General features: G+C 38.4%; 4 protein-coding genes, 1 non-coding gene and 1 pseudogene across 8 annotated transcripts; 5 read left to right on the forward strand and 1 right to left on the reverse strand.

Annotated features, from left to right (window-relative positions):
• The first annotated feature begins 21,636 nt into the window (after positions 1–21,636).
• Positions 21,637–30,253, forward strand: Gzma (granzyme A). Its single transcript, XM_047556877.1, has 5 exons — positions 21,637–21,742; positions 25,778–25,922; positions 27,687–27,828; positions 28,238–28,507; positions 30,028–30,253. The coding sequence occupies exons 1-5, from the start codon at positions 21,673–21,675 to the stop codon at positions 30,187–30,189; spliced, it is 789 nt and encodes a 262-aa protein (XP_047412833.1). The 5' UTR covers positions 21,637–21,672; the 3' UTR covers positions 30,190–30,253.
• Positions 22,958–102,850, reverse strand: Cdc20b (cell division cycle 20B). 2 transcript variants are annotated; one of them, XM_047556876.1, is made up of 13 exons: positions 102,632–102,850; positions 102,335–102,397; positions 82,877–83,099; positions 80,362–80,492; positions 74,846–74,939; positions 63,859–63,975; positions 44,582–44,778; positions 43,312–43,406; positions 39,548–39,773; positions 37,270–37,395; positions 36,625–36,742; positions 33,187–33,331; positions 22,958–23,036 (listed from the first exon to the last, which is right to left on the reverse strand). In XM_047556876.1, exons 1-12 carry the CDS (start codon positions 102,692–102,694, stop codon positions 33,213–33,215), a joined length of 1,572 nt encoding a protein of 523 aa, XP_047412832.1. In that variant the 5' UTR covers positions 102,695–102,850; the 3' UTR covers positions 22,958–23,036; positions 33,187–33,212. The 2 variants fall into 2 exon arrangements, with proteins under 2 accessions (XP_047412832.1, XP_047412831.1); XM_047556875.1 differs by lacking the exon at positions 22,958–23,036 and having other exon boundaries at positions 32,897–33,331.
• Positions 87,437–87,510, forward strand: Trnav-uac (transfer RNA valine (anticodon UAC)). Its single transcript has one exon. It is a non-coding gene; the product is annotated as a tRNA-Val (tRNA).
• On the forward strand, positions 90,433–91,202 carry LOC124987591 (UPF0711 protein C18orf21 homolog; annotated as a pseudogene).
• Gpx8 (glutathione peroxidase 8 (putative)) lies at positions 92,347–96,129 on the forward strand. Of its 3 annotated transcripts, none has more exons than XM_047556878.1 (3): positions 92,347–92,570; positions 93,108–93,372; positions 95,700–96,129. In XM_047556878.1, exons 1-3 carry the CDS (start codon positions 92,367–92,369, stop codon positions 95,861–95,863), a joined length of 633 nt encoding a protein of 210 aa, XP_047412834.1. In that variant the 5' UTR covers positions 92,347–92,366; the 3' UTR covers positions 95,864–96,129. The 3 variants fall into 3 exon arrangements, with proteins under 3 accessions (XP_047412834.1, XP_047412835.1, XP_047412836.1); XM_047556879.1 differs by having other exon boundaries at positions 93,111–93,372; XM_047556880.1 differs by lacking the exon at positions 93,108–93,372.
• A 30,989-nt stretch (positions 102,851–133,839) lies between the features above and the next one.
• Positions 133,840–134,633, forward strand: LOC124986309 (bisphosphoglycerate mutase-like). Its single transcript, XM_047554736.1, is given in 2 exon segments — positions 133,840–134,341; positions 134,344–134,633. Coding segments are annotated over 2 exon segments (792 nt in total).
• Positions 134,634–144,179: the final 9,546 nt, after the last annotated feature.

Raw genomic sequence — 144,179 nt, forward strand, 5'->3', positions numbered from 1 at the left:
GATCACCAGTCCTCAAATTCTGACTGTATTAGATGATGCACAGTGCATTCAATATGTGTTTTCTATTTTGGAATGGTTTTATATTTTTTTTAGCAGAAAAGTTATTTTTACACAAACTATTTTGTAATAGTCAAACTGGAAGTCTTCTCACTATTATTTTTTTTTTTTTTTTTTTTTTTTTTTTTACTGGATGGTGAGATTCTTGAGTGCAGAGAGTATGTCTTACTTCATCTTAACATTTTTCAGAGTTCCAAATAATCTAAAAGGGCTGGAGTTGTGGCTCGGTGGTAAAGTGCTTGCCTAGCATGTGTGAGGCACTGGGTTCGAGCCTCAGCATCACATAAAAAATAGATAAAATAAAGTTATAAAAAAATCCTTTAAAAAAGTATTCTAACACAGAAATTTTCAATAAATATATGAAAAACAAATATATATAATAAATTAATGTGCAATTGGATGAATTATATAAATATTATTTCCAGTGTAAATCTTGGTTTAACCAACAAAATATTCAGATTAAATATTTTTTGTCAAATAATGTTTTAGATGTAAAAAGTTCAGAGGTAGAAAGGATAATAACAAGAAAAAAATGTTTCAGTCATTAAAGAGAATCCTCAGCAACCAAAATAATAAGTCAAAATTACATCTGTTAATGACACCCGTTTTAAGGTACCTGCATTCTAAAAGAAAGAATGACAACATAAATTATCTACATGTTGAAAAAATTAATCATTAATATTTCTTAAAAACACTTTTATTATTATTATTAATTTTTGCCCCTTACCATGCATTCATTGTAAAAATGTTAAACTTCAATTAAAATTCTAAAAGGAATAAAATAAACCAACAACTGTAATCACCACCCAGAGATAACTCTCCTTAACATCTGGTATTAAATAAAATATGTTCTTGAATTTTTCCTTCTAAATTTTTACATGTATATGTGTATGTATACAATATAAACAAAGTGATACTAGCTAACCTGTTTTTTATTAGCAATTACCTCTAAAGAGCAGAGCCTAAGGCACATGCTCAGATGCTGCTATTTTCTTAAGTAGTGTGACCACAGAGAGGCAGGAGGGAACGAGAGGCAGGAAAGAAGTCTCTACAGGGTAACCTGCCATGATGGCCTCCTCTGGTGTGAGGTGCAGTGATATTTTATCTCACAGGATGATTTCTGGGTTCTATTTGAACAACAATGTCCCAATTTAGTTCACCCAGGGAAAGAGAGACTGGCTGTCTCACTTGGTGAGTTTCCTCACAGGGCGCTTCTTGCCCCATCTCCACTTCTGGTTTATGTGTGGGTACTAGGAAGATCTTTTGACATCTCACATCCCAGTGGCAATGGGGAAACCCAGATGCAGAAGATGAGAAACATACTGCAAGGGTCTAAGTTACGGCAACATTGGATAGCATCTATGTGATACTGGTTGTAGCCCAGGAAGAGCTGATTTGCTGCAGTAACAGCTCAGAGGAAGTAAATGGCCTAGGCAGATAAGGTCGAGATCACTCAAGCCATACTCAAAAGGTGTGTGATACAGTTTCTTAGTGCCCTTCCATTATGACTGGCCTCTATAATACAACATGGCACCTCCGTTTTTAAAAGAATAAGATTCCCTGGTACCTATGAGGAGACAGAGGGCGGTATACACGCACCCAGAGTCTCCTCCAGGTTTGTGAACAGTTGCAATCTCTAAAAGGACTTAAGGTAGGAGAGTGGGAAAAGCTACAATCTCTTCTACACCGTCAGTTAATGAAATACCTCATCTCCCTTCTCTGCCACCCATTCCAGAGTTTTATCAACTTTAGCCAGCAATTTGACTGCTTTTGGATTCTTTCCTGTTTAATGACCCAGACCTTCATCCACAAGGAACTTAAGCCCTTCACCTCCTTGCACTGCAACTGCTCATTCACCACTGTCCTTGGCACTGAAGTACCAGTGATACCCAGTAAATGGCCCTGGGTTCCATGCACACTCTTCCATGTTCACCCAACTCTCTTCTGCCTTCCTTGTGATAAGCAGGTCCTCTGCAATCACCCCAACCCAGTAGAGTAAATTTGTTCTTTGCCTGCTGCTTCACTAGCATGAGAACCCTAAATTAACCCATTATTCTCAGCTTCCAATTCAATGGAGCTCTAAGCGCTTTATTTTGTCCCAACAGAAAATTCACCAGGACCTCTAAACCTACCAGAACCCACTGTTGTAGAGACAGAAAAAATATGTAAAAGGTCACAGGGAGTCTTGGTGACAGGGACCATTTCTGTTTCTTCATCCCTAGAGATTCTTATTTTCTAGTTTTGGGAGACACATCATCATATATTGGCCATTGTTTCAACATCTCAAACCCACCAGAAGTTTTTCCTCAGCTGCCACATTTCTTGGCCCTTTTTAGTTCATTCTTCCATTCCATCATGCTGGTTATTTTTGAATGGTGCCCACATCTTAATCCCTAGCACCTGTCCTAAGCAACTCAGTGAGACCCTGTCTCTAAACAAAAATACAAAGAGATAGAGGGTGAGGGGGGAATGTGGCTCAGTGGTTAAGCACCACTGATACCAAAAAAAAAAAAAGTGTGGAAACAGTAGGCAGAAGAATCCATGTCAGGGTGATACACAGCAAGAAAGACTCCACTGGCCATTGCTTTGAAGGTATGATGGGGCCATAAACCAAGGACTGTGGGCAGCCTCTTGAAGCTGAAAAAGGTCCAGGCCTCCAGAAAGGATCCCTGCCTTGCCAACACCTTGATTTGTGAGACCCAAATCAGACTTCTGAACTACAGACTGTAAAATAATAACCTTACATTGTTTTAAACCACCAAGTTTGTGGTACTTTGTTATAGTAGCCATAGGAAACTTATGTGCTTACCCAATCCTTTGTTAATCCATTGAGATTGTTTTCAGTTTTCTTTTCATTATTTTTTATTATGAATTGTTAAATAAATTTTAACAATTTTTTTAATTGTTAGTTTACATGACCAGTATAACTCCACATCATGTACAACCACAAGAATGGGAAGTCATATTCCATGGATGTATGATATATCAAAATATATTCTACTGTCATATACAACTAAAAGGACAAATAAAAAATTTTAAAAGGACCAAAAAACTTAATAACCCTTTATATGCTACTTTCTTCCACCAAAAAGATATTAGCAGTTTGAAATACAATCAACACACAAGAACTCTCACCCACAGAAAGGATTCTTTTTGTTTTTAACTTTTAAAAATTTGTCAGACAAATATAATACCTAAGTGTTTTAAATTGCATTTTTTTGTTCTAATTAGTTACACATGACAGTAGAATGCATTCTGACACATCATACATATATGGAGTATAACTTCTCATTCTTCTGGTTGTACCTGATGTAGAATCACACCAGTAGTGTAATCATACGTGCACATAGGGCCATAATGTCCAATTCATTCTACTATCCTTCCTATCTCCATACCCCCTCCCCTCCCTTCACTCCCTTCTGCCTAATCCAAAGTACCTTTATTCTTCCCTAGCCCCCCAACCCCATTATAAATTAATATCCAAACATCAGAGAGAACATTCAGTCTCTGGTTTGGGGGGGATTGGCTTATTTTGCTTAGCATGATATTCTCCAGCTCCATCCTTTACCTTCAAATGCCACAATTTCATTCTTCTTTAAGGTAAATAATATTCCATTGTATATACATACAACATTTTCTTTATCCATTCGTTTAGCTGGAGGGCATCTAGGTTGGTTCCATAGTTTGGCTATTGTGAATTGAACTGCTATAAACATTCATGTGGCAGCATCACTGTAGTATGCTGATATTACGTCCGTTGGGTATAAACTGAGGAATGGGATAGTTGAGTCAAATGGTGGCTCCATTCCAAGTTTTCTGAGAAATCTTCATATTGCTTTCCATAGTGGTTGCACCAATTTGCAGCCCCACCAGCAATGTATGAGTGTACCTTTTCCCCCACATCCTCACCAACATTTATTGTTGTTTGTATTCTTGATAATTGCCATTCTGACTGAAGTGAGATGAAATCTTAAAGTAGTTTGATTTGCATTTCTCTAATTGCTAGAGATGCTGAACATTTTTTCATATATTTGTTGATCAATTATATTTCTTCTTCTGTGAAGTATCTGTTCAGTTCCTTAAATTCATATGTAGCAAAATGAAATTAAATCCCTCTCATCCTGCACAAAACTAAACTCAATGTGGATCAAAGACTTAGGCACTAGAACAGAGACTCTGCACCTAATAGAAGAAAAAGTAGGCCCAAATCTTTATCATGTCTGTTTATGACCTGACTTCCTCAACAAGACTCCTAAAGCACAAGAAGTAAAATCAAGACTCAATAAATGGGATGGAATCAAACTAAAAGCTTCTTCACAGGAAAGGAAACAATCAATAACCTGAAGAGATACCCGACAGAATGGGAGAAAATCTTTGCCACCTGCACCTCAAATAGAGCACTAACCTCCAGGATATATAAAGAACTCAAAAAACTTAACACCAAAACAAACAAACAAGTAACCCAATCAATAAAGGGGTTAAATTGCATTTTTATTGCACAAGGTTTTCTCCAGAAAAGTGATGTTTTCCACTGTGTTATGATGCAGCAAAAAGACCCTTGATAGATAAGGGCCCTTCACCTTGAACTTCCCAGTCTTCAGGAATGTAGGAAATAAGTCTTCATTCTTTACAAATCAACCAGTCTCCAGCATTCTATAAGCAGCACAAAACATGCTAAGACAACTTGAATTCTCAGCTCTGAAATAAGGTCTTATTTGATAGTGAAAAAGTTGTCAAAGGAGAGCAATGTTCTTTTTTGGCCATTTTTTATTGAAACATATTCTTTGTACATCTTTATGGTTTATATTATAATATTATACATGTATACAATGTGTAATAATCAAATCAGGATTAAAAAGTACTTCCATTTCCTCAAACATTAATCATTTTTGTGTTAGGAATTTCATGCTCCTTTAGTCATTTTTAAATACATCACAGATTGTTTTAACCAGTATTACTCTACTTGGCTATAGAAAATCAGAACTAATTCCTCCTGTGTTTTGGTGCCTCTAACTAACTTCATTCTGTGTCCTTCCAGTCTCTAATGAACACTTTCTACTCCATTCTATGAAATTCATTTTTTGTTTCCACAAATGTAAACATGAAGTATTTGTCTTTCTGTATCTGGGTTATTTCACTTAACATAATAACCTTCATTTCCATCCATGTTGTTACAAATGACAGGATTCCACTGTTTTTATGACTGAATAATATTTCAGTGTGAGTTTATGCCACATTTTCTTTATCCATTCATCCAGTGACGGGCATCAGGGTTGATTCCTTATTTTAGCTATTGTGGTAGTGATGCAGTAAATGTGAGTGCAGGTATTCCTTTGGTAGCATATCGTCTTTGGATGAATACCCATTGCCAGAGCATATGGTATTCTATTTTTAGTTTTTAAGAATTCTCCAGCTCTCTCTCTCTCTCTTTCCCTCTCTCTCTCTTTCTCTCTCTCTCTCTCTCTCTCTCTCACACACACACACACACACTGCAGCCTTCTGCACATCCTTCCACCATGATGTTCTGCCTCACTTCAGCTATCGAGCAATGGAGTTGGCCATCTAAGGATGGAGACCTCTGAAAATGGGTGGTAGCATTTAATTAGGAAAGCCAGGAGCACTGAAGGACGTTTTCAAAGCAGCACCTCAGGCTATGAGTGAACCAACAAAGAAACTGGCATCATCCTGGACTGAAGTGTTTATGAAACAGCCTTATTCTTCACCTCTTCTGACCTGGTCACGTTTTCTCTCTGCAGACCAAAGGCTTGGACTCAGGCTTGCTATTTGAGGGTCAGGCAAACTCACCTTCGCCAGACTCCAGACTCCAACCTCTGTTTTCCAGCTGACTCCAACAAAATGCAGATTCTCTACTCCAGGAGGATCCCACCAGGCATCAAATTTTCACCCAGAAATAGTTCAAACTCCTTGAGTTAATGTGCCTGATGTTATACATTTACTCTCATTATTTTATACTAAAAACAAACAACATTCCTTCATAGAAATTAGTCATTCTTGAGTGAGTAATACTGCAAAGATCTCAGGGAGCACTGCCTTTAAGGATTTTGTCAGTCTGAATGTCAGAGTAGTTGTCACTGGCTTATGAAACGCAATCACAATTTGCCAATAAACTCTTCAATGCATACAAAAAAAAAAAGAATTCTCCATACTGTTTTCCATAATAACTATACTAATTTATATTTCTACAAACAGTGTGTAAGAGTTTTTCTTTCCTCACATCCTTGACCCCCTTTGTTATTTCTTGTCTTTCCGATGATAGTCATTCTGAGGTGAGATGATATTTCATTGTAGTTTTGATTTGCATTTCCCGGATGACTTGTAATATTGAGCATGTTTTCACATGATTGTTAGCCATGTATGTGTCTTCTTTTGATACGTGTCTATTCAGATCCTTGGCTCATTTTTTAAAATATTTTTTTAGTTGTTGATGGACCTTTATTTTATTCATTTATTTATACGTGGTACTGAAAATCAAACACAGTGCCTCACACGTGCCAGCCCATTTTTAATTGGATAGTTTCATTTGAAGAACAGTTTCATTTTGCATGTTCTTAAGTTGACACAGTCTCATCACTTCACATTTGCCCCTTTATGTAGGAGACATCTAAACCCAAAGGAAATGACCTTTCTTGTGAAACAAATAAGTAATCGTACCACAGATTAAGTTTTGTTTTCCAGTAATAAAACATCAAAATCTTCAGCACCACAGCAAAGAAGGAAAGAGAGAGAGATAAAGAACCACATCCTGGTTGTTAATTGTGTTTTACTAAAATCTTTACCTGAAACCGAATGCTCTCTATAGTGTGGATAACAGAAACATTGAAAATGCCTTTTCCTTTCTCTTTTCCTATGATCATCTCTCTTCTTCTATTTCCTGGAGGTAAGATATATTTTCATATGCTTTTTAGTTTCACTCAGGAGAAAGTAGGTATCTGTATCGGTTTAATTTATGCTCTACAAAAAGGAAAAATAAATCATAACTTCCAACCATTCTAATATAACCATTTGTCTTTGCTGTCTAAAAATCACTTCGACTTCTTAAGAAAATGTATCCTATGTATTATAGCAAAAATATGAAAAAGTTAACTGTATCTGGTAGCTCTCATAAATCCAGGTCAGATCTACAGAGCAAAGTCTTTAAGAAAAACTGATGAAGCCATTACATTGAGAATGAATAGTTTACTTAGTAACTGGACCTCCCAATCATACAAATACAATTAAATGGTCATAGCTATCAAATAAACCTTAAAACTTTTTATTTCAAGATTTGTTTGTAGATATGTCCATTTCTAGCAGAGAAGCAGCATCCATGAAGAAAAACATTCGTATAAAATTATCTACTAAAATATGTGTGTGTTAATGTTTTCTAAAACTCACAGTTAAAAATGGTAATATTCTATTATTAGTAATATTCTATTTGATTTTCATATATTAATTAATTTAATCTTCTTAAGTATTGTTATCAGTTCTATTTTACCTACAAGAAAACTAAGACCAGGGAGGTTAAATAAATGTGCTAATGTTACCAACTAGTAATTAGTAGGGCTGGGATTTGAACTCAGAATTCACATTCTTAACCACATACTATGATATAGTTCAGTGATACCTTCAGAACTGGGATTCCTAATGTGGGATCTATAATTCATTCAAAGCCATGCTTAGGCATTGAAAATTCTGAGTCTCCACACTGAATGCAAATACTTATTGCATATGTGTATTTTATTTTATCAGATTCTCACAACCTGTATTAAAATGAAAAAAAAAGAGCCACTACTTTAAGAGACAGTGCTTCACAAGGGAGAATGTGGTGGATTTTGCACTATATACAAGTGGGTTAGAACACCACTTTGCCATCACTAGCTGTGTGAACTTGGGATAGTTAATTGCCCTGTCTAAACTTCATCTTTTTTATCTACATGAAAATAATAACAACCACTTTCCATTGTAGTAAGTATTATAGCAAGTGTCTAACACTAATGGGTGTCTGGCATATCTTAGATGTCTTCATTATTATCATTACCATAGTTGCTGATTTTTTTATTTTAATATAACTTAGTAAAATATCTTTCCAAATAATAACCTTGCCCTAGAATAGTGAGATTTTTAAGGCCAATAACACAGTGTCCAACCTGAGACTGAGACATTGCTATCCCTAGAGGGAAATGACAAGCTATGAATGTCAGGATAAGAGGGTTCCTTCCCATTCTGCCCTGTGTGATACTGGGTCTTTAATCCTTTGGTTTCTTGATGTTTAAGAAATTCCTGGATGAGCCAGGCAAGGTGGTGCAAGGCTATAATCCCAGCACTAGGGAAGCTGAGGCAGGAGGACAGAAAGTTCAAAGTCAGCCTCAGCAGTTTAGCAAGACCCTAAGCAACTTAGCAAGACCCTGTCTCAAAATAAAACATAAAAAGGACTGGGGATGTGGCTTAATGGTTAAATGCCACTGGGGGTTCGATCCAAAGAAAGAAAGAGAGAGAGAGGAAGAGAGAGAGAGAGAGAGAGAGAGAGAGAGAGAGAGAGAGAGAGAGAGAGAGAGAGAGAGAGAGAAGAAGAAAGAAAGAAAGAAAGAAAGAAAGAAAGAAAGAAAGAAAGAAAGAAAGAAAGAAAGAAAGAAAGAAAGAAAGAAAGAAGGAAGGAAGGAAGGAAGGAAGGAAGGAAGGAAGGAAGGAAGGAAGGAAGAAAAGAAATGTCCATTGACAACTAAAATATATTTTAAAAAAACAAAAAGAACAAAAAAAGCAAAACAGAAAAAAGGGACTGGGAATGTGGCTGAGGGGTTAAGCCCTCCTGGGTTCAATACCCAGTTTAAAAAAGAGAGAGAGATAGAAAGGAGATAAATATTACATTAAAGGTGCTTGAATTATTAAGGTACAATTTAAACTGGAGCTTAAAAACAAAAATCACTTTGCTAATAGTTAAAATGTTAAAAACTTGCTGTATTACACAAGGCAAGTCTATCCCTCAAAAGCATCTAAACATGATGAATTATTAAATTCAGTTTAATGTTTCTTGTGCATGGTCTGCTTCATTCTCATAATCTCTGACCATGATAATTTTTATTTACATCACACCTAACCTGAAATTTCCTCTAGTTCCACCTGCTGAAGTTTTACACCACTTTCCAATCTCCTTCAAGGGATAAACAGTTCTCATAAAGACCTCACAACCTCCCTGCCAACAGCCTTTTCTAAGTCCTGCAGCTCCCCCAGGGACCCTCTCCGGGCACTTTGAGCATTGCCATTCTTTGTGTACTCATCCACAGCTTTGTTCTTTGCATGTTTCTACTACCAAAGCTCTTCAATGGCAAGGAGGACGTTTCGTTCATCTTCGCACCATTTTAACAGTAGTTACTCAACAACTGTTGTGGAATAATTGCACGGAAAAAATTGAGTGTGAAAATTGCTTAGAAAGGAGGTCCAAGAGTGAGTCCTGCCTGGATTAAAAGTGCAGGAGGAAGTACAGTTAATGAATATGCTATTTGTCTTTCCCTGTTGGTGGCATTCATACACATCTGTTCTTTAGCTACAACATACATCTTATGAACGTACCCCTTAGTTTTAGTTCATCTGCCTTGCCCCACTTTCTGCCTATATAATAGCAAAAAGGAAAAAATTATAAATGTAAGTAAAAGTCATTAAAAACTTACAGCCTTAGTACGAATAAATGGACCATTGTTGGCAGTGCAGATTCAGATTACTCAGGGAGCTAGACCTACCTGGAGCTCAGGAAACTAACACAGTGCTTCAGTTTCTTTATAGACTGATTGCCCCAAAGGATACTTTTTCTTTTTTCAGGTATTAAGATGCAAAGGTGCCTTTACTTACACAAGTACATGTTTTACTAATATGGAATTTTTTAAATCTGCGACAGTTCAAGGAAGTTCTCAATATCTTGGACTCTGAATCAGGGAGTAGAAAATTAGTTCTCATGCAACTGAGGATCAGAAAGGTTGAGTTTGGGGGTCACAGCCAAGTTATGGATGCCCTACCAAGTGTGGTACAGACCCAACCCCTTCTAGTTCCTTCCTCTCCTCTAACCTCAGGCCACATGGTCATCTGGTGTCCACACCATGTATCAAGTGGCTTTCTTGTGAAATTCCCTTTGCCGGTAATGGCGGCAGGAAGGGGCAAAAACAGTATAAATCACTGCTTTCCTAGACTTAGTCACAGCCTTATAAAGCCCATAACTACTCTGAGGACCACCTGCATCAGAAACACCTGGAGTGCTTATTAAAAATGCCAACCTAGATGCCCTTCAATAGATGATTGGATAAAGAAACTATGGTATATACACACAATGGAATATTACTCAGCCTTAAAGGAGAATAAAATTATGGCATTTGCAGGTAGATGGATGGAGTTGGAGAACATCATGCTAAGCAAAATAAGCCAATCCCAGAAAACCAAAGGTCAAATGTTTTCTCTGATATATGAATACTGATCCACAATGGGGAAGAAGGCAAGGGAAGAATGGAGGAACTTTGGATTGGGCAGAGGGGAATGAGGAGAGGGGAGGGGGCATGGGAGTAGAAAAGATGGTGGAATGAGGCGGACATCATTACCCTAGGTACATATATGATAAAACCCTACGTCTTGTACAACCAGAGAAATGAAAAGTTGTGCTCCATTCTTTTTTTTTTTTTCCTCAGCCAAGTTCTACAAAACCTTTATTTTTTTTTTTATTATTTTATTGTAAACAAATGGGATACATGTTGTTTCTCTGTACCTGGCATAAAGGCATACCATTTGTGTAATCATAAATTTACATAGAGTAATGCTGTTTTGATTCATTTTGTTATTTTTTTCCCTTTCCCCCCACCCCTCCCACCCCTCTTTTCCCTCTATACAGTCCTTCCTTCCTCCATTCTTGCCCCGCTCCCTAACCCTAACTCTAACCCTAACACTAACCCCTCCCACCCCCCATTATGTGTCATCATCCACTTATTAGCGATATCATTCATCCTTTGTTTTTTTGAGATTGGCTTATCTCACTTAGCATGATATTCTCCAATTTCATCCATTTGCCTGCAAATGCCATAATTTTATCATTCTTTATGGCTGAGTAATATTCCATTGTATATATATACCACAGTTTCTTTATCCATTTATCAATTGAAGGACATCTAGGTTGGTTCCACAATCTGGCTATTGTGAATTGAGCAGCTATGAACATTGATGTGGCTGTATCTCTGTAATATGCTGATTTTAAGTCCTTTGGGTATAGAGCAAGGAGTGGGATAGCTGGGTCAAATGGTGGTTCCATTTCAAGTTTTCTAAGGAGTCTTCACACTGCTTTCCAGAGTGGCTGCACTAATTTGCAGCCCCACCAGCAATGTATGAGTGTACCTTTCTCCCCACATCCTCGCCAACACCTGTTGTTGCTTGTATTCTTCATAATCGCCATTCTAATTGGGGTGAGATGGAATCTTAGGGTGGTTTTGATTTGCATTTCTCTTATTACTAGAGATGTTGAACATTTTTCCATATGTTTGCTGATTGCTTGTAGATCTTCTTCTGTGAAGTGTCTATTCATTTCCTTAGCCCATTTGTCGATTGGATTATTTGCATTCTTGGTGTAGAGTTTTTTGAGTTCTTTATAGATTCTGGAGATTAGCGCTCTATCTGAAGTATGATTGGCAAAGATTTTCTCCCACTCTGTAGGCTCTTTCTTTGCATTGCTGATAGTTTCCTTTGCTGAGAGAAAGCTTTTTAGTTTGAATCTATCCCACTTATTGATTCTTGCTTTTATTTCTTGTGCTATGGGAGTCCTGTTGAGGAAGTCTGGTCCTAAGCCGACATGTTGAAGCTCTGGACCTACTTTTTCTTCTATAAGATGCACGGTCTCTGGTCTGATTCCGAGATCCTTAATCCATTTTGAGTTTAGTTTCGTGCATGGTGAGAGATATGGGTTTAGTTTCATCCTGTTGCATATGGATTTCCAATTCTCCCAGCACCATTTGTTGAAGAGGCTATCTTTCCTCCATTGCATATTTTTGGCCCCTTTGTCTAGTATGAGAAAATTGTATTTATTTGGGTTTGTGTCCATGTCCTCTATTCTGTACCATTGATCCACCTTTCTATTTTGGTACCAATACCATGCCGTTTTTGTTACTATTGCTTTGTAGTAGAGTTGAAGATCTGGTATTGCGATACCCCCTGCTTCACTCTTTGTGCTCCACTCTTATGCAATGAATTGAAATGTATTCTACTGTCATGTATAACTAATTATAATAAATAAATAAATAAAAATGCATGTTCCAACTGGAAGTGATGATGCACATCTGTAATCCCAGCAGCTGAGGCAGGAGAATCACAAGTTCAAAGCCAGCCTCAGCAATTTAGCCAGGTTCTAAACAACTTAGGAAGACTCTATCTCAAAATAAAAAAATAATAAACAGGACTGGGGATGTGACTCAGTGGTTGGGCACCCTTGGGTTCAAACCCCGGTACCAAGAAAAAAAAAGAAAAAGAAAAGGAGGAAAACATGAAATGTAGGTTTCCTGTTATTAAACCAAACTCTCTGGGGATAGGTCTAGATAATCTAGATTTTATGAAGTACTCAATTATTATTACACTAACGTTTGAGAACCATAATATGAAAAAAGGAGCATTTCTATATGTTTACCCTTTTTACCCTAACATGACAGAGATCAATTTGAATATGTGGCAGCAAAAATAATTTAAAAGTCTAACATAATAGGAACGTATGCTATAATAAAATTAACCCCAAAACCAAGTGCAATACTCAGTTTACAAACACTGTCGCACATGAAGTGCTGCGGGGAACATAATCACAGAGCAGAGTGCTGCAGAAGAAAGCACCTTCTACCACCACCTGGATTGCTTGGTCCTCTCTCTAGTGCATGTCTATGAACTCACATGGAATCTGTTCCTTATGGCCAAGTTTTCTCAGGATAAGGATGACTGTGCAAGGTAAGATTTCACTCTGGATCACTCTTTCAGTTTTTCTGAACCCTGCCAGGGAATCATAGAAGGAAATGAAGTATCACCTCATGCAAGATGCTACACGACTCTAATCAAAGGGCTGGAAATCTGTGCAGGGGCTTTGATCAAAGAGAGCTGGGGACTGACAGCTGCTCACTGTGATCTGTAAGTAATCTTAGTCCCTCTCATCCTCAAGGCTGATGCGGAGAAGTGGCAATGACTGTCAAGTCCAAAACCAAAATTATGTTAGGATGGAGAAGAAAGCAGGCAAGCACATTCAGTGTTATGTCTTATTCTGATATTTACCTCTGAGCAAAAGCCAGAATCTATAGAATAAGAATGAAATGCCTGACCATTTTCTCATAGTATGTTATTTTTAAATTATAAATAACAGCATTATTAAATTATTTTAAATAGGAAAGGTTTAAAAAAAAAAAAAACACTCAATCTCATCAACCCCACACAATTTCTGTCAGTATTTTGCTATATTTTGTCCCAGACTTTTTTCATTAGCATAATTTACAAGGTTGAACAAATTAAATGCCATCTACGATTACAGCTGGTTTACTTACTATTATGTCATTAGTATTCTCCCTTGGTGTTATGACATTTACAATGATCCATACGAAATTACTGCTATTTGACTGTTCAACTTTAAAAAAACAGTAATTTCCTATAGCTCAAATAGTTTTCCTAGTCATAATTTGAAAGGCAGAGTAGTGTTCATCATGTGGATATGCTGCCGTTTTCTTAATCAGTACCTGTTATTGGTAACCAGTGCCTGTCACTTCCCTCTTCAATCCTACACAAATTGCATGAACAAAAAAGAAGGCAGGGGGTTGGGGCAATAAGGAAGAACAGAAGTACTTTGGATTAGACTAAGGGGAATGAAGGGAAGAGAGGGGTAATGGGAATAGGAAAGACAGTAGAATGAATCAGAGATTGCTATCCTATGTGCATATATGATTGCACAACCAACATAATTCTATATCATGTACAACAAGAAGAATGAGTAGTAATACTCCACATATATATAGTACGTCAAAATACATTCTACTGTCATGTATAACCAAATTTTAAATATATTTTTTTAAAAAGCACTAGGAACGCACCCAGAGTCAAATGGCTTTATACTTACTGATGCTAGCAAGGGCACAATCCACTCAGAAACTATTGGGGTGGGTACTCAGTAAGAGATTGTGAGAAGGGGCTTAGCATAGGATTTGAACTTGTGTCTAGCAATCTGGGGGAAGGTTCAAGGAAGTAGCAGTTTTCTCTGAACTTCAGGGTCTCAGCAAGTGGGACTATTCTATGATTATGCATCTCAATAAATCTTACTTATCCAGGAGGCAAAAAGAACAGAAGAAAGCTAACACTGTAATTGGTAAAGATGCAACAGTCATGAATTTCGACCGAGAGAGGCGTTTGGTCATTTTTATGATGTGGACAATGACGTCATTTCTGCCCATAACTCAACTATGACAGCTTTTTTTTTTCCTCCTATTTTCTTAGGGTCACCTTGTTTGATAGTGACGATCTGTGAGTGTTTATGAGCAATCAGAAAAGCAGAGATCCAGTTCTGAGTGTTTATCTCTTCTGAGTGTTTATCGTCTTTTCCTCAGACGATAAATAAATAGTAATCAGAACTTCTCCTGAAGGCACTCAAATCTAGAGGGAAAGACAGTGTAATGAATCACCTGCTCTGATCTGATGATACTGATGGATTTTGATCAGCAGTGATATAGTTAAAGAAGAGGGTTCTATGGGGGTATCTGGGGAGAGCAGGGGGTCAGAGAAACTTCCTAGGCAGCCAGGAAAAAGGGGAAGAGGGCCTTCCAGGCAGGAAGAACAGCATTATAAGGGGGGTCAATTGGAAGAAGAGGAGAGAAAAGGGAGTCAAACTTTTGAGAAAAGGGAGTTAGTAGAATATAGACCACAAAGCCAAGCCTTGAAAACCTTGATAAGAGTCTGAAAGTTATGGGGAAGGAAATGGGAAGGTGTTTCAAGCAGGGCGGTGACATGGTCAGTCTTGTTAAAATAATCATTCTGGCTGCTGTGCAGAAATTGGAACCAAAGACAGCCCTGGAAGATGCAGCGTGAGCAGAGGGATTAGCCGGGGGCTGTGTGCACCCTCATCATCAGGAGCATAGAGGGCCCTGGGCTCGTGCACCTCTGACAAAACTTCCACATTCCTTGCCCCCAATCCTGACAGCCTAGCCCTCCTCACTACCTGCCTGGAGACCATCAGACCTGGCCTCGCCCTAGGGCCTCTGCTCCTCCTCCATTGCCCCCCAGATGCTAACTCCCACCAGGTTTCTTGGCTAGCAAAGACAGCTTCCTCCCCTCCCACAACTGGTGTCAATCCTGCTGCATTTTTACCCAAGTATTTAATACCCTGCGTTAGAGTTTAGGCCGTGTTGTTCCTCTGCCTCTGTCACCGGAGCATAAGCAGCTCCATCTCCTGTCTGTTTTCTAGCTGGAAGGTAAAGCAACCATGAGCAAAGCTGTGGGAATACTTCAGCTACCCAAGAGAAGATTTCAAACCCCACACCAAGTGTCATGTGGCAGGATGGGGAAGCACCAAAAAAGACTCTTGCAAAATTTCACATGTCTTGAAGGAAGTCAATGTCACCGTGATAGACCGGAAAATATGCAATGATGCAGAGCACTATAATTTCAAACCAGTTATTCAAAACAGCATGATCTGTGCTGGTGATAGTAAAGGTGAAGATGATTCATGTGAAGGAAGTAAATTAATGATTTTTACCAGGAAATAAAAGGGTAAAAGACTGCCTAGGAAGGACAAGGGAGACAGTTGTTACTACCTTTAATGTACAAGGCCTGAGGACTGTGGTTTGGCACTGGTTTGGTAGTGTGCTCCTTTGGTGCCTTGTGAAACCCTCTGCTCAGAGGGTGTTCCCTGCTTACTAATCATCACTTTCAGTATATGGTTTAACCACCTCTGTGGATGTTCTCCAGCCATTCCAGTAATAATCATGAGAGGGAACATTTTTTCTCCTAGGGAACAGTTCAGGTGAAAGAGCAAAGAACTATACCAAATTCGATAACACTTTGTTATGTCACTTAATTCTCACATAACACCATAAGATAGGCACTATTATCATCTGTGATTTAAGATGAAGAAACAGGAGTAGAAAGTTACTTAAACCCCAAGTTAAATAACCCAGCTCTCAGAGGAGCTGCACCTGGACTTGACCAAGGTTGTCCATCTCCTGGCTCCTGCTCTGTCCTGCCTCTCACTGTGCCAAGAACAGACTTGGCCCATGTTTCAACCTATTTAGAACTCACCATTCACAAGTGCTTGTCATGTCAGAAAGAATATGTAAATGGGAGCTAACGAATCTCCAGACAATCCCTAAAAATTGTCTAAAATATCACAAGTACTGAACTGGCTTAGCTAGTGCCCTCCTCAGAACAGGGAGTAGTTGAGGCTCCAACTCAAGCCTCCTAGTAGCTGCAGATTCCTTCTCCAGACATCTGTTGACTAAGAAAAAAGGATATGCGTTAACTGAAGGAAACACTTATTTTTCACCACTAAAGTATTCCTTTGTTTTTCTTTCTTGGTTTTACTGATGAAAATGAGTTTGCCCATCTCCAGAAATGCCTTCTTCAAAAGGAAAAATGATTGGGTAAAATAAGTATATTTATGTTAATTGATGCTGAGGACAGGCAGGTAATAAGTGACTTAAAATTAGGTTTAAATAGGAAAGAGAAATAGAAGGAATGGGTGAAGTGTGAATGAATGAATAAAATGAATACCTACCTCAGAAAAGCACTCACATTTAATACATGACTTTCTGTTTCAGGGGGATTCTGGAAGTTCTCTGATATGCAATAACATTTTCAGCAGTGTCACTTCCTTTGGGAAATGTGATAACCCCAAGAAACCTGGTGTCTACAATTCTCCTTAAAAACAAATATCTCAACTGAGTAAGGAAAACCATTGCAGGAGTCATATGACGTGACTTCTTCAAATCAGACACCTGAGGTGGCCTCCAGGAGACTCCAAGCAAAGGGGGCTTAAACTTGACCTGTCCCAAGAAGCACTACCAACTTTGTGCACATATTATAATCTGTCTGAATAGTCACTGATGAAAGAAGTGACTTCCTGCCGTCACTCCTACATGCTTTGCTGAAACTGCATCTTCTTCACACTTATTCTCTTTTCCATAGCAAAAAACATACCCTTGGGGAAAAGTTCCTCTATTCAGGAACTCTTTGCTTTACTCAAACTTTGAGGACTATCACTATTGTGTTTGCCATTGAAAAGAATCTGATTCCAGAAAAAGTAGAATATACTTCCACTTTCCAAAATATCTGTGACCCTTAGAATTTATAGTTTGAGATTCTATTCCATGTGAAAGAATGGAAGAGAGGGAGGGGATTTTTATTTCTTACTATATACTTCTATATATTTAAACTTTTTATGAAAAATTCTAAATATAAGACAATGAGAAAGATTCAGTGTATGTTTAAGATATTTGAAAAATGTGAAGTTTCAGGCTAGCATTAGTTCAGGGAAATTGCATCATTTATTAATTACAGATAGACTAAAGTTTCATCTGCCAGTAGATCTCAGTTTATTCAACCTGTAGAAGTGCATTGTTTTGCCTCTGCACGTGAACACCACACTTTGTTCTGTTATTCTTAGTAAATTGATACACAGCAAGGAAAACTGACTTCTATTACCATCTAACATTTGTACCTCGTCTTTTTTATTTGTTTTTTTTTTTCCCAAAGAGCTGAATTACAATAAAGTTATACTTTAATGATTCTGATTTGTCCTATTTAATTCATCAAACATTTCTTAAGGGCCCATGTGTACCAGGTACTGTGCCCAGCACTGTAAATACAGAGGGGGCTAAGTCATGATCACCATCCTCAAAGTTCTCCAGGCTAGCAGAAGATGAGGGGGAAGTCATAAATATGAGGATAACTACTTCAGGTTCTGAAGAACATATAGCAAAACATCCCATTCACTTCCTCAGATCATATATGTTATAATGAACTTATATGTGAGATGTAATCATATATAAATAAAGAACACAGAATATGTAAAAAAAATGTATACAATAATAAAAAGACAAAAAACCCAGTTCTGATACAGATGACTTGAATAGACATTTCACCATAGATATCTGAATGCAAATAAACACATAAGAAGAAGCTCAACATCATTAGTTATCAGGGAAATGTAAATCAAAACCACAATGCAATACTCTTTCACACCCAGTAGAATAGCAATTATCAAAAAAAAATTTTAATAGTGGTAATGATGTAGGGAAATTAGAACCTTCATAGATTGTTGATAAGAATGTAATATACAGTCACTTTGGAAATCAGAAGTTTCTCAAAACACTAAACATATACTCACTATGTAATTACTCATATACCCAGTAATTCTACTCCTAGATATAGACCCAAGAGAAATAAAAACACTGTCTTCATTATAAAATTATACATGATTTGCATTTCTCTAATTACTAGAGATGTTGAACACTTTTTCATATATTTATTAATAGCCTGTATATCTTCTTCTTAAAGTGTCTGTCCAGTTCCTTGGCCCATTTATTGATTGGGTTCTTTGTATTTTTGGTGTAAAGTTTCATAAGTTCTTTATAAATTTTGGAGATAAGTGCTCAATCTGAAGTGCATGTGGAAAAGATTTTCTCCCACTTTGTGGGCTCTCTTTTCACATTATTAATTGTATCCTTTGCTGAGAAAAAGTTTTAAAATTAGCATACTACAATAACACAGCCACATCAATGTTTATAGCAGCTCAATTCACAATAGGGAGATTGTGGAACCAACCTAGATGCCCATCAACAGATGAATGGATAAAGAAACTGTGGTATATATACACAATGGAATATTATTCAGCCATAAATAAGAATAATATTATGTCATTTGCAGATAAATGGGTAGAATTAGAGAAAATTATACTAAATGAAATAGCCAATCCCAAAAAACCAAAGGCCGAATGTTTTGCCTGATAAGTGAATGATGATATATAATGGGGGTGAAGGGGCATGGGGTGAGAAAAGAATGGAGGAACTTTGTATTGTGTAGAGGGAAATGAGAGGAAGGGGGGATATGAAAAATGGTGGAATGAGGTGGACACCGTTGCCTGGTGTATATGTATGATTACACAAATGGTATGAATCTACATGGTGTACAACCAAAGAAACAAAATGATAAAAAAAAATTATTTTTAAATAGACCATTTTTCTAAAGCATTCTTTGAGATTTGAAAGACTCCTTGAATTGTAATGCTAAATGTTTGGATTAAAGTTTATTAGCTTAGGTCAGTAAAGCTGATCACATCAAGTTAAAAAAAAAAAAATGACTATCACACTAAGTGAAATAAGTCAGTCCCAAAAAGTCAAAGGTCAAATGTTTTCTCTGATATGCAAAAGTTAATCCAAAATAAGGTGGGTAAGGAATAAAAGAAAAAAGAAAGAGAAAGAAAAGGGAGAAGGAATTTCATCCAAATAGAGGAAAATTCAATAGAGTGGATGAAGGGAGTTAAGAAGGAGGAGCAGGAAGAACAGGAAAAGGGAAGATCAGTGGAATGGTTCTTACTGAACTTTCACATGTACATGCATGGATGTGACACAGTGGATCCTGGCACTGGGTGCATCCACAGTACACAAATTTTTTAAAACAATTAAACTGTAAATGGATAAAAGAGGGATTGGTGGAGTGGAGGGAAGGGAGCAGGAGACAGGGAAGTGCTGGGGACTGAATTGGAATGGGTCATGTTCCATGGTTTTGTGATCATGTCAGGGTATGTCCTGGTGTTGTATATAACTAAAAATATTTTTCAAATGGAAAAAATATTTGTCCATGAATGTTCACAGAGGCAGATTCATAATAACTAAAAAGTAGAAATAAGCCAAACATTCATCAACTGAAGAATGAAGAAATAAAATGATGTTTCTATACAGTGGAATATTATTTGTCAACAAAAGGAAATGTAGTGATACATGTTACAATATGGATTAACCTCAAAAACATTATGCTAAGTGAAAAAAGTCAGTCACAGAAGACTGCACACTATATGATTCTATTTATCTGAAATGTCCAAATAGGCATATCTACAAAATGGTAGGTTAGAGGTTGCCTAACAAGAGTGACCACAAATAGGTGCAAGGCTTCTTTGCCATAATGAAAATGTTCTAGAATTAGATGATGGGGTTTCTGTATATTTACACAACTCTGCAAATATACTAAAGTCCATTGAAATGTGCACTTTAAATGGATGGACGTTATGGTATGCAAATTATATCACAAAGCTGTTCAAATCCATGTAAACTGAAGAATGGCAACCACAATCACGTAAAAACAAGGTTGTCAATGTTTCCTTTAAGAAATTTTTAGTAGGTACAGTCAATTAAAGTTCGACATCTTTAAAGGTGCACTAAAATTACTCATCAAAACCAGAAGAAGGGTACCCCACTGCTTTTACTGAAAATGATTAAACTTTGATACCATAGTACCATCTGGGAAAAGGAAACAGGGGTCTCAGAAGGGCTCCCTTGTAAGGTCATGGTTTCTGAAAAAGGAACCACTAGATCTGAAGTCATGAGGGTGTTGATTTCTTTATGAGAGAGAAAGAGAGAGAGAGAGAAGAAAGAATTAAGAAATGAAAGAAAGAAGGGGAGTGACCACTGGGTCTGAGGTCAAGGGTGCTGGTTGACACCAGCTGACCTGACAGAACACAGCCACATGTGTCACAGTAGAGACCACATCCTCAGCCTAGAAGAGGCTAAAGGCATTTCTGAGAGCAAGCATATTCCAGATGGTTCCTCCAGGCACTGAAGTTGATTCTTTTTAGAGCGAGACATTCTTCAATACTGAAACAAAATACTCATTTCCCATTTTCCTTCTCAGCTAAATCTGGAAAGAAGGAGGGAGGGAGGACAGAAATGAGAAAGAGGGAGGGAGGAAAACTCAACATACCTTCAATATCTAGAGTTGCAACAGTAAACAACCAGGGGACACACAACAGGAGGGCTGAAAAGGACCAGCAGTCCCTATGCCACCATCCCATGACCCCGTGCCTGCCGCGACTCCAGGTGGAAGCACAATAAACCATTACCTACAAAGCAGGGAAGGGAAATAGAGGCAAGAGCTTAAGTGTACGTTAAGTCTCCCCCTGACCTCCTCTTGCACTTGACCTACTAACTCTTATATAACCTAAGGAGATAAATAGGGAAAAAATTGATTAATGACCAATTTTAGGATTTTTTTTAAAGCTCTGATTTTGAAGTCATTAAAAAAAGTATCATTCTTGGATACTGACGTTAATATTGCTGCTGATGGAAAAGACTTTAAAACCTTAGCTGGGACATTTTAAAGTCCCTTCTGGTGTACTGCATTCTGATGGGAACACAGCTCCCTGACCACCCCCACCCCTCGTGGAGTTTCCAGGCTCTCCCTTGGCAGCGTGACCACTGGCCACCGTCACTGGCTGCTCTCACTTGGGTTTCATTTTCTAATGTAAACTTCGAAGTTTCAAAGAAAGAGAAGGAAGGAAACCACATCCTTTGTACTCTTCTATATAAGATAGAGGCAGTCGAGAGCTGAATAACAGATTTTCGTGTTGATTGATGTGGGACACCTGCCACAATGAGCAACTCCCATACCATTCTCGCAACTTTTCTCTCAATTGTCACTTTTCTCCTGCTAATTTCTGAAGGTAAGATTGATTCTTGTCATTTCCATCATAACCATTAAGCTAAATGAAGCAGAGAGTCTTTGATAATATTACCTAATATATTATGCTGAGAAAAAAAATTCTCCCAAGTTCTTAATGTTTAGCATTCTTGCATGTGTGTGTGCATGTGTGTATTCTAAATATTTCTTTATTTTGAAGAAAAAAATTCTTTCCTCTTTATAATTTCTTTTAAAAAATGAGACAGACCCACTAATGTTTATTACTGCCAATTTATAGTTTGGAAATTGCCAACACTGACAATGTAAAAATGAGCAAACAACCAAACAAAATACTCTAGAATTAGGAAAACAAGTTGTATCTTTTGGGAAAAGAATAGTGGTACATTAGACAGTTCAGCCTTTCTGCAGAAAAAGCACAGATTAGTCTTAAAGACAATTGAGACAAAGCTGCCCTAGACACAGAGGTGAATCAGGACTGATTAGAATTTGGTAGTTATTTCTCTAGACTAGTCTCCAAGGTAATAGATCAGGACGTTGGGAAAGTTCTTGCATCAGCTCCTCGGGAGAGCTGCAGTGTTCTATTTAGTACACCTCTGTGGTAATCAATATTAATGGTTTTGCATGAGTTCCACACACATTGGTGGTAATGCTGTAAAATGTATAGTGTTGTCACTGAAAGGCTAATAGCTCCTGAGTAGTTCTGTTGCCAAGAGCTCAGTCCTTGTCCCTGATACCAATTCAATTACAACACAGTTTTGAGAAAAAGAGGTTTTATTGCTTTGCTAGCAAAGGAGAAGCACAGGGGACTCCTGTCCCAGAGACTGTGATTCTGCCCATCAGGAGGAACGGGGATTTTAAAGGAGCTCTTCAGAGGCTACATTCAGGGTGTGCCCTGACAGGGGGTCCCAGGACGACCTGATGGTGTGTTAACATTCACTTGTTAATCTGGGAGATATTCACTTCCTAGATCCCCAGGCAGATATCTCCTTCCTGTGGAGCACAGATAACTCAAGGTAATCTTGTTCCCCACCCACAGGTTAGGGAGGGGAAGAGGAAGAACAGGAAAAGGAAAACAAGTCCCTTTTGAAAATAAGCCTCAGAGCTATACTCAAAAGGTGAAGTGGACCACTGGTGGAGTTCTAGATTTTCTCTGAGGAACCGAAGTGAGGACTACCCTGGGGCCATTGGCAAATATGGAGGCAGACAGTTTTACCCCAAAGTCCATCAGTTTCTGGAGGAAGATATGGGGAGGAGGGGCTCATGTAACAACCTGAATGCCAGGAATTCCCAGAGAAGTTCTCTGGTTTACCTTGCACCTAAAAATGAAAAAAAAAAAAAAAAAAAAAAAAAAAAATCAAAGATAGCATAGTTGCAGAACATTTGGGACCACACAGTAGGCATATTAAAAGAATGGGATAGTATGACCACACTCATGTTGCATGTTTTAAGCATGCAACAGTGAAAGCAGGACAGATTTTTTTTTAATCCATTTCTTTTCTTCAAAGGAAATAACAGAAGCAACTTTCTCTACTCCACTCTGTTTCCTGTGTTTACAGAGCATATTAATGTGTGCCTGTAGAGGGAACAGATACAGCAGAGCAAACCAATGGTCTCAACCCTCCTACACATTAGAACAATCTGAAAGGTTTTTTAAAAATATTGACTTCAGGGGCTGGGGCTGGGGTTCAGTGGTGGAGCACCTGACTTGCACATGTGAAGTACTGGGTTCAATCCTCAGCACCACATAGAAAAATAAATAAATGAATGGATAAAGATATTGTGTCCATCTACAACTAAAAAAATATTTTAAAAAATACTGACTTCACACCTGCAGTCTCATAAATTCTAATTTAATTCATTCTGAGAGGACAGAGATTCCAGTATTTTAAAACTTCCCACCTACTTTAACCCCCACCCCATATCCTTCTAAGAATTGGTGGTTGCAGAAGAGGATATACAGTCGATCAACAAATGTATGAAAAAGTGTTCATTATCTTTAGCAAGTAGAGAAATGCAAATTAAAACTACACTAAGATTTCATCTCACTCCAGTCAGAATGGCAATTATCAAGAATACAAGCAACAATAAATGTTGGTGAGGATGTGGGGGAAAGGTACACTCATACATTGCTGGTGGGACTGCAAATTGATACAACCACTATGGAAAGCAGTATGGAGATTCCTCAAAAAACTTGAAATGGAACCACCATTTGACTCAGTTATCCCACTCCTCAGTTTATGACCAAAGGACTTAAAATCAGCATACTACAGTGATGTAGTCACATCAATGTTTACAGTAGCTCAGTTCACAATAGCCAAGCTATGAAACCAACCTAGATGTTCCTCAACATATGAATGAATAAAGAAAATACGGTATATATATACCATGGAATATTACTCAACCTTAAAGAAGACAAATTATGGTATTTGTCAGTAAATGGATGGAGCTGGAGAATAACATGCTAAGTGAAATAAGCCAATCCCAAAGAACCAAAGGCCAAATGTTTTCTCTGATATGCAGATCCTAATTCACAATGGGGGTGGGTACCTAGGAAAGAATAGAGGTACTTTAGATTAGACAGAGAGGAGTGAAAAGAGGGGAGGGGGTATGGGAGTAGGAAGGATAGTAGAGTGAATCAGACATTATGACCCTATGATTTATAATTACAAGACCAGTGTGATCCTACATCATGTACAACCACAAGAATAGGAAGCTATACTCCATGTAGGTATGATATGCCAAAATGCATTCTAATGTCAAGTATAACTAATTAGAACAAATAAAAGATTTTTTTAAAAAGAATGGGTGATTATAGATATGACATGATTCTGAGGCTGGTATATGTGTCACCAAACAATCACAGAATTTTTCAAAGGGGAGTATTTATTGAGTTTGTGATTTTTGCAGCCCAGAAAATCCAAAAGTGCACCTCTGAAATCTATATCTGACTCACCCTAGGGAAATAAAGGGAATGTGATTAAAGTTCTTTTGAAGTTCCCTCATCCTCTTATTTCTAAAGCTTAGAATTTTGGCTTCCTGTTTTCCTTGTGGAAAACAGAGCCCTTGTGGGCATTCCTTTTCCCTTACCTTCACTCTCATCAAGCCTTATGAAAAGTTTCTAGGTCTATCATTGTTACCTTTCTGTGAATTTGGCAGTGAATTAACTTTAGTTATGGAATAAGAGGCACTGTGCTTTATTCAAGAAAATCCGAGTCTCAGCCAAGAGTTAGGAGAAATACTTTAGAATTCAAGAACATCTGGTGTAGAAAGTGGAGAGCCAAGAGTATGTCACAAAGACACAAGGTCCTCTCGACCAGCGTGTATGATTTGCCTTGTGTTTAGGTCTCGTCCTGCTGTAACAATGGGTCTATACTCCTAACCTACCATTATGGAAATTTTACTAAGACAGAATTTTTTTCTTGTGGCATTTCTCCTCCTTTCCCCCTGCCTCATTGGAAAGATCTTAGATTAAACCATGTGAGTTGGTCTTGAGATTGAAGAGGATCCCTAAGTGTAATAGATGTTATTCTCTCAACCCACGAATGAGTACAGTACAATTCAATAGCCAAAAGTCTCACAGTGACCAAAGATCATGGCTAAAAGGTGGTGATATGAGGTTGTATGCTGTGGGTCGAAAAGGGAAGTCCTCAGGCTTCTAAAAGCGCCCCCTGCTTCCCCAAACTAATACTCAGCCTGCAGGTCAACATCACCACTAGCATTTTCTATAGCAGTTGTTGCTGGAATAGACCAAAACCTAGTTCTTTGCCCTCTGCATGGCCTGAGGTTCAAGGTTGGTGATAGATTTCCAACCGTGATCCCTGGAACACCAACGGCATGGCTTCTGGGGCCACAACAGCAGAGAACTCTCAGACAGTTCAACAGGACAGGATTTACAGTCAGATGTCTGCAGGTCTACATGGAGAAAATCCAGAGGGCAAATGCCCTCATACGTGCTTTCTCTCCAAGTGGGCAAAGTATGACTGGTCTCAGAAACACAGCTTTATGAAGAGCTCTCTGGGATAGGCGTAGATCTGATTTGCCTTTTTCTTTTGAACAGATGGCTGTGTAAGAATTATTGGAGGAAACGAAGTAACTCCTCATTCAAGACCCTACATGGTCCTACTTAAACTTGACAAAAGCAACATCTGTGCTGGCTCTTTGATTGAAAAACGTTGGGTATTGACTGCAGCCCACTGCACACTGTAAGTGCTCAGGTTTTAACACACATTTGTGAAGATATTCTAATTTGGATAAACAATAAAAATTTCACTAAGCCATAGGAGATTCACATATATTTTCATATCACATAAGTCTTTGGGTGTTTGCTTTAACCCTAAAGGAAAATTGAGCCCAGACTTTCCACAAAGAATCAAGCCAATGCACAAACAGTATCTACACACTCTTTCTGAAGGTGTCTACTACAGCCACTGGGTACAGGTACTGCAAAACATTAACCACAGCAGGGAAGGGTTGAAGTTCCAGTGCCCAAGAGCCTGCATAGAACCATCAAGTAAAGAAAATCTGTTTCCAACACCTTCCTGGTTCCCTCAGTGGACCCTCTCATTCCTTCAGCCATCCCTTAGCCCTTGTCAGCTACTACCTTGAAACCTCTTCTCGGCCCTCCTCCTCTCTCCACTCTCCAAACCAAGCCTCTAAACCTCGCTGAGAGCTCACATGGAGCTGTGCAAACTTAAATTAATTGAAGCTGAAGAAAATTTACTTCCTCGGTCCCACCCTAACCACATTTCAAGTCCTTATCTGCCACATGTGGCTATTGGCTACCATCCAGGTCCACGCAGATTTACAAATATTTCACCATCACTAATGAAAAGCACAGTTCTAATGTCTTAAGTGAGACCAATCCCAGATGACAGAATAGGAAAAGGATAGTGTGAATATCAGTAGGCATGATTTATAACAGATGTGAATGATAAGAACATTAAGCATTAATACTTAAGAAAGTATTTTGATATTTGTTAACCAAAATGAAACTCGGGCCCCTCGTTCAGATCACCATCCCTGCAATATACACCTGCTCAGCACCATGCAAATAGGGGCCTTTGCAGAGTCATCTGCTACTAGAAGTTGTTCTATTTATGATGAGTTCATTTTTCTTTTATAAAGATCCTTCCATGCATTAATCTACAACTATTCAGTGCCTTTGCTTCTGTCACAGGATTACTGAAATTTTTCCTTTCCTGTAATGTGCAGGCTAATTCTCCACCACAGCTAAACAGGGTGAGGGGAGAAGGCAGACTAGAACACGATTTGGCTGTCCTGTCATGGAATGCTCATTTGTTTTCAATGAACCTAGTTCAGCTTTTTATAAATAAGCTGGTGGATGATGAAGACTGCATGGTTTGATCCAGTTTGTCCCCCAAAGTTTCATGTGCTGGAAACTTGGTCCCCAATGTAACCATATTGAGAGGTGGTGGGACTCTTAAGAGGTACTTAGATGATAGGGTTTCCACCCTCATGAAGAGATTAATGCCGCCTTGAGAGTGGATTAATTACCATGAGAGCAGTTATTACACAGCAGGTTCAGCTTCCTCGACTCACTTTCTTGCTTCCTCCATTCCATACCTACTCTTCCACACTCAAGCACATCTGCACATGCCTGCTTTCTCCCACTTTTCTGCCATGAGTTGACATGGCATGAGGCCCTCATCAGAAACCAAGCCAATGCCAGCACCATGCTCTTGGACTCCAAAACTGTGAGTCAAAGGAAACCTCTTTTCTTTATAAGTCAACCAGCTGCAGGTGTTTCATTACAGCAACATAAAACTAAGATGACAATGGATTCATAAACATCTTACAACTGTTTAAAGCACACCTTTTCTTTTGAGCCAAAAAGTATCTCCACAAGAAGTATATTTACAAATGATACAATGAAATTGGTGAACACATAATATGCTCTGGTCCTGATTAAAGACTAAACCCAGTAAATAGTGTTGTTTCTATTCCAGGACCAAAAGGTCTCAGGTCATTCTTGGGGCTCACTCAATTACCAAGAATGAGCCAGAAAAACAGTTAATGTCTGTCAAGAAAGAAGTTCCCTACCCATGCTATGATCAAGAGGCACATGAGGGTGATCTTAAACTTCTACAGGTATGTACCTTTGAACGTGATCTTTCATTATATAACCGCCTTCAATCTGGCCACCTTCATAAAAGCCTTTCCTCAGTGCCTCTACTGTACAATATCATGCAAGGGGATCACAGTGGGTTGGGCTAGAATTTAAGTTTAAAAAGTCAATTTTGTCAGGTTCAGTAGCACATGCCCATAATCCTAGCAACTGGGGAGGCTGAGGCAGAAGGATCACAAGTTCAAGGCCATCCTCAGTAATTTAGCAAGTCCTTAAGGAACTTACTGAGATCCTCTCTCAAAATTAAAAATAAAAAGGGTTGGGTATGTGACTCAGTGGTAAATCATCCCTGGGTTCAATCCTTGGTACCAAAAATTTAAAAAGGCAATGTTTATCTCATTCTATTAACTCATTATGCTTTTCATTCAACAGCTGAAGAAAAAAGCAACAATTAACAAAAATGTGGCTATTCTTCAACTACCTAAAATGGGGGTTGATGTGGAACCAGGCACCATGTGTCGAGTTGCAGGGTGGGGTATGGTTCGCAATAAGTCACCTCCCTCTGATACTTTGAGAGAAGTCAATGTCACCATCATAGACAGAAAAATCTGCAATGATAAAAAGCACTATGATTTTAAACCTGTGATTGGAATGAACATGATTTGTGCTGGAAGCCTCCATGGTGGAAAAGATTCATGCAATGTAAGTAAAATAAGATCCCACATGTTAGCTATCAAGCAAGGCTTGCTTTGTCTTGTCACAACTTCTACAGGGTTTTAGTGCTTTTTCAAAGAATTTGATAAAAACCCAGTGAAATAAATTAATGTTCTCAGTTTAAATGAGTCATTGAAAATAAGAATTTCACAGCTAGTCCCTGATTGACCTACTACATCTTCCTGATTTTGTATCAAAACCCACTAAGAAGAATGCTTTTTTTTCTCATTTTTTCATATTACCCTAAATAGATCTAAAGTTGGGATATACACAACTGAGGAGAACTTAAATCAGGAATCTTCAAGAGCCTTCAGTCTCCTCTCCCTCCTCAGTACCACCCCAAAAATTCCTCTGTCATTTAACCTGAGCATCCTTGAAAGTCTATCATTCCCCAGCCTGTCTGAGGACTCGGACTAAACCCCAGAGCTTCTTAGAACTGAGCAAATCCCCAGCAAATAGCTTCCAAGTCTGACCCACACCAGAAAATATGTAAGCTTCTCTCCCAGGGTCCTCTGAGAAAAAGAGAGACAGAGCTCTCCTTAAAGACAGGAACAGAAAAAATACTTTCCAGATTTTTAAGCTCTAAGTACCAGTTTGTCATTCCCCATTTTTTACCCAGACCCTATGAAGTCTCATCGGAAGTATGCACAGTGCATGACTGCAGAGTTATCAGAGACTGAGGATCAGGGGTCTCTGACCCTCCCAGCTGCCATAGCCTGCCTTCAGGAGCAAGGGTAGCCAAATCCCAGTGAAAGCTGGCATTTGTCTTTAGTGCTCTTCTGGGCTCTCTTCTTTACCCTCCCTCCCACATACTCCCAAATACTCCCCTTGGGGCACCCAGGAACCCAGACTTCCTACTTTGGGATCCTGAGGCCACAGCAGCATCACCAAGTGCTAGTCCCCTCCTCCCAGCCACTCTCTGCCACTGGCACTAAGCCATCCTGTCCTACTCTCTCAATGCCCTGGACTGCTTATTGATACGTTAATCATAAGACTAATTCTGAAAATTTCAGGTGTTATAACAGGCAGGGGAAATCAATCCATTTAGGGAGGAATCCAGTTTCTCAGATGGTTCCTTATGTTATACATTCATAAATCCAAGTTTCCAAGAAAGGAGTTACTTTGTCTTTGTCTCTTTGTGAAGACAGTTGTCTTCTAGAGAACGAGAAAACATGGCTTTTATTTTTTGCCTTATTGTATCATTTGCATTTGAAAATTGTATCCCTTGAGTCACTAAGTTTTTAGGGGAAATGACAAATAAACAGGAGGGTGGCCTTTCTGGAAGCAGAGAATCAATCTCAAAATTTCCATTTTCATTGGTCTATAAATAAACCAAGTGAGACAGTTTTAAAATATTAAAATATTTCTAAGCATTTTGATTTTTTAAGCACCAATTTTCAGTTGTCAAAGTTGTTCTTAACTCTATAATAAATGCTGTAGAATTTCCTCCATTCCTCTAGTCATGTTCCACACTGACCCCACTCCCAACCCCTCTTGTCTTCCCCCAGGGAGATTCCGGAAGCCCTTTGCTATGCAACGGCATTTTCAGAGGCACCACTGCCTTTGGTCTTCCGGGAAGATGTGGAGACCCTCAAGGGCCTGGCGTCTACACTCTTCTCTCAGAGAAACACCTCAAATGGATACGTAAAACTATTAAGGGAGAAGTTTAAGTGATCATAATTCATTTTATTTGTTGTCCCTTTTTACTCATATTGCAAATAAAATCAATTTGTATGACTATTTCTCTCCCACAATGTTAATGGGCAGATCTCTGGATGCAAAGTGAAAGAGTCGTAAGGCAACCTCTGGGATGATACAAGGGGGAGGTTGGGCAACAGTGTTTCCAGCATTAGCCCCATGTCAAGGGACATGGGAATTTCTCCCTGAATTACTCACTTCCCTATCTCAGTGGGACCCAGCAGGAGTGACACTAAGACCAGGTCTGTCTAATAACAAGTGCAGTAAAGGACTCAGTAATTCTGCAGGACAGAGACAGTCTAGAGCATTCAGGTAAAAAGGAAGTAAGTCTGCCATTCAAAGGCCACTGCTCCACACCATACCTGCTCCTCCTCTTTACGTCTAAGATCTTGAATCTACAGGACAAACAGAAGAAAGGACATGCAGTGTTTTCAAAAGGCAGATAAGGAATAGAAATTTAAATTCTAGGAAATACACATGTCCAACCAAGAAAATTATACGCCAGAAAGTCAACCTCTTTTCTCAGTAGTATGCATTTTAGTCTTGGATTACCTAGGTTGTTTCTTGATTCTCCTTGTACTTGAACCTGAGTAGGTCTAATCAATATGGTGGTTACATTGGCTGCGATTCTGCAGCAGGGAGTAAGTGCTGAACTGCAGCCAGCAAGTTTTCTTGGAAAAAAAACACGATGCTTATTCATCATTTTGAATTAAATAGACCATGACCATCCCAACAGTAACTTCAGGATGGGATCATGTAAAGATTCTTTCCATTTCCATCAGATCCTTTATATTTATATATGTACACATGTATATGTACACACAAAAACATACAAGCACATATACATACATTCACAACATAGGTCCAAACCAAGAACATATAGCAACAATATGAGACCACCTCTTAAAACAAAGGAAGGAAAATAACTTAGACGAAAATACTAGTCACTGATTTTCAATTATGGCTGCCAATCAGACTCACCAAACTCTAAAATTACTAATTATCACTAGAGAATGACTTAATTGATGGGATCCAGGACATATTTTTTTGTCTTTTATTTTTCCTTTTGGTACCAGGGTTTGAACCCAGGAGTGTTTAACCACTGAGCTATATCCCCAGCCCATTTAACTTTTTGTTTTGAGACAGGGTCTCACTAAGTTGCTTAGGGCCTCACCAAATTACTGAGACTAGCTTTGAACTTTCGATCCTCCTGCCTCAACCTCTGGAGTTGCTGGGATTACAGGCATGTGCCACCACACCCAGCACATAGTATTCTTTATATAAGCTCCTCAATGACACTAATATGCAGCCAAGGATGAGAATGTCTAATTTCTTAGAAGTCATCAGATCCAAGGTCCTATTCTTGCTGACGCTGTAACAATTCAAGGTCAGATCATTGGCTTATGGCAGAGCCAAGGCAAGAATAAGTCTCCTAACTTCAGGTCCTGGGCTCAGAACTCCAGAAGTTGAGGTCAGGGTTTAAGTAATGGAGTGTCATTGAGAGTTTACGAGCAGGGGACTGAGAGCATTAGTATGGTACTTTTAGAAGTTTTAACCTAGCAGTGGGAACAGGAGACTCCATCAGAGGCAATTACAACAGACTGTGTGGAGAGTGGTGACTTGAATCATGGTCTGTCCGACTGCCTCCTGACTGCACTGCACTGGAAACTTCCTGTGCAAAGGTGCAGATCAAGATGGTGCGTTGCTATGGTGACACCCAGCCCAAGGAGGCTCTGTGCAAAGGTGCAGAGCTGTATCAGCCTGGATCTTGAGCTCAGGCACAAACTCCCAAGGATAGAGAATTCTGAGCATAACAAGATAACCCTAAATTCTCTCCAGTCCTATGTCCTTCAGATTTCCTGCTTTGCTGAAACTTTCCCACAAGTAACCTTTTGATGAGAAAATCTTTATAATAAACATACTGTACTAGTTCTGGGTCATTATTTCTCCATCAAAGGGCAGTGTCCCACCTCGCCCCAGCCTTTTCTCTCTCTATGTGTGTCTGTTTGTCTTTTTTCAATCCCCCATTGCCCCTTACTGGCATTTTCTGAATGGATGGCCGCAGCTAAGAGATGGGGACACGGCAAGACAGGTGAGCAGGTATTCCGACTTGACAAGGTGAAATGAACAAGAGCAAGGGGTAAACCAAGGAAGAACGGAGCAGAAAACTCAAGAGGCTGGGTGATCAGAAGATGAAACCATTCAAAGGGTGCTATGGTTTGAATGTCCCCAAAATTCATGTGTTGGAAATCTCCAATTCCACTGGGTTGGGAGCTATGACCTAATAAAAGGTGATTGGATAATCATACAAAGGCCCTTACCAGATGGCAGTGCCATGAATTTGGACCTCCCAGCCCCCAAAACCATGAGTTAGATGAACTTCTATTGTTTATAAGTTATCCAGTTTCTTGTATTCTGTTATAGCAGCAGAAACCAGACTAAGGGAGAAAAAGGAAATGCTACAGAAGAGCTATTTTAAAGGAAACAATATGCACACTTAATATAACACATAGCTTGTAGGAGAATTTTAATAAGAGTTTTTCAAGTGAATGAGTTATGTTCTCAATGAATTGAGTTTGAGCTAAAGATGGAAAGGGATCTCAAAAGGGAAATATCTAGAGGCAATAAGAAATATGAGGTTGGAACTTAAGGGAAAAGTCAGGTGGAAAAGAACGAAGTTTTGCTATAGATATTCTGACTTCAGCAGTGAAACTAGATCTTTAAAAAGGAAGAGATAAAGAGAAGGAAGAGAGGGAGGAAGTGGGGGAAGAGTAGAGAAGAGAAGGAAGGAGGGAGAAGGAAGCAGAGAGAAGAGATCAAGATGATCTCTAGGAGATTCGAAGGAAGAAGCAGGGCTAATAAAGTAGCCAGAGAGAGGTCAGAGGGGCTGGTATTTACACTGGGAAGAGCACCTCATCTAATTGGATACTCATAACAATCACATGGAGAAGAAAAGCCAGTATCACTACCTCACTTAAAATGGAAGAAACTGCATTTAGGAGGGGCTGGATGACTGGCAGCACTTCCACATGGAGGCCGTCCCATCAGCTGCAGCAGATAACACCCAGGTCTGGTCTGGACTCAAAGCCAGGTGCAGCACTCTGCCTCTGTGACCTGGGGGAAGAAGAACAGTTCATATTCTATGTGTCTGGGGCTGTTGCTAAAGACTGTAGGCAGCCTCAGGTGAGGCCACACATTCCACCATTCAGAGCTGGCTCCTGCCAAGGCATGCTAGGAAATACCAGCCAGGTCTGACTCAGGTGTAGCTCCAAGTGTCTGAGGTTTTGGCAAGCATTTCTCCTCTAGTGGTCCTCCCTGGTTATCAGTGTCCTGTGGCTACCATAACGAATGACCACAAACTGTGTGGCTGAGAACAAGAGAAACTGATGCTCTCACAGTCTGGAGATGGAAAGTCTGACAGGCAGGGGTCAGCAGACTGCACTCCCTCACAGGGCTGGAGTGCAGCTTCTGTGCCTTGGCACTCCTAGTGTCTGGCAGCCGTTGGCAATCCTTGATTTATGGCCACATCGCTCCAGTCTCTGCCTCCGAAGTCACGTCATTCATAGAAATGTGTCTGTCCTCTATTTCTCTTATAAGAACACTTGTTATTGGATTTAGGGTCCACCTGTATAATCTAGGATGAACTCACAGTAATTACATCTATCTACTTACTGGATAGTTTGGAAATGCCATCTTTATCTAAGACAAAGATCCTCTTTTAGTGCTTACCTCCCAAGTTCTAAAAATACTGTCACTAGAAGCCTTGAAATGTAGTTTTTTTCATGTAGTTGTGGTCATAAATGAGACTACATACTGGCACATTTGCTATGGATTGCAGAAACCAAAGGCCAGGTCTCACCCAGAACTAGAAACTGACTACTCCTGTTTGAAAGCTCAGGAGTTACAATTATTTTGTAGGTAGGGACAATTATAAAGTATCTTTCCCCTGTAGGCAGGTGGGTGGGGCCTCTTTAAAATTACCCCATAGAGAATCATGACTGTGGTTAACAGGGTGAGGCTTAGTAAAGGTGTGACCATAATCTAGAATAACTTTTTTCCTCCCTGACCACAACCCACAGTCAGAATTACATTACATGCAGCAATTCTATATATGTGTATATTTAATGTACATCTAAAACAAAAGTTTCAAAAACCAACACCTATTTTTCTATTTTTTTTATTCTGTTTATACTATCATATTCTATTTTATAGTATTCTTTTTCATTTTTTGATTCTGGCATTATTACATTCATAGTCCAGTGATTCACAACCCCCCAGCTTAGAAGTCCCTGATCCAGGTCTCACTCATGGACTCAAGAAGAAAATACATGGAAATTAAACACCAGAGAAGTTCCACGCCAAAAGGATGTGATTCTTAGAGTGGTTCATGGAACAAGTTCCTCAGGATGCTCCCCAATTTTATTTGTAAAAAATACCAGAACCTCCTCTGAAAGAATCATAGTACATATGATATACCCAAGCCTTTGAGACATCCTTAGGAAAGAAGTGTTCTCGTTTAACACAGAATTCCAAACTCATCTGACTATGTGCATGTTTGTGTAACAATCATTCTGCTAGACACTTTTGGGAAATATTCCATGTAAAAAGAACAACCAGGTTAGGCATGAAAATTAGTGACTCAGAACTCAAAAGTAATCACATATTCAACCACCACCAATGTTTTAGGAGAAGAAAAGGTTAAACAAACTATTTGGAGTTCTTTCTGATATTAGTAAAAGAAATCTCAAGGAGTTAAAACTAACATACTCAACAGCTTGTTAAAGCCAAAAAAAAAAAAAAAAAAAAAAAAAAAAACAAGGAAATGCACCTGTATGTAATTTTTATTCCAAGAATAGGCAAATTGATACAAGGATCTATCCCATACTTCCACCTAGCTAAGGCCTGATCAGCTACTGGAACTGTAAAGAACCTGGTTTTAAGGCTTTATTGGAAATATTTCTCTGAACAGGCCCAGGTAATTGCATATCTTATGACTTAAAATACGGAAGGGATCAATTCATTCAACTCCTTCATTTGTACCTGGTCACCAAAGTGGCTCTGTCAAAAGTTGCCCTTCTTGTTTATCAGACCACACAGCGTGAGAGCTAAAGAATATAATGTTCATTTTGAGGTTAAACAGAGGTCTGCAGGGCTGACCAGCATAGGCAGGAAGTCTATCTGATAAGGACATTTTGTTATTGCCAAATAACATTCTCAGAATCTCCAAAGAGAGGTGTGGTACTAGCACTATCTTATTTTGCATATATTTGTTTTCTATATGTCTCCTTCCACAACAGGTTCCATGAGAGCCTATACTGTATGTCTCCTTTACTTGTGTATCCTCTGTATCCCACAAAGCGCTTGGCATGCAGTAGGATTGACCAGGAGGCAAGGTTGAGTGGAGAGAGGAAGAAGATGAGGTACGCCATAAGAGCTCTAGAAGAACCAGTGCTCTGTCTCTTCTTCACCCTCCACTTTTGTCTTCCTGTCTCCCAGGGCTGGGTAGAAGAAGATACCTACTTCCCCTGAGCCCACTTTAACAATCCAGATTCAAGACCCTGAGGACAGGGCCTGGTTCTTTCCTCCATCATAGGTCTGTCTCTCAAAAAAGACTCAGTAAGGCAGTCATCAAGAATACAAATAATAATAAATGCTGGGGAAGATGTGGGGGAAAAGAAACACTTTTACACCGTTGGTGGGATTGTAAATTAGTACAATCACTATAGAAATCAGCATGGAGGTTCCTCTAAAGGCTAGGAATAGAACCACCATATGATCTAGCTATACCCACTCCTTGGTATTTATCCTAAAGAATTAAAGTCATCATACTACAGAGGGGAAAAAAGAGACCCAATAAAAAAAGTTTGTAGAACTAAATTCAGAAAGAATAAAGGTCTGGGTCTGGGGGTTTGGCTCAGAGGTAGAACACATGCTTAGTATACACCAAAGCCATGGGTTCAAATCCCAGCACCAAAATTAAAAAATTTAAAACAACAGCAACAACAACAACAAATAGCAGTCTGCCTTGAAAGGACAGATGTTCACAGAGGAAGCCTCATGAGTTTTAGTGGTCTCCCTGCATACACAATGTCTCACTCTTTCAGATTTCCTTGATTCCACACTGCTGTGCTTTCTTCAATAAGATGTTATGGTGCTAAACATATAAACCATACACAGACACAAAAAAGGAGAAGTTTTGACAATTTCAAATGATTAATAATCATAATTAAGTTCAGAAACACTAATCTATACACTCTCTAAGGTGGGGTAGGTGTAGGACTTTTTCCCCTTTTGAAATATCTACATTGACAAGTCAGAAGGAGAAAAATCCTTCATTCAGGGCTTTTTCCACCAATGATAACTTGCTTTGCCATAGGTACACAGCATTTACTGGCCCATTCACTTACCAAAAAACCCACCTGACCTGGACAGGGTAGGACAGGTCCACAGAGTCACATCATTCTTAGGAGTACCTTGGCCTGTTGCAATCTCTTTTGTTTTAGGTAGCCAGATTAGGGAACAAATCTGTAATGATGACCATAAAATTTTAGCCACCTCTGATTCATTTTGAATGTACTTCAGTTGATTTTAGACAGTGTGCTCTGTCTACCACCCATCATCCATTCACAGTTGGTGTTAGCATGTTACAGGAATTATATTAGTTGGAAGAAAGTTTAGCACAAGGCAACCAAGGACCAAGTGTATAAACCAGTTTAGGCACAATGAACTGACGAATTTACATGAACCAGAATCACTGCCCAGGAAGAGCCAGACTACTGTCAAGTTTCACAAAGCAGCAGTGAAAAAGAAGGGAAATGTGGGGGGTGGGGGAGTGGGGGTGCCAGCGGTGAGAAAAGAAAAAAAAATGAATTAAACTAACTTTGTACTTACTGATTAGGAGGTTATACTAAAAAGAAATTCTCGAAGACTCAAAGTTCCTATGGACTCAGTAGGTAAGGAGAAGCATGTTTGGGTTCTATGCTCTATCAAAAATTATTTTCACCAGATTCAAGATGATTGGGTTGAAAGTGACCTCCAGAGGAGATTTTTACCTGTGATTTTGTGCTTGGGGTCTGGATGCTTTTCCCAGTATTTATATCCAAGATATGCAGGCGTCCATCTTTCATTCCTCCTCCAACAGCAAGGACCTCAGACTGCCAGGGACACCAATCCATGGCCTTTAAAGTTTTGAATAATAGCACAGACAGGTCAGGCCCCAGGGGTCTGCAGCCATGGCTGCTCTCCTGGTTCTCCCACCAAAAGGCAGGAGAAACAGCACCTTCCAGAGGTTACTTCTCAGGCACTAAAAGTCACCTCTGGAAGGGAAGGCACCCATTAGAACTCTTCCTCAAATTATGCTAACAGTCACGGATATTTTTACCATAGAAAGATTACATTGATAACATGTGGGAAAAACTACATGCAACACATCCTATGGGGCAAAAATCTGCTAATGGAGTAGATCATGTGTGCCCCAGAATGTGGTTCTGAAATGCAGTCTTTCCCTGGTTTGTTTACCTGAGTCCTTGGGTTCTAGGTAGTGGTCAGATAAAAAAGAGCTACAAGTGATCACTCCCAACCCAAAAATCTCAAAATGCATTTCAAATCCTAATACATTTCAGAAAAGAAAATTTATTTTATAAATGGCTATAATTAACTCTGAAAAATAGGATTTGGTATCTCACATTTATATTGATTGTTGATATGACTAGTAATAATAACTTTAAAATTTAATAAATATTATAGTTATATTTATCTACATATCTTTATCAATCATCCTAATAACTAATCTCATTTTTGCATATTATCTTTTGTACATGAAAATATTTTATAAAGTAATAAACTTTGGGTTTATGCTATTTTATTTTTATGTTGTTTATTTGATAAACAGTTTTCCATGTTTTAACATACTTTTCATAATTATTTTAATAATCTCATTCTACTCAATCCTGTACACTAATTGATTATTGTTCTTCTAATGCTGGACCCAGGTTGGTTTTTATTTTATTTTGGTTTGGTTTTATAGGGTTGTGCTGATTTTTTTAAAGAGGAGTGGGATTTTTTTATTGTTGTTTTTGTGTGTTTCATTTGTTGTTTGCTATTTTTTTTTAATGTAATGTAGTTCATATGTCTTTTGTTTCTGACATTTTTAGGTAAATTCCAAGATTCAAAAGTATTAATAAACTGTTTTCCAAAGAGTTACAACTTTTAGCAATACCAACATCAAATGAGTATACTAATTCTTCCTGGTTAAACGTTACTTGGATTTTAAATTATTACCTTATATCTAATAATTATGAAACACATAAGGGAGATTTATTTTGCATTTCTCTTCTTATTAACCATAATGAGTTTCTTCCTGAGCAATTGTGTTCCTCTAGCATGAATTATTTTTTCTTTTGTTCATCTAAATACCTGTACCTAAATGTTTTTCTTATAAATTTGTTTACATTTTTCAAAGACACACATCTAAGTATACAGTAGATGTTCTCTTCACCAGTCTGCATTTCACCAACTTGTTAAATTTACAAAGTTCTCCATAACTTTTATAAAAGGTATTTATTCCTACCTTTGACAAGCTTGTAGTTTATTCTCTAGAATGCTCCATACCCCTGTTACCACTGATAAGGTCATAAGTGTATCCAGTCTACTGTATTTTTCCAAACCTGTCTATGACAGGGGAGCTTGTCATATTTGTGTGATTTAATTGTCATATGTAAATATGTTAGTAAATCACCTACTTTATTTGGTAATTAAAGATAATTGTCATTTCTATGAAAACTAAGTTGAATATTCAATAAGCTCTTTTTAAGGCCTAGTCCCAACTCAGACATGAGAAGGTGATCAAAGGCCCAGAGTCTTCCCTGGCATTTTTCCACTGGAGTCACAGGAAAAGTGGCTTATCCAGAGCCCATCTGGGAGAAACTGAACCAGAAACTGCAAAATCCATGTCGCCCACAAAACAGGGGCTGAAGAAAAACTGGAACTAAACAGAGACAAACAGATCCAAGAACCAAAAAGTAAGGACTCAGATGACAATGCTCAAGATTATCTTAGATCCAACCAAGATTTGAAAGAGCTGCATGTACCCAGGACTTCACAGTTACATGAGAAAATAAATTTGCTTTTTTACTTATGCTTGAGCTTGACTTTGGTTTCAGTCACCTAAAACCAAAAAGGCTGATATATGAGAAATATAAATAGCATTGTCTTTCAGGAGAGTGATGACAAAATCCAAAACAAATTCTGGAAGAAGAAAAAAATTTCAAAGTATTGGCTTAATGGTTTTTTAATTCTTTATATTTGAAGGAATGGTGCTGGATTTTTTACCTTGACTGCTGTAGACTGAGGTATTACTTTTAGTGGTTGGCCCCGTGCACTGGCACCTGGATCATGGGGCCATATCGTCAGCAGCCCATCGCTACAGCCGCTAGAAAGCAACCTGCCATCCAGGGACCATTTCAGAGCACACACAGCTCGCTTGTGGCAAAGTGTTCCAACATGATGCTGGGCTACACGAACATCGTGATGATAAACACGCCCCAGTCTTGACCCACTGCATGGGAGGTAAAGTAGCAGGTTAACATGACAGAAAAATCAAGCCCTGAAGTTACATAAGCATTTGAAAGCATGAAGCAAGGCATAGTTCAAAGTAAAACTACTGAAAGACCCTTTAGGACTGTTCCAAACAGAGATGGAAATTCTTTGGCTTAATAAAGATGAAATAGTCTGTCCCAATGATTCTTTTCACAAGTGAAATAGGTTTGACTGGCAAAGTTTCACTGGCATCAAAAGTATCTTTTGATAGATGTCTCTAATGGTTTTAACATAATGTAGGCAGCCATGGAAAAGATAAATTTAGGCTACTGAATCTTCCCAGGAAGTAATTTATATACTGGAGCTAGGAAGTATTACTTCTCTGAAACTCAGAATATTTCATTCTATCTTAGCAAATTGGTTTTAGTATATATTTATAGTAAAGCGTTAGGCATAAAAATTTATTATTTCCTTTTTCTAAAACATGTATTCCTGCTTATCAATAGATCTACTCTTAGTTTTGACAATGCTACTAAAATTAAATGGAATTTAAAACTAACAATGTCACTATAAACTGCAAAGATTCAAAATCAGTGGATAAAGTACATAATCCCAGTGAGTTAGATTCAAATAATGACAAAGATCATACCACTTTTTCAAAGATAATGAACTCTTTCAAGGCCAACTTTATGATCTCTTAGGAGCAGGAAAATAAGTCCCTACAATTATATTTGAAATTTTCTCAAATCCCAATGTTACTCTTTAAAATTTATTCAGGCACAACACTGAATAGCATTCTGATTTACAGTGTGGGCTCTGGAATCAATAAGTGGATTCAAACCCCAACTCTGTCCCATACTAAATATGTTACTTCCATTCAGTGTCTCAGTTTATTCACCGAAAAAAATAGGGATTAGAAACCACTTTATAGCTGGGAGTGATGGTGCACACCTGTAATCCCACTAGCTTGGGAGGCTGAGGCAGGAGGATCACAAGTCCAAAGCCAGCCTCAGCAATTTAGTGAGACTCTATGCAACTCAGCAAGACCCTGTCTCTAAATAAATTATTTTTTTAAAAGGGATTGGGTATGTGGCTTGGTGGTTAAGTGCCTCTGGGTTTAATCCCTAGTACCAAAAAAAAAAAGAAAGAAAGAAAGAAAAAGAAACCACCTTATATTGTTATTATAAGGATTAAATCAAGATTTCACACATTAAAAATGTAGCACAGTGCCTGGCACAGAGAAGTCCAAAATATTTGCTATCATTATAAGAAAGAATCTATTTATGCTCTTTATGAATAATGAAACTAATCTTTAACAATGAAGACTACAAAAGGAACTTGAGTATGGAATTGAACTGACTACAACAGCTACTTAAATTGTTAAAAGCTTTGTAACTTAAGTCTACCTTGGGAAATATAGTACAGAAATGAATGGCTACTGTTAAAAGCAAATATATTTAAGCTCTATTCCACAGGAACAAGTCACTTTACTTTTCTAGTTAAAAATCAGCAATGATTCAATGCAATTCCAATTAAAATCCCAATGATGTACCTTACAGAAATAGAGCAAGCAATTATGAAATTCATCTGGAAGATTAAAAAACCCAGAATAGCTAAAGCAATCCTTGGCAGAAAGAGTGAAGCCGGGGGTATCGCAATACCAGATCTTCAACTCTACTACAAAGCAATAGTAACAAAAACGGCATGGTATTGGTACCAAAATAGAAAGGTGGATCAATGGTACAGAATAGAGGACACGGACACAAACCCAAATAAATACAATTTTCTCATACTAGACAAAGGGGCCAAAAATATGCAATGGAGAAAAGATAGCCTCTTCAACAAATGGTGCTGGGAGAATTGGAAATCCATATGCAACAGAATGAAATTAAACCCATATGTCTCACCATGCACGAAACTAAACTCAAAATGGATTAAGGACCTCGGAATCAGACCAGAGACCGTGCATCTTATAGAAGAAAAAGTAGGTCCAGAGCTTCAACATGTCGGCTTAGGACCAGACTTCCTCAACAGGACTCCCATAGCACAAGAAATAAAAGCAAGAATCAACAACTGGGATAGATTCAAACTAAAAAGCTTTCTCTCAGCAAAGGAAACTATCAGCAATGCGAAGAAAGAGCCTACAGAGTGGGAGAAAATCTTTGCCAATCATACTTCAGATAGAGCGCTAATCTCCAGAATCTATAAAGAACTCAAAAAACTCTACACCAAGAATGCAAATAATCCAATCGACAAATGGGCTAAGGAAATGAATAGACACTTCACAGAAGAAGATCTACAAGCAATCAACAAACATAGGGAAAAATGTTCAACATCTCTAGTAATAAGAGAAATGCAAATCAAAACCACCCTAAGATTCCATCTCACCCCAATTAGAATGGCAATTATCAAGAATACAAGCAACAACAGGTGTTGGCGAGGATGTGGGGAGAAAGGTACACTCATACATTGCTGGTGGGGCTGCAAATTAGTGCAGCCACTCTGGAGAGCAGTGTGGAGACTCCTTAAAAAACTTGGAATGGAACCACCATTTGACCCAGCTATCCCACTCCTTGCTCTATACCCAAAGGACTTAAAATCAGCATATTACAGAGATACAGCCACATCAATGTTCATAGCTGCTCAGTTCACAATAGCCAGATTGTGGAACCAACCTAGATGTCCTTCAATTGATGAATGGATAAAGAAAATGTAGTATATATATATACAATGGAATATTACTCAGCCATAAAGAATGATAAAATTATGGCATTTACAGGCAAATGGATGAAACTGGAGAATATCATGCTAAGTGAGATAAGCCAATCTCAAAAAACCAATGGACGAATGATATCTCTAATAAGTGGATGATGACACATAATGGGGGGTGGGAGGGGTTAGTGTTAGGGTTAGAGTTAGGGTTAGGGAGGGGGGCAAGAATGGAGGAAGGAAGGACTGTATAGAGGGAAAAGAGGGGTGGGAGGGGTGGGGGGGAAGAGGAAAAAAATAACAGAATGAATCAAACAACATTACCCTATGTAAATTTATGATTACACAAATGGTATGCCTTTACACCATGTACAAACAGAGAAACAACATGTATCCCATTTGTTTACAATAATAAAAAAATTAATTAATTAATTAATTTAAAAAATGCAAAAAAATAAAAAATAAAAAAAAAAAATCAGCAATGAGACTACATCAGCAGTTCCCAAAATGATGCATCATCAGCATTACTTGGGGAACTAGAAATGCAAATGATCAGTCCCCTCTAATAGCTAATGAATGAGGAATTCCTGCAGTGAAACGAGCAATCGGTGTTTTAAGAAGCCCTCTAGGCGATTCTGATGCACACTCAAGTTTGGAACCACTGAACAGGGTCATCTGTGAGGTTCTTTCCAACTCAGTCTCTGTTGACTTTACCTGAAAGGGTGGAATCACAACTGATAAAAAACCTAATGTCTCATTTTGTTCCATTTGGTTAGGGTTCTCTTCACTCAGTCCCCATAATCAATTGGTGATATAAACACAGCTGGCTCAAATAAGACACTTCTTACCTGCTGAGGAGACAATGATTCCAGCTCAGGGCCCCAACTACTGACAAGTGACCAAGCATATTTCTCAGCCGTTTTTTAGTTACCACATCCCATAACTGAAAAAAATGAATGACCAGAGTTACACAGCATTGACCTTCTTGCAGCCTACTGTCTTCTTAAAGACCCGACAGCCAATTACTCTCAACATAGCCAGTCTGTCATCAGATAAGTGAAAATTCAGCACCCTAACTCTAACCAGCAATTCTCAGCTCTGACTACATACTAGGACCACCTGCGGATTTTGTAAAATATTCTGGATGCTGGCACTTCTGATTTAATTGGTGGAGTAGGGCATAGAGATATGGCCTTTATTTTTAAAACTTCTTGAATGAACTTAATATACAACCAAGGATCCATAATCATCATACTCCCAGCTTCTACTAAACTGTGGGACTTCCAAACTTGGGAATCCACCTTCAGTTACCAAAAAAATACACAGGTTGAACATAGAATTTTACCACCTGAGGATCCCAAATCCAAAAATCCAAAATCCAAATTCTCCAAAATCTGAAGTTTTTGATTAATTGTATAAATAAAATTTTGGTGCCTGAATACTTACTAGAGTCAGAAATTCGATTTACTGCTAAGAGACTCCTTTTCTACTGATGATACTGTGACCCATATGAGGAAGGACAACTTTGAAGTAAGAAATCATGACAAGACCTCCACAGCATCCTCTATCATTGCAGAGATGAGGAGCAAGTTAAGCCCTCTGTGGCCCTCCTAGATCACCTAGCACATGGGCAGCATCGTGTAAGCCATTGCTAATAAACAATAAGAATGATACATGAAAAATTAAATTGATGAAAACCTAATAAATTCTCATCTTAGCCTATCAGAAAAAAAAAATTCATTCATTTCACATAGCTCTACTCCAAACCACAGCTTCAGGTGAAAAAGAAGTGGAAGGGCTTTCTCTCTCCAAAGTTCTGAAACTAAGGAGTCTACAAGCCCAACTTCAGTTTGAAAGGAAGTATTTTTCAAAAACAACAATAAGTTAAATATGACAGAAAGATTGTGGAGGAAACTAAGCAGAGTATCCTTAAGTACTCATGAAATGCCATTCAGAGAAAAAAGGAAAAAAAACAGAATAGTACCTCCTCTTGATTCCCACATCCCTAAGTGCCACCGTAAGCTGGTTTCTCTATACACCAGTGACATGCTGTTAAAAGTGGATTTTAGTTATCTGGTAACCACATAAGAACTTTATGAGAAGAGAAACTGCCCATACTTGCACTTCTCCCTCACTGGTGCCAACTGCTAGGCACGTTCCCTCTTTTATCCAGGATACAGAAGATACATAATTGCAAGTGAGACTCAAGTCTATGTTCTCAACTCCATTGTGATTTTCCCCATTCCAGATGTACACAGCAGACCCAAGGGCTACAGCAACAACATTTTTAAAACTCCAGTCCAGGATATTCAGATCTATTAAAAAAAAAAGAAAGAAAGAAAGAAAGAAAAGAAAAGCACTTAAAATTAGGGTGATTATACAGCCAAAGAAAAAAATTTCAAATAAACAATTTTATTTATAGGTTAGGGGAGAAATATTAAGATCTTCTCCATGGTTGGTCAGAAAATAAAATCATACATCCAAGTAGATTATTAGAAGTTCAAAAATAATAACTGGAATAGAATCTGATTCAAGACTTCCTGCCTAGTGCAGGGAGTGATAATGGCCAAATTATGGTATTATATTGTGTGCATGTATAACTATGTAACAACAAATCCCACCATTATGTACAACTGTAATGCACCAGTTAAAAAAAATGTTAAAAATTACACACACACACACACAGACACACACACAAAGGCGTACTGTCTAATAAGCAATAACACTTATCACTTATGCTCAAACATACCAATTTAGAGGCATTTAAAGAACTTGGCAAATTCATCTACCATTATTAGTACGCATAAATTTTTTTCTAACACATCACTAAATTGAAAGCATACAATTATTATGGAGTAATCCCTGAACCTAGGATATCTATGTGGGAAATGCAATCATCATTTCTAACCAAATTCACCAGCGACTGAAGTACATACAGATGAGATGGTGGCTCATTTGTGACACCTGTAAGTTCTCTGCAGCATCCTCCAGCTCTTACTAACAAGAACTCTGACTGCTAAAAGAAACCATATTTTTATGACCATTTATTAAAATGTGTTCTTATTTCTTTTAAGGCCGAAACTCTTATCCTGCCCAATACATTATCAAAGCTATGAAACACTCCAGTTCCATTACAGCAGACTAAGCCCCCTACAATATCCCTCCCATTAAAACAACTATGAACCCTGGACAAAATGTAAAACACAAACTCCTGAGGACCTTACAAAGGAAGTAAAATCAGGTAAACTAAGTAAGGGAGTAAAACCTCAGAGAACCTACCCAAGGGAGAGTGTCCCACCTTTTTCCTTACCTGGCTTTGACCTGAGGGCAGATGCTCTAGAGTCATGGAGCGCCACCTGCAGCAAAGACTCTGATAGAGAGCCTACTATCTTTCTTGTCAGAGAAATCAGGGAAAGGAGTTAAGGGAGCCCGAAGGCTGAGGGGAAGTTCTAGAGGGAAGAGAACCAGAGAAAAATACCCTCCAGCTGTGAGTATAAGAACTCACAGACACCTCACTCTAACCCCTAAGTCACGCAAGTGCAGGGGAAACTCAACATAGCCCAGCAGAGACTTTCAGAACTGATTGGAGATTTGAAACATCCATAGAAGTCTCAACCTAGACTCAGGTTCACATGCGAAGGCAGACCCAAACCAGCACAGTCAAGGCTTAAGAAACTGATCTGAGATTTATACTACAACTCATAGATGGCAAGATAAAATTTAAGGTGTAGACCTAACTATGACAAGACATCAACATTCTACACAATACATAACATGTTTAATGTCCAGGACATAATTTAAAATTACTGAACACATATAAAGGAGAAGCATAATCAATAGAGGAAAACTCCAAGAAAGAACAATTATCAGACAAAGACACTAAAGCAGCTATTATATTTTACATAAAGTAACACACATTGAAATTGATGAAGACAGAAAACCTCAGCAGAAAAATAGAAAAATATTTTTCTATATAAAGAAAATCTAAACTATTAAGCAAAACAATAGAAATGGAAGATACAAAAACCATAAAATAGAAATTTTAAAACTGAAAAATATAACATCTGAAAAATTCCTTGAACAAGCTCATTAGCAAAATGGAAATGACAGAGGAAAGAGTGAGTGGATTTAAATACAGACCAACATAAATCAATCAAATGAAAAGGCAAAAAAATGAATGAAGCCCCAGGATCTTGTGGAATATTATCTAAGATCTGTGAAGTTGGAACCAAACCTTGAAAGCAGGAGAACAAGGCTTTAAGCGACCATGAGTTCTCATCAGAAGCCATGGAGACTGGAAGTAAATAGAACAACATCTTTAAAATGTTGGAAGGAAAATCTTCCAACTTGAATCTTCAAGAATGAAGAACATTGGAATTGGTAAATATTTTTCCCTCTTAAGAAATTTAAAATACTTTTTAAATTTTTACTGTTTAAAGTGAAAGTTATAACCGTGGTGAGGTTTTCAGTGGATATAGGTGTAAAATACATGACAACTACAGTAACCTAGAAAAGTGGAAGTAGGCGAGACCTGTGTGACTGCAAGATCTTTATATGCATCTTGCATAAAGTGTACAATAGTAACAGTAGACTTGAGAAAGTTTAGACTACACTGTAATTCCTAGAGCAACAACTAAAACCACAATACAAAGAAAAGTAGCCAAAAAAGACAATAAATCAGTAAAAATAGAAGTAGAAAAGATGTCTAAGAAATGAGCGTTGGGCACTCCAACTTTAGAGTTTAGGGAGACAGAAGAGAAAGAGAAAGAAAGAAAGAAGAGAGAGAGAGAGAGAGAGAGAGAGAGGGGGAAGGAAGGAAGGAAAAGAAAGAAGAAAAAGGAAAAAGAGAGGAAGGGAGGAAGGAAGAAAGGAAGAAAGACCAAAAAAGACTGAACATAAAACTAGGAATTTTATGTGTCAATTAAAAACAGAATAAAGGAACTAGGGTTGTGGCTCAGTGGTAAAGTGCTTGCCTAGCACATGTGAGGTACTGGGTTTGATCCTCAGTACTACATAAAAAAAATAAATAAAGTAAAGGTATTGTGTCCATCTATAACTAAAAAGGAAAAAAAAAAAAAAACCTAGGGGCAACCCAAGAGAGAGGAATATCAAAGAGGAGACACTGATCAACTGTCTCAGATGTGGATAACAGGGTGCAGTGAGCTCTAAGAAGTAACTGTTGAACTTACCAAGGATGGGTTCTTTGGTGATATTTGGAATAGCAGTTTCAGTATAATAGTGAAATTTAAAACCTGGCTACAGTGGGCTCAGGACAATGTAGAGAAATGGGAAACAGTATAAACACCTTTTGACAAATTTTGCTTTGAGGGGAGAAAAAAAAGGGGTTATGACTTGAAGGAAAAATGGGAATGGAAGTGGGTGTTTTATTTTATAATGTTGTGGTTTAACATTTCTTGAAAATTTATCCTCCTTAGGAGATCCTGACAACAAATTCTCTTGGAGAAGGAACTACAAGAGAAGGAGGATAGAAATGTGCTCCCTTTAGTGATTTTGCTTCTTTCTACTCATTCCTCTCTGTAGATGTTTCTTTCCATTCTTCTCTCTGTTCCTCATTCCCCCACACTGGCGCTTGCCTTCAGCCTTAATCATCTGACTTGCATGCTAGTTCATTCTCTCTTCCAACTTCATTTCTCATGCTGCTGCCTCCTCTAATGCGACATTCCAAGAACAGTCCCCACCAACCTCCTGAGCCCCTCCCTCTACTGTTGGGGGCTGTGCCATGCAGACTGTGCCAAGATGGCACCTGGCAGCCAGTCAGAAGTTGTTTTGGTCACATTGGCAGTGAGGAGGTTAATTAACATAAGCACACTCAGGTGATTTGTCATTGGCCGTATTCAATTAAGTCCACGCACACAAAGCGTGCACAGGTGTTCCCGAGTGCTCCTGCTCATGCCTGCTCCTTTTAACCTTTGCCGTGATAGGGCAGCTGGCTCCTCACCTGATCTCAACTGGCGTGGCCCGGCCCTCTGCCTCCTGGAGGGAATATAAGTGGGCAGTAGGCAGAAGGCAAAATGAAGCAGCTAGCAGAGAGAAGAAGCAGATCAGATCGCAGTACACGGGACACACCACTAAGAAGCACCTCTAGAATGCACCTTTAGTTCACAGGATGCGGGACCTACCTCTAAGAAGAAGCAGCAGAACTCTAAGAAGAAATAGATCTCTGATAAGCAAAGTTTCTCTTCCTCTAAGCAAAGCCTCTCTTCCTCTCAACGTCTCTCTTCCTCTATAAATTAGTGAATCTAGGAAAAGTAGTTTATTGCCAGTCCGCCTCTGATAAATACCCACGCAATTATTGCTGCAGGGGGTAACAAATATACGCGGGACTGTTGCCACGGGCAGCGACACTCTACCCTGTCTTTCAGCGACACTACCCTCTCCTGCTTCAAAATCATGGAATCAGAGGACTTTCAAGATGGCGGACTAGAGGGCGACTGCATTTCATGTTGCTCCAGGATGCAGGATTCAAAAGACGAGATAGTGAGAGACTTGGGACCAACTCAAAGCTGCCGGGTGAGTCTCTCCCGTTGGGGAGGCGTCCCGGATGCGGCGGTAGCCCCGGAACGCAGGGTACTTTGTGAAGTAGAGTTGATCGGCCAGACACCCCTCCCCCCACAGGAGCGGTAAACACAGACAACTGGGATCATCGTAGAGGAGGCGACTCAGCACAGCGCTTGGAGTCGGAGCAACCACTGGGGCTCTGGGCGGCTGCCTGAGGAGGAGCAGCGTGGCGAGCTGTTTAGACTTAGAGCAATCGCTTCTGAACACCGGGGGGTTGCCCGGAGGAAGAGGAGAAGCACGGTGGGTCGCTTGGTCTAGGAGTGACTGCATCAGAGCCACAGGCGGTTGTCACAGGAGGAGGCGAGTGGTGAGTTGTTTGGACTAAAAGCGACCACTCCTGAACACCCGGGGGGCTACCCCGAGGAGGAGGAGGAACAGGGCAGGTCACTTGGACTCGGAGTGACTGCCTAGGGCTACAGGCGGTTGGCGGGAGGAGGAGACGCGAAGTGAGTTGCTTGAACTCCTAGTGACTGCGTCGGAAACCGGGCGGCTCTCCGGAGGAAGAGGTGTGTGGCGGGACTCTGGGTCTCCGAGCTATTGTACAAGGCTCCAGGTGGTGGCTCAGAGGAGGGGCCACATAGCCGGGTGATTAGGTGCAGAGCAGGGTCCCAGGACCGGCTTCTTGCTGGAAGAGCCGCACAGAGACACACCTAGGGGCGGAGCGAAGTTTCCAGGACTTCGGGCAGATTCTCTGAGGAGAGGCAGTCTAAGAAGACTCGTCTGCGAAGGGTGAGGCTCCCAGGCCCAGGAGGTAGGTCCAGGCCCCTGGGAACATTGCAGAGGAAGACAGCCCAGCCCAGGCGGTAGTTGTAGATTGAGGGGAACCTCTAGGAGGGGAACTGACCAGCAAGACCTCCCCACTGGGTGAGTCTTCCCTGCCGGGTGAGGTTTTCCCACAAGGACGGTAAAACCAGAGACACAGGCACAAACAGGCCTTGCCTCAGCCTGCAGCCTAGTTACCCTTTGGATGACCATTGGTCAATAAGTGGAGGCACCTCTGCCCACTAGCAGGGAATATACCCCACCTGAGGGTCACCATCCCTAGAGAGGCAGCTTCCTTGTGGAGCACCGCATTATCAACTTCCTCCAAGACTGCAGGCTACTGAAGGATAAGAGGGGATATACTAGCAATCTTCAGGGACATTATAAGTCAATAGAGGAAATCTGCAATATCTTAAGGACCCACTGATTCCTGAACAATATGAGAAAACAAGGGAAGAAAATGCCCCAAACAAATATAGATGTTACATCAATAAAATCCAACGACAGCATGGCAGAAGAAATGACAGAAAGGGAGTTCAGAATGTACATAATTAAAATGATCAGGGAAGCAAACGATGAGATGAAAGAGCAAATGCAGGCATTGAATGATGAGATGAAAGAGCAAATGCAGGCATTGAATGATAGCACCAATCGACAGTTAAAAGAGCAAATACAGGAAACAAAAGATCATTTCAATAAAGAGTTAGAGATATTGAAAAAAAAACAAACAGAAATCCTTGAAATGAAGGAAACAATAAACCAAATTAAGAAGTCCATAGAAAGCACAAGCAATAGGATAGAACACCTGGAAGACAGAACCTCAGATATTGAAGACAAAATATTTAACCTTGAAAACAAAGTTGAACAAACAGAGAAGATGGTAAGAAATCATGAACAGAATCTCCAAGAACTATGGGATATCATGAAAAGGCCAAATTTGAGAATTATTGAGATTGAGGAAGGCTTAGAGAAACAAACCAAAGGAATGAACAATCTATTCAATGAAATAATATCAGAAAATTTCCCAAATCTGAAGAATGAAATGGAAAATCAAGTTCAAGAAGCTTATAGGACTCCAAATACACAAAATTACAACAGACCCACACCAATGCACATTATAATGAAAATACGTAACATACAAAATAAAGACAGAATTTTAAAGGCTGTGAGAGAAAAGAACCAAATTACATTCAGGGGGAAACCAATACAGATATCAGCAGATTTTTCAATCCAGACCCTAAAAGATACAAGGGCCTGGAACAACATTTTTCAAGCTCTGAAAGAAAATGGATGCCAACCAAGAATCTTATACCAGCAAAACTTACCTTCAAATTTGATGATGAAATAAAATATTCCATGATAAACAAAAGCTAAAAGAATTTACAAAAAGAAAGCCAGCATTACAGAACATTCTCCACAAAATATTCCATGAGGAAGAGATAAAACACAAAGAAGCAAATCAGCAAAGGGAGGAAATATTCTAAAGGAACTATCAAATAAAGGAGGAACCAAGTTGTGTCAAAAAAATAAATAAATAAATAAAATTTAAAAAATGAACCAAATGACCAGGAATACAAATCATATCTCAATAATAACCCTGAATGTTAATGGCCTGAACTCATCAATCAAAAAACATAGACTGGAAGATTGGATTAAAAAGAAAGATCCAACAATATGTTGCCTGCAAGAGACTCACCTCATACAAAGAGATACCCATCGACTAAAGGTGAAAGGATGGGGAAAAACATACCATGCACATGGACTCAGCAAAAAAGCTGGAGTATCCATCCTCATTTCAGATAATGTGGACTTCAAGCCAAAGTTAGTCAGAAGGGATAAAGAAGGACATTTCATACTGCTTAAGGGAAGCATAAATCAGCAAGATATAATAATCATAAACATCTATGCCCCAAACAGTGGTTCATCCATGTATGTCAAACAAATCCTTCTCAATTTTAGAAACCAAATAGACCATAACACAATAATACTAGGTGATTTTAACACACCTCTCTCACCACTGGACAGATCTTCCAAACAAAAATTGAACAAAGAAACCATAGATCTCAATAACACAATCAATAATTTAGACTTAACAGACATTTATAGAATATACCATCCAACCAAGAGCGAATACACTTTCTTCTCAGCAGCACATGGATCCTTCTCTAAAATAGACCATATATTATGTCACAAAGCTAATGTTAGCAAATACAAGAAGATAGAGACACTACCTTGTATTCTATCAGATCATAATGGATTGAAGTTAGAAATAAATGAAAGAGTAAAAAACAGAAACTACTCCAACACCTGGAGATTAAACAATATGCTATTATATGATGAATGGATAACAGAAGATATTAGGAAGGAAATTAAAAAATTCTTAGAGGTAAATGAGAACAAAGAAACATCATATCAAAATCTCTGGGACACTATGAAAGCAGTACTTAGAGGAAAATTTATTTCATGGAGCGCATTTAATAAAACAAGTAAAACTCAACAAATAAACAACCTAAAACTACAGCTCAAAGCCCTAGAAAAAGAAGAACAGACCAACACCAAAAGTAGTAGAAGACAGTATCGGGTCCCCTCTGGCCGCAGAGAGAGACACGACAAATGTCTGAAGCTTTGGAAGTTTATTGTGCACAGTTTCTTTCCTACGCTTCTCTTACCCCTAGCTTCTGCGCACTCCCAGCTTCCCTTTTCCCAGCTTCTTCCACTCCCGCGTACTCCCTCCTTCCAGCTCAGCTCCAGCCGCTGCTGCTGCTGCTGCCGCCGCCGCCGCCACCGCCGCTTCCGCTCCGTCCGTTCCGTTCCCCAGCTTCTGCTGCCTACTCTCCCACCCACCAGGCTTATATACACTTCAACCAATCAGGGGAGAGTACATGAGATAAACGCGGACAGCTGCAGGCATAGGATGGGTACACGAGGGGAGCATGCTCTAGTCACATCGTTAACTAGCCAATCATTGGAATTCGCTGGTTGTTTACTGTATAGCTGGCCGCTTTTGGCTCAGCGTCAGGCGCCATCTTGACCACGCCCAAGGCTGGGGTTCCCGGGAACCCCCACAGATCCCCCTTCTTTAATATTAAACTAAGGCTCGGGACCGTGTCTGTCTTAGGCTGAGTGGTCAGCATATGTCCTTACCCGTCATCAGAGCCTGCAGAGCATGCTGCAGCTCCTGTCTTAGGTCGGTACACAGCCACCTCCTTCATTACCCGTCTTTGACTACCGATCCAGCATCAAGAGCCATACTAATGGGGGGCTGTCGGCCTTTAGGGCGGTCATGGCCTGATGAAAAATAATTTGATCTCTATTGGCTAGCTTGCAGATGCATGCCAAAACGAATGAAGAGAAGAAGGCCAAGGCAGAGGAGTACCACCATAGCTCCTAAGCCTGCCCGCTGTTTGACAAATCTATAAACAGAAGAACCTTATAGCCATATTAAATACAGAAACAATATACATCCCAATGGAGTTACAACACGGGTAACACAAAACAGCTCTCAGGGAATAAACGCATCCCAGTCCCAAAAGTTCTTGCAAGATATCCACTTGTTCTTATAGAGTCCATTCTCTGATAGAGTCTCTATGGTCTGTAAGGCTGCAACTGCATTCTCGGCCGAATGATCGTTGTTGTGGTTGTGTCAATGCTGCTACTGCAAGGACTGTGGTGGCAGTGATCACGGCTGTTGCAATGTCAAAGCCTCTTCTGTTTCTTGATAATAGCACTGGCAATTCTATATCTGCAACAGAAACTAGGACTGGCAGGAAGACAGAAATGTGCAAATTGCACAGGTGGCAAAAGAACCATTCCAGCATTATGAAAGATAGCACACAGTTAATGAACAGTTAAGAGGTGTTATTAGAAATGTTAGTTGGTAGAAACATAAAAGGGAGGAAATACACAAGCTGACGTAGGAGGAAAAGCAATATCATAGCTAGGGTCAGCAGAACGAGTTGCTCTACTCTGGGTCTGATCTGTAGTATGATTCCAACGGCAAAGTACAGAAATTCCTCCTGTTAAAGCAAAGAAAGGCTAGAAATATCCTTGTCACCAAAAACAGCACGACCTGAAAAATCATCAGTAGAATTGACAGACTTGTAGAGAAATTGGTGAAAAACAAGAAAAGGAAGGATAAAAAATATGTTAGTCAGAAATGAAAAATATGGCCAGGCTAACAATGGCCCATAGGTTCCGGGTTTGCCTTTCCGTCTGAGTTTTTGTTATTGGAGGAAGGCTCAGACTCGCCATTGTGAGGAGGAGCAGCATCACTTGCATGCTGTAAAACTCTGATTAGCCTTTCTGGAATCCAGACTGGAGTCTGTTGATCCTGTGGGAAAATACAAACAGACCCTTGGACCCAACGAAGGACTGGATCCGGTCCTTTCCAACAACCTGTCAGGATATCTTTCCATTTTGCCCATACTTGAGAAGTATTATGGGGATTATAATGTCGATCAGCTGCAGAATGGCCATCCCTATCCAGAGTTAAGAAATTTAGAATGAAAAGAACTAAATTAAGTTTATCTTTAGGAGACTTGTAGGAGGCTCCTATTCCCCCTTTTTGTTTATTTAAACAATTTTTTAAAGTAAGATGTGCTCTTTCCACAATGCCCTGTCCCTGAGGATTATAGGGGATGCCAGTGACTGATTGGATGTTAAATGTTTGTAAAAACAACCGGAAGCTTTTGGAAGTATAAGCAGGACCATTATCTGTTTTAATAACTTTAGGTATGCCCCAGCCAGCAAATGCTTGTAGGCAGTGTTGAATGACATCTTTTACCTTTTCTCCAGAATGAGCAGAAGCCATAATGATCCCTGAAGCAGTGTCTACTGACACATGTACATACTTAACAGTACCAAATTCAGAAATATGAGTTACATCCATCTGCCAAATATGACCAGGCAGCAGTCCCCTAGGGTTAACTCCAAAGGATTGTACTGGGATTAAAGGAGCACAATGTTGACAATTTTTTACTATTTGTCGAGCCATACATTTAGATATAGGAAATTTTCTGCTCAAAGTAGTGGAATTTACATGAAATTTTTCATGAAAGAGTTTTGCCTGTTCCTCTATGGAAAAAACAAAAATTGATTTGGTGGCCATGTCTACCAAGTCATTAGCATTGGCCAAAGGTCCTGGTAAATTGGAATGAGCTCTAATATGTCCTATATAGAATAGATGTTTACGCTGTAGGATAAGGTTTTGTAGCGTAGTAAAATAAGAAGCTACCGTGGACATGGAAGAAATATGGGGTACCGTTTCAAGAACCTGTAAAGCGTTAACGATATATAAGCTATCAGACAGAAGATTGAATGGCTGATTATCTGCTAATTTAAAGGCTAATATTACAGCTGCAAGTTCAGTAACCTGTGCGGAGTTGGGTGGAACTATTATGGTGTGAAGTTGTTTACCGATAAGTACTGCACCTACTCCATTTTTGGAGCCATCAGTAAAAATGGTTACACAGTCTTTAAGAGGCTGGACACTAGTCACTTTTGGAAAAACTATGGGAGTATTTTTACAGAATTGAATCCAGGGATGTTGGGGATAATGGTTATCGAACTGAGCTGAAGTGGAACAATATAATACTGACCAATCATCATCATTATTAATTAACCATTTAATTTGCTGAGTGGAATAAGGAGTTATAATAATAGACGGATGGATTCCAAAAACAGTAATGCAAGATTCTATTCCCTTGAATATTACCTGGGCAATAGCTTGGGGATATGATTGCAATGTTTTAGCCGGAGAGCTAGGGAGATTTATACTTTGCAGAGGTCCTCCTTGCCAAACTATGCCAAAAGGGGTATGCTTCTCTGAGATTATGATTAAACTTAATGGTTGAGTAGGATCACAACGATCAACGTAACACTGCTGAAGTCTATTCTCTACTAGCTGTAAGGATACCCGTGCTTCAGGAGTAAGTTTCCTAGGGGAATTCAAGTCAGGATTACCTTTTAATATATCGAATAAAGGTTTTAATTCCCCTGTGGACAATTTTAAATAGGATCTGATCCAGTTAATGTCACCTAAGAGTTTCTGAAAATCGTTCAAGGTATTCAATTGATCTGTCCTGATGGTCAACCTTATTGGTCTGACTGTAGTAGCAGTGAGCCTTGTACCCAGATATTCTTGGATCTCCTCTAATTGTAATTTTTCAGGGGCTATCGTTAGTCCTCTCTTTTCTAATGCTTGAGTTATAAATTGTAATGCTTCTAACAAGACTTCTTTTTCTGGATGGCAAATAAGTATGTCATCCATATAGTGATAAATCAACAATCTCTTAAACTTTTGTCTAGTAGTTGTTAACGCTTTATCTACGTATATTTGACATATAGTAGGACTGTTAGCCATACCTTGAGGCAACACAGTCCATTCGAATCTCTGGTCAGGCTGAGTGTGATTAAGAGAGGGCAAAGTAAAGGCAAATCTCCAACAATCATTTTTGTGTAAGGGTATAGAGAAAAAGCAATCTTTTAAATCCAGAATAATAGTAGGCCAATTTTTCGGTAGTGCAGTAACAAGAGGGAGTCCACATTGGACGGGTCCCATAGGGTACATTTGTTCGTTTATGGCTCTTAAATCCTGTAACAACCTCCATTTTCCTGATTTTTTCTTTGTTAAGAATATTGGAGTATTCCAAGGAGAGGTAGAATGTTGTAAATGACCTGCTTGTACCTGCTCTTGTACTAACTTATGAGCTGCCTCTAGCTTTTCTTTTGTTAGGGGCCACTGTGGAATCCAGCGAGGCTTATCATCTTTCCATATTATAGGGATTGATGGTTTATCAGTGGCCCCTAGGAAAAACCCAATCCATGAGAATCATTTTTTGGTGGAAGTAAAGGCAGTGGTTGGGTAGATCCTTGGCCATGTCTTCCTAATCCTTTTTTATCATCATAATTCATATTTTATAACATATTTCTTACAGGAGTCCCTTGGTAAATCTGGACAGTGGTGAGTTTCATATCCATTTGCTGCAGGACGTCTCGTCCCCATAGGCTAATAGGAACATTACAGACATATGGCTGAAATATTCCTGTGTGTCCCTCTGTATCTTTCCATGATAATGAGGAAGCACTTTGATTGGGGCTCTCTGCTACTCCTAAGCCTCTCAAGCTCTGAGCTGCTGTGATCAATGGCCAGTGCTTTGGCCAGACCATTGCACTGATAATACTTTTGTCTGCTCCTGTATCTAATAAACCTGTAAATTCCATATTTCCCACTTTTAATTTCAGGAGGGGCCTCTGTTCCATATCCATAGTAAGGTTTATTAAAGTGGTTCCTGTTGATCCAAAACCTCCTTGTCTTTTATTTGTATTTTCACTGGGCCACAAGGAATGTCGACTGGGCAGTATAAGCATTTGTGCAATGCTATCCCCTGGAGAGATGACCGTAATTCCTTTTGGTGAAGAGACCAAGGCTTTTATTTGTCCAGTGAAATCAGGATCAATAACCCCTGGGTGTACTATAAGTCCTTTTAGTGTTGAGGAACCTCTACCTAGTAATAGTCCTACACTATTTTGTGGGATTTTTTAATGCCAATCAGTATCAATCATCTGCACCCCCATATCTGGGGTTAGTATGAGTCTGGAGGTGGCACAGATGTCCAATCCGGCACTTCCTGAGGTGACTCTGCGCTCCCCTTCTCTGTGGGAGGATACCACCGTCGGGGAACTTGTTGAATTACCCCGTATATTTGTTGCGGGCCCCGGGGAGGGCCCTGTCTCCCGTTTTTTTGAAGTTCAGGATTCGACCCTAGGAAATTATCCTCCCTATCTCTAATAGGCTGACAGGCACTATTCCGATGACTTCCTCTTCTGCATCTTGGACATAGCCCTGGGGCATAAGGTGTAACAAATTTTACTATAGTTATCTCTTATCTTTTGTTAGGGCATTATCTCCTTGCTGATTTTGTGCATCTATTGAAGCGTATTGGCCTTCTCCTATTAACATTTCTATCGGGAAACCTTGCTACTATGTTTCTGCAAGCAGTTTCAACAGCTATTTCTTGCCACTGAGCTTCCCCAATTAGCCATTGTTCTCCAGATAACACTGCTCTGCATACCTGTCTCCAAATAGTCTTAACTGCCTCTTTAAAGTTTTTTTCTAATGGTTGATGGTATCTCCATTTGCTCCTCAAATACGGGCAGGTTCTACAGATTTTGAAGCTCTTTTTATTAGGCTTAGGTTTCTCCTACCTTTTCCCCTTGTTCCTAAGTTTTCACTACCACTTGGTTATTCCTTTTTGGGGGTTCTTTATGTTAAACTTAGTTCCCTTTTTTCCCTTGTTCTTAGATTTTTTGAGCAATTATTTTCTAGGTCACCACCACTCAATCTTTCCTCACTTTATTCTCTTTAAGCATTCTTTTCTGTTACTATTAAATCCTGTTCATGAAGATCCCCCTTGTGGCACACTAAGCAGCTTTTCTTACCTTAGCTGTTTTTTTTTTTTTTTTTTTTTTTTTTTTTCTCAATGGCATCCCATTGTTTTTTAATGGTTCCCTGAGGGGTTGCTGCGTTCAGACCCCATTGTTACTAATTTGAATAGCTTTAGTTATGGCAATTACAATAACAGTGGCCTAGCTGCCAGGAGCAACGAAATTACTGAAGGGAAAACTATCAAGTGCGCATTAAAATTTTTATAGCGGCTTTTCGCGTAGGACCGCTTCAAACGTGTTTCTACTTTCACTTTAATTAGACCGCGTTCCACGCGCCAGGACCACTGATGGCGTGTCCCGATACCCCCCCGACCCACGTTCTACGCGTTAGGATCCCGGTACCCCTCAACCCGCGTTCCACGCGTCAGGACCGCTAATGGCGCGACCCGATACCCGCGTTCCACGCGTCAGGACCCCAATACCTTTCAACCCGCGTTCTACGCATCAGGACTCCTGATACCTTTCAACCGGACCGCACTCTGCGTGTCCCCAGGACCGCAATGGCGCATCCTGACACCCTTTAACTTTTTTATAACCGGTTCAACTTGTATACAAAAAAAAATTCTTTCAAATATCTTACCTTGTTTTCTTTTATAAGGCCTTCATCTTCCCGGGTTTCGGCGCCAGTTATCGGGTCCCCTCTGGCCGCAGAGAGAGACACGACAAATGTCTGAAGCTTTGGAAGTTTATTGTGCACAGTTTCTTTCCTACGCTTCTCTTACCCCTAGCTTCTGCGCACTCCCAGCTTCCCTTTTCCCAGCTTCTTCCACTCCCGCGTACTCCCTCCTTCCAGCTCAGCTCCAGCCGCTGCTGCTGCTGCTGCTGCCGCCGCCGCCGCCACCGCCGCTTCCGCTCCGTCCGTTCCATTCCCCAGCTTCTGCTGCCTACTCTCCCACCCACCAGGCTTATATACACTTCAACCAATCAGGGGAGAGTACATGAGATAAACGCGGACAGCTGCAGGCATAGGATGGGTACACGAGGGGAGCATGCTCTAGTCACATCGTTAACTAGCCAATCATTGGAATTCGCTGGTTGTTTACTGTATAGCTGGCCGCTTTTGGCTCAGCGTCAGGCGCCATCTTGACCACGCCCAAGGCTGGGGTTCCCGGGAACCCCCACAGACAGGAAATAGTTAAACTCAGAGCTGAAATCAATGAAATTGAAACAAAAGAAACAATACAAAAAATTGACAAAATAAATAGTTGGTTCTTCGAAAAAATAAACAAAATTGATAAACCTTTAGCCACACTAACAAAGAGAAGACGAGAGAAAACTCAAATTACTAAAATTCGGAATGAACAAGGAAATATCACAACACACACGACTGAAATACAAAACATAATTAGAAGCTATTTTGAAAATCTATACTCCAACAAAATAGAAAATTTCGAAGACATCAACAGGTTTCTAGAGACATATGAATTGCCTAAACTGAACGAGGAGGACATACACAATTTAAATAGACCAATTTCAAGTAATGAAATAGATGAAGTCATCAAAAGCCTACCAACAAAGAAAAGTCCAGGACCAGATGGGTTCTCAGTCGAGTTCTACAAAACCTTTAAAGAAGAGCTCATTCCAATACTTCTCAAAGTATTCCATAAAATAGAAGAGGAGGGAACCCTCCCAAACTCGTTCTATGAAGCCAATATTACCCTGATACCTAAACCAGACAGAGACACATCAAGGAAAGAAAATTTCAGACCAATATCCTTAATGAACATCGACGCAAAAATTCTCAAAAAAATTTTAGCAAATTGCATACAAAAACATATTAAAAAGATAGTGTACCATGATCAAGTAGGTTTCATCCCAGGGATGCAAGGTTGGTTCAACATCAGGAAATCAATAAATGTAATTCACCCTATCAATAGACTTAAAGTCAAGAATCACATGATTATTTCAATAGATGCAGAAAAAGCATTTGATAAAATACAGCACCCCTTCATGCTCAAAACACTAGAAAAAATAGGGATAGTGGGAACATTCCTTAACATTGTAAAGGCCATCTATGCTAAGCCCATGGCTAATATCATTCTAAATGGTGAAAAACTGAAAGCATTCCCCCTTAAAACTGGAACAAGACAGGGATGCCCTCTTTCACCATTTCTTTTCAATATTGTTCTTGAAACTCTAGCCAGAGCAATTAGACAGACCAAAGAAATTAAAGGGATACAAATAGGAAAAGAAGAACTCAAACTATCCCTGTTTGCTGATGATATGATTATATACTTAGAGGAACCAGGGAATTCCACCAGAAAACTTTTAGAACTCATAAGTGAATTCAGTAAAGTAGCGGGATATAAGATCAATGCACATAAATCTAAGGCATTTTTATACATAAGTGATGAATCTTCAGAAAGAGAAATTAGGAAAACTACCCCATTCACAATAGCTTTGAAAAAAATAAAATACTTGGGAATCAATCTCACAAAAGAGGTGAAAGACCTCTACAGTGAGAACTACAGAACACTAAAGAAAGAAATTAAAGAAAACCTCAGAAGATGGAAAGATCTCCCATGTTCTTGGATAGGAAGAATTAATATTGTCAAAATGGCCATACTACCAAAAGTGCTATACAGATTCAATGCAATTCCAATTAAAATCCCAATAATGTACTTTACAGAAATAGAGCAAGAAATTATGAAATTCATCTGGAAGAATAAAAAACCCAGAATAGCTAAAGCAATCCTTGGCAGAAAGAGTGAAGCAGGGGGTATCGCAATACCAGATCTTCAACTCTACTACAAAGCAATAGTAACAAAAACGGCATGGTATTGGTACCAAAATAGAAAGGTGGATCAATGGTACAGAATAGAGGACACGGACACAAACCCAAATAAATACAATTTTCTCATACTAGACAAAGGGGCCAAAAATATGCAATGGAGAAAAGATAGCCTCTTCAACAAATGGTGCTGGGAGAATTGGAAATCCATATGCAACAGAATGAAATTAAACCCATATGTCTCACCATGCACGAAACTAAACTCAAAATGGATTAAGGACCTCGGAATCAGACCAGAGACCGTGCATCTTATAGAAGAAAAAGTAGGTCCAGAGCTTCAACATGTCAGCTTAGGACCAGACTTCCTCAACAGGACTCCCATAGCACAAGAAATAAAAGCAAGAATCAACAACTGGGATAGATTCAAACTAAAAAGCTTTCTCTCAGCAAAGGAAACTATCAGCAATGCGAAGAAAGAGCCTACAGAGTGGGAGAAAATCTTTGCCAATCATACTTCAGATAGAGCGCTAATCTCCAGAATCTATAAAGAACTCAAAAAACTCTACACCAAGAATGCAAATAATCCAATTGACAAATGGGCTAAGGAAATGAATAGACACTTCACAGAAGAAGATATACAAGCAATCAACAAACATAGGGAAAAATGTTCAACATCTCTAGTAATAAGAGAAATGCAAATCAAAACCACCCTAAGATTCCATCTCACCCCAATTAGAATGGCAATTATCAAGAATACAAGCAACAACAGGTGTTGGCGAGGATGTGGGGAGAAAGGTACACTCATACATTGCTGGTGGGGCTGCAAATTAGTGCAGCCACTCTGGAAAGCAGTGTGGAGACTCCTTAAAAAACTTGGAATGGAACCACCATTTGACCCAGCTATCCCACTCCTTGCTCTATACCCAAAGGACTTAAAATCAGCATATTACAGAGATACAGCCACATCAATGTTCATAGCTGCTCAGTTCACAATAGCCAGATTGTGGAACCAACCTAGATGTCCTTCAATTGATAAATGGATAAAGAAACTGTGGTATATATATACAATGGAATATTACTCAGCCATAAAGAATGATAAAATTATGGCATTTACAGGCAAATGGATGAAATTGGAGAATATCATGCTAAGTGAGATAAGCCAATCTTAAAAAAACAAAGGACGAATGATATCTCTAATAAGTGGATGATGACACATAATGGGGGGTGGGAGGGGTTAGTGTTAGGGTTAGAGTTAGGGTTAGGGAGGGGGGCAAGAATGGAGGAAGGAAGGACTGTATAGAGGGAAAAGAGGGGTGGGAGGGGTGCGGGGAAGGGAAAAAATAACAGAATGAATCAAACAGCATTACCCTATGTAAATTTATGATTACACAAATGGTATGCCTTTACTCCATGTACAAACAGAGAAACAACACGTATTCATTTGTTTACAATAAAATAAAATAAAATAAAATAAAAAGAAGAAAGGGAAAAGGAAAAAAAAAAAACATGGAATCATCTTAAATTCATCCATCTTGCCAAGTATTTTTACTCATAGAAGGTAAATAGACCCTTACTCTTTAGTAGCTCTCTCCTGCTAATTGCTTTCTGTATACTCTGCCATGAACCTTCCTTTATATTTTTCCTGGTCAACAGCTCCCCAAACAAGTCTAGGTTTCTATACCTGACTTTTTAATTTCTCCATGATCTGCATACATACCAATCCCCAATGTAGCCTCTTCATTGCAATTAATCATCATTAATTACCAATATCTTGTCTTTGCTCATGCTGTTAACAGTACCAAAATTTCTCTTTCTCCCCTCCACACTTACAAATACTACCCATCTTTGAAGACCCCACTGAAATCTAAATATCTCCATAGCATCTTCCTGGACAGCTGTAGAGCTCACTGAGCCCACTATAGCTCATACTCCATGGTTCAGTGTTTATATTCCACACTGGCATGTTGGTATCAGTTTCATGTGAGTTAATACTGTCTTCCTAACTAGATTATAAGTTAGGTACTTAATAAGTGCACCCAACATGGTAACTGATTTGATTTACCCATGTTTAAAATATATGCATAAGAATATGTCAACATTAGTGCAGTACATTCTAATACGATAAAACAAAATGTACACTAGTACATTCTAATACGATAAAACAAAAATGTATTTATGAACTGGGCACTATGGCACACGTCTGGAATACTCCCAGCGAATCACCTGGCAGAGGCAGAAGGATCACAAATTCAAAGCCAGTCTCAGCAACTTAGTAAGGTTCAAAAATATTTTTTTAAAAGGTCTTTGGATGTAACTCAGTGGTACAGTGGATCTGGGCTCAATCCGCCATATGGGAAAAAAAAAATTTATGAGTAACCATCCTTATGTTCTTCCACCAATAAAATAACACCCATTGCTGAACATGAAAATTGCACAAGGAAAAACCAACTACATTACTACATTAACCACAGTTGTGTAGTATGTCATTCAAACTTGAGACACAAGGACCATCTGGTTCTTTCAGAATCAAACTTCCAGTTTATGCCAAAGCATGGGATATACTTTGTCATTTCAACACTGTTTTCTTCTGTTTGTTTGTTTTGATTTTTTTGGTTTATTTGTTTGTTTGTTTGTTTGTTTGGTACCAGGGATTGAACCCAGGGGCATTTAACCGCTGAGCCACATCCTCCGTTATTTTTTATATTTTATGTAGAGACTGGGTCTCCCTGAGTTGCTTAGGGCCTTGCTGAGTTGCTGAGCCTGGCTTTGAACTCTTGATTCTCCTGCCTCAGCCTCTCTAGCTGCTGGGATTACAGGCCTGCACCACTACAGCTGGCTCATTTCAGCTTTTTAATTCACAATCTAAACAATAACTTACAGTAGTCATTTCGAAGACCAGTAAGATGAATCTTCACCTCTGGTGGGCATACAGGATAGTTTTCATCACAGAACCTTTCAAGATGAAAGAATTCATCTCTGGTTCCATGTTGGCAACCTACAAAGATTGAACAGTTCTAAATATCTCTAAAGATTCTGAAAATGTAAAGTTTATCCTTGTGGGTGTTAAGAGAATACAAAGCAAAAATAAGAAAGTGGTCATCATAATTAAAACTGTAATACAAAGAACTGGGGAGAGAAAGAAATGAAGAGGACTTCGGTACTAATTTAAACAAGAACATTAGAAATTATCTGATGGCATGCTTTGAATAAAAAGTACATGAGTGCCAGACCTAAATGTAGATGACAAGTCTTATGGGGAACACACAAGGACATACAACAGGCTTGAATATTTTATTCTGTCACATGAGATTTTAAAACCATGCTTACCTAGTAGGTGTATATCCTCCTTTAAGTGTTTGTCAATAAATATTTGTTGATTCATTGATTTTTAGCTTTTTCTCTATTTCTGCACCAGAGCACACACAGTCATCACTTTGGGCTAATTTTAGCCATGACTACTGGAAGTCATGATATCTTTTGTTCTCTTTTCTGATTAAAAGACTTCATTAAATCAAAACCACAGACCACTGTCATTTCATCTCCAACCACTTATTTATGATCAAACTGAGAATGCAAAAATCAATAGGAACCAAGACAAATCAGGTGACTTGTGGTCTCTGGACCCAAATGGTTTCTAATAAAGGTATGAGAGCTTCAGAATGCTATACCAAGAAACCAAATTATTACTCACAAATTCCTACCTCAGGAACACAGATAGTCCCCAACTTACAACGATTCCACTTGACAATTTTTCACCTTTACAATGATGCAAGAGTATACCCACATCACTATTTTGTTTTTCATTTCAGTACAGTATTCCAAATAAATTACATGAGATTTTCAACACTATTTATAAGATAGGTTTTGTGTCAGATGATTTGCCCAACTGTGGGCTAACTTAAGTGTTCTGAGCATGTTTAAAGTAAGGCAGACTAATTGATGAAGTTCAGTGTATTAAATGTATTTTCAACTTACAATGGGTTTATTGGGACATAGCCACATCACAAGTAAAGGAACATCTATACTCCCAAAAAGCTAAAAAATAATGTTATTAGAGAAATAAGAAAAGACAAATTATCCATGAAACATGAACAGAATGCTGTCAAGAAGGGACATTGCAAAAAAATTTCTCTTTAAAAATTAAAACTAGGATAACCAAAATTAAAAATTTAATAAGGTTTTTGGACAGGACTGAGGTAATAATCCAGAAGAGAGAGAAAAAAGATGAAAAAATAGAACAGAAAAGATAGAAAAGTGAGAAAATCAATCCACAAAGATCAACATAATAATTTCAGAAAGAAATAAAAATGTGAAGAAATTATTAAAGAATAATTCAAGATACTTTCTAAGAACTATAGACTATGCATCTCTAAGATTGAAAAGGTTCACCAATAGAACTTTTAAACTACAAGGAGTATTATAGTCTGGATATGAGGTGTTCCCCCCAAAAAGCTCATGGTGTTAGGCAATATAGGAATGTTCTAAAATGAAATTATGGCGGGCTCTCTTCACGGGGCGATCCAAGATGGCGGCCTAGAGGGAGACTGCACCCCCGGTCGCTCCAGAACCCAGGAGTTAAGAAGGGGAGGCATTGAGAGACTCGGACTGAAGTGGAGCCACGGGTGAGTCTGCCCACTGGGTAAAGCTCGGCCCGGGTGGCAGGCCCAGATAGAGGTGGCTTATCGGAGCCGGGCAGGGCAGCTAGAGTCATCCACAGGCAGTCCTGCGCACTCCGGCGGTGGGCCCCGCCCACACAGCCAGCTTCTCCAGGTTCTCGGAACGGAACTGGCCCGCTAGTGAGAGCCTGTCTGAACAGAGCACGCTCCGAGTCCCGGAGCCCCTGCAGTGCAGTGTACTCCTGCAAAGAACCAGCGGAGAGCCTCGATCTGCAGTCAGCCTCAGGGATAAGGTCAGGGCAGCCGGAGACCTCTTCAGGCGGCTCTGCCCACTCCGGCTGCGGGCTCTCTTCACGGGGCGATCCAAGATGGCGGCCTAGAGGGAGACTGCACCCCCGGTCGCTCCAGAACCCAGGAGTTAAGAAGGGGAGGCATTGAGAGACTCGGACTGAAGTGGAGCCACGGGTGAGTCTGCCCACTGGGTAAAGCTCGGCCCGGGTGGCAGGCCCAGATAGAGGTGGCTTAGCAGAGCCGGGCAGGGCAGCTTGAGTCTTCCCAAGGTAGTCCTCCACACTCCGGCAGTGGGCTCTTCCCACACGGCCAGCTGCACGGTGCAGGCCCACAGTGAGAGCATTTCCGCACAGAGCCAGTTCCAAAACGTGGAACCAGTAGGGGGCTAGGGGCAGTATTCTTCGAATGAGCTGCTTTATCAGATTCCTCCAAGACATCAGGCTACTGAAGGCTGGGAGGTGATACACTGGAAATCTACTGGGACACTATAAGCCAATAGTGGAAAACTGCAATATCTCAGGGTCCCACTGACAACTGACCATTATGAGAAAACAAGGGAAGAAAATGTCCCAAACAAACCTAGATACTACATCAATAAAACCCAATGACAGCAGAGCAGAAGAAATGTCAGAAAAGGAGTTCAGAATGTACGTAATTAAAACGATCAGGGAAGCTAATGAGGAGATGAAAGAGCAAATGCAGGCATTGAAGGAGGAGATGAAAGAGCAAATGCAGGCATTAAATGATCGCACCAATCAACAGTTAAAAGACCAAATACGGGAAGCAAGAGATCATTTCAATAAAGAGTTAGAGATACTGAAAAAAAACCAAACTGAAATCCTTGAAATGAAGGAAACAATAAACCAAGTTAAAAACTCCATAGAAAGCATAACCAATAGGATAGAACACCTGGAAGACAGAACCTCAGACATTGAAGACAAAATATTTAACCTTGAAAACAAAGTGGAACAAACAGAGAAGATGGTAAGAAATCATGAACAGAATCTCCAAGAACTATGGGATATCATGAAAAGGCCAAATTTGAGAATTATTGGGATTGAGGAAGGCTTAGAGAAACAAACCAAAGGAATGAACAATCTATTCAATGAAATAATAACAGAAAATTTCCCAAATCTGAAGAACGAAATGGAAAACCAAGTACAAGAGGCTTATAGAACTCCAAACATACAAAATTACAACAGACCCACACCAAGGCACATTATTATGAAAATACCTAACATACAAAATAAAGACAGAATTTTAAAGGCCGCGAGAGAAAAGAATCAAATTACATTCAGAGGGAAACCAATAAGAATATCAGCAGATTTTTCAATCCAGACCCTAAAAGCTAGAAGGGCCTGGAACAACATATACCAAGCCCTGAAAGAAAATGGATGCCAACCAAGAATCTTATACCCAGCAAAACTTACCTTCAAATTTGACGATGAAATAAGATCCTTCCATGATAAACAAAAGCTAAAGGAATTTACAAAAAGAAAGCCAGCATTACAGAACATTCTCAGCAAAATATTCCATGAGGAAGAGATGAAAAACAACGATGCAAATCAGCAACAGGAGGCGCTAGCCTAAAGGAATAGCCAAATAAAGGAGAAACCAAATCATGTCAAAAACAAATATGAGTCAATTGACTGGGAATACAAATCATATCACAATAATAACCCTGAATGTTAATGGCCTGAATTCATCAATCAAAAGACACAGACTGGCAGATTGGATTAAAAAGAAAAATCCAACAATATGCTGCCTGCAAGAGACACATCTCATAGAAAGAGACACCCATAGACTAAAGGTGAAAGGATGGGGAAAAACATACCATGCACACGGACACAGCAAAAAAACTGGAGTATCCATCCTCATCTCAGATAATGTGGACTTCAAACCAAAACTAGTCAGAAGGGATAAAGAAGGACATTACATGCTGCTTAAGGGAAGCATAAATCAGCAAGACATAACAATCATAAATATCTATGCCCCGAACATTGGCTCATCCACGTACGTCAAACAAATCCTTCTCAATTCCAGAAATCAAATAGACCACAACACAATAATACTAGGCGATTTTAACACACCTCTCTCACCACTGGATAGATCGTCCAAACAAAAATTGAATAAAGAAACTATAGATCTCAACAACACAATCAGCAATTTAGACTTAACGGACATATATAGAATATACCATCCAACAAAGAATGAATACACTTTCTTCTCAGCAGCACATGGATCCTTCTCTAAAATAGACCATATTTTATGCCACAAAGCTACTGTTAGTAAATACAAGAAGATAGAGATACTACCTTGTACTCTATCAGATCATAATGGATTGAAATTAGAAATAAATGACAGAATAAAAAACAGAAACTTCTCCAATACCTGGAGACTAAATAATACACTATTATATGATGAATGGATAACAGAAGACATCAGGAGGGAAATAAAAAAATTCTTAGAAGTAAACGAGAACAAAGACACATCATATCAAAATCTCTGGGACACTATGAAAGCAGTACTTAGAGGAAGATTTATTTCATGGGGTGCATTCAAAAAAAGAAGTAGAAATCAACAAATAAACGAGTTAACACTACAGCTCAAAGCACTAGAAAAAGAAGAGCAGACCAATACCAAAAGTAGTAGAAGACAGGAAATAGTTAAAATCAGAGCCGAAATCAACGAAATCGAAACAAAAGAAACAATTGGAAAAATTAATAAAATAAATAGTTGGTTCTTTGAAAAAATAAATAAAATTGATAAACCCTTAGCCACACTAACAAAGAGAAAGAGGGAGAAAACTCAAATTACTAAAATTCGGAATGAACAAGGAAACATCACAACAGACACGAGTGAAATACAAAACATAATTAGAAGCTATTTCGAAAATCTATACTCCAACAAAACAGAAAACCTTGAAGACATCAACAAATTTCTAGAGACATATGAACTACCTAAACTGAACGAGGAGGACATACACAACTTAAATAAACCAATTTCAAGCAATGAAATAGAAGAGGTCATCAAAAGCCTACCAACAAAGAAAAGTCCAGGACCAGATGGGTTTTCAGCCGAGTTCTATAAAACCTTTAAAGAAGAGCTCATTCCAATACTCCTCAAACTATTCCATGAAATAGAAGAGGAGGGAACCCTACCAAACTCGTTCTATGAAGCCAATATCACCCTGATACCTAAACCAGACAGAGACACATCAAGGAAAGAAAATTTCAGACCAATATCCTTAATGAACATCGATGCAAAATTCTCAACAAAATTTTAGCAAATCGCATACAAATATATATTAAAAAGATAGTGCACCACGATCAAGTGGGTTTTATCCCAGGGATGCAAGGTTGGTTCAACATTCGGAAATCAATAAATGTCATTCACCATATCAACAGACTTAAAGTTAAGAATCACATGATTATTTCAATAGATGCAGAAAAAGCATTTGATAAAATACAGCATCCCTTCATGCTCAAAACACTAGAAAAAATTGGGGTAATGGGAACATTCCTAAACATTATAAAGGCCATCTACGCTAAGCCCATGGCTAATATCATTCTAAATGGTGAAAAACTGAAAGCGTTCCCCCTAAAAACTGGAACAAGGCAGGGATGCCCTCTTTCACCGCTTCTATTCAACATCGTCCTTGAGACTCTAGCCAGAGCAATCAGACAAACCAAAGAAATTAAAGGGATACGAATAGGAAAAGAAGAACTCAAACTATCCCTGTTCGCTGATGACATGATTATATATTTAGAGGAACCTGGAAATTCCACCAGAAAACTTTTAGAACTCATAAGTGAATTCAGTAAAGTAGCAGGTTACAAGATCAATGCTCATAAATCCAATGCATTTTTATACATAAGTGATGAATCTTCAGAAAGAGAAATTAGGAAAACTACTCCATTCACAATAGCATCGAAAGAAATAAAATACTTGGGAATCAATCTCACAAAAGAGGTGAAAGACCTCTACAATGAGAACTACAGAACACTAAAGAAAGAAATTCAAGAAAACCTTAGAAGATGGAAAGATCTCCCATGTTCCTGGATAGGCAGAATTAATATCGTCAAAATGACTATACTACCTAAAGTTCTATACAGATTCAATGCAATTCCAATTAAAATCCCAATGATGTACCTCGCAGAAATAGAGCAAGCAATTATGAAATTCATCTGGAAGAATAAAAAACCTAGAATAGCTAAAGCAATCCTCAGTAGCAAGAGCGAAGCAGGGGGTATTGCAATACCAGATCTTCAACTCTACTACAAAGCAATAGTAACAAAAACGGCATGGTATTGGTACCAAAATAGACAGGTAGATCAATGGTACAGAATAGAGGACATGGACACAAACCCAAATAAATACAATTTTCTCATACTAGACAAAGGTTCCAACAATATGCAATGGAGAAAAGATAGCCTCTTCAACAAATGGTGCTGGGAAAACTGGAAAACTATATGCAATAGAATGAAACTAAACCCCTATCTCTCACCCTACACAAAACTCAACTCAAAATGGATCAAGGACCTCGGAATCAGACCAGAGACCCTGCATCTTATAGAAGAAAAAGTAGGTCCAAATCTTCAACTTGTTGGCTCAGGATCAGATTTCCTTAACAGGACTCCCATAGCACAAGAAATAAAAGCAAGAATAAACAACTGGGATAGATTCAAACTAAAAAGCTTTCTCTCAGCAAAGGAAACTATCAGAAATGTGAAGAGAGAGCCTACAGAGTGGGAGAATATCTTTGCCAACCATACCTCAGATAGAGCGCTAATTTCCAGAATCTATAAAGAACTCAAAAAACTCTACACCAAGAATACAAATAATCCAATCAACAAATGGGCTAAGGAAATGAACAGACACTTCACAGAAGAAGATGTACAAGTAATCACCAGATATATGAAAAAATGTTCAACATCCCTAGTAATAAGGGAAATGCAAATCAAAACCACCCTAAGATTTCATCTCACCCCAATTAGAATGGCGATTATCAAGAATACAAGCAACAATAGGTGTTGGCGAGGATGTGGTGAAAAAGGAACACTCATACATTGCTGGTGGGGTTGCAAATTAGTGCAACCACTCTGGAAAGCAGTGTGGAGATTCCTCAGAAAGCTTGGAATGGAAACACCATTTGACCCAGCTATCCCACTCCTTGGCCTATACCCAAAGGACTTAAAATCAGCATACTACAGAGATACAGCCACATCAATGTTCATTGCTGCTCAATTCACCATAGCCAGATTGTGGAACCAACCTAGATGCCCTTCAGTTGATGAATGGATAAAGAAACTGTGGCATATTTATACAATGGAATATTACTCCGCAATGAAGAATGATAAAATTATGGCATTTGTAGGCAAATGGTCGAAATTGGAGAATATCATGCTAAGTGAGATAAGCCAATCTCAAAAAACTAAAGGACAAATGATCTCGCTGATAAGCGGATGAGGACATATAATGGGGGGTGGGAGGGGCTAGCATTAGGTTTAGGGTTAGGTTTAGAGTTAGGCTAAGGAGAGCAGTAAGAATGAAGGAAAGAAGGACTGTGTAGAGGGAAAAGAGGGGTGGGAGGGGTGGCAGGGGTGGGAGGGGTGGGGGGGAGGGGAAAAATATAATAAACATCATTACCCTATGTAAACGTAAAAAAAATAAATAAATTAAAAAAAATAAAAAAAAAAAAAAAAAAAAAAAAATGAAATTATTAGATTATGAGAATTGTCACCTAATCAATGGATCAACCCACTGATAGATTAATAATTTGAATGGATTCCTAAATAGTAACTAAAGGCAGGTAAGGTGTGGCTGGAGAAGGTAGGTCACTAGTGGTGTGCCCTTGGGGATTATATATATGGTCCTTGGTCCTTGCTTCCTTGCATATTTGCATATTCGTGTTTCTTTCTCTCTCTCTCTCTCTCTCTCTCTCTCTCTCTCTCTCTCTCTCTCTCTCTTTCTCTCTCTCTCTCTGTCTCTCTTTCTCTCTCTCTCTCCTCCCCCTGCTTCCTGGTTGCAGTAAACTGAGAAACTTTCCTTTACCGTGCCCTTCCATCATGATATTCTGCCTCAACTCAAACCCAGAACAATGGAGTCAGCCAACCAAGAACTGAACTTCTGAAACTTATCCTCCTCTAAGTTGTCAGGTGTTTTGGTCACAGCAACTGAAAGCTGAGTAACATGGAGAAATAGGTACCGAGAAGTAGGTCATTATTATAACTAACCTGACCATGTGGTCAGAAGCCTTTGGAACTAATTGTTGAAGTTTGGAAAAGTTTGGAAATGCAAGCTGGAGAAGACAGACTACTGTAAGCAGAGCTTAATAGTCGGTTCCGTTGTGAGTTTAGAAGAGCAGAATGCCAACAGGAATATAGACACTAAAGACTATTCATGAAGCTTCAGATCTGAAGAAGGAATCTATTGGGAATTGGACTAGTGACCATTCAGCCTATATTCTAGTAAAGAAGTTACCTACATTTTGTCCAAGTCCTTTCTGTGAGGCTGAATTTTTAAATGATGGATGAATTAATCTGATGGAGAAAATTTCAATGTAGCACAGAATTCAGGGGGTAGCATGGGTATTGCTGGTGGCTTTTAGCTAAGTTTACTGAGATAATCAGGAGCAGAAAGTAGATAAGAAACTTACAGTTTGACCAGAAAAAAAATGTATAAAACTGGGACCAAAGAAGGTGTGGCTGTCAAAGAAATTACTGCCACTGCTGGTTCTACAGGAATGCAAGATGCTAGAGTTACAGATTTCAAAGAAAGGGCTGGGAGGCCAAGGAGAGTGTGGCAGGGTTGTAAGCCCTGCAGGTCGCCCCTGAGAGGGCAATGCATAAAGAAGGAAGCAAAACCTAGAACAGAGACTCCAGGGTTAAGAGAGGCCAGTAAAGTGAAAAATCGACCAAGGAAAGCTGCTGGTTGGGAACGGAGCCAGACTAAGAGGTCAGGTGGTCTGTGACTGGCAAGATCAAAGGCGTGGGGCTGCCAAAGTCCTTTGGAGATCATGTCTTGCCACTATGTGTCTCAAAAGCCAGACATGGAGCTACAGAATTTGTTTGCCCTGCTGTGTTTCAGTTTTGCTTTGATTCCATCCCTTCTTTTTATGTCCCTATTCCTCAGTCTTAAAATGGAAATGTTTACTCTTTGCCATTGAATATTGAATATATAACTTACTTTTTGATTTTTACAGAGGATGGCCTTCAGTCTCAGAAGAGACTTTGGATTTGGACTTTAGGGCAATGCTGGAACTGTTAAAAATATTTGGACTCCTGGAGATGGACTGAATGCATTTTGCATTGAGAGATGGACCTGAGCTTCTGGAGTCCAGAGGTGAAATGTTATGATTTGGACATGAGGCATCCCTTAAAAGCAGGAGGTGAAATGATTTGATTATGAGCGCCATAAACTAATGAGTAGATTAATCCATTTGGTGAACTAATAATATGCATGGATTAGTGATTGATAACTGTAAGCAGGTGAGGCAAGACTGGAGGAAGTAAATCACTGGTGGTGTGCCCTTGAGGATTTTATGTTTTATATGTTGTCCCTGGTGTGTGTGTGTGTGTGTGTGTGTGTGTGTTTCTCTCTCTCTTTCTCTCTTTTTCTCTCCCCTCTCCCTGGCTACCATGAGCTGATAGCTGTCTTCTACCATACCTTTCTGCCATGAGGCTCTGCCTCACTGTGGACCCAGAGCAATGGAGTTGGTTGACCATGAACTGATCTCTAAAACCATGAGCCCAAAATAAACTTTTCCTCCTCAAAATTGTTCATGTCAGGTATTTTGATGATAGCAGTGAAAATCAAACTAACACAATGAGTAATTTTCTTAATGCCAAGCTTTATCATTCTGAAATTTTAGAGCACTAGTGATAAAAGATTCCTAAGAGCATCCATGAGAAAATACTAATGGCATACCAAGTATTGGAAGTCAAAATAATACATGACTTTCATCAGCAACAATGAATGCTAGAAAACAATAAAGCAATATCTTCAAATTTCTGAGCAAAACTAGAATTTATAGACACTTGAATTTATAGACACTTGAACTATGGATCAGATATAATAGTAGAAAAAGGACATTCTCAGAAATAGCAGACTTAATATCAAAGAAGATAAGTCCAAGGATTATAACCATGCAATTGGCCAAGGAAACAAGCAGCCTGTTTAGCAGTCTCAGAGGGAGGTTACCAAGGAAAACAGAAGGATGTAAGTGCATGGAAAACATTATCAGTAGTTGTAGAGAAAACACTGGAGCATTTAGAGGAAACACTGATAGTTTTATGGATATCTGTTAAATGAGACAAGTAGGAAAAACAAAGTTATAGGAAAAAAGAATATATATGGTACACTACTTGGCTTGGTGGTGAATATAGTTTTATATGAATATGATATAAACACCAACTACTAATTTTACTTTTTAAAAGTATGATATGACCATGTCCAGAAACCAAAGAAACAATGAAGCAGGAAGAGAACCAAGTTTTTATCTACTATACTAGGAAGTCAAGGTAAAGTCCAAAATTATAAGAAATAAAAGTTTGCCAATATTATGCAAAAATATATGTAAATAGCAGAAGAATCACTGGAAAAATTAAAGCGTGGTAGCCTCTAGAAAATAGGACTTGGGGGTTGGGGTTGTGTCTCAGAGGTAGAGTGCTTGCCTGGCACATGTGAGGCACTGGGTTCCATACTCAGTACCACATAATACATAAAATGAAGTTAAAAAAAAAGAGAGAGAGAGAGAGAGATTTGCTCTCATACTTAAAAAAAAAAAAAAAGAAAAGAAGACTTGTGGTGGAGGTGGTTAGGGCAGAGGATTATGAGAAGTATCCAAATCTTTCAATCATATTTAGTCTAATACATTTTAAAATAAGGGAGAATTGAAAAATGCAAGGTAAGAGAAGGATAGGAAAGAAGGATAAATGAAAAGTGTTTGCCCCATACCTTTCCAAATACATTGAGATTTATCACAGAGCTGCATTTTCCCATTAACTTTCTGAACCACTTTTTGAGTGGAAAATAGCTGGTTTAGGCATTTCTGAAAACAAACACATATAAAGAGAATGCATCTTTAGAAACATACATCTCAGATATGATACATGAATATAGAGTTATAACTGATGATTCACTTGGAAGTTCAAAGATTCTACCTTGCTAAAGCCAAAATCACAATAATTGATGTTTTTTATTAACTAATCACTGTTCAATAATCAGTGCTGAGGATTAATCAAAATATATATTGCTTATATACTTATATACTATTTATAATCTCAACAACTCCTTATAGCAGATATTACTCAGCTAAAATAAAATCCTTTTTTTATTCTTTTAACCTCAACATCTATTTAGCCTATAAACCAACCACAGGTCATTAACACTTTTATCAACTAAAATGCAGACAGCAAGTCACAGAGATCTTAAGAAACTTGCCTAAATTTTCATGAGCACAAAAATATGACTATTATCTCACTGGGCCACCATATAAAGCACACTTCTGACATTCCTTCACCCAACTTAGATCAAAACCAGCTAGGAAAATTAGCAATAAATGGAAAGAAAAAAAGTTATTAGAATTTTCTAAAAACATACTAAGGAATAGTTAAGGCAGGGACTATTCTTTTTTGTTCCTTCACAACAACATATTTAATCTAATGTGTATGGCATTCCCTGAATTTCCAATGGTTCAGACAAAAATCTCTCCAACAGGCATCATTGTAATATTTTGGTTTCTTCCTCAATGTTATGGGACATAATAAACATTGTCCATCAATGAATCATGGTTTTCTTAATGTGTCCAAGGTAGAAAGATGTGCTGTGAACATTTGGGGCAAATGATTCATTGTTGTGGAACCTATCCTATGCACCGTAGGATGCTTAGCAGCATACTGACCTTTACCCACCAGAGGCTTCTCTCTGAATTGTAACAATCAAAAACATTCTCAGACATTGCCAAATGCCCCCTGGGGCACAAGATCATCTCAGTTGAGAGTCACTCATATAAAATAGAATTTCTAAAATGGCCTGCTGTTCAGAAGCTCAATATAACTCTTTACAAATTCACTTATTCAGAATCCCATAGAATCCCCAAAGCTGAACAAGGCATTGTCCAGCACATGCTTCTGTTCTCTCTACTCAGAGGTGCTCATTACTGGTGAGATTTACTTATTACTTTAATTAACAACACAGATCTACTGATATGAAGTCTCAAAGTCTCCACAGTTAGGCAGGCCCTCGTTGTAGAAACACTCTCCAGATGATCAGTGAAGACTGCATGAAAACCACAGTTTACTGGAATCTTACCACACTTGGTGCTATTTGATTTCCAACTAGTCATGACAACAGAAGCTCTACATAAAACTGAAAAATAGTTTCCACTATCCCCTGCCCACGTCCCTCAATGATGTCCTAGCGTGACAATTGCTATAAGAAGCATCTTTCCAACACCATTGTGAGCCCACAGAGCCACCGACCTACCACACAGGATACAGGGAAGAAAAAAGGAATTTCTGAGGGACAGGTGAGTAAAATTTTCAAGCATTAGTGGAGGGTGTTAATGACCTAGTCCAGAGTGATTTCACCTCTCTCACCATTAGATAGGATTAGATAGGTCACCGAGACGCAAAATAAGTAAGGACTCTTCAAAACTAAAAAATACTATTAGTCAAATGGACCTAACAGACATCAAAAGAGTATTATGCACATCAACAACTGAATTCACTATCTTTTCAGCAGCACATGGAACTTTCTCTAAAATAGATCATGTTGTTGGAAACAAAGGAAGTCTTAGCAAATACAATAAAAGAGATGATTCCTTGCATCCTATCAGATAATAATGGAATGAAATTAGAAATCAACAAGATAAAAAACAGAAATCATTTTAACACCTAGAGATTAAATAATAGACTTTTGAATGAGAAACGGGTCATAGAAGAAATCAGGGGAGAAACCAAAATATTCTTAGAAACAAATGAGAGTAGAGATACAACATATCCAAAATCTCTAGGACAGTGTGAAAGCAGTTCTGAAAGGAAAGTTTATAGCATTGGTTGCATCCATTTAAAAGAAAAAGAAAAAGAAAGATCCCAAATAAATAATCTAACACAAAAATCAGTAGAAGACAGAAAATAATTAACATCAGAACCAAAATTAATGAAATTGAGAATAAAAAATTAACACAAAGGATCAGTACAATGAAGAGCTAGTTTTTTGAAAAGATAAAAAAGACTAATGAAAACATTAATCAAACTAACCAATAGAAAGGGAGAGAAGAACCAAATCAGTGGAATTAGAGATGAAAAGGGAGATATTACCACAGAAGCTTCTGAAATCCAGAGCATCTGTAGAAACTATTTTGAAAATTTATACTCCAATAATCTGGAAAATCTAAAGGATGTTGACAAATTTCTGGACACATATGACCTACCCAAATTGAACCATAACGATATAGAATACCTAAATATATTAGTAACAAGCAATAATACTAAAGCAACTATTAAAACCTTCCAATTGGGCTGGGGATGTAACTCAGTTGGTAGAGTGCTTGCCTTGCATGCACAAAGTCCTTCAATCCCCAGCAACACAAAAAAAAAAAAAAAAAAAAAAAAAAAAAAAAAAAAAAAAAACCTTCTAGTACAAGACCTTTAAAGAAAAAATAACAATAATCCCCATCAAATTATTCCAAGAAATAGAAATAAATTTTATAAAGCTGGTATCACCCTGACACCAAACCAAAGACACATCAAGGAAAGAAAACTATAGACCAATATTCCTGATAAATAAATATCATTAATAAATTACTAGTAAACTGCATCCAAAAACACATTAAAAATATAATGCACCATGATCAAGTGGATTTCAACCCAAGGATGCAAGTTTGGTTCAACATATGCAAATCACTAAATTCACCACATAAATAGAATTAAGGACAAGAATCATACGATCATCTCAATAGATGCAGAAAAGGTCTTTGACAAAGTCCAGTACCCATTCATGTTAAAAATTCTGGAGAGATTAGAGGTAGAAGGAACTTATCTCAACATTATAAAGGCTATTTAAGACAAACCCAAAGTCACCATTATGCTGACTACAGAAAAACTAAACACATTTCCTCTAAAATCAGAAACAAGACAAAGATGTCTACTCTCACCACTCCTATTCAATAAAGTTCTTAAAAACTATAACCAGAGCAAACAGGCAAGAGAAGGAAATTAAAGGGATACAAACAGGAAAAGAGGAAGTCAAATTATGTTTGCTGATGACATGATCCTAAATCTAGAAGACTCAAAAAAATCTACCAGAAGACTTCTAAAGCCAAATTCAGCAAAGTAGTAAGATACAAGATCAATACCCATAAATCAATAACTTTACTATACTTCAATAATGAACCTGATAAGAAAGAAATTGGGAAAAACAATCCCATTCACAATAATCTAAAAAAATAATATACCTAGGAACAAATCTAACCAAGGAGGTGTAAGAACTCTACAATGAAAACTATAAAATATTGAAGAAAGAAACTGAAGACCTCAGAAGGTGGAAAGACCTCCCTGGGTTCTTACATAAGCATATTTAATATTGTCAAAATGGCCATACTACCAAAAGCATTATACAGATTCAATGCAAGTCCATCAAAACACCAATGACATCTTTCACATAACCATAAAAAAAAAGCCCTAAAATTCATTTGGAAGAATAAAAGACCCAGAATAGTCAAAGCAATACTGAGCAAGAAAAGCAGTGTACAATACCTGATCTCAAATTATATTACAGAGTTATAATAACAGAAACAGCATGGTATCAGCATTTTAAAACACACATGAAGATCAATGAAATAAAAGACACAGAGACAAACCCATACAGATACAGTCATCTGATACTTGACGAAGGTGCCAAAAACATATGCTAGGAAAAAATAGACTTTTTAACAAATGGTGATGGGAACACTGGTTATCCTATGTAGATGCATGAAACTAGATCCTTATCTTTAATGCTACTTAAAAGTTAACTCAAAGTGAATCAAAGATCTAGAAATTAGCCCAGAAACTTTGCAACTACTAGAAGAAAGCATAGGTTCAACACTCCCACATATTGGTGCAGGCACTAATTTCCTTAATAAGACCCTTATAAAGTTCAAGAAATAAAACCAAGAATCAATAAGTGGGATGATGTTAAATTCAAAAGCTTTTCCACAGCAAAGAAAATGATTGAGCATTAAGAGAGAAACTGCAGAATGGGAGAAAAATCTTTGCCAGCTATTCCTCCAACAGAAGATTAATATCTAAAATACATAAAGAACTCAAAAAACTTAACACCAAATTAAAACAAATAACCCAACCAATAAATGGGCAAAAGAGCTAAGCAGACATTTCTCAAAAAAAGAAATACTAATGGCCCACAAATATATGAAAAAGTGTTCAACATCCCTAGCAATCAAAGAAATGCAAATCAAAACTACATTGAGATTTCATCTCACTCCAGTTAAAATGGCAGTCATTAAGAATACAAATAATAATAAATGCTAAGGTATATATACACAATGGAGCCATAAATAGGAACAAAATTATGGTATTTGTTGGTAAATAAATGGAACTAGAGAAAAGCATGCTAAGTGAAATAAGTCAGACAGAGAAATTCAAGAATCAAGTGTTTTCTCTCATATGTGGAAGCCAAAGCAAAATAAAGGAGAAAAAAATGGGGTGAGGAATCCCATGAAAATAGATGGGAGATTAGGAGAGTAGAGGGAAGGGAAGAAGGGGAGGGGGGAGGGACAGAAAAAGAGCTGAACTGTGGAATGAAATTGACCAGTTTATGCTATGGACATATATGGACATTCCATGGTGAATTTCACCTTTATGTATATCTATAAAGCACCAATTAAAAAATAATAAATAAACAGAAGGAATACTAGTAGAATAGAGGAAGGGAAAAGGAAATACTAGGGACTGAAATGCAGCAAATTATATTCCATGCATGTATGCTTACATCAAAATGAACCCCACTATCATGTATAACTATAATGCACTAATAAAAACATTAAAAAAAAAATAACCTGGTCTAGTCATGAGGCCAACAGCATCCCTAATTATCTCAGTAGAACTCTCTAACCATCCCCCACTCCATAAACCCATGCCCAACAATAAGGCATCCAACAAAAGACCTGCTCTATTACATTGATACAGATACATTTATTTATATATACATTTATATTTTCTTTTAACATTATCTCTCTGATTTTCATTTGCACTTTTTTGACTGGTCCTAACAACATGATCTTGTGTATTTGTTGGATTTTTTTTTTCTTATGAAGTGTCTCTATTCACATTCATTTGCTCATTTTTTCTGTCAAGAATCTATCATTTTCCTACTGATTTATAAGGGCAGCTAAACAGCTCTTTCTCACATTTGAGACTCAATTATCCAAGCTTCTTAAGATGTGGGATCTTTGCTTCTCTCTTACCTACCTGACCTCTAGAGGCAACATCTTCCTTCGTAGCGCTCTCCAGAGCATGAAGTGCCTTGCAGACACAGAGAGCAGAGTCATTCCTTTCACAGCTGTCTTTGATGGGGACCTTCAGTGGCTCTTTGAGGGTTCCTGCAAGAAAGACACTTAACTTGAAATTTGGTTTTTAATATAATACAATCACTTTGCAGGTCTAACCACAGACTCTTCCACAGCAGAACAGAATGTGAGGTCTAGCCCCTTGTACCAAAATCCAGAATGGGAGTGGGAGCAAGGAGGAGAGATAGGCCCTTATCCAGAGCACTGGGTTCATAAGCAAACCCTCATGAGAAACTGCCTCAGTAGCCTCTGGAACAGGGAGGAAAGGCTGAATTAAGGGTCTGATTCCAATCGCAGCAGCAACTGTGGAAATGCTTTACCTCTTCATGGAAAGAACGAATCTGCACATTTGAAGAATGGATAGAAAGAATTCAATAATTTAAAAAGATGATGCAGAGAGGATCCTGTTTGCCCATACTATGATCATCCTGCAGGAAATCACTACAGATGTTTGTGTTGCCAGTCACTGGCATTCACTGCATGATCAGGATCGAATCACTGTGCCTCTCTCCCTTACTACTGCAGAGAGATGCTGTGAAGGTCAAGTATCAATGAAATACTAAGTTAAAATAACAGGAGTCAATGTTATTTGCATTAATTTTTTTCACATCTATTTCCTTCTGAAGATTGAGAATGCCTTTTAATAGATTTTTTAACGGCACTGGAAACCTGTCAAGACATCCTCTAAAACTAAATATCTGCCATATCACTTGTTTATTAGAGGGGCCAAGAGACCACTGGAAAATCTTGGCTTTTTGCAAGTGAGAATCCCTTCTTCATTTGAACAGTCATAGACTTGGTAAGCTGTTGCTAATGTTCCCAGAGCCTGGTATCGTGAGTCCCTTGATATTCAAAATCTAGGAGGTGTATGTTACAGTAAAGGAGAAGGAGGGTTGAAAACATGAAATGTTCCTCAAAGCTTTATATCCTGTTCCTTGTCCTGAGAAATTGTGCAAGCTTGCTTCCTTGTGCCATTTATACAAGAGTATAAAGTAGAAAAGGTCAGCTCTTAGAACCTCAAATGAGAAAGGATAAATGAACTTGAATGCAAGTACTGACAATCATCCCAATCATAAACAAAGAGGTCAATTCCACAAGCCAAAGAAAGCAGGGACATCTCAGGTTTCCTGTGGCAAGCATGACTGCAAATGAACCTCTCTGTTTGTGTCCCTTACACTTCTGAAATCAAGAAAAGAAACATCACCAGCAAAATACTGAGAAACCAATGCATCTGGTTAATGCCCAATACTAAATTAAGTAGAAAATAAAATGGACTTTCTTGTAAAATCCTCTTGGCCAAAGCCTATTGCCTAAAATTTTAAATTTCTCATGTAAGTTTTTACTAAGAAACAACCAATAAATTGATTTAGGACCTAAAAAAGAAAAGGAAGCCCCTAATTTTAGCCACAGATGCCCCAAAACAATCAACATAAAAATTGCTCCTCAATTACAATGGGATACAAAAGATTTCTTTCAGAAGATAGTAGAACCAAAGGCGAATGTTTTCTCTGATATGTAGATGCTAATTCACAATAAGGCATGTGGGGGTTGGGGGGATAGAGGTACTTTATTTTGGGTAAAGGAGAGTGAAGGGAGGGAAGGGGGTATGGGAGAAAGAATGATGGTGGAGTGAAACAGACTTTATTGCCTCATATACATATATGACTGCATGACCCATGTGATCCTACAGTATGTATAATCAGAGCGGTGTGAGGTCACACTCCATATATGTATGATCTATCAAAATGTATAAATGCAATTCTACTGTCATGTATGAATAATTATAATAAAATTTTTTAAAATTAAAAAATAAAAGAAGATAGTCATAACACTGATCTTTCTTAAACCTGAATCTCCTACTACTGCATTCAACTGACTTCAGAATTGGTACTCGTAATTACAGGGGAATTTCATTGGTTTAAAAAGATTTGGGTTCCTTTTCAATCTGTAGAACTACAGTGCCTCACTGAGAAAAGCTGGCACAACATTTGTCTTAATAAACAAGCTGACAGTCAAAAAAGTATGTCCCCTAGGATTTTTAAAGGAAAGAACAAAAATTGAGTAACTATATGAGAGGTGGCAAATTTTGCTTATCAATTTAATATTCAAAGGGAGGAAAAGGCCAGGTGTGATGGTGCATGCCTGTAATCCTAGCAACACACAAGGCTGAGGTAGGAGCATCACAAGTTCTAAGCCAGCCTCGGCAACTTAGCAAGATCCTGCCTCATAATAAAAAATAGAAAATGAGCTGGGGATGTGGCTCAGTGTTTAAGCACACTGGGTTTAATACCTAGTACCCAAAAAAAAGAGGGGAGAGGGAAGGGAAAAGCAGTTGACTAAATATGACATTAGATAGTTCTATAAGACAAAGATTCTCTCAGGAATACATTCCTTTTAGCATTCAAAACTGGGCTTACCTGGAGTCAAGGTGTCTTTCTCAGGCATTCCCAGCACTGATTCAACAGGTTCAGGGAGGTCAATGGTGGAAAGCTCATCTCCAAAAGAACAGGCCAAGTCCAGGGGTTGACTTTGCTGCCATCTTGCGGCAATTGGGCTACTGGCAACAGGAAGCTTCGTTGACAACCGTTTCAAAAAGTTGCTCTTGAAGTTAGAATATGTAGTAGTAACTGAATCCAAGACCTGTTTAACAACAAAGTCATAATTTATAGCGGCCTCAATGATGAAAAAGTAAGAATTCCTTACAAGAGAATTACAAATGAGTTATCCAGCACAACACAGAATATGTGTATATGAGATGTTTTGATTTTTGTGACCTGGTAGACAGACAGACTTAAAACACCATTACAAGCCAGACACAGTGGTGCACATCTGTAATCCCAGCTACTTGGGAATGTAAGTCAGGAGGATCACAAGTCCAAGGCCAGCCTGGTCAGCTGAGACCCTGTCTCAAAAGAAAATCAAAAGGACTTGGAGAGTAGTTGAGTGGTAGAGAGTCACTGGGTTTAATCTCTAGTACAAAAAAAATTACATATTTAGAAACTCTACTGAATTAGAACCTCTGCTGAAGAATCTGTAGGTAAACCAAAATAGTTTAGAAAGTAATTATATTTTAGGTTATTAATATAAAATATAACATGAAATAACATTATATTCTGAAATTCAGACTTTTCATATCAATTACCCCACTTTACCAAGTTTTCGGCTGATTCTAGTTTTTTAAGACACTGTGGGACCAAGTGGAGGATGTCTATGGGCCTCCATAAGACTAACCAAGCAGCCCCTCCCTGCCCTTGCAGGTGGAGAAGCCACCATCTTCGAAGATGTAGTTATTTTGAAAAAAAAAAATCATACACACATAACAGAAGAAGACACTTGCTCAAGAGTTTCCTTGGCATCCTAGAACTTAAATATTCATTAAAAAAAATGATCCTGAATTGAAAGAGGGAAAATAGGTCCATGCTCCTCTGGCCCAGCTACTGTCACTCTGTCCATCTTGAATGTTCCCTGTTTTTGGATCTCTTCCACAGTTCTCTACCAGGGTGACTCCTAGCCCATCTTCACCAATAATTTCACCAACATATCCTTTGGGAAAGTGTCTCTGACCTTCCCTTCCTACCTATTCAAATTTCATCAGGCAACCTGTTGTGGGCCATGTAATGGTCCCCAATGATATCCAGATCCTAGTTCCTGGAACTTGTTTATGTCACCTTACATGATAAAGGGGGCTTTGCATATGTGATTAAGGACTAATCTAAATGGAGATGGGGATACTAAATCCTAAATTATCTTGTTGAGCCCTAAATGCAATTACATGTCCTTCTAAGAGGAAGGCAGAGGGAGATTTATCTATGCACAGACAGGAATATGGCAACATGATCACAGATGCAGAGGCCTGAGTGATAACATTCCCAAGTCAAGAAATGTTGGCAGTCATTATTACCCTCTGTACGGGTATGAATGCACTAATGGTGTGTTTCTGCATCGCATACCAGAGAAATGAAAAGTTGTGCTCCATTTGTGTACCATGAGTCAAAATGCATTTTGCTGTTGTGTTTAACTAATTAGAACAAACTTTTAAAAAAGAAATGTTGGCAGTCATGTGAATCTGGATGACAAGGCATGGATCCTCCCCAGGAGCTCCTGGGTGAAGCAAGGCCCTGTAGACACCTTGGCTTCTGCCCAGTGAAACTGATCTCAGAACTCTAGCCTCCATAAGAGAATAAGTTGTGTTTTAAACCACCAAGTTTATAGTAATTTGTTACAGCAGTTATAGGGAACCAGTGTGCAGCCTACATTGGACTTCCACAGCTGACCACGTGTGCCTCCAAAACAGCATCACCACATTATATTAATAACAATAACATTTATCAAGTGCTCAATGAGCAAGAATGTAGAGCTAAGTAGTGTATTCAAGATTCAGCCTACTGCATACAGTTGTACACATATTACCTCCATGAGTGGCAGCCTTTGGAATATGCAGTGTTCAATATTCACAACCAACCACAGCAACCCTACCAAGGTTTGAACTCTGACAAATCTATCTAATCCCTGTGCTTTAAGCATCTGTGCTCATCTTCCCACTTTTCTGCTTATTTTTATTTCTCTTCTACTATATTATGCACTTCTGAAGACCAGGGACTTTGTCTTTTACCTTAATAGCTCCAGGGCATAGCACATTTATTAGTATCTAGGAACTCTATAATGAATAAATAAATGAACCTCTTCTCTTAGAAGCCATTGATGCTAAAAAGGCACAAGGCACAAGGGAGTCAAGAAAGAATCCAGAGGCAAGAAAATAAGGTTATTTTTCGTTCTCCTCCATTAAGAATAATTTTCAAATAAACATTTCTGTAGAAACTAGAGAATTATATAAATGAAGCAATAAGATGCATCTGGGCATTTAAATAAGGGTAAGTCTCTAAAGCAGATAAGTGTCACCCCACAGTACTGACAACACTTCCAAAACCAATACTTATTAGTGATCTATGAAAAAAACATGACAAAGAAGAAAATGCCCCTCATATGCACAAACATTTTTCATAGTCTTCAAATAGGAGGAATAAGCAACAAAATAAACTTGTAGCCACAGTCCTAAATGGCATGTCTTCCTAGAGCCTGAGTACATCCCCTCGCTGCAGATTTTGTCCCTGTCCTTACACCATTCAACTTTATCAGTGGCTTAAGTGGACATTTATTTATCAAAATGGTGGATTAGTTTAAGTTAAAATATTAAAAGACAGAAATGGAATTCAGAATAAAGTCTGAGACAAAGATCAAAACCAACAAAAATAAATGTACAGTTCTTTTCACTGTACAAGCAAAAGATGGGAGAGAACTGATATGCAGTGAAAGTTCATACAAGCACCACTAGAGCCTAGGTCAAGAGTGTGGTGAAATTGCCTTTAAAAAAAAAAAAAAAAGAGCAGTATAATTTTAGGAAATTTAAGGGGAAAATAGCGTTTGAAACAGCAAGCAAAATCCCGCTGTTTTTGGACCGGTCAGAACTCATCTGGAGAACTGTTTCTGGACTCTGAACTGTGTGGTTCAAGAAGGGAGATGGACATGACAGGATTCAAAACCCAAGTTTATTTGGAGAAAAGGGACCACAATCAGGGATCAGAGTGATGACAATAACAGAGTAGCACCCCAACATGTGTAAGGGTCCTTCTCATGTGAGTCAGAAAATCCAGGGCATTTAATTTAGAAGAAAGAAGATTCAAAAGGAGCTGTCTTCACCTATTAAAGGGATGTAATTTATGAAAACAAGAAAAACTTACTCTGTATTGCCACCTATGGCAAAACCAGGACCAATGAATGAAGGAGATAAATTTTTATTAAACACAAAGAACTTTCAAAGAATAAAGCACAATTTCTCTTAACACTCTGAATATACAGTAAAATTCTCAGTCCTTCCACAGGTATATATGGTTTGTAGTAATACAGATAAAATTTTCTTTCAAGTTTCTTAATTTAGTTGTCAATGGACCTTTATTTATTTTTTTTTTAATATATGATGCTGAGAATTGAACCCTCACACATGCTAGGCAATTGCTCTAGCCACCAAGCTACAACCCCAGCCCCTAAAAATGTTTTCATAATTGCATATTTCAATGAAAATTTTTTGTTTTAAATTTTCAGTTTAATATAAAGTTTTCCCTTACCAAAAAATTAAGTAAAATATGTGAATATATTCAAATTAAATGTTAAGTAAATAAAATAATACACTATTATTTAAAAATTCACAGAGGAGTCATGCAAATGACCACAGCTCAGGAAACCCTGCTGTGGATTATGCTATTTCATCTTCAATGTTTTTAAACTTTTGTTCCAGGATCTATCTCCTGCTGAGGAAATGCCTGTCGCATAGTTTCAAATGACTCAAGTATTTATTAATAGAGAGGAAGAGGAAGATAAGAAAAATAAGACAAAGGAGGGAAAAAGGATGAATGACTCCAGACTGGAGGCTCATGGGTTCAGCTTGTTTACCTTGAGATTCACATCACATTGACACTGTACCAGGAGGAATTCAGAGCCCGGTGGCCAACAAATAAATAGAAAGGAACCTAGAGAGGTTAAAAATAAGGTCAGGAAGTAACAAAATGAAACAACTAAGAAAACAGAAACAAATGCATCTGTCTAATCTGACCATGAACACTTCAGTGGGTGGGAGAACCTGGACATTGCAGAGGAGACAAGCTGGTGTTGACAGAGTCTGTGAGAACCTCACCACACAGTGGAAAGCAAGAAGATGGCCTGTGAGCTCATCCATAACCCCACCTGCCTTTCCTAACCTCAGGATGTCTGCCCCTTCTGTCACCCACCACCAACCACTCCAGGAGCAGCATTCTGTCCATGAGACATCTCAAATTTAGGGTCTCAAAATTTCTGACTATTTTGGTAAGTCCAAAAGACCAAAATATTCATCTTCTCATTTTTTAATCCCTAATTACCTTGGGATCCTTGTTGGATGGGCTCAGTAAAACACAAGCCAAAACTGTCAAGATCTATAGATGGGCTGGGGATATAGCTCAGTTGGTAGAGTGCTTGCCTTACAAGCACAAGGCCCTGGGTTCAATCCCCAGCACCGCAAAAAAAAAAAAAAAAAAAGAAAGAAAGATCTATAGATAACAATAATGTGCTATATATTTCAAACGGCTAGAAGAAAGGATTCTGAATGTTTTCACCATAATGAAATAATAATTGAGGAAACAAATGTTTACTGATTTCAACATTATACAACAGATATATGTATTGAAGCATCACATGGGTCCACAAAAGTGAATATTTTTAAGTTTTTTTTATATTTTTAGCTGTAGATGGACACAATACCTTTATTTATTTTTATGTGGTGCTGAGGATGGAACTCGGTGCCTCACACATGCCAGGCAAGGGCTCTACCACCAAGCTACAATCCCAGCCCAGTTTTTAAGTTTTTAAGTATCAGTTTAAAAATAAATTCAAATCAAAACCAGCAAGACCATTTTCAGGTGGTGGGACTATTGTGCTCCATTGCCAATGCCTGCCATGGGGGCTCCAGAGCATCTTTAGCATCCTTCCTTTTCTTGCATCTCACTGGCAAAGGCTGCCTTCATTGACATTGTCCTCTCTTATCTTGACTTGCTCTGTAGACTTCCTGTGACACCTTCCAGATAACTTCAGTACACATGGACAAGTTTTTTGCTGTTGTTTTCCTCTTTCTCCCCTCTTTGAGCCTCTATAGTGATTTCTTATAAAACTAGATGTCTCCAGATGAACATAACCCCTTCACCAACTACTCCATCAATCTTGCCTCCTGTTTTTTTTTTTCTAAACATATTTTATCAATTACAAAGAATGCTTAAATACAGATGAAATAATTTGGTTATGAAGTTGAAAGTCCTAAATGCTATTCCATTCTCTAGTTCTGTGATCTTGGCTGAGTTATTAACTTCTTATTTCAAATAATTACTACAAGGGAAATAATGTGTATACTAAAGTAGATTACATACAGTATAAAGCTCATAGGAAAAGTAATTTTGTGCAAGGTTCAGTATAAAGCTAAAATGTAAGTTATCTAGCACACTCACTTTATTTGCTGCCTTATAATTCTTTCTTGTCTCATGTGTATTCTCATATCTCCAAAATCACTTTTAATTTGTAGAGAACTGGCTCATTCACTAACACTTTATTTGTATCCTCTACAAAGCCTGAGTTGGTTAGTTAAGTCAATTGCTTTATCCCACTATGGACCCCATGGCTTCCCCCAGACTTGACCTTCAACACACCAATCTCTTCCTCTCCTTTGGGTAGTTTTCCTTCATCTACTAAAAGAGTATTTGTGGATTCTCTAGCGTACTATCCCTATACAGAGAAATCTGCAATTACGATATATTTATAGTTTAAGGTGAGTCTTTCTATTAAAAAAAAACATGGAAAATGAGAACAGATCACCAGAAATTGAGAGATGATATCATCAAAACATATACAGAAAAAGATTCTGCCAAATGAACAAAGAAGCATATGATGTATGCAGGGGCCAAAATTTGTCTGTATCCAGAATAAGAATTCTCCAAACCATTGTTGAGAATGATTGTTTAACAGGCCCAAGTGGGAATTCACATATTATGCTTTCATTGTTTGAGGTTCTTATGCCTTAGGATCATTAAATTACACACTGATTCTTATGTTGTCCTTCACAAGAGATGTATACTTAAGCTTTCAGAGTAGTGTTCATATTTAGTGAATCTTCTGATCAAGCCTACCTAAGTATCAGACCTGCATAATCATCCTTATTTAGCAGGCATGCTGGCTTATAGGGCAATCACCTGCAAGTTTATATCGCCTAAGTTTGGATCTCTCAGATTTATTCACTCTGGGTCACTCAAGGTGCTTTTACAACAATGGACCAGCAGCTATCATAATGAGTTTATCAAACCAATATCATTCTGTGGGGCACTGCCTGGGGAAAGGTCAGTCAACACCCCTCCCAGGCATAAGTACTTTGTCTCCTCATCTCAAAGCACAGTTATAATGGGACAGGTTTACATGTATAGCAGGTGTTCGATGAATTAACTTTTAAAGTGCAAGTCCTGAGTCATTTGCTTGGGCCGCCCAAGGAGTTAATTCAAACATCTAGTGTATTGGTGGAGACCTGCAACATATCTACTGGAGAATCCAACAAGATTGTAGTGTAAAGGCTCTCAAACTCAAATGTACAAAATCTATAAAAATGCAGGTTCTGAATCAGGAAGTCAGTAGGGTGGGGCCTACAAGCCACATTACTAAAAACTCCCCAGGTAATAGCCATGCTGAAGCTCCATGGATCTCACCTGGAAAGTAAGATCAGACAGTTACCAGAGCAGTTCTTGTGGAACAGGTAACCCAGGGACATTAATAATTTAAACAACTCAGAATTCCCCACAGTAAAATGAGCACGGTTGAGAAGTGGCACAACAGTTTGTGTACATTTCTGTTCTTTACTAGAAAAAATGTTTAAAAGAAATACTAAGGTTTGGGGTTTTCTTATTTGTTTAGGTTTTGGGGTTTTGTTTGTTTGTTTTGTTTGTTTGTTTGTTTGTTTGTTTCTATTCATTCTTAGGCCATGAAGGAAAGAGTAAAGCAGTTCCTCTTACAGGTTTTACCTAAGGTTAAGCCCAAGCTATGGACTTTGCTCAGCTACCCCTAAACACACAACACAGGAGGGACCAGAGGAAGAGCAGGGTATCCACCTGAGCTCACGCTCTAAAACTCCAACAACCCAAAGGAAATAGGAAGAGCACTCCCACAAGCTTCTCAGCTCACTCTGCAGTTTCTGGAAACACAACATAACACACCTTCGTTCAGAACTTGCAAATTCTTAGTGCAGAACAGTGCAGATTCTAAGGTGACTGATGAACCATGAATTTTAGGCTATGCAACTGCCAATTGCCTCCCCATTTCTACCCTTAAAATCTATGATCTTTAGAAACTGAAAGTTAGGCCTCCTGAAGCAGGCAACAGTCAAAAGAAAAAATAGATAAAAAGTAAAGCAAAGATGAGACAGAAGCACTCTCTGGAGCTGGGGCACGAAGCTTACTCGAGAGCTGCCCAGGCCAGGCCTGCTATCTGCTCTGGGACTACAGTTCAACCAACGGTAGGGAGAAGCCTGGTCTGTTGGGGGTTAGGCGCCTGTTGCCCTGCTCTCCTCCATTCTGCACAGCACTCCAAATGATCTAAGGATGATCCACTCACCCATCTCGTTTTAAAGGCAGAACAAACCAGAAGCTTCCCAGTTTTATGAAAAGAGCACTTTTGAAGAAACATGTCCATACTGTTGCCAGCTGTTGGTTCTGGATAACTCTGGAGTGTGCCTCAAACCCAAGGCCAAATTGACACCCAAAATACAGAAACTTCTTAATCAAAAAGCAAGAACACTTAATTTTAAAGAAGCAAAAATAGAGAAAAAGTATAAAGATTCCAAAAGTGTATTGTTGATTACTTGTAAAACATGCAACAGAACAGTTAGACATCATGGGAAAAGCAGAAGTTTTCTGTCAGGATTGAAAAGCAGTCATACTACTACAAACTCAGTCCCAAGAGACCAGAGAGACAGACTCCGAGTTATGCAAACTTCAATCCTAATCTGCCTGGCTCCAAAGGCAGGAGAACAGCATTGATTATTAGAAACCTACATCTGGACGATCAACACCTATTTTCTCCTCAAAGAGTGTGAAAAAAAAAGAGAAACTTCTCTCAGCTAAAAATTTGCTTAGTCAGAATGAATCCCAAAAGAATCCAAAGGTAAATTTCTTATCCTCTCTATGAGATCTCTTGGACTTTGAGAATAAGAAATTTTTCTGATACAATTTATGAAACTAAGTTAATAAAATGACTTTTTTAAAAACTAAAGCAAATACTTGAAGTACCCAAGTAGAGGTGGGATTTTTGATAGAATTATTTTTTAAATATATATATTTTTAGTTGTTGGACAATTATTTTATTCATTTATTTATATGCAATGCTAAAAATCAAACCCAGTGCCTCACACATGCTACAACCTCAGCCCTGATAGAATTATTTATAACTGTGAAATAGCTGTATTATTATAGAGTTCATTATTTTTCCATCTACAGGTAATTGTTGTTGGTGAATCGTGAAATCATTTTCATGGGCCAGAATCAGGCTGTTTAAAAATGCAACGGACACAGTTGCCTTGCAGTTCGAAGGAGATGTATTGCTTCAGGAGAATTCTCAGGGCTGTGTGTATGTATGTGTGTTTAGTTATGCTGTAAAGCACTTTTTTTTTTTTTTTAACTGCAGTCATGTTTAAAATCTTGCAAAAAAAACACCCAACTATATTTTACTTTATGAGAAGGGGGTTTTAATGTCTTGTTTTCAACCTATTTACTTTTACTGCATTCATCTGGCATTTGATTGCCTTAACTAGATGCGGCCGGAGTAAATAGCCTTTTCAAATATTTGTGTTTTCCACCATAAATTCCTTGAACTTATGTAGTATGTTTAATCCATACAGATAACATGAAGTTCCTTGGGGTCACACATCATGTTCACAGTTCACACTTAATCTACCCTCTATTCCTGGGCATCATACCCAGTCCTCAACTGTTCAGTAACGACAGGATGCTGGACCAGGGCGTGAAGATTTCTTGTAATTTTCTAAATTACAAGAGCACCACCTTCTGGTGAGATATTTTCTTTGCAGGAAGGGAGTTAGGAAACTATCAAAAATGTCCTGATTTTTCTGACAAAAATTGCAGTTTTATCACTAATAGATTGAAATTCTGTAGGGCTCTTTATTTCATTTGGGAGTTTCACTATATCTGTCTTCTGAGAAGGAGTCTTCTACCCCTCAGCACTGAAAGGAGCTAGTCTGTCCTTCCTGGTTTTCCGTTAGATGAAGCAGGTTTCAAGTTTCAGCTCCTCCTTTGAATTCCAGCCTGATGAAACTTCCCTCTAGAATCAACCAAAATGGAGCCTCTTGCTGCTCACCCGTTAAAATGTTCCGGGCCCAAAGCAAAGGTATTTGCAGTTTTGCTCTCTATGGTTCTATGCACAGTGATGCTATTTCTCCTACAACTAAAATTCCTAAAACCTAAAATCAACAGCTTTTATACCTTTGAAGTGAAGGACGCAAAAGGAAGAACTGTTTCTCTGGAAAAGTTTAAAGGCAAAGTAAGTTGCATTTTCTGATATTATTTCTATTGATTTTCCAGTTTCTGCTTTTTCTCTTAGTAGAATCAATGTCTTGCCATTGCATAGTTATAAAATTTAGTCTTCAACCTAATGTTATTAGCACATCACTTTAGTTCTCAGTTCTGAGAGTTTATAAACTTTTCTAATCTTATTTTTCTCAAAAATGTTCTAACTTTTGTGCTTTGTCTAGAAAATGCTTATAGTTAATTTGAATATGTGATGCTTACTAATAAAAATATTCTATAAAAATAAAAAACACTCTATTAATGATCATATTAGAATTTATTTTTAAATTTTCATGTGTCCCTAATGCTTTCCACTGGCAGTAATACATCAGTCTTAACTCATGCATTTATGATTTCCAATAAAATTGGGTTATATTCCCCCAAAATGGCCTAGGATTTTAACTACATGCAGGAGGGGGTTTTTTGGTTTTGTTTTGTTTTTTTTGTTTTTTTTGTTTTTTTTTTTTAATCTTTTGCTTCACTTTCCGGTTGGATGTTTTTCTTTTTCCGGGAGGTTTCACTAGTTGTAAACGTGGCTAGTGACTGCCAACTCACAGACAGAAATTACTTAGCACTGAAGGAACTGCACAAAGAGTTTGGACCATTCCACTTCAGCGTCCTGGCGTTTCCGTGCAATCAGTTTGGAGAATCGGAACCCCGTTCAAGCAAGGAAGTAGAATCTTTTGCAAGAAAAAACTACGGAGTAACATTCCCCATCTTCCACAAGATTAAGATCCTAGGATCTGAAGCAGAACCCGCATTTAGATTTCTTGTTGGTAAATATACTTGCCTCACCAGTATAATGTTTTTAATTGTTTTTCATTCTTATACAAATATACCAGGACTATAATCTTCTATTTCATTTGAAATGTTTTATTGAGAAAATTTCATAAAACTATGATGGTCATAAGAAATTAAATACATTGGAGTAAAATTCTTTTGCCATCTAAGAACACTGATTTCAGGGGAGCATAACTTATAGAAAGTTACAAAGAATCTGGCTCTTTGATAGATTTAAGCATGGCTGTGACTTTTTTCACAAATTATTGTAATTCTCCTTTTAACTAGCATTTGGGGGAAATATCCCTCCCGATTATTAAAGCTGCACATTTCATGTCTATTGCTGAGCATTATCAACTGAACATATCTTCATGGTTAATTTTATTTCCTTATCTGGAATAGAAGCTTTGGTCTTACCTTGGTACAAACACCTGCTCAGTTGCTTCAGGCACATGACTTAACTTCTCTGGACCTGTCTCCTCATTTGTAAAATGGGCTTATAAATAGTTCCTACTTAGTAATTTTTTTTTGGAGGATTAAGTGTATTCATAGTCAAACATCTACAGTGTCTGGCTCACTCTGTGCCAGACTCTAAAGGATTTTCAGCTAATGTTCTCTCACCTAACTTACTCTGATGTCATCTTCCGTCTTATTTACACTGTAAATAATTTGATTTTTGATAAAACTATGACCTCAGGCATATCAAGCTTCAATTCAACAAATAAGATGTTCAATAATATTTTATATAAGTGTGTAACAAGAAACTTCTAAAAACATTACATTCAATTTCTAGGGAAAGTTGGTTTAGGGCCTAACGCCATGATTACCAACCAGAGAAGTCTTTATTCCTTTTATTTAGGAGGTTTATTGAAAAAAAAAAAAAAAAATCCAGAATACATGTCCTTGAAATAATTATTCCTCAATTATAGTAGCCAAATGCTTGGACATAATAGCTCATAGATTATTCCTTTTTATCACTAATAAAGTTTGTGAAACCCCACTTAATCTATGTAATTAAAAAGATAGTAGTTGGGCTGGGGTTGTAACTCGGTGGTAGAGTACTTGCCTAGCATGTGTGAGGCACTGGGTTCAATCCTCAGCACTGCATATAAATAAATAAATATAAAGGTTCATTGACAAAAGAATATTCATAAAAAAGATAATCGTTCACAATGAAACCCATTATTCTATATAATTAAAATGCACTAATAAAAAAGTTAGCAGTGACTAAGCTTTCACCGTACTTGGATGGGAAGGTAATAGTGCCCAGAGGTTAAAAGCACAGGCACTGGAGGAAGGCCTGCTATCAACCCTGGCCCTACCACTCGCTAACCACATCATCCTGGGTCTAGGCCTCCTTTTCCCTAACTCAGAATGGGGATAATAATAGTAATGCCCATCTTGGAGGGGTTCTGTGAAGGTTAAATGAGAGGTCAGACACTGTGACCCATGCCTGTAATCCTGGCAACTTGAGAGGCTGACAAGGAGGATGGCAAGTTCAAGGCCCACCTCAGCAACTTGGTGAGAACCTTGTCTCACAGTGAAAAATAGAAAGGGCTTGGGATTTAGCTCAGTGGTAGAGCACCTCTGAGTTCAATCCCCAGTACTGAAAAAAAAAAAAAGAGGAAAAAGTTTAAGTAAGAGGATTCACATTCAAAGCCCTGAGCATACTTTACTAGGCACATAAAAGCACTTGATAAATTTTAGTTTTATTTATATCTTGTTCTGATGTTCATCAATAATATGAACATAAATCTTGGATGATATACGTGGAAAAAAATCCACATTTCTTACATTAGATTTATCAAAAGATATAATTTCTCAGAATAAAATGGCTAAATTCCTTATCATTTTCAGCTATGTAATAGTATTAAAAACATTCATATATTTAACATGAAAATTCTTACATTTCCATTACCAAGGACTTATTTTTTAAAAAGTATTTTGAAACAATGTTTTGACTTAGTGACAAGGTAAAATTCTTGTTTAGATCAATAAATCTAAAATAGACCACTTTGGGGATGGGGGTGTAGCTCAGTGGTGGAGAGCTTGCCGAGCATGCACAAGGTCCTAAGTTCAATTCCCATAACTGAAAATAAATTAAAAATTAAACAACTTTGTTTCATAGTTACAGATCAGTAGAGTCATCAGTAAATCCATCAAGTATATTAAAACCTGATTACTCAAACTTGTGCTCTGCTTTGTTAGGGAGTTTTGTTGTGTTTTACTTTTGATATTATGACAATTCTAGAACCTGTCACTTATGCAGATACTAACAAATGAAAAAAGCTATGTTCATGAAAATATGTTGTGTATATTTTAGATTCTTCAAAGAAGGAACCAAGGTGGAATTTTTGGAAGTATCTAGTCAACCCTGAGGGTCAAGTCGTGAAGTTCTGGAGGCCAGAGGAGCCCATTGAAGTCATCAGGCCTGATGTAGCAAATCTGGTTAGACAACTCATCCTTAAAAAGAAAGAGGACCTGTGAAAATACCACTGAGCCACTCTAATGCAATAGCCGGCACAGAGAAATATCTCCATGAGGATTTGATCTCTTTTTAGATACTTTGACAATTAAATACAGCACTGAAGGATTTTTTTTTTTTTAAATATTGTCTTACTAGTCAATGGTAATGAATGTCCTCAGGACAGAGATGTAACACAAAGTCAAAAAAAAAAAAAAAATAGTAGCCAAATAATCCAAAGGAAATATATTAAATGCTCCATCTGACATACTAAAATTTTCAGAATACACAGTCACCAGTGTGTTTCCATATCCCATTGTTCAACTTGACATTTTCTTGGATTGTACTTTATGGAAATGCCAACACTGTAGACCACTGTTTGGATTCACAAATTCTGTGTGTGACTGAAATTTTTGATGTAACTAACTATAAATGGCCATATTGATGCAATAAAACATAAATACCAAAAATGTAAAATATATATGTATATATATACATACATTCAAATCCTTACTTACCTGTTTCATGTACAGAATTTTGTGTTTTTTTAAGTATAGGTTTCTAATGTGTTTTACTATACATAGTCATTTATAATTGATAGTATTTGAAAAAGTCTTCATCATTTTCAACATCTCTCTCTCCCCATTGCTTTCTGGTCAAATTCCAGACATAACAGTTGAATCTGCCTTATTTTTGAGTGAAAATCCCAAGTGTAGGAAAAAGACCATGAGTATATGATCATTTAGCATGATTTCTTATAAGTTGATTTGGCTGCCAATATGTTCAGACTAAATTGGTCATCTGAAAAGAATTTATGTGACATCATTCTGATAGATAAGTAGTGAAAATTAACTGCAAATAATCAAACTTCTACTGTTAGGAACAGGAAGGGTTAATTGCAAGGTAGACATTTTAGTAGAGACACAACATACTTATTCTCCCAAAGTCATGACTTATATTTTGCCAGCCTTATAATTATTGACTAACAAAACCACCTGCCAAGTTGATGAAGGTTAATTATAACCTCATGAAATATGTATTCATTGCATAAAAGAAAGAGGAAGACTGAAGCAAACTGTATGTGTGAGGGAGAGAGAAAAAAATGCACTCATGTAAAATTTGGTTAAGGAGGAAAACAACCTAATTTAAATAGTCTGTAGCTTGACTCCCAATTTCTGACTTGATAGGTAAAATGAAGATAATTTTGTGGTGAATTCAGTAACACCACCAAAACATATAGTTCTGGGTTTGGACTAAGTTCTTAGGAAATCAAAAAATATTTCCTGGAGTACGTTCTGCTTCAAAGTATCCATGCAACTACTCAGCTTCAAGTGTGTTCAGTGTGATATTTGGTGGTGATGGAGGCATAGTTTCCATCCTAGGTGTTTTGCAGGAATAGCATAAAGAATGCCAGATTAGTGTAACAGCAAACCTGCTCCCCCCTCAGCTGCTACATGACTTTAGAGTCACTTTAACTTCAGTTTCCTCACCTACAAATTAAGTGGGGGATGGAAAGGAACAGAGAGCTCCTTCCACCTCTAAAAGTCAATGAACATACTTATCAGGAAAGAAATCAGAACTAACCTAGACTGTTGGCAAAGACACGGGAGCCGCCTAACAAATCTAATAGGTGTCCTTCACAATTTATCCCAGGAGTCTTAGCAATTGAATTCCAAGCCTCTAAGCAAAATTGTGATCCAGGAAAACCCCTCCAAGTGTTGCTTCCAGAGCATTCTTGCTTCATGCTCCCACTTACTTCCTTGAGCTCCCCACAGCACTGGCACTATTGGTGTGCTCACAACTGCATATGCCAGCCCCACACAAACATGATTCAGATGCCCATCCTGTCTTAAGTCACTAGTTCTTTCCAAAGCCATACAAAATATGCTTCTCATTTAAAAATCTCCAACCTAGTGCCTCTTCAATAGCCAGTCTCCCCTTGTACTTTGGCTATCCACAGCAGGCAGGTGGAGCTTTGAAAATGTATCCCATGTATTCCCTTGAAAGGAAATGTGTCCATTCAGGATTCCCTAAGTATGAGGCTATGTGTGCTAAAAAAGAAAGGAGTCACTTGCTGATGTGCTGCTACTCATAAGTCCAATGTCTCTCACAAATACTGCAGACAGTGACACGCTGAGAAAAAGTTGCATCTTTCTTAAATTAAGCAGTCCTCCTTGAATCTTGTCTGGAATACAGAATGCTATAGTATCCTAAACTGAAGAGTATAACAGAAAGATATCAGGCATTACATAAAAGAGTATTTAGCTCTTATCTTCATGACAAAGGGAAAGGGCAAAATCAAATGTGTTTTAACTGAGGTAAATAATTTTTTGACTTAAAATTTGGTTTTATTGGATGGCGAATTCATAATAACTCCTGATTATCATTTCTTGGCAGATGTAACGAGAGAGTATTAGGGACTGGAATAAATATGAATTTACTTGAAAGTGTACTTCATTTTCTTAATGTTTAATAATTTTAGTGTATCTGTAGTATGTGGATATGTACATATATAAAATTCTTAACAATTCTAGCATATATAGCACGTCTGGAGTGGTGGCTGGTAAATGTTTAACAATAGATTCTGGAGGAGAAAGGAATCCTGACTTGTGACATTAGCCAATTTCCATGGTATAAATGCTCCCCTGTGGCCAATTTCAATCTACCAATGGTTTAATAACTAGGTTGTAAATTTTCTGAAAATGTAATAATTTATTCTCATAGGCCAATACAAACTGGCTCTAGCACATCAAAATTCCTAAAAATTAGATTTGATCAAGGAATCATAAGGATTTCCAAAGAGAAAACTCTAGAGCAAAAAATGTATCACATATACTCTATTCTTGTCATATACTATTTTGACAGGTTATATAAAAATGTGGAAGTACATGAAGCTTACACCAAGATCTTTCACTTTAACTAGGTGATCTACAGATAACCTTAAAAAAAAAAAAAAGAGCTCCAAAAGAAAGGAAGGAAGGGAGGGAGAAAAGGAAGGAAAGACAACCCCCCCCCAAAAAAAAATCAATAACTATTTCACTATATTTTCTTTAAAAATATGAACTGTGTTTCAGAAGACTGCTTGTGTTAGGTGGTCCTTAGTTTCTTTGAAACAAAAATGACAGACCCTTGGGTAGAACTGATAAGGGGATGCTCTGTCCGTATTTATTCCTCAGAATGATTTATCTTTTCCATGGAATAATAAAAGTCCACTAACTGTTACACATCAGAACAAACCCATCAAGCTTTCCCCCTTTCCCTCCCTTTCTCCTGCTAGACTATTAGGGCCATACCTTGCAGAGTGAGACACATTCTCTTTGGGAGGAATAAAGAGCAGTATGGAGGAGGGATGATGAAGCCACTCAGGTCAATAAGTGGAGCATTTACGTTCCCAGCTATGACAACAGCATAGTGGCTACCTCAAGAGCAAATACTTCCCCATCAGCAGAGCTCCTTCCACCCCATCAATCCCTTTTCCCTCTACTTATCCCTTGACTTCCCAGCATGTATCCCTGGCTTCCTCTCACACCTTTGGAAACATTTTCTTTTTTAATTAATATTTTCATCTTTCTCGTTACCCATTGATCTGTTTAACTTATTTTTATTTCATTCTGTTCCTTTCTTCCTTTCTCATCGTCTCAAAAATATGGAACTAAAGAACAGTTTGAAATGTGTATTCTGATTATGGAGTACAAATACTGGTATTTTGTGTCTTGCTCTTTAAAAAGGATAAAACACAAATGACAACTCTTCCAAATTCAGTAGATTTTATTTTTATTGATAGGTCAGTGACTATAGAAAATAACATGTTAAAATGTAACCTTTAAAAAAGATGAAAAGAAGCCATGGAGGCGTGGTGGTGCATGTCTATAATCCCAGGGACCTGGAGGCTGAGGCAGGAGGATTGCAAGTTCAAGACCAGCCTCAACAACTTAGTGAGACCCTAAACAACTCAGTGAGAACCCATCTCACAATAAAAAGTTTTAAAAAGCAGGAGCCGGGAAATGTAGTTGGCGATAAAGCAACCCTGGGTTAAAACCCGGGGGGGGGGGGGGAGATGAAAACAAATTATTTACATATTAGGAATCCTTAAACACAAAGACCCTAAAAATAGAATCATATTGGGCAAACAAGAAAAATGAAATTTGAAAGTAGTAAAATGCACAAAAATCAAATTATAGTACCTCTTTAAACTTTGTTCTAGAAATATGTTTAAATAAGCACAAAAATTACTTCACCAACTAAGTTATAATACAGTACAGTAGACATTGTATATATTTCTTGTATCTCTTTTAGGGTGTAATTAATAAACCAGATCATGAAAGTCAGTTGGACTAACTTGCTGCAAATGTTCACATTAGGATATTGTAGGTCAGAGACCTCACATACATCTGACCCTGATTCATAGATCAAAATGGCCTCCAAGGGAATGAGAAAATATTTAAAATAATATTTATGATCAGTTCTTCCTACTTCACAAGCTAGATCTCATGCTGTCTTCCAAATATTATATATCTGAAATATAAAATTCATTTAAAATGGAGTGAAGAATTAAGGTAAACATTCCAAATTCAACCCATTTTCCAGCAAAAAAAAAAAAATCCTCAGTTTTCTTCATATTTTGAGTTAAAATGTTTTAGTCAACTGACTCATTGGGACATTACTTCAATTCTCCCTTCAGCGGTATGTACACATGGTCATAGAGACCTATTCTACTGCCACATTAAGAAACTGATGGCCCAGAAAGAATACCAAAGGCTCAGTTGAAAACTTGGGAAAGACAGAAATGTCTTTATATTCTAAATCTTTTATTTTAAAAAATACATAATTTCAAAATTACTTTAATACTATTTAGGTAAGACTCTAGCCAAAAATATTATTTGAAATGTTTAAAGTAACTATCATACTTTCTTCACCCTTATGAGACTGCCCATTGTATTATAAAACTAAGTAACCCTAAAGCAATAATAACTATTATGGTAAATAGTGCACTGCTTCATAGCAAAACAACACACACACACATTAATTACAGATTTAATCACACTTTGATGTTCATTGTATATGCAATAAGATAGCAGTTGCATGTTAGCTGATGTCATTTACATAACCAGCTAACAATACACTGCCAACCCATCACACACAGGTCACCAAGGTACTTCATTAACAAGGGGGATTTATCCAGAAGCAAGTGGCAGGGTAGCTGTGGCTGCTGACTTGACTCAAAGCAGCCAGCTAACAATACACTGCCTACCTGATTCAGGTCATTGCTGCTTTTCATGGTTCATGAAGTCAATGAGGCTAAATTCACAATATGACATGGTGCAGAACTTTAATCTTACATATTAAATTTATATGCAAAATTTATTTCTCATAACCATTACAAGAAATAGTCATTATTTACGTTAATCTAGATAAAAACAAAGTTATGAAAAAAAATTTTTTTAGACTTTCAGAATACTTATGTTTTTCAAATTAAAAGATCGGATATTGAAGACACATTATTGCAATACACACAAATTAACCAAGTTACTTACTATAACTTTTAAAATTACTTCCACTTACTAACCAAAAGTTCAGTTGTCTATAATAGGCAGTAAAATATCTAGGAGTCATGTGAATATATAAGCTGGGCATGAGACACAACTTCAGCAAACTGGGGGGTGGAAATCAATATTAAAGTATTTAAGGTGGAATATTCAAGTATTTAATGTTAAAGTATTTAAGAAATTTAAGTTTAAATGTCATTAGTTGTCTTCCATTATAAATAACACTAGTCATTACATCTTGAAAGTTCAGCTATGTGTTCAATTTAGAGTGTTACACTTGAATATAGAAAAAATTTAAATTATCTAGAAATTTTTCTTAAAAGAGTGATGGGTTTGAATCTAGAATCTAGGGGTAAAGCTTAAAGAAAGATGAACTATTTAGTTCAGAGAGAAACATGGTCATAATTAGAGACCTAAAGCATATGTGGAGAGATTTTTATGATTAATCTTAATGATTATAAGAGAAACTAAAAGCCTTTGGACTGGGTCTGTCAAGGGCAGAAGTACTACTTTGGATCAACTTTAAAATCGCCAAGAGTCATGCATTATGCCCCTTCTCCTCATTGTCCACAGGATGGCACCATTTACATTTCTTTGGGAAGCAGTTTCTGAATGCAGCAGAGGGGAGTGCAACTAGCAACTGTTAACGATGAAATTCTAACAGCCAGCTAGCAATGCACTGCCTACCCGACACATCCAAGCTTCATTCTTTGCTGTTGAGGCAAAACTAGACAGTACTAGATACAAAATTAGAGAGCACCATTCAGATACCATTATTTACCAGAGATCTTCGGTTTCTTAAATGTTTAAAGGTATATAATTAGATCTGTATTTGAGGAGACTGATTTTTTTTTAACTTTCATATTTCCTGATGCCTTTTTTTAGCAAGAACTAGTTTGTTTGAGATCAGAATGAAGACAGAGAACAAGGCAAGTCATGGACACATACCTTGGGAGAAACTTGATTTCTCTGCTGCTTCATGTCACTGGCGAGCACCCTCATGACGTTCTCCTTTGAAAACAGGTAACACATTGAGAAAACTGTTTAGGAAAATCATTCCAGGTGTGTAATTTTTCTAGCTTATGAGTTTGTCAAACCACATTCACCTTTTTATAAGCAACCAAACACCTCCAGAATTACAAAACTCAAAATTAAATAGTTTCTTGGTTCTAAGCAGCTTTCAAAGGGTGCCTCTGTCGAGAAGCCCCTTTAAAGCGTTGGGCGAGGCACGAGGGCGTGACTCACCCACAGCATCTCTTCGTCTGTCCGGATCCTGCGCCGGGCGGTGCGCTCCAGCTTCCACTCCATCTCCCCGCGGACTTTGCCCTACCTGTAGTTCGGCCTCTTCTCGACCACTTCTGGTTTTCCCCCGGGGCTAACACAGACTTAATGCACAATCGTCAATCCCCTGGAGTCTCATCCCCCAGGTCCATCATATTTCATCACCTACCTTCATTTCCCCCATTTTTCCCACAGCTCCAGAAGTGTTCCCCAGGGTACCATTTAAAAAGCTGGCGGGGCGGCAGCAGGAGCGGGAATCCCCGTCTCGGGTTTCTCATTGGCCAGCGCTGCGGTGACGTCAAGCCCGGGAGGGATTCCCTCCGCGCACGCCCCGGCCCCGCCCCGCCGCGGCCGGCGCTTCGGCAGCTGAGGCGCGCAATGGAGCGCCAAGCTCTGCGGCGGGAAGTGGCGGGCCAAAGCCTAGGCCAGGCGCTTAGGGCTGTCACCGCCGCAGGAGGCCAGGGGGTTGGCGGGCCAAGAAGCGGGTTCCAGCAACTCACCTGTCCTTTTTCAAAAACAAAAATGTTTCGTTCTAATGGGCTCTGATCCCTTTTCCTCAGCTCCCACCTTTCTCCAACCCCATCTTGCCTTTGAGGAATCGTAGTGTCCCAATTAACCCGTGGCCTTCTGTCTTTTGCTAATGATCACCGTTTGTGAAAGCTATTGATTTCTTAGACCTGTTTTCCCAAAGTGTTCATCAGTTTTTCCTCTATTTCAAGGAGACAAAACGTAGCAAGACTTCCTAGCTGATGAGAAGGGAAAACATTGACATATATGTATTCAATAAATGCTCAGCTCCATCCATTGGGAAGGGGTCAGTTTTGTCACTGGAGCTTTTGAGCTATCTTCTTAAACTGGAGGTTTGTGAGAGAGGAAAGAGCCGGTGACAGTGATAAGGAGCGAAGAACCAATAAGATAGCTGAGCACAGTGGGGGCTCAGGGATAAAGGGGGAGAGGATGGTATTGGGGGCTGAGAAAGGATCTAGAGGGGAATGGCGAGGAGCCAGATGGGCGATTGTAGCATTAGCTGCCCATGTGAGCTGCCCAGAAAGGCAAACTGTGCCATATGGCAGGCGTGTAAAGAGTGTTCTGGGAAGCTCCATGGTCTGGCAGCCCACTTTTCACTCCTCCATCACACACACACACATACACACACACACAATTTGACATCAGATTGCATTTTGCTCTAATGCAATATGTGGGTTTGTGCATTTTCTGGGAAAAGGGTTCATGATTTAAAAAAAAAAAGTTAAACTCATTCTAATGCTTTCCTTGGTAGCAAAAATAAGAAAAAAAATTGGCATCGAGACTTAAGACCCAATATTAGATCAGTTTCCCATATACAGTGACAAAGGTTAAGGAAACTGCTTCACAGGGTAATTTAATCTTCAAATAAGAATTTATCAAAATGCTTGATAGTCAAACAACTCAGATCAAAAGACCTCTAAGTTTCACCCACAAAAATTCTACTTTCCTTGCAGTACATTCAAAAGTGTACTCATTCCAACTTCCAGTAAATCCTTTCAGCAAACATTGAAGCTAAATGAACAATCATTGCATGAGACAGATGCATTAATTTAAATTTTGCAAAAACCAACTAAAATTAATAGATTGAAAATAATATGTAATTTTTGTCTTTGTTCAATTTAAGTATATTTTACACCTACATATTTTGTACAAAGAATAAAACCAATTCATTAATGAGCTCTTAAATCTATGTAAATTGAGATTTTTAGAATCCAAGGTCTTACAAATACTAAGAACAGTGACTTATTCCCTTAGAATGAAGTTATCTGTAATACATTTATAAATTACATTTTAGTCATTAATTCCACAGCACACCTATGAGTCTCCAAATGCCTTTTCTTTCAAGTGCAAAAGAGGAAAAATATTAGTCAAAAATCGTCCTTGAAAAATTATTGTGCAGGGGCTGAGGTTGTGGCTCAGAGGGCTTGCCTAGCATGTGTGAGGCATTGGGCTCCATCCTCAGCACCACATATAAATAATAAAATAAAGGCCCATCAACAACAAAAAAAAATTTTTAAATCATTGTGCATTTAAATATTCAGATTAAATTTTCCATCACAGTGACAGAAATAGAAGAATCACCATTTGACAAATACCTTAGTAATAACTATTGCAATCAAGAATCATGAATGGGGCTGGGGATATAGCTTAGTTGGTAGAGTGCTAGTCTTGCACAAGGCCCTGGGTTCAAACCTCAGCACTACAGGGGGGGAAAATCATGAATGGGAAGCTAGGGTTGTAACTTAGTGGTAGACTGCTTGCCTAGCACATGTGAGGCACTGGATTCGATCTTCAGCAGCACATAAAAATAAAGTTATTGTGTCCATCACAATAACTTAAGGTCTAAACAGACCTTAAAGAATCATGAGTGCTAAAATTATGGTGCACATATTTGACCTCTCTGATTAAATACAAAAAGAAAACCCACAACTTTTCAATAAACAAATCTAGGAGACACTACCTTAACCAAATAATCAAAGTTAGCATCACCATTAATGAGACCTACTGGCATTGTGTACCTCCTGATATGGTGCACCGAGAAGGGAACAACTCAATTCTGTAGTATTCTTACCCAAAATGCCTAATCTGGATTTAATAGTAAGAAAGTACTAGACAAATCCAAGTTGAGGGACATTCCACAAAATAATTGACCAGTACTCTTCAAAAAGTGTCAGTCATGAAAAAAAAAAAAGAAGAAGAAGATTAAGAACTGTCACAGATTAGAAGAAACTATTTAGACATGCCAACTGCATGCACTGTGAGGTTCTGATTGAATCCTGGATCAAGAGGAGGGAAAGGACACTGGTTAGTTGGAAAATTGTAGACATTTGAATAACATCTGTAAACTAGTTAATACAGTAATAGTCATGCTAATTTCCTAGTTATGGTCATCCTACTGTAGTTATGTAAATTGTCAACATTTGGGGAAGCCCTAGGAAGAATATAATGGAATTCTTTGTCCTATTTCTGTAACTTTTCTCTAAGCCTGAAAGTGTTTCAAAATGAGAAAAATTTTTATCATCATGTGGTCATTTTAATAAAAACATTATGGTACACTGTTTAGGGGGAATGAAAATATCCTGTAAACATTTTATCTCAATCTTTATCAAATATGGTTTAGGAACAAAGTCCAATTCAAATGTTTGTGTGCCTGTAATTAACTAGCTTCAGAATCTTTCCTCTTTTGAGAGGAGGATTTGCGGGGAGGATATGTGAGGTCCGGCTGTGAGGGAGACTCTTTGGCAAAGGCAAAGGCAAAGGGGAAGGATTTTTCAGTGTCCGGAGAAGAGGTGGAGCGGTGAGGAAGGGAGATAAAGTGCGGAAAATTTTTTCTTGACTTTCAAAGTTGCTTTGCTCTGAGAGTCTAAGCAGGTCCCGATGGATGGGAACCAAGAGGATATCCAAAGTTCCCAAATGCAGATTTTTTAAGACATAATTCTACTTTCATTCTCAATAATAAAGTTCAAAGTGTACCAAATACACAATGTAAAACGCGAACTCCATCCGCTCTCGGGACCGCCTTCCCCCCCCTTCTCAGAGCCTTTGCACAGAGTTTGGCCCTATGACTCTTCCTACATAGAATGGGGTCCGTTATACTTATCGTCCTGCAACTGGATTTTTCTACTTCACTGTGTTCAATTACTCTTCCAGAAATGCAAACCGAAGAGCTCCCGACCCGCGACTCCAACGGCCGCCGGGCGCGCCCCTCCTGCGCGCGGCTCGTCCCGCGCGGCTCGTCCCGCCGGCCGGCCCCGCGCGCACCCGCCAGCCCGCGGGCTCCCGCCCCCGACCCCGCGCTCGCCCGGCTCCCGCCCGGCTCCCGCGCCCCCAGCTCGCGCGCGCCAGCCCGCCCCGCCCGCGCGCGCCTACTGGACAAAAGGGACGGTTGGAGTTTGCTTCAACGGTCCGGGGCACGTGCCCCGCCTGGTGGGGGTTGGGGGAGCGGACCCGGGGATGTCGGAGGGAAAGGGCCTCGTGGCTGGGCTGGTACAGGGGCAGCGGGTGCGGGGCAGGGAAGGACGGGGTGCAGGGGAAGGCTGCGGGCAGCTGCTCTCGGGTGAAGAGAGGAGGTCGCTACCAAGGGACGAGGAGGGAAAGGAAACCTCAGACTACCAAATTCTCAGAGCTTGTCTGCTCCCCAAAGTAATACAGCTCAAAGTAGAGCGAAGAAAGGACCGATCCCCTCTTCCAGACTATCAGGAGATCTCCAGACGCTGAACATGCAGTGGAAACGCTTCGGTCAAAAGAGCAGTCAATAAAGTAATCGGTCGCCTCTGGTTACATGGTTTATTTTGTGGTTGTTGCTATTGTTGTTGTTGTTGCAGTTCGTGTATATGCTATTTTTCCATTGCTCCCTGATTCCTAAGTACAGGGTTTGCCCTTTAAACTTTATTTCTACGTCCATACTCCAATTAAACAAGACAGTCAAGTTGCCCAGCTTTTAAAGCATGAAAATCAGAGCACTTCACCTCCAATCACTTATTTTCTTTAATGCTCTCCCCCCCCCCCCCGCTTTCTCATTAGGGTAGTGCTTGCATAGGGTACTACCCAAATTAGTTCCCCACAATTTTAAGGCAATGTGAGGAAAACATTAAACAAATTGGTTTTTACTACAGTAGATGAAATCAGACATATGAAGAGAACTTCCTCAAAGAAAAACTGACTGGTGAAAGCTCTAGACCTGAAAAATCTACATTACTACCAGCAACCAGAAAAACTACATATTCTACTAGCACTTTAAAAACAAGGTAATCCAGAACAAAAGGGAAGAGTCAAGTCTTTTCCTATTCTGCCCAGACTATCTATGTATACCTCCTCTCTGCACCCTGTTGCCAATAGCCAATGTAACTATCTTTCTGATGGGCCAGATTCAATCAGCTTTCTTTAACTCTGTCTTTCCCATATGTCCTAATCAGAGACAGTCATTTTTCCTTCTGTGGTGTTGATTACATCTGCCATCTTCTCAGGCAATAACAATAACCTGATAATTCAAACTTCAGTCTATTCCCCCTCCAGTCCATTCACTTAACATATTTGCATCTAGAAAGTACCATCCACTATGCAAAGCAGTGGAGATTCAGGAGAAAAAGTATTTTGAGCTATCTTCCTCTGCCCAGTATCCCTTCCTTACACATAGAATAAGTTCCAAGTTCTCTAGCTCACACATAACGCCCTCTATAACTGAACTTATCTCTCCATTCTCATCTCCCACAATGCCCCGAATACCTCCTAAGGTAGTTCATGTCCAGTACCCTCCTATCTTCAGGTCTTTGCTGAGGCTGCCTCACTTTTTGACTGTCTTTTTCTCTATATTCTCCTGGCAAAATCTTTTTCTTCAAATTTCAGCTACCTTTTCCAAAAAGTCTCAAATTCTACTATTTAGATTTTTTTTCTCTTCTTTATGCTCTCATAGCCTATTATTTGACCTCTAGTCTGCTTATCCCAGTGTGTGTGTGTGTGTGTGTGTACATCCCCCACTATATTGCAGGTCCAAGAACACAAGGATCTTGTCTTTTACCCACTGTGTCCTCTTCAGAGATTGGCTCAGTACTTTGCACATAGTAGCGAGGTTTGCATTTGGTCGGTGCTCAATAATTTGTTCCCTGAATCAATTTGGATCTTTTCTAACTCATGAAAGTAGGATAATTAAGTCATCGAAGTAAGATATTAATATAGTTATACTTAGAATGTGACAAATTCAATTTTTAGAAATTTGAGAGTTAAGAAATGATGTGGGTGCGGCTTGGGAGGCTGAGGCAGGAGGATCTCAAGTTCAAAGCCAGCCTCAGCAAAAGCGAGGCACTAAGCAATTCATTGAAGGCTGGGGATGTGGCTCAGTGGTCAAGTGCCTCTGCGTTCAATCCCTGGTACACCCCGCCCCCAAAAAGTGTAATGTGGAAAGCAAAGTTTCCAAGAGTAAGGCAGGTCCCAGGACTGCTACTTGCTAATTGTGTAACTTGAAACATGTTATTTCACCCCTTTAAGTTTCTAGTTCCTCAACTATAATATAAGATGATTATTATATACTATGCAGATTCATGATGAGGATCAAGAGAAAATATGAAGCCCCTAAAAGTAAAATTTTTCTTTGGAAATGAAGTAATGTTGCCTAAATGCACCTAAAAAGGGCATTTGGATTATAAATATGTCATTATAAAGCACTTGTTCAGAAGACAGTATCTGCATATTCAGAACCTACATGTAATTTAGGCATCTGACCCATAATAGGTTGTCAATAAATATGAGTGAATTCTTAACTTCCACCCCAGTTCTTTAAGTGGAAATTTAGTAAATCAAGAGGAATCCGTGTGGTGGCTTTAGTTAGATGGTTTTGTCACTATAGGGAGTACACATTTACACAAAAGTGTGTTCAGTTCTGTGCTCACCAAGCAACCTTTTGACTTATGACTTGAGCTGAATCCTGGGAAGACTTGCCCCTAACAGGGAAGTGCCCCTACTCTAGATAGCTATATATTTCTAACTGCAAATGAATTTATTCTGACTTTTTCACCAGACTTGAGCTTACTTAATGTAAGCATCCCATAATTGATATGAATTAAGAACACTTCTGGAAAACTAGTATTGAACTGAAGTGGCTCCAGGACACAACCTTGCTCTGCTATTAACTTTTTTGCAGTGTGATACTGGTCTAGTATGGTTACTTATAAAGTAAGAAGAAAAGAGAGAAGGAGCTCTACTGTGTCATTGCAACCCACAAATTACCAAGCAGTTTTTCCTCACAGTACTACCGGACTAAGAAACTGTCAGGTATCAGTCAGTCAACCTCTCAATGTGTCTGATCATGGCAACACTAAGATCCACCAGGAAAGTAGCCCTCAACACATGAGAACACAGTGTTCCTAAGCTTCACATACAGGGAGCAAAGTACCACCAGAAGCAATTTGGAGCCTGAAACCCTATAACAGTCTTCTTTTTATAAAGCCAGAGGGTGAAGATTTCAAGGGGCAATTTAGATAAACCCATGCCAGAAGTTGACTAATTTAAAATTCATACTTAACTATCCCGTAACTGCTAGGTTGTATACCTTCTTTTTCCAAGTACAAACTTTTGGGTCTGTGATTTGATTTTATCTTATTTATAATCTAATAAATTAGCCTATTACTGTTTCATGGAAGCTAACAGACAAATTCTGAGTCAGAGACAAACTGCTTTATTACAGTACAGCAAGAGGTGCAAGCATCTGTTTACATCAATTCACTTTGCTCCCACCCACAGAGGCTATGCAGAAGGCCCAAATATATGCCTGTACCCACTGTGTACTGCATTAAAGAAGAAAGGTACACTTAGCTTGGAGAACCCACTGCTTTTATAGTAAGCAACATCAAGGTTGGTCTTTGTCCCAGGTTACCTCAGCCCTCAATGAGACTTGCTGCAAGCTGATTCTGAGAAACAACTCAGATAAAAGATCATCCTTAGCATATCCAGCAAGACGTGTATGAATGCTAGAGACCCTGGAAGAACATCTTCCAAAACATGTTAGGTTTCTGCTTTTATTTCTCTAAAATTGTATTACCTCCTTTAAGCCTAGTCTGATATAAAATACACACCCTCTACCCTTTTGCTCCTTTGTAGCATAGACTTATAGAAAGAACATAGGCTTTGGAGTCAGAGGACCTGTTGGAATCCTAGCTTCTCCATCTACTAGCTTTGTGAATTTGGTCAAGTCATTTAACAATTCCTTCTAGAGCCTCAGTTTCCACATCTGCAAAATAGCAATAATAATAATATACATGTTGGTATGAATATCAAGTGGAAAAGAAATTTAGGGGAAAACTTTGCAAAAGATAAGAGCCAATCACCAAAAACTGGAAACAATGCCAAAATTTCCTTCCTCTCTTTAAAAATTAGCTGGAAGTTATTTGTAATAGGCATAAGCTGGCTACAGCCCACGGGACCTCCAACAAGTGAATGGTTAAACAGTGTATATCCATAGCATGGAATACTACTCAATAATAAAAAGGACAAGCTATCTTTAATTTCTAGGGAAATATGCTGAGTTAAAAAAGGCCAATCCCAAAGTTTACATACTGTATGACTCCTCTTGGATAGCACTTTTGAAAAGACAAAATTTTGGAAATGGAAAGCAGATTGGTGGTTGCCAGGGATTAGGGATGAAGGTGATGACAGGAGGAGGTGATGGGGATTTAAAAGGGCAACATGGGATATCCTTGTGGTGGCAGAATGATTCCGAATATTGAATTTGGTGGCAAATGCATAGAACCTACCCATGTGAAAGAATGTATAAACTAAATGCATGCACACAAAAACGAGTAAAACTGGGAAAGACTTGAATAAAGTGATTGGATTGTATCGATGGTTCTCATGTTGCACTATGGTATTGCAAGATGTTATCATTGAAGAAACTGGGTAACGGATGAACAGAATCACACCATATTTCTTTAAAACTGCATGTGAATCTACAATTATTTCAATTAAATGTTTTATTTAAAGGTAGTCAATGAAAATGATTAAGCATTTTGCTTTCTAGGAATGAATATTATCCATACCCTTAGGTGACACAATATCATGAAAGAGCAGGGAACTGAGTCCTATATAGCCACGGAATTTTTGTTTCCCTTTATATCAATTTCACAGTCTGATTTCAAAATATCTATAGATAGCTAGAAATGTATTTGTTTTAAAGACAAAGTCTTCTAAATTGGTGAGGTCAACCTCAAATTTACAAACTCTCCTGCCTCAGCCTCCTGAGGAAATGGGATTACAGGTGTGCACCACCACACAGGCTAGAAATTTAGATGTCAGAGAAATTTTGTTAACCCACAGGGTTTGTAAAATATTAGCAACATCAAAATCGCTGCTTCAATTTCCTGACTATTCAGTTAATTAAACTTATTCCTAAATTGTAAAATTATTTGAGTACCTTCATTAAAATTCAGTTAATTCAAATATGACACATAATCAAAAAGCCCCCAAAATGCAATAAAATTTTGCATCCTAAACAGATAGAACTTATATTGCTGAGGTTTTTATAATTCCATTTAAGACACTGTATCTCCTTTATTCTAATTGAAATAATGTGGTCAAAATACAACTGGCTGTAATGTTCTGATTTCTGATGCAAAAATTATGTTCACTTATATTTTGCTTACTACATTTTAGCATTAATGAAATATTCAAGAAATAGCATTTCCCCTTGATTTTCGTTTTAAATTCTGTACAATCTTACTAGGCAAACTAAGGCATTTTCAAAGAATAAACCTTGGTCTTTTATTCTTTTAATAGTTTGTGGAAAGTAGTGATATGAAGACAGAAAAGATGAAAACTTAGTCTTAAGTGAAGGAGAAAATCTCACTCTGAAATCTCTAGACTGATCATCTCCATGGTCTGTGAGAACTTCACTAACTCATTCTCACTTCATTTCCAATTTGTTTCACTATATCTTCATCTTCACTCTTACAAATACTCAGATCCAGAAAAATCAGAATATATTATGTGTTTTATCATTTCTTCTGCTTTTGGCATACTAATCTTTTAACTAAATGAGGTTTTTCCCTTTTGGGTATATTAACTATTTTCTTAATTTGTTTTAGTTACTGTACTTTTTGAAATTGAAATTTTTAAAACTATAAGTTTACCTTTATCAATTTGAACATGAGAATATCTCATCTCTTTGAAAAAACTTAATCCATATATAGTACTTAAGTTTTTAAATGTTCACTCAAATACATAAGTCTACATGAAGCACAACATAAATTAAACATGACTTTTTTCCACTAAATATCTTAAGCACTCTAAAAAACCTTATTATTTGAGATCAAATGAGGTACATGGACTAATTAATGGTCCAAATTTTACCTTTAGGACTGGGGATGTAGCTCAGTGGTAGAGCTCTTGCCTAGCATGCATAAGGGCCTGGGTTCAATCTCCAGAAATACACACACACACACACACACAAAAAAAAAAACCCTAAAAATTAAACAAATTTTATCTTTTTTTTTTGGTACTGGGGATTGAACCCAGAGATGCTTCACCACTGAGCCACACTCCCAACTCTTTTTATCTTTTAGAGACAGGGTCTTGCTGAGTTGCTTAGGGCCTCACTAAGTTGCTGAGGCTGGCTTTGAACTCACGATCCTCCTGCATCAGCCTCCAGAGCTGATAGGATTATAAGTGTGTGCTGTTGTACCTGGCCAAATTTTATCTTTGAAAAATTATGTGCAGGATATTTTATAGAGTACATCTTTTCAATTTAGTAGGTAGTCAATGAGTTGTTATAGCTTATCATTTGTATTTTATTGAGTATTTGTTGTTTTTAATAAATTTGTCTATTATCCCAAATATTTATATAATTTGAAAAAGAATCAACATGTCTAGAAGCATTAATCAGCAATATCAAAGTCTAATATGACTTTCACAGGTTTCATGACTTTTCACTTCATTGGGTCAAGTATAAAATCTGTATTTATCCCTAAAAAACTCAAAAACTTATTCTTCCAAATGTGGTTATGGGGGAAGGAAAGAGATAATAATTAAAAAGCACCACCATATGTCCATATTCAGAACAGTAAAACTACATCCCTATTGCTCTCTCATCAACTACAAAACTCTGAGACTGTGTCCCAGTGTGTGGTATCTTCCCTTAAGTCCAAGCCATGAAACTGCAGAGATGCTGCTGGAAGTGAAAATCACCTGCTCCTAACAACAGCCACAGCAGCCTGACTGCTTTGTCTCTATTTTTTACAGTAAAGTCATAGTGATCACTTTGAAGAGTAAATGAATAAGATCATGTCACTTTGCTGCTTCTAGTTTCCCAAAAGCCAGAATCTTTGGTAGAGCACAAGGCTCTGGGGTCAGCCCCCAGGACAGGGAAAAAAAAAAAAAAAAAACAGACCAAAAAACAGAATCTTAGCAAGACTTTAAAGCCTGCCTCAGCAGCCTTCCTGGGCCCACACCTGCCCTTGCATTCTATTTACCTTGACCTTTCCTTTCCTTAAAGGAGCCATACTCCTTTTCACCTTGAGTTCATTGTATATTTTCCCCTCTTATTTTCCCTCCTCCTTGACCTAGCTAATTTCTGCTCTTATCCTGGATCTCAATGCAAACATCACTTCTTTTCTTGATCTTTCAGTCATATTCAACCCCCAAATCATTTGCTCTCCAACAGTCTCTTCTTTTCCTGCTTAGGATGTATCAATGATTCACCCACACACACACACCAAATGAGGGTATAAGTCACATGAAATTCAACTCCAATAGATCTCAGTCAAGTCACTTAACTGTTCTTGGCCTCATATCCCCCAGCTGTTGAGTTTTGAGTTTGAATTAAAATTTCTTTCTTCTCTATATTTCTCTGCTTTCTATGATCTCAAGTAAAGGTTATTCCAGATAGGTATAGAGTATAGTGTAGCAGAGTCAGATTACTTCAGATACCTATTCTTCAGGGCTGGGGTTGTAGCTCAGTGGTAGAGAACTTGCCTAGCACGTAAGCAGCACTGGGTTCAATCCTTGACACCACATAAATAAAATAAAGGTATTATGTCCATTAAAAAAAATATCTATTCTTCTACGTACTAGCTACAATATCCTACAGAATTATTTAATCTCAGCCTCAATTACCACGTAAAAACAGGACTCTGATTAGAGAACTTTACCATACAACTTTCTTATGAGCACTTAGTACAGTACCAAACATGTGTGTTCAAAACACCTATCGTGATTGAGTGCTGCTTCCACAATAATTCATATGCCCCAGAGCACAAGTGCCCAACAGAAATAAAATTTAAGCCTCATTTGTAAATTTAAACCTTGTGATAGCCACAGTAATAAGTATAAAATTAAATAGGTAAAATTAATTTTAAAATATATTTAACTGAATATGTATATAAAATATTATCATTTCTGTGTGTAATCAATATAAAATTACTAATGAGATATTATTTCTTGTATTAGTTCTTCAAAATCCTGTGTGTATTTAACACTTACAGCATAACCCAGTTGGTACCATCTGCATCTCAAGTGTTCAAGAGCCACATGTGGTTGGTGGCTACCGTATTATAAGACTGTGCAGACCTAGAGAGTTCTAGTAGCTTTCTCCCTTCTCCTCCCTCAGGCTGTCTAATCTGACGCACACTGGCTGCCTCAACCAATTGTTCATCCATTGGGTACTATTTCTGGTATTAAAAGTGAGTAATGGCTTAATTCCATTATTTATATAATTGAAGATTTCTTTATGAGACTGGTTAAAAGAACAAACTATTAACAGACTGTTAAATCTTTTGGAGATACATAAAAATCCCATCATTTACATATGATTATCTAAGGTCGGTATTCCAAAACAGAATAAATTAGAAATCATTTATTTCATTTTCAACCCATTTTTTTTTCAATGTCTCACTTTAAAAGTTAAAGACTCACAGGTTGTTGTTCTAAATTGAATACAGCCAAGCTGAAAGATCAAGAGTAGACATTATCATGACAAACTGAAACATTATTATTATGACACCTGTTTAAGTACTTGGCCTAACCCCCTCAAAGGATGCATGGAATAAATTAAAAGAATACTTTTATTTCCTGAAGGTGGTGCTGTGAACATAAAAAAGTAATTAGCTCTGTTCACTCTTTTAGAATTATAGGACTTTTTTTTTGTTTGTTTGTTTGGTGTTGGAGATCGAACCCAGAGCCTTGTGCTTACAAGGCAAGCATTCTACCGACTGAGCTACCTCCCCAGCCCCAGGAATCTTATTAGGTTTTTAAAATGTAATACAATGAGCATCTCAATTATTTTGATGATTTTGATAATCTTAATTGCTGTTTTCCTCCCATTTTGATTCTTTTCCCTTCTATTTGAAAATCAAATGTACCATCTATAGTAACTGCACCCATTAACTTTTTGTTGTTGTTCCGAGGCCTTGTACACATGCCTCAACTATGCTCCTAGTGCATTATTAACTTTTTTGAATGAATTTTTAATGTTAAAATATTATTTTGTTTTTAAAAATCTAATAGCTAAAGTGTATTGAATGGTAACTATGTTCACACACGGTACTAAGCACTTCCAGTAGATTGCAGCAATTTTGTACTTTAGTAGTGGAATATAGAAAGGAGCTATTTTAAAGCATATTTGAAAAGAAGGATAAGGACACAGTATGCACCAAGAAAATAAACAGAAGTTGTGGGGACAGTGAAGATATTTAGCAAAGAAATTTAAGAGGGAAAAAATGAAGTTTAGTGATAAATTTTTAGTATAATTTTTGATACCAGTATAAACATGAATTCTGTAAATAACAATATGGGTGTGTTTATGGGAAGAAAACTCAGAATGTTCCAGCTCTGGTTTGTCTTTAGAACCCTGCATGGGGTCCATGAGGGGCATTGCTGACCAGTACCTGAGTCGTAACAATTTATGACTGGGGCATATGGGAGTGACTTGGGAGGCTGAGACAGGAGAATCTCAAGTTCAAAGCCAGCCTCAGCAACAGGCAAGTGAGGCACTAAGCAACTCAGTGAGACCCTGTCTCTAAATTAAATACAAAATAGGGTTGGGGATGTGGCTCATTGGTTGAGTACCCCTGAGCTCAATCCCTGGTACAAAAAAAAAGGAGTATTTGAGCCTGGCACTGTGGCACACACCTGCAATCCCAGTGCCTCCAGAGGCTGAGATAGGAGGATAACAAGTTCTAGACCAGCCTGGGTAAGACCCTGTCTCAAAAAAAATTTTAAAGGGTTGAAGAAGTATCTCAGTGATAGTGTCCCTGGGTTTAATCCCCAGTATCAAGAAAAGAATATTTGAGTCCCACAGCTTTAACTTAATTTGATTTTTCTAGAGAAATCGAAGAGTTTATAAACTTGTTTCTCTGCTTTTTTTGGGGGGGGGGGTGCAACAACATATAATGAAACAAAATGTCATGTTTTTATTAACTGGAGATCTAATTATGTTGTTACCAAAAGAAGGAAGGGAGGAAGGGAGGAAGGGAAAGGAGGAATGAAGGGAAGAGAGGGAGAGAGGGAGGGGGAAAGAAGGTAAGGAAAGGAAAAGAGAAAAAGAAGATCTAATCAAAGACACTTTGTTTTCTTAGAACAAACAACCACTAACAACCCAAAATCAGACCTAGTTTAGCAAGGCATAAGCCAACCAAGAAATTTTGTCATCAATATAGGAAGTCGTGATTCAAACAACCCAAAATGTTGCTGCTCAAGAGGCTAAAATTTTACAATATCACTGGAAATTTGAGACAACATAATTTGAAAACATGAATTTGGTATCTCCTAGATATTCAGTCAAAAAAAGAAACAAAAACTTGAATTGACTTATATTGTAGTGTGGAAAACTTGCCCCTCAGCTGCACCACAAGATGATCATCACACTTAAATGAAACACTTCCAACTATGCTTATCCAGTAGGTAAACATACCTGTGCAAATACAGAAGCATTTAGTTAACATTACATGCAGTTCAAATTAGCAAGTGGGTCATAATTTCAACACAAGTGTGTTGACATTTCAGTAATATTACACAGAAGGGCCTGGTTTATTAGAGTAAGACAGTGAGGAAAAGTCCTTAAAGTCTTCCTCATGGGAGTAGGAACAGACAACAGCAAACTAGCAAGACTTACAGTCATGTTCCTGGCAATTTCTTTAGAAATTCATAAAAGTTGACATTGTGATCATAGCAAGACCAAACTATCCCTGCTCGCTCTTCCTTTGAAGTCTCATGATTACATTCAATTTGAGTTTTTTTTAAAAATCTGTGCTTCAAACAGCACATGCTGCATGGAAAATAGAAAATAATTTCCTCTGGAATCTCTAAGGTCAGAAGGGAAAAGGCATTTAATATGCCTTTGGACACATTAAATGGACACATATGGACAGAATGTGAGAGTGATATAATGAAAATACAAGATGCTATCAGGGATTCTTTTTATATAAATATAACTCTAACCATACTTAAGCTTTCTCTTTTTAAGCTTAAATAATTTCAATTTCTATTTCTCAATGCTTTGTTTACTGTCCTCCTCTGAATCCTCAAGTTTCAATATTTGTCTTGGATTATAGAACTCAAAATTGTACCACCAGGTTCAAAAGACTGAATTTTGGAAGAAATGTCTTGCTTCCTTTAGTTTCCTAGCATTTTATTCATTTTTGAAATAAATATAGAAAATGTTAATGATCCAAGCTGGGAGCAGTGGCACATGTCAGTAATCCCAGAGGCTTGGGAGACTGAGGCAGGAGGATTGCAAGTTCAAAACCAGCCTCAGCTACTTATCGAGGCTCTCAGCGACTTGGCAAGACTCTGTCTCTAAATAAAATACAAAAAAGGGCTGGGGATGTGGCTCAGTGGTTAACTACCCCTGGGTTCAATCCCTAGTACCAAAAAAACAATAATGGTGATGATGATCCAGTGCATATTTGTTAAATATTCAATCACAGGACAAATTGGTTAAACAAATTACTCCATATCTATGTAATAAAATGAAGTCATAAATTATGTAAGAGAGCTGAAGTTATAGCTCACTGGTAGAGTGCAGTTTTAGCAAGTAAAAGGCCCAAGGTTTGGATCCCGAGAACCAAAAAAAAAAAAAAAAAAAAGTCAGAAAAATCAGAGAAGAACCATAACCTCTGCTAGTTAAAGAAGGAGGCACACGGTGGATTATGATTCTCATCCTAACTCACCATAATCCTATATATATATGTGTGTATATTTGCTTTATACATATACACACATACACACACGCACACGCTACACACACACACACACACACACACACACACACACACACGAGTCTGGAAGTGCCAGGGCCCGGTGGCACACACCTATAATCCCAGTGACTTGGGAGGATGAGGCAGGAGAATTTCAAGTTCAAAGTCAACCACAGCAACACAGCAAGGCCCTAAGCAACTTAGTGAGATACTGTCTTAAAATAAAAAACAGGGACTGTGGTTGTGACTCAGCGGTGGCATGTTTGGGGCACTGAGTTCGATCTTCAGCACCACATAAAAATGAATAAATAGAATAAATGCACTGTGTCCATCTACAAAAATTCCAAAAATTAATTAATTAATTAATTAATTAACAAACAATCAGGGAGAAAATAAAAAAATATTTAGAGGTAAATGAGAACACCAATACAACATATCAAAATCTGAGACACTATGAAAGCAGTGCTAACAGGCAAGTTCATTGCACTGAGATCATACATTAAAAGAATTAAAAGTCAACAAATAAAACAGCCTAACATTACATCTCAAACCCCTAGAAAAAGAACAAATCAACAACAAAAACAGTAGAAGACAAGAAATAATTAAAATCACACCTGAAGTCAATGAAATTGAAACAAAAAGAAATTCAAAAAATTAACAAAACAAAAAGTTCTTTGAAAAAATAAAAATAAATTGAAACCCTTAGCTACACTAACAAAAGACAGAGAAAACTCAAATTACTAAAATTCATGATGAAAAAGGAAATATCACAACAGATACTACTGAAATACAGAGGATAATTAGAAACTATTTTGAAAATTTATACTCAAATAAAAAAGAAAATCTCAAGGACATTGACAAATTTTAGAGATATATGAGCTACCCAAACTGAAGCATGAGGACATACACAATTTAAACAGATCAATTTCAAGCAATGAAATAGACTCCATCAAAAGCCTACCAACCAAGAAAAGCCCAGGACCAGATGGATTCTCAGCTGAGTTCTACAAGAACTTCAAAGAATAATACCAATACAATACTCCTCAAATTATTCCATTAAATAGAAAAGGAGGGAACCCTTCCAAACTCATTCTATGAAGCTAGTATCACCCTGATACCAAAACCAGACAAAGACACATCATGGAAAGAAAACTTCAGACCAATAGCCCTGATGAACATAGACACAAAAAGTCTCAATAAAATTCTGACAAATCACATACAAAAACATAAAAAGATGATGCACCATGATCAAGTGGGGTTCATCGCAGGGATGCAAGATTGGTTCAACATACAGAAACCAATAAACATAATTCATCACATCAATAGACAAAGACAAGAATCATCTGATCATCTTAGTAGATGTACAAAAAGAATTTGACAAAATACAGTACCTCTTTATGTTCAAAACACTAGAAAAACTAGGGATAGTAGGAGCATACCTCAACATTGTAAAGGTTATCTATGCTAATCCCAAGGCCAACATCATTCTAAATGGAGAAAAATTGAAAGCATTCCCTCTAAAAACTGAAACAAGACAGGAATACCCTCTTTCACCACTTCTACTCAACATTGCCCTTGAAACTCTAGCCAGAGCAATCAGACAGATGAAAGAAATTAAAGGAATATGAATAGGAAAAGAACTCAAAACTATTGTTACTTACCTATGACATGATTCTATATTTAAAAGATCCAAAAAATTCCACCAGAAAATTTCTAGAAGTAATAAATGAATTCAGCAAAGTAAGAAGATATAAAATCAATACCCATAAATCAAATGCATTTCTATACATCGGTGATAAATCTACCAAAAGAGAAATTAGGAAAACTACTCCATTCACAATAACCTCAAAAAAATAAATAAATAAAATACTTGGGAATCAATCTAACAAAAGAGGTGAAAGATCTCTACAATGGAAACTACACACTAAAGAAACAAATTGAAGAAGCTCTTAGGAGATGAAAAATCTCCCATGCTCTTTGGTAGGCAGAATTAATATTGTCAAAATGACCATACTACCAAGTGTTTCACAGATTTAATGCAATTCCTATTAAAATCCCAATGACATACTTCATAGAATTAGAAAAGTAATAAATTCATTTGGAAAAATAAGAGACCTGAAATAGCCAAAGCAATCCTTATCAAGAAGAATGAAGCAGGAGACATCACAATAACAGACCTTAAACTATACTACAGAACCATAGTAACTGAAATGACTGGCTAGGATGCTCTCAGGCTGACAATCCAGACCAATGACTGCCGAGAATGTTCACAGGCTGACGAGCAAACCAATAGCTGGCTGGGATGTTCACAGACTAGCAATGTGGGTTGTAAAATGGTGTGGGGGAGGGAGAATAATGGCGGCAGCAAAATAGCAGATCTGATGCCAACATTCCTCTCTTTTTGTTTTTATAGATACTAGGGGTGGGATGATGGTCTTTCTGCTGTAGCTTCTTCCTGCTGGTTAGTGAGTGAAGAGTCTCATTCCTGTAAAAAAAAGAGGATTAGGGAGGACTTTAGTGGGAGCAGAGTTTTTGGAGCCAGAGATGTCAATAGTGAATCACAGGTCTTGGCTTTGGGTATCAGGGCTGGTAGTATTGAAGAAGCAGTTGATTGGTCAATTGGTTGGTGAACTTGTGTGTGTCCGCCAGCTCCGGAACTTGTGTATCTGATCTTGTGGGAAATTCTGTAGACAATTTAGCAGGCGTGGTCCTGTTTAGGAAGATCTGTAGATGTTAAAACAACCAAAAATTTCTCACTCTGGCAGTTTCTCTTGGTGGTTATCAGTCACTCCTAAGACTCTCTTTAGTAGCCTCCAGTTTTACTTATTCTTGGAGTAAGTGTACATCTTAAGTTACGTTTAACTATTGTTTCTTCTTTTAAATGCCCAGGAATGGCTACGTTTTGGTTTTGACTATTTTGCTAGGTGTTCATGACCAAGCTGGTCAAATTGACCTGTTCCTATCTGTTGTTAAGGGTCAGCTGAGTTCCCACAGGGATTACTCATGGAGAACTTGAGAGCAGCTTCTTAACTCCTTTAGTGCCATTTGCTAGGTAGGGTTTCCTTGATGAGGTTGCATCCTTTGGAAGCATCAGGAATGTCTCCCCTTTTCAATGACCCTCCTCTTTGCAGCAGGTGCACTCGTTGGGTTTCATCCTCTAGTGGTCTCATTAATCTCCCTGATCAGGAGGCCATGTGACCCAGAGTTGCGTTTAAACTAGATGTGTTTAAACCAGATGATACAAGAAGCTCTTTAGAGAAGCTCTCCCATTCCCTGGATTCAGGCTGACTCTGAGGGCAAGAGCCAAATACTGTTCTTTCTTGACCTCTGTATTTAATCCCAATCTTTAAATTTGATTTTAAACATCCAGCAAGTTAGTCTCACCATAAAGTAAGAGTACTGGGCTTTAATTTCAATGTCTATGACTTTACTGTTATTTACCCCCTTTTATCTTATCGGGGTCTATATTATTTGTCCTATCAGTGATGGCTTACTATTTCAAGTTAATTTATGGTGCTTGCTCTTGAAGCAGTAATTCTGCAAAAAATTTATCAGTCAACTGTCGTAGAGTTTACAAGAAAAATACAAAATGGAGTCACCAACAGTAAAATATTTAGTTTGTGTATTAGCTATCTTGAATTTTGACTGAGCTATACATTATATTCCCTGTTTGAGATCACAGTAATTTTACAACAAAAAAACAATCTTTTGAATATGACTTTAAATAAGCTGAAGTCTGGAGCAAAAACTCTTCATGGTACTAAGAAGAAGCAGGCAAAGCATTTATCGGTGATGCTAATCAAGGAGGGGAACAGAAGATAAAAGAACATGTAGAACATGTGTGTTCTATGTCTTCTCCCATGGATGGATCAAGAAACAGTAATGTGTTTAAACCAGATGATACAAGAATTGACAGTGTGCCCATGTCCTCCAATGAATTGCATTTAGAGGTGACACCAGAGAAAGGCCTAAAAACTCTTGATGGTAAAGAAAAGAAAAAGTCAAAGGGTTACTTTGGGAGTCTTTTGAAGATGTTTCATTTCATTCATCTAAAAATTTACATGGAGATGCAAATCAAAGAGGAGAACAAAGTAAAAGGACATGTAGAAGAACCATCTTTAAAAGGAAAAACAGAGGAAAAGAAAAAAGTGCTCGGTGAACCTGAAAATAAACAACCACAGGTGAAAATAAAATGGGACAAGCACAAAATTAACAAGATGGAAGTGTCACAAATATTGCATCATAGTGATGAGGGCACTGATGACAATGGTGATGAATTCATTCAGCAAAGGAAGAACAGAAATGCTGATCACCAATGTTTTTTTCTTGAGAAAAATGAAGAACATGATGGATGCATGGGTTTTGGCAAGTTAAAAAACAGAAGAGAAATATGAGAAGGAAATTGAATTGAACAAAGAACTTCAACACTTTTCTGGGACATTAAAAACAGAATTAAAGACTGCAAGAAGTAACTTGAATAAGGTTTCTACTACGAATGAAATAGAAAAAGAGCTGTTGCATAAATACCACATATTGCAGGATGAATTCGCTATGATGAGATTGGAAATGGACAAAATGAAATACCAAAATCAGAAAGATAAAAAGAAATATCTAGAGGTCATTGACATTTTAAGAGGAAAGAATGATGACCTTCAAAGGACAATCCAATTGAATGAGGAAACACTTAAAAAAAACAATCTTTTGAATATAACAACAAAAGCTGAAGTCTGGTTTTTGTTGGAGCCATTCTGACATGCAGCAGGGTGGGAGGCAGAGCCTTATCTCAGGTAAGGTGTGGTTCTTTACAATTCTTAGTAAAGTGTTCTAATTCTGATGCTGATCTTTGCCTCTTTCTTAAAATTTTAATAAGTTTACTTATATTATTCCCTGAGTCTATATGAACATTAGTTAACACAATTTAACATTATATCTAAAACATGAATAAAAGAAAGGCTGAGAGAACTTTTAACTTTCCTTTAGTGTTACAAAGTGGCAAATGTTTTTATGTTTCATGATATTGACCTTTAAACAAATCAAGCTCTCACTAACTTTTAGAAATACATTTACATTTAAAATGGTTTATCTCATTGTAAAAAGTAATAAATTTTATATATACCCTATTGATAACAGGTCCTGTAATAGAACCTTAAATGATATATATAAATCCCCAATAAAATTTGCTATTTTTATAAGTTTAAAATTACCATTATAGACAAGTTTAGTTGAAGAATAGCAGCTTGATAAATTTTCTGCTTTAAAGGCTTGTATACCTGGAAAATATGAACACATTTAATATACAAAGAATGGCCATTCCATAATTACCTTGATACTTTTATATTAACCAAATTTAGTTTTTAAAGAAAAATTTAGACTCTGCAACGTAGTATAATACTCTAACAGTTGTTATTTAACCATATTGTATAAACCCCAATTTTTAAGACTAATTGCTCTAAATAATAAAACTTAACAGACACAAGATTAAGAGTAAATTAGTGTTTTTAAGGAAATCCTTGTCATTTTAACATATAGATTAAACTTTGATTTCTATCAGCCCATTAATATTTGACTATAGGGAAAAACCTTAAATAGCTTTAACTGATTGTCTCATATACATATAACCAACTTAGTTACATGCAAACTTGTTGAAATTTGCCCTTTACTTACTCACAGACTTTCTTAGCACTTACTTTGACCCTCATATATTTCATCACACATGCACTTTCTTACCCAGAAACATTTTCTTGCCCTTCTACTAAATATATTTCCATACCCGGAACCTTTTATTTTCTCTTTTCTATCTCTTGACCCCTTTTATTCACATTTTGAAATAACTCTTATACAAAATTTCTGAATTTAGATAAATTACTCCATTTTAATAATATGAAATACTTTGTGTTATATGCAGTACTCTAATTGAAACACAGTTGAAATTTTTTGCAATCCTTTGTATAGAGAATTGTACCTGTTAGGACTTAACTCTTAGTTACCTTTGTTATGACAGAAAGCAATTTTAAATCCTTTTTATTCACCAATCTATGAAAAAATGAATAATGTTTAAGTATGTTACCCCATGGAATTTAAAGAGTTAAAAAGCACTTGATGTTATTAATAGTTAGCATTTTAACTTCATAAATTAATCAGATGTCTCTAACAAACATATTTGAGTAATCCCATACATGTCAAATCTAATTCACTTATTCTTCTGTAAAAAATGAGATATTAGACAAGTGTTCTGAACAATATTTGCTGCCTCTTTCCTGTTGAAGAAAAGTCCTAGAAACAATTGATATTACACATTTTATAGACATTAATCTGACCACCTAGAGACTTGTGAGGTAAGTAATTTCAAAGACATTTTAAATTTTAATTTTATGAGTGCTTGTTATTTATGTCAATTTTGTTATCAGGCACATACATAGACAACATGACATTAGACAACAAGATATACACATAACACAAAAGGGAAGGTCTTGTAGCTTTTATCTCCATTGCAATGGAACAGATGCTCAAAAATAACTCTAGAGTTAAATAAAAATAGAACTGATCAAAAAATCATTAACCTAGGTATGTAGAATCAAAATTGTGAGCTCGAAAAATATACCATTTAAGAAAAACAAAACAAGAGTCCTAGAAGAAAAAGTGATAATGGCCATCAATGATAGCATGAGAGAGTGAGAAAGAGAAAGGCAGAGAGAAAGGGTGAGAGAGAGAGAGAGAGAGAGTGAGTTAGTTCTGTGTTGCAACCTAGGAGAAGTTCAAAATGGACACTTTTTTTTTCCCTTCCATCTCAGGTTGGTCCCTCACTGAGCCTACTGCAGTCTACATTCCAATGCAGGCTTCAGCAAGGCTAGGCAGGGGAAGTTACCTAGGACTTTTTAACCCTTTTTCCTGGTTGGGAATCAGGTCAGGTTTGGATGCAGAAAATTATGAAACATTATCTCCCGCTACTTTTGAGGAATGTGGTTGCTGTATCATACTCCTTACTGCGACACACCACTGGCTGTTGGGCTGGTTAGGTTTACTCCCTCCACACCAGTCACCTCCCATGGGGGGCTAGAATATGTGTGTGGGACCTCGTGGCAGGAGGACTGGGTGGGCTGGGCAGGGGAATGGAAGCAGAAACAGAACGGGGCAAAGGAGATGGAGGATCAGGGACCAGAGGGGCCTCTGCCACAGTGGACCTGTATGGTGGTGGTTTGTTAGCTGAGTCGAAGTTGGAGGAGGAGGGATTAAGAGGGAGAGAAGAAACCAAAAGGAGGAGTTCAAGTTTGCAGGAAGAGTAAAGAAGTGCAAGAAAGAAAAGACTTGAAGATAAGAAATCCCTTTCCATCTGCCCACTAGCTCACAAATTTTGTGCTGTTATGTGGCCATTTTGGATTGATTATCTAAGCCAGGGGTCAGGTAAAGGTGTTGAGTCTAGTAGACACCCCAGGGGTGAATCTGCCAGAATGGAGGACCCAGATACCATGGTGGAGACTGATACAGCCGAGCCAGTGTCCAGGGCATCCCAAGGTCACAGATTAGTTGGCTGGAGACGAGAAGGCAGCACAGTGATGGGGTTGTCACCCAAACATCAGTGTGTGGTGGGCAAAAGCGGAGAGAGCTGAAGACCTGACGTCAGGATTTTTGAGAGCAAGTACGAAGAGGAGCCGCAACCCTGAGAGAGAATCTCCACCATAAAGATCAGGGACCCACCCGTCAGATAAGGTCAACTAAGGGGGCCAGCCGTAACTGTAAAACCCACTCCTCAACCACCTCGAAGGTGCCAGACCATCAACGGTCGTGTCTCAGGTCAGCAGAGGAGTGTTGAAACAGACCTAGGGGAAAACTCACCAATCCGAAGCCAGTGGTGGATGTGGAGGAGAGCTTCCAGGCGAATGGAAGGTGAGACCAGCATCTGGGGCTCTGGGGCATCAGATGAGATTCCACCCACCTAAGTGGTGGTAGAATAGCCCATCTGAGTCAGGGCACCAATGAAAGCACCCGGAAACCACTCCGGACTTGGGAACTCATGCAAGAGATTTCATTAAGCAAATAGGCAGAGTGTCTCCCTGCAGGGTGAGAGAGAGAACATGAGAGGAAAAGAGAGAGTGTGTGCATGCAAAAGAGAGTGAAAACCAGGAGAGAGCATGAAAGTGAGGAGAAGAGAGAGAGAATGGCAGGGGAGCTATTCTTAAGTAGTTCACAGGCTAATAACAGACCAATGACCAACAAGAATGTTCACAGGCTGACAATCTGGACCAATGACTGCTGAGAATGTTCAAGGCTGACAATCTGGACCAATGACTGCTGAGAATGTTCACAGGCTGACAATCTGGACCAATGACTGCTGAGAATGTTCACAGGCTGACAATCTGGACCAATGACTGCTGAGAATGTTCACAGGCTGACGAGCAGACCAATAGCTGGCTGGGATTTTCACAGACTGACAATTGGGTTGTAAATGGTACCCAGGAAGGAGAATAATGGTGGCAGCAAAATAGCAGATCTGATGCCAACAGTAACAAAAACAGCATGGTACTGGCACCAAAATAGACATGTAGACCAATGGTACCAAATAGAAGACAGAGACAAACCCACATAAATATGGTTATCTCATACTAGACAAAGATGCCAAAAACATACATTGGAGAAAAGATAGCCTATTCAACAAATGGTCCTGGAAAATTGAAAATCCATATGTAACAAAATGAAATTAAACCTCTCTCTCACCCTGCACAAAACTCAAAGTGGATCAAAGACTTAGGCACTAGAACAGAGACCTGCACCTAACAGACTAAAAAGTAGGCCCAAATCTTCATCATGTTGGTTTAGGACCTGACTTACTGAATAAGACTCCTAAAGCACAAGAAATAAAATTAAGAATCAATAAATGTTCCATCCAGCGGAATCGGCGCGGAGAAAGAGACACCACTAATCTTTAGTTTGACGAGATTTATTGCATCCTCCCGGTTTCTTTGTCTCCTGCCTTCTGCTTATTATTTTTCTTCATCTTCTCTCTCCCTCTCTCCTCCCCCAGGCTCCTAGCTTATCAGCCAATTATAGCAAAGTTTTCTCTCACGCAGGAGAGCATGCAGAGGAATGCCAGCATAGCACTATATAAATCACAAGCTGTCCACGCACGGCATGATATTAGATAGACAATCCTTGAGCCTGGCGTTAACACGTCATAAGTCTCCAAGGAACTAGTAACAGCAAACCAGCCTTTTAGGTACTTCCTTATTTACAGCCAGTGCCCTTTGGCTCACTGCCAGGCGCCATCTTGTCCAAGACGGCCCTCAACAGCTCCCCCTTTATTTTATTAAAAGAAAAGGACAGCGACTATGCCTGTCTTAGGTACCAGAGTCAGACTTTGATCCCTACCCATCATTGGGATTCAAAGAGCTGTTGGCAAGCTTTGATCCCTGTCTTAGGGTGGTATAAAGTCCACCCTGTGCTTACCTGTCTTTGACTACCAGCCCTGTAATTGGGAGAACCAAATCTGTGGATCAGAGCCCTGATCCATGGCCATAAGGGCTAGCTGTACCACTAAGGCTTGCTGTCTTTGATGACTCCTTAAAGACAACAGATATCTGAGCAGCAATAATAAAAGCAAGAACAACAATCCCATCATAGCAAAACTTCCCATCCATTGTTTACCAAATTATAATGCTGACTGTAAGAAACTAATGGCTTCTGGCATACCAGGGACCTTGACCTGAGTACTATTTATCTCAAATATAGAATTTCTTAATAGGGTAGTCAAATTAGTAAACTCTTTAGTCCATGTCCCATTAAGCATGCTTCCAAGATGTTTGGACAGATTTGCAGCAGCAGTAATATTAGAATAGGGTATAGGGGTAACACATAATGCTTGGGCATGTACTAGACAGCCGGTCTGTGTGGTAACAGTCAGCATGTTCACTTGTTCTTGTGGTAAGTCCACTCTTTGGTTTAGAATCAGGATTCCCGTGATGAGATGTGTATTGATGTTTTCCTGGGTTGTCAATGCTTTGGCAGTGGCTTGTGACAGATTGTTGAGGGCATGAGCAGTAGGAATAGCAGTTCCTAGGGCAAGTCCAGCAGCAGTGGCAGCAGCCGCAGCAGCTACCGCAGCAACAGCGATGGCTATAATGGCTGAGACACCAAAATCTCTTTTTGCTCTCACGGGTAGAAAATTCCACTCACTATGATTTAAGGTCACTGGGACTGGAATAAATTTAGGAATCCTGGCAATCACAGCCAGAGGAAATAATGAAGCATTCCAACAACTAGATACATAACACTCTTGGTTAGCACAGTTAAGGACCTCAGTATCATTATCATTGCTATTAGTAATGTTAATATTAAACTTAGAACTGTTAGACAGAATGAACAGAAACAGAGACATGACACATACGGGAATAGGGGGGAAAGATTGATAAAAGGAAGTGAAATTGGCCTTGCACCCTGTATAACTATAAACAGGTGTATTACTTCCCTCTATATAGGCTTGCTTTTGACTGCACCTTTGTTGAATGAGAGAGAGATTGCCTCCCTGTATCATGGTGGTTTCTGAGGTGGCTAACCAGAGGAAGCAAAGACTACCTCTTAACTTGAAGTTTACAGTGGAATCAACTGGTAGGTAAGGGATATCTAGAAATTCTGTACTAGGAAATAATTGAGGGAAAATTTGTGCGTCATGAGTGATAGGCAAGGGAATAGGCCATGCGGATATCCAGAATGTATCCCCAAAAGTTTTAGGAAGAGTTAGCAGCAGGCTTACCACCACCACCACCACCATCATTTTGTGTTTCCGTGCCATTTTCTTTCTTATGGATAGTTCTTACCAAGCGCTCCGGGACCCAGATAGGTTGTTGTTGGTCCTGAGGAAAAACACAAACAGATCCTCTCCCCCAAATTAATACTGGGTCAGGTCCTTTCCAGGACCCAGTCAAGATGTCTTTCCACATTGCTTGTGGATGGCCACCAGACTTTCCACTAAAATGTCTATCAGCCGCAGTACGGCCCATAGTATTAAAATTTTAAAAATTGAGGGTGAATAAAGCGAGGTTAAGTCTGTTCTTGGGAGGGGTTAATGCCCCTATTCCCCCTTTTTGTTTAGTTAAGCAAAATTTTAATGTTTGATTAGCCCTTTCCATGATAGCTTGTCCTTGTGGATTGTAGGGCAATCCTGTAGAATGATAGATATTAAACTTTGAGCAAAACTGTTGAAATGAAGAAATACACACAGGCCCATTATCTGTTTTAAATGATTTCGGCCTTCCCATAGTAGCAAAGACTTGAAGGCAATGACTGATTACATCTTTTGTTTTTTCCCGTTTGGGTGGTAGCAAATATATATCCTGAGTAGGTATCTACAGTTACATGTACAAATCTTAAAGTACCAAATTCAGGGATATGGGTGACATCCATCTGCCATAGATGATTTGGAAGGAGTCCTCTAGGATTGACTCCAAAATGAGGAACAGATAAATGAGGCACACATGCAGGACATTGTTTTACTATATTTCTGGCTTGTTCTTTTGTAATGTTATATTTTATTTTGAGAGTAGTAGCATTGACATCAAAATCTTTATGGAAATTAATTGCTTCTTGTACAATATTAAACACATGAGGATCTTGAGTAGCCGAGTCTGCAGTACAATTTCCATGAGCTAAAGGCCCAGGTAAGCCTGAATGTGCTCTGATATGGCCTATACATAAGGGTTCTTTGCGAGCCCACAGAAGAGTTTGTACTTGATAAAAGCATTGTTGTAAGGTAGATAGAGGACTAATGGGTCCAGCTGTCTCAAGCCATGGCACAAGCTGGGCAATATAGAGACTGGCAGTATAAATATTTAAAGGTTCCTCAGGAAATGTTTGTAAGGCAGTTATTATTGCTTCTAGTTCAGTTTTTTGAGCAGACTTATGAGAAGTAATAATAGTCTGTACTTTATCAGAAACTACTGTAGCTGTACCGGAGGAGGAGCCATCTGTAAAGATTGTTTTTGCTGCTGGGATAGGTTGAGCCTTAACAACCTGAGGGAAAATAACAGGATGTCTTTTGAAGAAGCTGACAATAGGTGAACTTGGCAAATGATTATCAAATGTGGCCATGGTGGAACAATAGACAATTCCCCAATCTTCATTATTGTTAACTAGTATTTCAATCTGTTTTGCTGTATACAGGACAATAACTGTCTGAGGATGAACTCCAAAAACTTGAAGGGCTGTCTTAAGTCCTAATGCAACTAGATTTGCCACCATCACAGGATACGGGGAAACAACATTTTTGGGGGACACTGGCAAATGGATCCATATCAGGGGTCCAGTCTGCCACAATAGACCTGTAGGAGTATATTCAGAATCTAACACTATGAGGCTAAAAGGTAAGGATAGATCAACTCTATCACTATGAGCATTTTCTAAAGCTTGTTCTACTAACCTCAAGGCTTTTCTACCTTCATGAGTTAAATTTCTGGGGAATGTAGGATCTGAATCTCCTTGGAGAATATCAAAAAAGGCTTAAGTTGACCAGTGGTGATTCCCAAATTTGGCCTTATCCAATTTATATCACCTAATAATTTTTGGAAATCATTTAGAGTCTTAAGCTTTTCTGTGGCTAATTGAATTTTTTGTGGCCTAACACAGGTATCTAATATTTGATGTCCTAGAAAGGTGATAGCGCTGCGGGTTTGCACCTTTTCTGGGACCACATGTAATCCCCATATTCCTAGGATTTCAATAAAATTGTCAAATACCCCTAATAAAATCTCCTGTTCCCTATGAGCCAAAAGAATATCATCCATATAATGGAGACAATAAAGTTCTTTACAATTCTGTCTAATATGTGATGTAGACTGGCCAACATATATTTGACACATAGTAGGACTATTTGCCATTCCCTGGGGAAGGACCACCCATTGGTATCTAGTATTAGGCCCTTCATTATTTAAAGAAGGAATGGAAAAGGCAAATTGAGGGTTATCCTCGGGATGCACAGGAATGGAAAAGAAACAATCTTTTATGTCTATAGAGATGATATGATAATGTTTTGGAATAGCAGCTAATGAGGGGAGACCCAGTTGCACCGGGCCCATAATCTGCATACTGGAATTTATGGCTCTCAGATCCATGTATGACTCTTGTAAGAGTCGCCATTTCCCAGACTTCTTTTTTATGACAAAAATTGGTGTATTCCAAGGGGAAGTGGAAGGAATGATATGGTTTTCCTTTAATTGTTGACTAACTATTTTCTGGGCTGCCTCTATTTTTTCTTTAGAAAGGGACCACTGGGGGACCCAGAAGGATTATTGGATTTCCATGTTATCTTTAATGGTTCAGTGGCCCCCGATTTGGCCCATGAAGAGCAGCAGCTATTACTTGTCCTGTTATGACTGCATCATTGATATCCCTGTAGACCTTTATATAGGGACTTAGATCTTTATTTTTCCATGGTCTTATAGTTTCTTTACACCATTTATTTGCTTGCTCATAAGCTAATTTTTTTATTAAGGGCATTGCTTGTTCCGAATCCCCAAATATTCTAGCAGTAGTTTGGATTAATCTACCAACTAAATCTGCAAATGGTTTATTACTTTCCTGAATCACCTTGGACAACTGTCCCTGTAAATCTCCTGTCCCTTGAATTAATTTCCAAGCTTTAGTGGCAGCAGCAGCAATTTGTGTGTACACCCCAGGATCTTAAATAATCTGCTGTTGAATACCTTCATAGTTTCCTTCTCCTGTTAGCATTTCTACATTTCTTTGGGGAAAGCCTGTGGCAGTGTTACAGCATGCTGTTTCTAATGAGGCTTCCTGTCATGCAGTTTTCCACACTAGGTACTGCCCCCCTGATAGTAAGCTTTACATAGCCTTTTCCAATCTTCCAGCACTAGATTTAGCCCCACTACTGATTCCAATATACTAATTGTAAATGGGGCCTGTGGACCGTACGTAGCCACTGCTTCCTTAAAATATTTTACTGTTTTGAAATCTATAGGTTGGTGGAATCTTTGTCTATTTTGGTTCTCTAGCACAGGGAAAAATTGTGGGACTGCTGAGGTTTCCTTAATGGGGGGTTTCTTCTCCCCGCGGTGAAAAACCCATCTGATTTATAGCTTGAGCTAACTCCTCCCAAGGGTACCTTGGGGATATAGGGGGAAGGCTGCTTGTGGGGGAGCTGCTGCCTCCAGGAAGGGATTGGTGTTCCTTCCTGACATAACTGGTGGGGGCAATCGTGTCCCTGATGCTCTTTTTAATTCCTCCCTGGTAAGCCCCTCCTCTTCTTCTTCCTCTTTGTGAGAAGTTACACTTAGTTGTTCCTTTGTCTCTTCCAGGCACATATTTCCTTCTTCTACTAAAGTTTTTATTCTGCCTTTCTCAGATGTTAGACATTCCTTAATGAGCTGCCACATGGGAAATGTACCTCTAGGTAATGGGGATTGCTTTTCTGCTTTGATAAGATCCTCTTTATGATGTTCCCATTGTGGAATATTTAGGACTCCCTCTTCCAAAAACCAAGGACTAACCTTGGCCAGTGTGGTTACATATGCTGCTACAGTAGATTGTTTTACGGCAGTCCCATTAGTCTTAAGCACACCTTGTATGATTCTTATCATTTGATTTTTTGATGCTTGTGACCCCATTCTGGAGTTATGAGACCTCCCTTTACCGGGGTTATGTGGCCTCCCTTTACTGGGGTTATATGGACTCCCTTTCCCGGGGTTATGAGGCCTCGCTCTTATACACTCTGGCCAGAGATTTCTGGGAAGTTATCCTACAGTTTTCCTGTAGCTTACCTTAAGTTACTTACCTGGGAGAATGCAGAAGGAGAAAGAAGTTCCCCGTACGGGCCACCACTTGTCCGTGGAACCAGCATGGAGAAAGGAGACACCACTAATCTTTAGTTTGACAAGATTTATTGCATCCTCCCGGTTTCTCTGTCTCCTGCCTTCTGCTTATTATTTTTCTTCATCTTCTCTCCCCCCCCCCCAGGCTCCTAGTTTATCAGCCAATTATAGCAAAGCTTTCTCTCACGCAGGAGAGCATGCAGAGGAATGTCAGCATAGCACTATATAAATCACGAGCTGTCCACGTGCAGCATGATATTAGATAGCCAATCCTTGAGCCTGACGTTAACACGTCATAAGACTCCAAGGAACTAGTAACAGCAAACCAGCCTTTTAGGTACTTCCTTATTTACAGCCAGCGCCCTTTGGCTCACTGCCAGGTGCCATCTTGTCCAAGATGACCCTCAACAAATAAATGGGATGGATTCAAACTAAAAAGCTTCTCAGCAAAGGAAACAATAATGTGAAGAGAGATGGAACCTGCCCCGTCTGGCTCCAGGGATAGAAAAGAGCATCGATGCGGGTTGTAACCATGAATCCTAGGAGGCGCTGCCTGCTCTGCGGCCCAGAGTGCTGCAGGGGGTCTTTTTGCAGACGTATTGCAGTCCTTGAACAGTATCCCATTTGAAAACATCAGGGAAACTCAGCCATCAGTATGTCAAAGTATAAACTCACTATACTAAGACATGGAGAGGGTGCTTGGAATAAGGAGAACCGATTTTGTAACTGGGGGGATCAGAAATTTAACAGGGAAGGAGTGGAGGAAGCCCAGAACAATGGGAAGCAACTCAGATCGCTGAAATTTGAGTTTGATCTCATATTCACATCCATCCTTAATGGGTCCATCCACACAACCTGGCTGATCCTGGAAGAGCTGGGGCAGGAATGGCTTCCTGTAGAAAGTTCCTGGCATCTGAATGAGCATCACTACGGAGCCTCGATTGGGCTCAATAGGGAGAAAATGACTTTGAATCATGGTGAAGAACAGGTGAGACTCTGGAGAAGAAGCTACAATGTGACCCCACCTCCCACTGAGGAGTCTCATCCCTACTACCATGAAGTCTACAGTGACCAGAGGTATAAATTGTGTGACGTACCCTTGGATCAACTGCCACAGTCTGAAAGCTTAAAGGATGTCCTGGAGAGACTCCTTCCCTACTGAATGCAAGGATTGCACCTGAAGTACTAAAGGGAAAAACCATTCTGATATCTGCTTGTGGGAATACCAGTAGAGCACTCCTGAAACATCTGGAAGGTATCTCAGATGAAGACATTATTAACATTACTCTCCCTACTGGAGTCTCAATTCTCCTGGAACTGGGTGAAAACCTGCATGCTGTTGGGACTCACCAGTTCCTGGGTGACCAAGAGGCTATCCGGGAAGCCATTAAGAAAGTGGATGATCAAGGAAAAGTGAAAAAAGTCCCAACATCTCCAAGTACTGGCTAGAAATAGATGCAGAAGGAGTGGCATGCATTGTGTTATGGGTGCTGATTTCCCTCTGTTTTTCCCCTGATTTTCCATATTTTTTCAGGGCTAGGTTTGTGGTAGAGTTTTGTATAGATATCTAGGTAATTTATCTTGGCATTAGGGTACCTAAGAGTTAATGTCATAAGCCTTAGGAGTTAGCTTTCTTGCTAGTTCTGTTTGAATTAGTCACAAATTAATAAGCAGGGAGATTTAATTGAGGTTTTTTTTTAGTTTCTGAAATGGGAGAGTAACAAGTGGAGATGAAGTTTAAGATATTCATTGTTCAATAAATCATTATCGAGTCACCATGGATGGGCACTATTTCAATAAGTAGTTCACCTTTTATTTAATTACACTTTCTGAACTGATAATAAGGATTACTAGATAATACACTGTATGTAAGTATTTATTACTAGTCTTTTCCCCTAGGAAAGGGGATGCTTTGGCACTTAAGACCAGAGGCCCATTGTGTGGGAAAGTCACGGATAGTTCCTTCCGGAAGGCCAGCCATTACCACAAAAACAGCAGTAGCAAGACCCTTTAACTTTCTCTAGTCCAGAGTCATCCTTTGTTTGGCATTCAGTAGAATTCTTCTTTGGCCATTAAAATGAGCACAATATAGACAACTATGGCTGTTTACATTCTCTTTTGTTTTTGTTTTTGTTTTTTGAACTTTAATCATTGGGTACAAGAGTTGGTTTAAAAATAAAGTTCTGTGACTGAAAAAAAAAAATGTGAAGAGAGAGCAGAATGGGCACCTCAGATAGAGCACTAATCTCCAGGATATATAAAGAACTCAAAAAACTTAACATCAAAAAAAAAAAAAACCATTAATAAATGGACCAAGGAACTGAAAAGACACTTCACAAAAGAAGAAATATCAACAAGTATATGGAAACATGTTCATCATCTCTAGAAATTAGAGAAATGCAAATCAAAACTAAGATTTCCTCTCACTCCAGTCAGAATGGCAATTATCAAAAATACAAGCAATAAGTGTTGGTGAGGATGTGGGGAAAAAGGTGCACTCATATGTTACCGGTGGGACTACAAATTGGTGGAACAACTCTGGAAAGCAGTATGGAGATTCATAAGAAAACTTGGAATGGAACCACCATTTGACTCAGCTATTCCACTCCTTGGTTTACATCCAAAGGACTTAAAATCAGCATATTACAGTGACACAGTCACATCAATGTTTATAGAAGCTCAATTCATAATAGCTAAGCTATGGAACCAACCCAGATGCCCCTCAACAGATGAATGGATAAAGAAAATGTGATAGATATAGATATAGATACATGCATGATGGGATATTACTCAGCTTTAAAGAAGAATGAAATTATGGCATTTGTTGGTAAATGGATGGAGTTAGAGAATATCATGCTAAGTGAAATAAGCCAAAACCAAAAACATAAAGGCTGAATGTTTTCTCTTGTATGCTGAAGCTAATTCATAATGGGTATGGTAGGGAAGAACAGAGTTACTTTATATTAGGTAGAGGAGAGTGAAGGAAGGGGAAGGGGTATGGGGAAAGGAATGATAGTAAAGTGAAACAGACATTATTACCTCACATACATGTATGACAGTATGACCAATGTGATCCTACAATGTGTATAATCAGAAAAATAAGAGGTTACATTTTATTTGTGTATTATCTATCAAAATATATAAATGCATTCTACTGTCATGTACAACTAATTAGAACAAATAAAATTTAAAAATTTAAAACAAAGTTAATTATTAGCATGAAACCTCATAAATCTAAAAAAGTATACATTGTATATAGGAGAGGATTCTTACATTTTTAGAACTTTTAAGCCAAATTTAAAGTAGACAAATTTTGCATACTAAACACTAGGCTAAACACCACAAGAAATCAGAACCTGAGTAATTAGAATGGGCTTTTCTAGTGATGTGATTGGGGATTTTCCAGTGTTTTGAATGCTACAGAGTCCTTTGGTTTTAAAGTTTTAAACATGGAAATGTCTTTGACTGGGTCACATTTTTTAGCTGATACACAACAATTTGACATATTTTTGGAGCAGATACCAGGCAGTGTTTTGATACATGCCTACATTATAAAATGTTCAAATCAGGGTAAACCCATCTACTCCTCAAACTCTCATTAGAAGAAAGGATTGTGAAATTAGGCGAAAGCAAGAATTAAATAGTGACAAACCCTGGTGTTATGGGTGGAGGAGTGGTAAGAGAGTCACAGGTGTGAGCAGAGCTTTGAGTGCCAAAACCAAGTTGCTCAAAACATTACTAAGGCAGAAGGAAAGAAAATTCCTTGAGTACTTGTATTATGAAATGAGAAAATGTATGCGAGTGCTTTAAAAGTGTTAGAGTGCTCAACAAATAATAGCTAACATTTATTAAACACTGCTCATAAACGCAGTTCATAGGCTCATTACTACATTCAGTTATGCATAAGGCCTATGTGCATACCTACCTATAAATGAAGTAGGCCATCCCTGTATTGAAGCCGCCCGAGGCACAGTCACACGGATATTGTTACCGCCTGCAGCAACAATTGCGCGGGTATTTATCGGAGGTGGACTGGAAACGAACTACTTCTACTATCTTTCTTTAGTGGGCTGCTTTCTTGCTTGTTTGTTCCCTAGTTTATAGAAGAAAAGAGGCTTTGAGAGGAGAGAGAGAGAAAGGCTTTGCATAAGAGAGAAAGAGTCTTTGAGAGGAGAGAGAGAGGCTTTGCTTATCGGAGAGGCTACACTTTCAGAGATGCTACTTCTTCTTAAAGTTCTGCTGCTCCTTCTTAAAGGTGCATCCTGCATCCTGTGTCCTAAAGGCGTGTCTATGCTGCATCCCGCGTACTGCGATCTGTGATCTGAGGTGCTTATCCTTTCTGCTAGCTGCTTATCCGAGGTGCTTCCTATAGGTGTGTGTCTTATATACCTAAGGCAGCCAATCAGCTTAGGATTAGCACAATTGAGGCACGCCCCTCGGTACCAATCAAGAAAGAAGGAGGAATAGCTGTTGACCACTAGCACAGAGGAGACATTAACTAATTAGGCAAAAGTAGATCACGCCGTGTTAACACTAACTATGCGCCACCTCTTGGCTCAATGCCAGCTGCCATCTTAGGGTTACCCAAACCTGTCTTCTGCACTGTATCTCCATTTTCCAGGCAGAAAACTGAGGCACAGAGAGGTTAAATAACATACCCACCATCCCACAGCTAGCAGATGGTTAACACAGATTAAAACACAAGTGGTTTCCTTCAGGGCACATCTTAACTGAACACCTCTTAGTTTTTAACTGAATGGTGGTGTTAACTTGTGCTTTCTTCAAAGACGCCAGGATTTTAAAACAACTTTACTGAGATGTAATTCACACAGTACAAAATTCATACATTTGAAGTGTATGATTTAATGGTCTTTAGTATATTCGCAGTTGTACAATCATAAACACAATCAGTCATAGAATATTTTGATCCTCCCCAAGAGAAATTGCTTACCATTTAATAGTCAGTCTCTGTTCCCACCTCTCCCTAGCATTAGGCAACCACTAATCTATTTTCTGACTTTATAGTTGCTTATTATGGAGCATTTCACATAAATAGAATCATGCAATATGTGGTCTTTTGTGACTGGTTTCATTCATTTAGTATAATTTTTCCAAAGTTCATCTATGTTGTAAAATATATAATACTTCATTCCTTTTCATTGCTGAATAATATTCTATTGTGTGGACATACCACATTTTATTTATCCATCAATTGATGCACATTTAGGTTGTTTCCAGCTCTGGGCTATTGGGAATAATACTGCTATGAACATTCATGCAAAAGGTTTTGTGAAGACATATGTCTTTATTTCTCTTTGGTAGATACATATAAAAGTAGAGCTCAGTCATATGGTAACTCTGTTTTTAAGGAACTACCAAGCTGTCTTCCAAAGTAGCAGTACTATTTAACATTCCCAATAGCAGTGAGGATTCTAATTATTCCATATCTTGTCAACACTTAGAGCCATTCTAGTAGGTATAAAGTGGTATCTAATTGCGGTTTTATTTATATTTCTCTGATCGCTAATGATGTTAGCCTTTGCTATGGGCTTCATGTGTTCCTTAAAAATGTGTATGTTGGAAACTTAATCCCCAGGGCAACAGCACTGGGAGGTGGGCCTTCAGGGAAGTGTTTGGGTCATGAGGCTCTGACCGCCTGAAGAAGGGCTTGTGGGAGGGCTCGCTCTTCTTCCTTTCTGCTGCAAGAAGACACAATGTTCCTTGTCTCTGGAGCACGCAACAATCAGGCACCTTTCTTGGAACCAGAGTCCAAGGTGCTAAGACTAGCACCATAATCTTAGACTTCTCAGCCTTTAGAACAGTAAGAGGATAAAATCACATTATTTATTGCCCACTCCGTGGTATTCTGTGATAGCAGCACCAAGATGGCATCTTTTTCATAAAACACTGTTTTGGTTATTTGTAAAACTCGGAAGTTAAAACTTGACCCAGTAGGGATATGCGGAGGACCCTGACTGAGGGACCAGTTTCCGACGGCAGGGTCATGACCTCACTCATCTTGGAGACATTCTCGGCACAGAGCTCCGATTCTACACAGTGGAGATGCTCCGTGATGTTTGCTGAATGACCTTCCTGATGCTCTTTTGTAAGTCAACTACACTTCCCTCCAGAGTTCGCTTTAAGTGGTGTTTAAAATTAGTTCACAAAAGCCGTTTTAACTTACAGCAAAGCCACGGTATTAACTGCCAGGCCTGAGTCCGGAAGCGAGCAGGGAAAACAGCTCTAAGCCTCTCCCACTGGGGCAGAAGGGCAGCCGGAGGGGAAAACCTCAGGCTTTTGCTGATACAGAACACACACCACGTGTGCTCATCTACGTGTACAGCTTGATGATTCTTCTGTGGAATGCACCTGTGCAACCAGCAAACAGATAAATTTGAGGTTTCTTCATCCTCTCTCCCTGGTCAACACCTCTCACCAGGGGTGGCTCTGACTTCAACAGCCTCAGTTTTACCCAAGAGAACGTCATCCTTAGGATTTCTTTTTGGTGCCCTCCCACCTTTATTTCTGAACTCCTTTCTCTGATGACCTTGGAAGGTCCTCCTGCTTTCATAGCTCTTCACTGACCCGTCATATCTCCCCAAGACTCTAGGATTCTCCCTTCAGTCAAAACTCTCATCCTTTAATTGATAGCTTTTCCCAAGTTCACTATGACCACCTCAGGAACCAGGCTCTGCCTTCCTTCAACCAGCATGTGAAACAAACACATGATATCTTGGGTAGGTAGGAGGGGAGAAACGACCTGGTATAAAAAAGTGCACTGGGTCAGCAATGCTGTAGAGTCTCTGTTCCTCCAGAAGTTGTCAAAGAAGCTGTGTGTTCATGGGAGGGGCATGTTAAAAAGTGGAACAAAATTGCCAAATGCTATTGACTAGATAATCACAATTATGGGGAAAATAAGACCAATAGTTACCAAAAACCAAAATGAAATGCACCAAAATATGAACCATGATTGTTTGGAGGGTAAAACTAGGGAAACTTTCTCTATTTTCTAAAACAATGTTAATGAACACATACTAGTTAAAACAGGGGAGGTCATATTTTTAAAAGTGGCTACTCATTAACCAGAATTAATCATTAATCAGAGAAAAATCCAACAATGTGTCTAAGTAAAATGAAAAGACTTGGGGGAGGTGTACCTGGGCAGGCAAGAGGCCTTCCAGGGCTTGACATCAAGTTCCCTGAGTAAACACTGCTTTTTACACTTCTTCCCCCAACGCCATTTTTAATCCAAAGATGTTTCCAAAAACACCCACCGTTTTTCCACAAAAGTATTTTATAAGTTGAAGATACCCTGAACTCTGCAGTAATATAGAGATTTCCTGCAGTTTATTTAAAAGCTAATATTAGAATAAATAAGGAACTCCATTACAAAGTACCTTAGATGTTCTCTTTGTATAGGCAGGAAGAGGGGGGTCACTGAAACGATTTTCAGAATTTTGCAAGTCAAAATTGATTTTGTGGAAAACATCTAGAAAACAATTTCACTTTGTGTGTGTAGGAGTAGCCTTTTCTTTCCAATTTTGCATTAAAACTCTTCTGTATTGATAACATTCAAGTGAACTTTTCAACAATGCAGGCATCCACACTTCATGTGTTGACCATTAAACCTCTTTTACTCCCCTTGACACAAGAGTAACTTAAATCCAAAACATAGCTCAATTTCTGTTTTTTTTTCCTTTGACTTACACTTTTTTGCTTCTGTTGATTATTGTAGCACACAAAAATTTTCTCAACATTTATATTGACAATAATTCACAGTCTTAAGATGAAACCAAAACAACCATGTGTTTTTAAATGTCTTTCTACATACTTATAGGGTCATTCCTTTGGTTTAAAATATTTTCTACTTCCATTAACTTAACCATATCCCCTTTTAAACTCTTAAGGATTGCCTATGACTTTATCTCTCATCATAGAGGATTTAAGCCTACAAGCGCCTAGTCTCTTTTTTATCTTTTCAGATGAGGACACAAACCCAAAGTTTACTCAACTACATAATGTCTGAAATAATAAACTATTTTGTGTTAACACTGAGCCTAGAAGATTTTTTTTTCTCAACTGAACCAAGGCAACCTATACAACCTCTTCTCATGCAACCAGTGCAATTTATTAGGATTCATTTTACAGACAGTATGCATAAGTATTAACAAGCATTTACAGTCAAATAATTTAATTATAATTTAATAATTCTACTGTATTAAGTATTAATATTCATTTTAATAATCTAATACCACCTAAATTTCCCATACCATACAAATTTGCAGAATGAGAAATAAGAACAGAAACAGAAAACACTTTGGAGTATCATTAATGGATTCTCCCTAGTTTAGGTAGAAAGTCTATATTTGAAAGAGCAACTGTGGAGAGACTGCAATTCTGCAATTAGCAGATCATTCAGATACAAAGAACCAGTCAATTTCAAATGGACTAGTGTAGACTATCAGGGAATATAGAAATGGGAAATGATACAAAAGAGGAAAATCTTCAAGAGGAGAGATGAGATGGCCCAGGGATTGATCATCACCCTTTGGGAAATGACTGGTTATCAACTGCAGACACACACTGGGGCTATCAGCCCTTTGTCATCCACTGTGCAAATGCATATACTTATTTATAAATTCTGCATGATTTATTTCATAAGGTGTGGGTTTTCTTCAATCAGTTTTCTTTATAACCTCTCAAAGTAAAAGAATCTTTTCAGGTATTTTTGAGGAGAAGCACTAAAAATGAGTAGACCCAACAAATATTCATAGATACTAAGTAAGTTAGTTTTTCATTATTGTAACAAGTAAGTGAGATAACTTAAAGAGAAAGGGTTTATTTGGCTCACAGTTTAGAGGTTTTAGTCCACGATCAGTTGACCCCATTGCTTTGGGTCTATGGTGGCACATCATGGTGGAAGCTTATGTAAAGCAAAATCCTTCACCTCATGTCAGAGCATTAAAAAAAGAAGAAAAAAAAAAAAAAAAAGACCTAGGTCCCACTATCACCTTCAAGGGCACATCTCCAATGACCAGGTGACCTCCCTCTAGACTATACCTTTTAAAGTTTCCACCATCTCCCATTAGTGCCAAGCTGGGAACTAAGCGTCAACACACCGGCATTTGAGGAACATTCCAGGCACTATCCTGGTCAACATGCTATGTCCAGCCCAAATCTTCCCTCTATAACTATATGTCAAAAAAACCAATTAGCAGGGCACAGTGGTACTTGCCTGTAAATCCCAGTGGGTTGGGAGGCTGAGGCAGGAGGACTGCAAGCTCAAAATCAGCCTCAGCAATTTAGCAAGGTCCTAAGCAACTCAGCAAGGTCTGTAAATAAAATATAAAAAGGGTTGTGGATGTGGTTCAGTGGTTATTTACCCTGGGGTTCAATCCTCAGTATAAAAAAAAAGTAAAAAAAAAAAAAATCGATTAAGATCTTGAGAATGTAGCTCAGCGATGGAGCACTTGCCCAGCACAAGCAAGGCTCTAGATTCGATCTTTAGTACTGGAAAAATAGTTAATTAAATACGAACAAGCATAAGCTGAGAGACTGTTAGACATCTTAATATGTTTATTTAACTGAATATTGTTTCTTAATATGCCAGTAATTATATAATTATTGTGCTATAATAACTATTATATTATGTAATATACTATATAATTATGTGATATATAATATAATAGATTCCGCTAGTTGATCTGATGAAAATGTCACCAATAGATAAAATACATTCCATAGAATAAGCATGTTATTGTTTCTATGACAAAAACTAGATTACATATTTACATTTTGACAGTGTGGTACTGATGTGCTCAGTCTAACTTGTCATTCTGATATTATGATCTATTGGTTTCACATACCTGGCTTTGGGTGTTTTATATTCTTTAAATATTTATATTCTTTGGGTAAAAAATTTTCTACACAAACTCTAATATGAATCTCTTTCTATCATAGATGAGACTTTTAGATGTTTCAAAATATCATAACATTTTCACTATTAACAAATTTGAATTCATTTAAGAATTCCATGAAAGCAAGTTCAACCTGCAGCTCCATTTCCTCAACCTGGCTCTTGGCAGCACGCCCCCTTCACTTGCTCTCTTCTTGCCTCTCCCTCCTCTTCGCAGAGCTCTCCATTCCTAGTATACACCATTAGTTAAGCCACTTGCAGTGAAGTGTTTGCTTGTAAGAAAACGTATCAGCAAAATTTTCCAAACTTAAATGTAAACATGTCTTGCTTTCAATCCAGAAACAAAAGAACTAAAGCTGTTTCTCTAAGCAGTAACACCTGTAGTAAATTCTGTATTTGAGGTTGGATCTGTAATTTAACAGTTGTTTTGTGCAATCCTGGTGTTCCTCTGGCCTTCTAAATTCTAAATTAACATTTTAATTTTACTTTTTAGTTTTCATCCATTGGTGGTCTCCTAAGTTTTGCAGAAAAACCCAGCTGCAATTTTTTCCTTCCCAGTCTAATGTATGTATGGCATACATTATTTAAAGGCAGGGGAAAGTTAAGTAGAGACCAAAAAAAAAAAAAAAGAAAAGAAAAAGAAAGAAAGAAATGGGAAGGATGTTTTTCTTAAAAGTCCTAAAGTTAGCTGGGCATGGTGGTGCATGCCTGTAATCCCAGTGACTAAGGAGTCTGAGGCAGGAGTATCACAAGTTGGAGGCCAGCCTCAACAATTTAATGAGGACATGAGCAACTTAGCAAGACCCTGTCTCAAAATAAAAAATAAAAAGTTCTGGGGATGTAACTCAGTGATAAAGCACCCTAGTTCAATTCCCAGTACAAAAAAAAAAAAAGTCCTAAAATTGACAGAGAGATTAAGTAACAACAACACTCAGTGGAGTGGGGGCGAAACTAAGAATCAATTGTAGCAGCAGCTCATCCACACATTTGTTGTCAGAATTTCATAATGGCACTTAAAACACTGTCTCTTCATCTGTCAAACAAGATTAACAACTCCAGCTTATAGGCCAAACTCTCTT

The sequence above is a fragment of the Sciurus carolinensis genome, chromosome 6 (assembly GCF_902686445.1).
Source record: "Sciurus carolinensis chromosome 6, mSciCar1.2, whole genome shotgun sequence".
Taxonomy (NCBI): domain Eukaryota; kingdom Metazoa; phylum Chordata; class Mammalia; order Rodentia; family Sciuridae; genus Sciurus; species Sciurus carolinensis.

Bases quoted from the DNA above. Each gene is read 5' to 3' on its own strand.
- Gzma (XM_047556877.1), top strand. From the start codon at position 21,673: ATGAGCAACTCCCATACCATTCTCGCAACTTTTCTCTCAATTGTCACT. The intron at 25,923-27,686 runs GTAAGTGCTCAG...TTTCTATTCCAG, and splicing joins ACTGCAGCCCACTGCACACT to GACCAAAAGGTCTCAGGTCA. The intron at 27,829-28,237 runs GTATGTACCTTT...TTCATTCAACAG, and splicing joins GTGATCTTAAACTTCTACAG to CTGAAGAAAAAAGCAACAAT.
- Gpx8 (XM_047556878.1), top strand. From the start codon at position 92,367: ATGGAGCCTCTTGCTGCTCACCCGTTAAAATGTTCCGGGCCCAAAGCA. The intron at 92,571-93,107 runs GTAAGTTGCATT...TTCTTTTTCCGG, and splicing joins TGGAAAAGTTTAAAGGCAAA to GAGGTTTCACTAGTTGTAAA. The intron at 93,373-95,699 runs GTAAATATACTT...TGTATATTTTAG, and splicing joins CGCATTTAGATTTCTTGTTG to ATTCTTCAAAGAAGGAACCA.
- Cdc20b (XM_047556876.1), bottom strand. From the start codon at position 102,694: ATGGAGTGGAAGCTGGAGCGCACCGCCCGGCGCAGGATCCGGACAGAC. The intron at 102,398-102,631 runs GTGAGTCACGCC...CTGTTTTCAAAG, and splicing joins CAGACGAAGAGATGCTGTGG to GAGAACGTCATGAGGGTGCT. The intron at 39,774-43,311 runs GTAAGAAGTGTC...CCTCCCATGCAG, and splicing joins AATCATTGTCTCCTCAGCAG to TGGGTCAAGACTGGGGCGTG.